This window comes from Macrosteles quadrilineatus, unplaced genomic scaffold (assembly GCF_028750875.1).
Source record: "Macrosteles quadrilineatus isolate MER2022 unplaced genomic scaffold, UCM_ALF_1.0 Scaffold_1__1_contigs__length_201487025, whole genome shotgun sequence".
NCBI classification, from domain to species: Eukaryota; Metazoa; Arthropoda; class Insecta; order Hemiptera; family Cicadellidae; genus Macrosteles; species Macrosteles quadrilineatus.
Genome location: NW_026542594.1, coordinates 80,236,967 through 80,376,020, shown reverse-complemented (window position 1 = coordinate 80,376,020; position 139,054 = coordinate 80,236,967). Strand labels below are relative to the sequence as shown.

General features: G+C 35.3%; 2 protein-coding genes and 1 long non-coding RNA gene across 5 annotated transcripts; all 3 read right to left on the bottom strand.

The window, feature by feature from the left end:
- Nucleotides 1–17,592: 17,592 nt before the first annotated feature.
- LOC128983662 (transmembrane protein 169) lies at nt 17,593–105,593 on the bottom strand. 3 transcript variants are annotated; one of them, XM_054403039.1, is made up of 4 exons: nt 105,479–105,493; nt 69,810–69,890; nt 59,518–59,577; nt 17,593–19,865 (listed from the first exon to the last, which is right to left on the bottom strand). In XM_054403039.1, exons 3-4 carry the CDS (start codon nt 59,557–59,559, stop codon nt 19,077–19,079), a joined length of 831 nt encoding a protein of 276 aa, XP_054259014.1. In that variant the 5' UTR covers nt 59,560–59,577; nt 69,810–69,890; nt 105,479–105,493; the 3' UTR covers nt 17,593–19,076. The 3 variants fall into 3 exon arrangements, with proteins under 3 accessions (XP_054259014.1, XP_054259013.1, XP_054259012.1); XM_054403038.1 differs by lacking the exon at nt 69,810–69,890 and having other exon boundaries at nt 105,479–105,593; XM_054403037.1 differs by lacking the exons at nt 69,810–69,890; nt 105,479–105,493 and adding an exon at nt 64,854–64,954.
- LOC128983663 (uncharacterized) lies at nt 32,843–39,458 on the bottom strand. The gene is made up of 4 exons (XR_008489887.1): nt 39,192–39,458; nt 38,175–38,340; nt 36,150–36,260; nt 32,843–32,971 (listed from the first exon to the last, which is right to left on the bottom strand). It is a non-coding gene; the product is annotated as an uncharacterized LOC128983663 (long non-coding RNA).
- On the bottom strand, nt 85,471–89,829 carry LOC128998277 (uncharacterized). The gene has a single exon (XM_054424340.1). The coding sequence runs from the start codon at nt 89,827–89,829 to the stop codon at nt 85,471–85,473; it is 4,359 nt and encodes a 1,452-aa protein (XP_054280315.1).
- Nucleotides 105,594–139,054: the final 33,461 nt, after the last annotated feature.

Genomic DNA, 139,054 nt, shown 5'->3' with positions numbered 1-139,054 from the left:
TGGTCAAGATGAACCTAATGTAAAAAAAATCCAATGTAGAAAATCCTATTTAAAGTTAAAAAACTATTTTTTTGTGGTTTAAAGGAATTGCCAAGCAATAACTATAAGCTAAATATTTAATCCAACCCTTCATGAAAAATTCTATGAATTAAAAATTATGAAAGCAATAAGTGACCCACTCCCACTGTACCCCGTGCTCCCCTACAGAATTTTTCAATAAGTGAAGTAAATTTTAACAGGATTGAGGTTTTACATTATCCTCCGTCGCGGCCAAGCTAGCTGAATCAAAATATTATGTACCAGTGTGGTAATACCTTATCACCCATTACTACTGGTACAATTAATTTAAATCCTATCCCTATGAGAAAAAAAGCCTCGACAAGTTAGCTGAAAAGAATACGGTACGAGAGAAAATCGTTAAGGAAAATTCTATGAATTGCGTTACTGAGATGGGAAGGAGACCAATTTCTATCATAATCCTTCTTGATAGTTGAGAGATGTGTAAGCAGACAATTGTATAGATCTAAAAACTGACAAGTGTCCAAAGCAGTTTTTAGAAGAGCATATGCATTAGCTCAAAGCCGTCAGCGCGTCCCCAATTAGTTTAACCTTTCTTTTTTTTGTCACAACGAGGCCTTCATGGTTCCTAACTTGGTCACTGCCTCAAACTAGGCTGATCAATGACCACTGCCAGCCTAAACCATGCAAAATACTGTGCAGATGTATTTAATACCACTTCACCCCATTTCTTTGCCTGAAACCCTTATTCCAATCAAGCCCATGAACTGGTTTAAGACCGCGGTTGACACTTTAAACCACCTAAATCGAATCATAAGACACAAATCACACTTAGTGGGAGAGTAAGTTAACTTATAATTTCTTTACGGTAATCCTTGTTTTTGGTAGGCTACTAGGTTATGTTGAGACTAATACATATACTTTATTTAAATACTTTTACTTGAAATGGCGACCATATGAAGGTAGGTATTTTAAGCCAAGTACGAATGGAGATATAAGTGTAGTATGAGTGGCGCGATCTTGTAGTCTTGTTACTGACTAAGGCCGACATGTTCCTGTGGTGTGGGCTATTGATTCTTATATTTTTTTGCCTTATGTGGCCATAAAATTAAAGATAGGCCTAGTATAGGCTAAAACACACAATAACCCTGAATTATAGACTGTTTACAAAAATTTGGTCTTTTGAGGGAAGTCCTCTCACCACTTTTTTCTGCTTAACACGTTCGCTACCCAGTGTCTGCGACGCCGCGATCATTGCCACCGAGGTGTACAGTTTAGTCTTACACTTAGACCGGCTGTCACTTGGTTAACAGTAGGCCTACACGCAGACCACTGGCGAAAACCTGTTAAACAGCGATAATTTACTTTGTAATACACTGCAATCGTGTATGTAAATAATTTATTCTTTCTTTTAATATCTTTGATAACCTTTTGTAGTGTCACCTATTTGCGACGCCCGGTCTATAGCAAAGACAATAGTGTAAATTATTATACTTTTCTTTAAATAGCCGAAACGCCGCATATTCGACAGTTCGTTTTTGTTTCTGTTTTTAGGTGAAAGTAAGTAAAAAAATTCAAGAACAGTTTATAATTGAACAAGTATACAAGCTACATAGGATAATGCATATACTACATACAGTGATGCAGAAAAGTAAAGACCAGTTTTTCCAACCATCATATGATGTTATTAATGATCATATCCACAGACCAAGCGATGCAGTTGTGCGTCAGACATCCCTGTAGACCACTGCAGAGAATTCAGTGCCTTCAAATAGACCGTCAGTCTATTTTAATGCGATGGCAGTCTGTGGGTGGAAACAACGATGTAAAAACTACTGGATTGCGCTCTCAGTAGCACTGCGGGCGCTGTTTTCGGTCTAGCTCCCCCCACCACCTACTGGCAGTAGCCGACGCAGCCCATACACTCACCATTGTAAAACGCACCTTTTTAAGTTGCTGCTCTGTTTAAAAATATAGATATAAAATATTGCTAATGCATGCCAAACACTTTTTACTATTCTAAACTTTATGTCTTCTTCTTTTCTTGCAGAAAATAACACATTTGAACTCTTAAAAACCCTACTACATTTGTCCAGTTTTTACCGCAAATCTATGCTTGACATTAACGTGATAAGCATACTTTTTATGACCTATTTTGTAAGATACATTGTCATTAAGCATTGAAAGAAAAAAATATCGCGTTTACGTCAAACATAACGTTACCACTGTGGCAAAAACTTAGCAAAATTATTCTAAAAGTTTATGTACTATTGTTTTGATTAATAACGTAGAATTGCAATTACAAATATTGTACTTTCTATTTCTCTTTTGTAATCACTTATTATCTTACCATGTACAATTTGGAACTAGCAATATCAGTTGCCTAAAACATCTACAAAACGGGTTTAGTGAATTTGTAGTTTTAAAGAATTCAGATGGGCTATTTTCTGCAAGAAGCAAAACAGACATAAAAGGTTTAACTAGTAAAAAGAGTTTGACAAGCGTTAGCAATATATTATCCCTATAAATTTCAACAGAGCAGCAAATAAAAAGTGTGTTTTATAATGGTGAATGTATGGGCTGCGTCGGCTTCTGCCAGTCGATGGTGGGGGAAGCTCGACCGCGCGGCCAACACTGAGCCAGCGATCCATGAGTTGTTTATATCGTTGGGTGGAAACCGGCCGTAGCATCAGTGGCGTAGCGACAGTGGAGCAGTCGCTCCAGGGCGGTAAGCACTAGGGGGCGGGGGCGGCACCAGGCTAGGATTTTTTATAACTATGTTGTTGTAAAGCATGGTGGGGGCAGGAGGGAGGAGGCAGGGACTCAGTAGGTATGAGTCCAAACTCCCATATGAACTGCAAATACTGGAAATATTCTACCAATCACAGCGCTGCATCAGCCTCTAATGCAACAGATATAGGCCTAAGACGTTTGGGACTCCGTCCAAACAGTAGTTTTAACTATTGTCACAAGGAGCGCTGAGTGCTGCGATCCATCAACAAAATTATCATCACTGATCAATGAGTCAAATAAGTGAAAACCGGTTCTGTAGTTTTTCGTGAGGTTATGTTTATCGTGCCGCGTGCAGGGGTATTCGAGTTGTTAATTTATTAATATACAGTACCACTGTTCCTTTAGAAGTGTTGTTTAGTGCTAATAGTGAACTACGAATTCGGTTAAAAATATTTCTACAAAGTAGGCCTATGCGGGTGGTGAGGTCGTAATAAGTTTTGAACAGAGATTTTTTATGGTATAGCCTCTGGATCACTGATTTTTACAATAAAAGGTTTAAAAAATTACCTGTATCCGTCAAGTGATCCTGGTTTGTGAGTCATGACCTACCTTCTACCGGCGCCGTACGTGTCCGATGTTTATTACGCGCTTTTTCCTTTTGTGTTTTGGCCAATCAGTGTTAAATGTTTCGTGTACGTGTGTGTGTTATTTTTTGTGAACTTTAACCCTTATGACGACCATTCTATGGAATAAATCAATGCACTAATTTGACCTGAAGATGTGTTAATATTAACATGAAACCTAGTTGTAGTCAACCAACTACAAACCAGGATCAGGGGTGCCCAGAAGGGGGGACCGTGGCGCGTTTGCGCCACAGGAATTTTTGGGGGGGGACTTCTTTGGGGAGATTTTGGGGGGGATATTTTTTTGTTAGCTGTCATAATGAATGTAGAATTTCGTATAATCAGACTCAACAACTTTTTCTAAGTAGCTCACTATCAACACCAACAACATTCTCCCATTCGTAATTAAGATTGCTTCTAAGAATGGTAAAACGCACCTTATCAGACAATCCTTAATATGTACTAGTGTCGACTTTTTTTATTCTGTGTTCGCTGACTTTTACTTGCTACATATGTTTTGGTGGTTTTTTAACTCCACCATCATCAGTCTTAGGCCTTTAAAAAGATCCACTTCTGGAGGTGTCGTCAGAATACGTTACAAACATTTAACACGAAACACAAAACGATTACAGATATGCCTATCAATGCACAAGAGTACATTGGCACGGGACTGGAAGTAAACTGAATCAGTTCAGGTTATGACGGACCGACGTGGTCTCTGGATTGTCGTCTGTTTTGTGCGTTTTCAACAGCTGATATTGGACTATTGTTGTAGTGACTGAGAAGAGTGTTGAAAATATAATGGGATTCATAATTAATTGAGTGTTTTCAGTCAAAAATTGTGTGCTGTCCCTAGTTTTATTTATTTACATACCGGTATTCCAAACTCTTCCAAAGTATTTAATACATTTCTTTTCACGCAATAATGTAGAATTTCGAGACCATCATCGAAATACAGTGTCACAGTATTTTTGCCTCATAAAAGTTATGAGTACGTTATCAGTAGCCTAGTAAGTTATAAGTATCTCATTAAATACATGTATGGCTGTAAATGGCTAGGCTGTAAAAATTGGTTATTATTGTCAATAGTTTTGAATGGAAAACTGAATTATGAATCCCATTATATTTTCAACACTCTCCTCTGTCACTAAAATTAGTCCTAACATCTGTTGAAAACGCAGACGACAATCCAGAGACCACGTCGGTCTGTAATGACCTGATTCAGTAGTTTACTTCCAGTCCTGCCCGCAGCAATGTCCTCGCATGAATTGATAGGCCTATCTGTAATCGTTTCGTGTTTTGTGTTAAATTTTTGTAACATATTCTGACGACACCTCCAGAAGTCGATCCTTTTGTAAGTCTGACGATGGTGTATGTTACATATGGAAGTCTAAATATGTTAAAAAACCGCCAAAACATATGTAGCAAGTAAAATACGACACTACCGTACATATTATTAAGGATTGTCTGACAAGATGCGTTTCTACTACTATTAGTCATTAAAGGCAATTCTGGGGCCATCAAAATGAATTATTATAAGATTACTTCGTCACAAAAACCTTTTGTGCTAGTAGCAATTAAGGTATTTAATGTATTTTGCCCGGCGATTTTTGTAGAAGGCAGCCTGGGAGTGGCAAGCAACAAGTCTGCCCTATTTCGTGAATCTCTGCCTATAATTTTGAAACCAGATACTTTTTGTCAAAGTATTATTAATGCTCTTAAAGCTGTTTGAATTCTTAAGCCCTGTAAAAACTAACGCCATCTAATATATTGTACAGTTACAATACTGTGTTGGAATAGAGTACGGTAGTTCACTAAATATATTGAGCACATGTTGGCTGACAATACAGTTTCCGAATTGTAAATTGAAAAACTTCTAATTTGTCCGTTAGTTAGATGTAATGATGTATTGTTAAATGACGTTTCCTATTAAACATTTAATATTGATTATCAGCAGGTTTGTTTTTCTTTACCTCAAGTTTACTAAATACTTGAAATGCTCGTTTTATGAGGTAAAGGGGAAATTGCCAGATACACTACATTGGCAGGTGGAGGGTAGGTTTAAATAGACGGCAGCATAAATTGGGGGGACTACTCCTTTGGTTTGGGGGGGGGGGGTTGCGCCTCTGGGTTTGGGGGGGATGGGCACCTCTGACCAGGATCACTTGACGGATACAGGTAATTTAAACCTTTTATTGTTTGAACAGAGAGTTGAGTTAAAGCTGCTAGGCCCGCGAAAACCCGATTTAGTTATTTGTTATATTAATGTCAAAAATCCTGTAAAAGTAGGAAACGATTTATGTTTGTACTGTTCAATTATGGCTTAGATAATGCTCAAACGGGTGTTATCTTCTAACTCAGTGCTTAAACGTCACTTACATCTACCTGGCATTTGTAAGTTTGCGTCATTTGCTGTTTACGTGAACTTAATGTAAATTGATGTTTTTATTTTCAAACACCCTAATCAAATAGGTTAAATATAATAAACCTAATTAAAATACCAATTCATGTTTTAAAAATTTTTACTTGTCTATTGCATAAAAACGCTAGTTTACAGTTATTATTTTCAACATTTTCCCCGTGGGAGGACCCTCCCGTCTAACTACCCCCCTCTGACCCTCCACTGGCACTGGGGGGCGGCTTGGGCTATCCCTGCCCCAGGGCGCTCCAAACCTGGCTACGCCACTGCGTAGCATATTTGCGTCGCTGGTCTATACGAATTAAAAATTTTGGTACTATTAAGTCGCGGTAGCGAACGTGTTAATGTAGCCTGTGTTGCAGCTGATTGATGTTTTGACAAATCTCAGCTACTGAGCTATGTTTTAATGGTAGGATCAAGACGTGGAGGGAATAGTTTTTTTTTCCAAAAACCTCCTTGAAATTTTGTGAACATCTAGTATAGGCCTCGCTTAGTCTAGGTTTTAAGGTAATAAATTAGATAATCGGAGAACGTGACTATTTTATTCATGAGTATAAACATATAAAACATATCACAATACATTTAAGTCACTAATTTACAGTATCCATAGGTTAAAATGAAGTCAAAATAAGTTTCACGATAGAACCTATTATGCAGAGCTTGTCCAAAATTTAAGATGTTGACACTTAAATATACTTGTTTGACTTAACTTATATCACAACTTGGCTTAAAATATACAATTAGGAACATTTTTTACTTATAACAGATTCTTAAGAAACAAAAGTGCTGAGATGAATTACTACAAGACCCATTCTCTTACTTTATGACCTGTTCAGTACTTTGAGTAATTCTAATAGGCCTACTCTGCTATAAAAAAGACACAAAAAAGTGAAACCCAGAACTGTTGCTTAAATACTTAATATCCCTGAGGTGAGAATGGCAGTATTACCAAGAGACCTAAAATGTCGTAACAGCAGACATAGGCTACTTTGTGAACTTATTTTTAGGTCCGTTTACAGGAACAAAAACAAAGGAGTAAGTATCAAACAATGTTTAGAAAAATCCTAGAGAAATTACAAAATTGGAATGTCAACAATCAACAGCACATTAATTTATTTATAAAAATTCAGTATTTAAAAAGAAGTATTTTATTGAGTTTTTGTAAACACATTTTGCACCTATATTTATAAAATTTTGTTGGCTTTATTATTCACTTTAATTTTTCTTAGTTCTATCCAAGACTTGTCATAAAAACACACACACGCACATACACACATACATCACACGCAATTGTCCATGGAATCAGGTCTGACGTTTCACAAAACCAAAAAAAATCCAGCTTCCTCGTGGTAGAAAAAAACAATTTTCACCCCGCCGGTCGAACACCCAACCAAGACTTAAAATGGGGTCGTGGTTATGCGTTTCATTGGATTGCGGGAAAAAATAGTTTTTTCCTACCCTGAGTAAGTGGGACGTTTTTCGGGTTCCGCGATAAATAAAACGTGATTCCACGGACGACTGCGTTCAATGTATGTGTGTGTGTTTATGAGTCCTGGACATCACTAGACAAAAATGAAGGTGAGTAAAGCTCACTAACAGTTTTCATAAATGAAATACACCTCGCCTAAAAGTGTGTAATTTAAAAACAAACATTTGCATACTGAGTTGGAATAAATAATCTAAGCCTACTTACAATGACAACAACATCAACACCAATAATATATATATACACATCCTCACTGCAGAAAACCTATGTCATAATTGAATGAAAAGGATGTAAATACAAATAATCATTAAAGTTACAGACTAGATATATTTTCACTTGTCAGTCATTAGGACACTATGTTCATGTCAAAACAAAATTTTTGTTCTTTCTAGAATATCACAGTCTATTTTAGTGAAATCCTTGTAATCCTAAAAGATAAAATTTGTTGCCTCAAGGTATTCAAACATAAAATACGTATGTGTTGATTTAGCCTGAGATCTACATATAGTTTTATTTTTGTAGGAAACACCTATTAGGTTCATCAGTGCAAAAATTCACGTTTTATGGTATTTAATTAGTTGCACTGTTAGTTTTTACTTCTACTATAAAATGCCGTGGAATGGTCTAGGTCAAGACCATTAGGCCAGGCGTATGCTGAGATGCCCAATGCACACAGTAAGAAACTGTGTGCTCATGTTTCTCTATAGTGCTGTGTAAGCTGAGACGCACACGTGTATATGTCGGCATGTCACAGTTTGTAGCACAGACACATGCCACACAACTTGTGTGCAAATGGCAACTAAAGAGCGTCTGATTAAGTGTGTCAGGGGTGCCCAGAAGGGGGGACCGTCGACCGTGGCGCGTTTGCGCCACAGGAATTTTTGGGGGGGAACTTCTTTGGGGAGATTTTGGGGGGGATATTTTTTTGTTAGCTGTCATAATGAATGTAGAATTTTGTATAATCAGACTCAAAAACTTTTTCTAAGTAGCTCACTATCAACACCAACAACATTCTCCCATTCGTAATTAAGATTGCTTCTAAGAATGGTAAAACGCACCTTATCAGACAATCCTTAATATGTACTAGTGTCGACTTTTTTTATTCTGTGTTCGCTGACTTTTACTTGCTACATATGTTTTGGTGGTTTTTTAACTCCACCATCATCAGTCTTAGGCCTTTAAAAAGATCCACTTCTGGAGGTGTCGTCAGAATACGTTACAAACATTTAACACGAAACACAAAACGATTACAGATATGCCTATCAATGCACAAGAGTACATTGGCACGGGACTGGAAGTAAACTGAATCAGTTCAGGTTATGACGGACCGACGTGGTCTCTGGATTGTCGTCTGTTTTGTGCGTTTTCAACAGCTGATATTGGACTATTGTTGTAGTGACTGAGAAGAGTGTTGAAAATATAATGGGATTCATAATTAATTGAGTGTTTTCAGTCAAAAATTGTGTGCTGTCCCTAGTTTTATTTATTTACATACCGGTATTCCAAACTCTTCCAAAGTATTTAATACATTTCTTTTCACGCAATAATGTAGAATTTCGAGACCATCATCGAAATACAGTGTCACAGTATTTTTGCCTCATAAAAGTTATGAGTACGTTATCAGTAGCCTAGTAAGTTATAAGTATCTCATTAAATACATGTATTGTATTTAATACATCTTATCTTACTTACTAGGCTGTAAATGGCTAGGCTGTAAAAATTGGTTATTATTGTCAATAGTTTTGAATGGAAAACTGAATTATGAATCCCATTATATTTTCAACACTCTCCTCTGTCACTACAATTAGTCCTAACATCTGTTGAAAACGCAGACGACAATCCAGAGACCACGTTGGTCTGTAATGACCTGATTCAGTAGTTTACTTCCAGTCCTGCCCGCAGCAATGTCCTCGCATGAATTGATAGGCCTATCTGTAATCGTTTCGTGTTTTGTGTTAAATTTTTGTAACATATTCTGACGACACCTCCAGAAGTCGATCCTTTTGTAAGTCTGACGATGGTATATGTTACATATGGAAGTCTAAATATGTATAAAAACCGCCAAAACATATGTAGCAAGTAAAATACGACACTACCGTACATATTATTAAGGATTGTCTGACAAGATGCGTTTCTACCACTATTAGTCATTAAAGGCAATTCTGGGGCCATCAAAATGAATTATAAGATTACTTCGTCACAAAAACCTTTTGTGCTAGTAGCAATTAAGGTATTTAATGTATTTTGCCCGGCGATTTTTGTAGAAGGCAGCCTGGGAGTGGCAAGCAACAAGTCTGCCCTATTTCGTGAATCTCTGCCTATAATTTTGAAACCAGATACTTTTTGTAAAAGTATTATTAATGCTCTTAAAGCTGTTTGAATTCTTAAGCCCTACAGTTCTAGCTCCGTTAGTTAGATGTAATGATGTATTGTTAAATGACGTTTCCTATTAAACATTTAATATTGATTATCAGCAGGTTTGTTTTTCTTTACCTCAAGTTTACTAAATACTTGAAATGCTCGTTTTATGAGGTAAAGGGGAAATTGCCAGATACACTACATTGGCAGGTGGAGGGTAGGTTTAAATAGACGGCAGCATAAATTGGGGGGACTACTCCTTTGGTTTGGGGGGGGGTTGCGCCTCTGGGTTTGGGGGGGATGGGCACCTCTGAAGTGTGTACACAAACTATCCATGTTGTATGATGTTATCCACGAAAATAAGAAACGGCATGATTGGACTGGGAATGTTGCTGGAAGTCAACAGTGCCGGAAGGTAAAATAATTTATACTTGTGCCGATAGGTCAAAAACTACAATGTTTGCAGTGTCTGTAAGTCAAAAATACCATTGAGTCAAATAATAAAGTCCGTGCTAAAATTGTAGTCTATGTTAAAGCGATTGACACATTGGTATTTTGACCTAATGCAACAGCAGTTTTAATATGACAAAATACGATAAAATACAAGTTCAGTTTCGCTGAGTCAACACTGCCGGAAGGTCAAAAGCAATTAAAAGTAATGTTGATTTAGTGTAAAGTAGACCTCCTGCAACGCTTACTTACAACAAAACTCTCTTTTAGTTACTTCGTGTTTTGTCATAATTAGAACAGAGCTAAAATTATCATATTTTGTACATAGCTTATCTATTAATGCTTCTTGCCAACTGTTTGGTCAAAACTGTTAATAGGTATAGTTTATTTTTCGAATATAAGGTAATGAAAAGCCTTTCGTCAAAATTTGTAGCATGAAATAGTTAGTAAGCGCGGAATCAGTTTACGTATTGGCATGTATTGGTCAGAGATGTTTTGTCAATGGAAAAATTGATGCTAATAATTATATGCTACACATGCTATACATAAAATGTATGGTACACTCTGGTTCGAGAGATATTTCACCTAAGAAGAGGTAACAATAACCTTGACGCTGCGGTGAGGACGATCTCAAAATTTCTGGTTATTATATACGTTTGTAAAAGGAGATCCATTTAATTTTAGAACTATATATTATGAGTTATAATGTACACATAAACTGTGTACATATATTAAGCCTCGGAAGGGATCATCTATATATCTATATCTATCTATATATTAATAGGCAAGCATGTTTCTTTAAAACCTTTTTTCTCAGCTCGTGTGCATAGCAAGGAAAATCTACGCATACTGTTAGAAAGATATTTACCTGTATATGTGCAGAATCCCTTTATAAATTAAAATAGGCTCGAAAATAAGCACAAAAAAAAGAATTTAAAATTTAAAAAATTAACATGGGTGATATAGGTTGCTATGTTGGTGACGAAATAACAACAAAATATAAACAGAAAATCAAAACAAATGTAAGAAATTACAATCACATGTTTTATTTACAGCGTGGGGTGAAAATAGAGAAGCCTGTACATTAGATATTTTTGGTCGAGTATCGACCACTGGACGACCACTAGTACTTATTTAATACGCAAGCACGATTTTTGTGACAATTACTCCTCCGAAACTACTGAACCGATTGACATGTTTTTAGTGTCATTGGAAAGAGCGTAACGTGAAGTTGTGCAGGAAACTTTCTTTTTTTTAAGGAAATAATTAAAGAGTGAGGCCCTGGGGCCCTTTAAAATTTCGTATTTCTCCATAAGGATAACAAGGGAGATAATTTTTATTTACAGAAACATATGTTTGTTACTTGAAAATAGTCAAAGTCTACTACATAATAATTGCTGTGTATTATGACTGTTAATGTATACTACATTTCAATCAAGGATTGTGTGCCTTAAACTTTACTCATAATGGATCTCTCTACTTTATTTTCATGCTGGGAATAGTAAAATTTAGTTGAGAATAAGTTACCATATTTAGAAAACTTTACTATAATAATTGATGTATTTAAAATCACAAATCTTTGACATTATTAATTCATTAGAAACGAAACAGCTGATCGAGAAATCAAACAAATCATCTAATTCATGCGAATAATGTTTTTACACAAACATAGTTTTTTTTTGTTTTTTTTTTTAACCAATAACTTGATTCTTTTTTACTTGTGGGTGTATTTTGAGTTTGCAGTTATGAAAGCACCAAGCCAAGTACATTTTATCAAATTTTCTTTATAAAATAACAGTATTAATGAATTACTACATGAACTTTACAAGTTAGGTAATTAATTGTCAGTATGCCTAGGGAAAGAGTGGGTCCTCGAAAACAGTCGAAGGCAGAGGCACCCATCTAAAGAAAATCCAACTGAGTTTTTATATAGAGGTCAGTGGATTGCCAAGACACAGATTATACTAATAAAAGGAGGCAGTGGTTTTATTGATATTAATACATCAAAAAGGGCCTCATTAATGGCACAAGGCTTCATGTGATCAGAATGGTTAACAACAATGTAAAGTAGAATATAAAGTCCTAACATGGAACAAATAAGTAAGGACATATTTTGATTTCGAGGATAAAAATTTTGCCCGTCTGAAACAAAGTTACCTTTTGAAATGGAAAGATGCTAATTTCTGTTATCTTTGGCATTTGCAGCACAAGCACATTAATTAAAGAGCAGCAATGTTCTTAGCCAGACCAATTTCAGTCATGAGCAACTATATACTGTATATGTTGTTTTAAGTAAGGCTATATCTTTTAATAGTAGGATCAGCACATTCATTACGGAAAATTCTGACCAGGGTAATATTACTGAAAGTAACTTTAAGACTAAAATCGTAGTATTTATGGAAGTGCTTTTGTGAAAAAAATATTGTTTTTTAGTGTTTATTTTTAAAAGTGTTTTCTTCAAACATCATTGTTATGACCCTCAAAATATGCTAGGTATATGCTACATTCACTGCCTATTGGTTTGATATGATAAAATGTTTTGTTAAATGTGTTTTTAAAAATCTTTACCCTGTAACATACTTGAACTTGAACACTTATTAATTTACTAAATATAATACGCATGCAGCTACAAAATGGCTGGATTGCTTCCCTTATAATGCTTTATTATTACTGTATTTAATTTTCGACGAGTCAATATATAACACGATGATTTTTTTTTTATTCATATGTTTTTGCGGGGCATTGAGCCGCACCGGTTCACTAGTATATATTAAAACGTAAAAGAGTTTTTTTGTTTAACGATTCTAAATCAACCAGTCGACGGATTTTCATGATTTTTGGGTTGAAAGAAAGATAATTTTGAGAACTCGGGAATGTCAAAGCCATAATTTTAAATAATTGTTCCAGTTTTTTTGAAATTAAGTTTTAATTTTTAAAAAGTCTAGCAGCCACTAAACTTTTATTATGAATGAAAAATTACGCATGTAAAATGCCAAGATATGCCATAAGTCAAGCATATTGCCAGACGACCGATGGTGGACATTTTGAACACCTACTTTAAAAGACTTTCTGTAAGTATTACCCTTAACTTCTATTAGCTACAGTAAATAATGGTATTAAACATTTTTTAAACTTTGAAACGTGATTTCTTCCGACTGGATCAACCTTTTGAAGTCCGGTTTGCGGCATTGTTTTCAGTTGAAGTAGAGCTTTAAAATGATGTACAACTCATTTGATCAAATATTTGTCCTCGTTGGAACTGTTCACTAAGTCAAAATCCCACTAGGTCACACTCATACACACAGTCTACGTTTTTAGTTCTGACTTTACTTGTTGACCAAGTGACACTGTTGACCTAGCGCTACAGACTAATATATTGTTATTGATCTAATGGGACAAGAATAAATTATTTGACCTTCCGGCACTGTTGACTTTCTGCAACGCGTCCATTGGACTTGCCAGTCTTGCCACCTATCAAAAAGGAGCTTCAAATTTAAAATTTGATTTTCTTATTATTTTACCCCCTCATGGAATTTCAAAATTTGTCCTAGAACCGTTTTTAAGAGCTTAAAACCCCAAAAAGTTTAGTATACTGAAGCTTTATAGTAAGCTTAATAATTCTGGACAAACCAAAACTGAACACTTAAAACATTATTCTTATGGAGAAAAATTGAACTGTAATAGTTAGCTTGTTTATGATTATATTTTTGATTAAATTTAGCAAGCGTAGGCTATTTATTTTGCAATTTTAGCTATTAATATTTCACTTAGAACGTTAAACGTAGTGTCATTTTAATGGGGAAATTAATCAATTCCCATATTAGACTCAGAAGTGTTGCTACTATTGTCGTTCTTGGCGACTGCGTAGTGTGTGTGTGGCGCCCCAACATGCGCTAGTCAAACATTCAAATGTGGCTCGTGCCGCAAAACCTTGGCTTGCATGTGTTGTGTCTCAGCATACGCCCAGACTTTTTTATGGGATAAACTTAAAGCTAAAAACACCACGAGTTGAACTTGCCATACTTTTCTTATACTAGCTACCCAACCAAACCTTGCTGTGGCACAAGCCTAAGGGTTAGGTTGCATGAGAAATAACGTTTCCTGACAAGCACAAAATTACAAAGACAACACACAATGGTGTTTGTTTTTTTTTTTTTGTTGCATGAAGACCAATCAACAGTTTCCTTCAAGCTGGGGGAAATAATTTTGTTTGTCGTCAGTCTATATGGAAGGTTTTTAAGTAATTGAAAATAACAGTGAAAATTAGATTCATTTCACTCTGCTATCGTACTACAAAAAAGGAAAACAATTTGAAATTGTACGAAATACTTTTTTGTAAATTTGTAAAACTAGTGAGCGAAGTGGCACTTTGCGCTCGCGTTACATATTATATTTTTCCTACAGTTACTAATCATATGAATAATTAGTCTTTCAAACACAATACAAAGCGATTTTAGGTTAAGTCGAATCCAATTGTTGAATGAAATCGGAAATGCTGCTCCAGCTGATCGTAGTCGTAGTATCTTTAAGTGTTGCAAACTTATTTTCAAGCATACACATATTACGTGCCTAATATAAGCACACTGTTTTGTGTTGTTTGGTTGGCATACTGAAGTGCGGCAAAATTAAGTAAATGCAGCAATTAGTTACTTTGCATGCTATAACCAGCACAAGGCAGCCCACTTTGTCAGGTAACAGTAGGAAAAGTACATTGTTGTTTTAATTTAATTGGTTACTAATATTGTACACTTAACATATATGAAACAGGGACGTAGCAAGGCATTGGCAGCACAGGCCCCCGCTAAGGGTGCAGGAAGCATTGGGGCGTGAAATTGGCTTTTGAATAGTTGTAAGAATAATTAAAAATATTTTTTTAATTCGTAGTTTTAATGGAATTGTGGTAGGCTACTTACGAGAATTGAAAAAGATTAAATATATTTTCTGGCATTTCTACGTCCATACTTTGTCACGTAGAATAATATGGGAGAGAGCAGAGCGCATTTGTATGTTGTACCTACATTGAAATACCGCCCTACTTCAGTATGAACTACAAGGCGGAAATTTTTTTGGTGGCACAGTTGGCAGCGCCACAGCGCTTTTGTATTTTGTCTTATCAAAATTGCGTAGTACCTATAGTCATTGAGTATACACGTACTAGAGTAGCCATTCAATGGAGGTTATCGTTACCTGAACAGCTCTGTTGCAGAGTAGTGTCAGCGGCCCGAACTACCCCACCTTGGGCTTGTCGGTAAGGCAGTTTGGTTGTTTTTTTATTATTGCTTTCATTGCAGGTTGTAAAATATAATTTTTTTGTATGAATTTTGTTTGTTTCTAGTTTCATTGTTACATTTTTAATACTAAATTATTAAAAGGTCCTCGGAGGCGCACTGCATTAACGACAGACTACCGCCACCGGCGGCCCAAACTATGTCACCAAAATCGGTAACAACTAATAGCATTAGGCGCACTGCATTAACGACAGACTACCGCCACCGGCGGCCCAAACTATGTCACCAAAATCGGTAACAACTAATAGCATTATGTGACAACTCTTATACGTTTTTATACTCAATGCTATAGTGTTTATACAGGGTGTCTTTTTTTAACATTGGGATCTCAGTAACTAATGATTTTACAGCAAACCTTAAATGGGGAACATTTCCTTGTTTTTAAAGAGATTCAAAAATAATTAAATAAAATTTTTGTAAATGGCCCCCATTTTCCAATATAGCGGTCAACTTTGAAATTTCTTATGGAACATCCTATAATTTATCATGTTTTCGGATAGAACATGCAATTTAAAAACTTTGTTATTCTTTAAATTTTTTCGATAAACTCACTCGTTTAGGAGTTACAGCCTATGGAACAATGACTTCCGGTGTACATTTTACATCATGTAGCTCCTAAACAAGTAGGTTTATAGCAAAAATGCGAAGAGTAAATAAGTTAAATATGTCTTAAAATTGCATCCACATTCCATAAAGACCATAAAATACATAGTTTTCCACTTTTCAAGTTTGCCACCATTTTGGAAAATGGCCGCCATTTTTGAAATAATAGAATTAATATTTTTAACGATTTTTATGGTCTTTATGGAATGTGGATGCAATTTTAAGACTTATTTGACTTACTTACTCTTCGCATTTTCGCTATAAACCTACTTGTTTAGGAGCTACATGATGTAAAATGTACACCGAAAGTCATTGTTCCATAGGCTGTAACTCCTAAACGAGTGGGTTTATCGAAAAAATTTAAAGAATAAAAAAGTTTTTAAATTGCATACAGTAGACTTCCTCTAGTTCGGCCACCTCGGGACCGGACCATTGGCCAAACTACAAAACGGCCGGACTATCCGGCTGTAGTGCATTTTAAATAATCAAAATACAAATAATAGTATTGCGCAATCTAGATATGTTAAATCATTAACCTTGGTTCAGTAATAAAAACTGTAACGTTTAAAATCACGCTTACTCAAGCAAAACAAAAATTACACAACTCTGTACGTACAGCAATAAATCACGTAAAGAACAGAACAATATAAAGTCTAGTACTGCAAGCTACTGCTACAGTAGTCAGCATAGGCTACTACAGAACTTATAAATGTCGATAAAAACATTAGATAACTCTTAAAACAGCATAAAATCATAAGTCTTAAAGATAATAACGACAGTCGTAAAATATGATAAAGATAACAATGAATGACGAAAAACACCGCTTATTCTTCATCTTTGTTCTTCTATTCTTTCTTTAATTTCTCTTTATCCACACATTCAACAAGTTGTCATGGCTAATAATCACCCAATCACAAACTGTAGTGAAATATCAAGTGCACAGGCAGACATCAGTTGTGTAATAAAGAGCAAGAGCAGATGATTGATGATTGTCAGTGCAAGCGGATAGCTTGACCTTGAAGCTAACGATTGGTATTTCTTTGTTTTGCTTAATTTATTTTTGTCAAATAAACCATGGTGTTTCAAAAACAATAATGGGGGAACCTACCGCATAAAAAAATGGTCCAAAATATTTAATTATACACTGCATTTCAACATATTAGACTGAAGAGACACTGTTTATAAAATGTTGTTGGTATTTTTGAGGTTATGTAATATAGATTTACATAGGTAATATGCAACAATTCACCCATAGAAGCACCCGTCAACTAAACTGATATGAATTGTTTACTTCTATGGCCGGAAACTAAACATTCAAGTTGAATCCTGTCGAAGGTCATTCGCCCGTGACAATATGACTTGTCCCCCTGAGACCGGGACGGACCATCCGGCGGCCGATCCAACCGAAGCCGAACTAGAGGGAGTCTACTGTATTCTATCCGAAAACATGATAAAATATAGCATGTTCCATAAGAAATTTCAAAGTTGACCGCCATATTGGAAAATGGCGGCCATTTACAAAAATTTTATTTAATTATTTTTGAGCCTCTTTAAAAACAAGGAAATGTTCCCCATTTAAAGTTTACTGTAAAATCATTAGTTACTGAGATCCCAATGGTGGCACACTTAAAAAAAACACCCTGTATAGTCAATGGTAGTAGTGACAACAAGGAGCCCAACAAACGGGCTTAACATAACCTGGTCACAGACTGCTTTATTGTTTATGTTTGTAACAAGGTTTTTTAAATGTCTTTAAAATTAAATTGCTTATGAAGTTTTTATTAATTTTTGGTTGTCATTGATCTTATATTAATAGACAATAGACCTACAGGTAGTGTGCTCAAGGATCGGCCTCTGCTGCACTACGGTATAAAACAGCAAACCTGTTAAAAATTTAACTAACACTGTTGTGCCGATTCAAACTATACATACTATTATGTATATCACACTGATGATGATGCCGCCAACAACTTTCAGTTATATAGGCCTATGTCTATTTTTCGTAAGTAAATTGACTTTTTAAGGAGTCTTCAGTAGTGCCGCGACCTTGAAGATAGTACCATAAGACTAATGTTAAACTTGAGACCGCATAACGCCTTTCCAGGTTGTCGTAAAAATATAATTTTGGTGTCAAATTAAAGGTACAACTGTTCTCTAGGGAAATGCCTTTTTATTTTTTTCAAACAAGCTTTAACTGTTTACGGAAAATTAGAATACACTGAATTAGAATTTGTTTAAAAAAATAACAAAAAGACATTTCCCTAGAGAATGGCCATACCTTTATTTTGACAACAAAATGATATCGCCGCACTTCTGAAGACTCTTAAATAATAGTCGTGGCCAAATATTCAGCAACTATGCTACCATAAAAAAAATCTATGAGATATTAAAATAACTAACTAAAACACACAAATCTTACCATTTAAAATTACTATGAGATATATGTAAAAAAACTTCTTGTTAAAATACCCAAAACTTACTATTTTGCATCTAAAATTGCAAAATTCCGGGGGAGAACCCTTGTCCCCCCTTTGCTGCTGCAACCCAGTGCTATTCGTCAAGGGCGCCATATACTCTAGCTATGTCCCTGGTATGAAATTGTGATTTTAGATGCAATTTTTCAAGTACCCCTTTTACTTGTTTTATTGGTACTGTAAATTTCCTCTTGGAGAAAAAAAAACCTCGTAGTAGATTACACCAGCAATCATTCCATACACTGCATATGTGGACAGCCACGACTTCTAACAATGACTAAAAGCGATTGATAAATTTGTGATAGGTATCTTCTTCATTGATTTTTATTTTTAAAAGGGTCTTATCTAGGACACATTCAAAGTTCCACAACTATTGGACAAAACTAACTGTCTAAGAATTAAAATTATTTTCAAAAAAATTGAAGTTTCATATATGTAGGTACATGAGTAAACATACAATTTAGGATGGAACTTATTTCCTTGATTTATACAATAGTCAAAGTTTATTCTAAACAAAACACATTTATTTGTTAACAGACTTTATGAAGGCCCTGTATCTGTCACAGAAAAAATATATGCAAGTTGTCAAGTGTTGTTTGATATGTGAATCATGGGTTTTATAAATTAGTTCGCCAATGTGTCTTGGGATGCTGTGTTAAAGGGTATCTTAATGTCTGAAAGTATAATAACTTCATATGGCGAGCAGTCTTCTAAATGAACAATAGAACATAACCAGCCATAAAATCCTTTCTCAAGATCGGTGATTTTTTTAATCCAATTGTCATAAAACCAAGAAATTTGAATAATACCAGCATAAAAACCCAGGCCGAGTGAGCAAATTAAAATGAAAAGTGGATAAAATAAAATTAGAAACGGTGAAAGCAGAATTCTCCAAATGATTCCTGCCTCTTCTGTGACATATGTAAACACATTATACCACATCATAGTTCCCATGTAAAATGAATACACAGAGGATACAATTACTGCAACTGGGAAGCAAAGTAAGGTCCATAGAAAAACATGAGGACCAGCCATCAAGCCACAAGTAAAGCATGACTGCTGAGTTTTAGCAGCGATATTAGCATCCAACATTTCCAGCTCTTCTCGTGATATTTTCAACCTAACATCTAGGTTTTGTCCAGCCTTTTTACCTCTTTTGACAGTCCCAGTCATTGTTAGACATTTCTCTAAACCATTGCTAATTACTGACCTATCTGCTAAAGAGTCAGATGCTTCAGAGTCCTTCTTCAATGCTGTTGTTTCATTCGGCTCCTCTGTGATTATGTTAACTTTTTTCTTCACTTTGACCTCCTCTTCATTTGGATTTTTGTATTGATCCTCATTGAAAATAGTTTCCTCGCATCTTTTATGTAGGTCTTCATCTCCCTCTTCTGATTCACGTGTTTGATTGATCTGGAAAGGCCATTAGGCTTAATTATACATAATTGAACACAGATCTAAGATCACACACATATCTCAATACAAATTTTTAATTTCTAAGCCATTCTATATTTGGACAAAGCATTCATATGAAAACCAGTTGACATATTCATAATATATATCAATCAATCAATCTTTATGTGCCATACATTTACATATCATTGACAAAGTCTATTTGCAGTTTTCAAACCCAGTCTTAAACATAAACCACAAAATACTCTTATAGGCCAAATATTACAACATTCACTATTCACACCATTCACATTCTGTACCGAAATAAAAACCAAACTAAAGGAAAGTTTATCCCAGTTTAAAATAACCATCCAGACTATAAAAAGTGTTTTGAAGCAGATAATGATAAAACATAGCCTTAAACTTGTTAAATGAATGAATAGTTATATTATTTTGTACTGAATTATACACTTTAATTGATAAGATTATGTGGCAATTACTACTAAGGCGATGGGATTCTAACAGCGCAGTATTTTTAAAACGAGTGTTGTGACTGTGATTATTAAATTGAAGATATTCAGGGTTTTAGCGAATTTCCCTATAAAATTGAAGATATTCAGGGTTTTAGCGAATTTCCCTATAGGGAAATAGCTATTACTGTAGGTGGCACGGTAAGACCTAGGCCCGGGACCGATTTACTTTTTCATTTTGATGTCCCCAGAGGCCAAAACACCATTCGTTCAAATTTATATATATATAGATTTATATGTATATATATATATATATATTAATATATATATATATATATTAATATATATATAGAGTTTATAGAAAAATGCGGCCTAAATGAAAACTTATCTTTGAAAACTATTAATTTATTGACACCTTATATCCCAAAAACTCCAGTATTTTACACTCTCCCTAAAGTGCATAAACCATCAAGACCACCACCAGGAAGACCAATCGTCTCAAGTATTGGATCACCAACTGAAAGAATCTCTGCCTTTGTTGATGAACATTTACAGCCACTAGTACAAAATTTACCATCCTACATAAACAAAATTGCAGTCTTAAAACCTCCCTCAAAATTCAGACTTATTACTTGTAACAGTTGATGTTGAATCACTATATACAAATATTCCCCTTGATGATGGTCTGAAGGCTGCCAAACATTTTCTTAACTCTTAGACCCAAAAATTCTAAACCTTCTACACATTTTTTGGCAACTCTCATTCAAATGATACTAACCATGAACAATTTCAGATTCATGGACAAACACTTATTACAAATTAAAGGCACAGCAATGGGTACACGAATGGCCCCAGCCTACGCTAATCTTTTCATGGGTCTATTAGAGCAAAATTTTCTTTCAAACAATCCTTTAACTCCTCTTCTTTGGTTAAGATATATAGATGATATCTTTATTGTTTGGCAACACAGAATAAATTCACTAAAAGAATTTCTACAAGATTGAAACAAATTTTTTTTTGCTTGAAATTTACTTGGAATTATTCAGACAAAATTGTTTCTTTCTTAGATGTTGATGTCTTTATTGACAATCAAAAACTTAAAACAAAAATTCATTTAAAAGAAACTAACAAAATGCAGTACTTACATTATCAAAGTTGTCACCCTATGTATATGAAAAAATCTATTCCAAATACCCCCGCCGCAGCAAACCTGCAGACTAAGCGAATTTCCATTTGCCTGATTGGATTTAAACTAAAATGTCTACTTACCAATTTAACATTTATTTCCTATTTAAATAGAATTAGTTTAACAGGTACTTAGGTTTGCTGCATCAGGGAGGGTAAAACTGTTTTTTTTTAATGTTAATAGTTAGTAAGAAATAAAAACATTTTCCAAATTTGATCAAAATATGTTCATAAACAAGCAAACTACAACAGTTTACTTGTTCTTCATAAGAATAACATGGGAATTTAAAATTTACATTTTTTTGGAATTTTCTCCGTAACCATTAGGCTTATAGTAATACTTCAATACTAGTGTACATGTTGCTCGAATTCGAGCAATTGCAACGTATTGCAGGAGTTATTTCAAAACGAATTGCACAGGTCATATTTACAATGAGTTTAAAAGAGTCAACTCAAAGATTACCGGTGTGTAACTCATGGAGAAATTCACAATGTATATAACGGTAATAAACATTTCCTGTAAATATTTGATCATATTTCATAACCTGGTATTGCTTTTTAATGTTTTCTACAAACATTTCCTGACTTATAGCCAAATAAGGTTGTCCATGTTTATCTTTTTTATTGATAAACCTAGAGCATTCCGGTCGGTTTTCTCCTTCTCAAAATGCCTCGCTGTACAGGCAATACAGGTCATTGATAGATTTTCGTTCTCAATAATTGGCCCTCTATCATTGATAGAGGGCCAATTATTGAGAACGAAAAGTCGTTTTGGGGTAGTGTTAGCATTGGTAACCTAATAGTTGAGATTGTCCAGGGTCAGGTGCTGACTGTGATGAGTTAAGCCACTGTTCTTTAGCTGCGGTCGTTATCACGATTAGACTACGCCTCCTGTCTATGTTTCGTTGTCGTCACGTCTGAGGAATTTAAAAGAAAGAAACAAATAAACAAATTATAGCTACAAAAAACCACGATAAATGCACAAATTTAAGATACAGCCATACTAACACGATCCGTCTTGGGGGTTATGTTTACACAAACTCAAATAGTAAATAAATGTACTGCAATAATATTATACAGCTGATCAAAATGTAAACAATTATGTTCTCCATAAGGATAACATGGGAACTTTCGAAGCCACTGGGGCAGAGCCCAAGGGACTTTTTCAAAAATGTAAGGCCAGTTTGCAAATCTACGCGACACACTCTTTCCAATGAGACGTCAATGGATAAAATCGGTTAAGAAATGGCGGAGAAGTTCAACCGACAAAGTTTCATGTAGCGTATTAATTATATAGATACTAAATTATTTGTTTTTTTTGAGCTCTACAAAATGGTTTGGAAAGATTTTGCAAAATTTTATGTTTTTTGGGTCAAAAATGGGAAAAACCTATTTTTACCCCATAAAACCCCCCGTAAACCCCCGTTCCCATAGTCCGATCATGCTGGTTCGCGAACTCGTTCAAGTTTATCCCGCCTTACACCTTCAAACCAAATTTTATCAAAATCGGACAAAAATTACTCAAGTTATCGTGCGGATGGACATATATATACAGGGTGAGTTTCTACTGACCGTGTTTACTTCGCCAGTGGGTTCTACTCAATAAAAGGAACAAAAAAGTCCCTATAAACCCGTGTCCGATTTTTTACCTTTTGGCTGTAATAGGGGATTTTGTGTTTTTCTTATTTTATTAGACTTTGCTCCACAATTTATGTAATAAAAACTTAACTAGGTGGCGTTCGCAGAGGCATCCACAAAATTGAGCGGAGTCATCAAGGGTTCATATTATATTGTTTTTGTCATACTGCAGTAAAAACAGTCGTTTTTAATGCATACGTTGCGGGTCTAAAGTAGCATTTTTACTCTTTAGGGAGTAAAAATAGTTTTTAGCCTCTATGGAGTAAAAATCAGCTGTTGTCAACTCAGTTGTAAATTTCTATTGTAAACGATTCCATGTATCGAAATATGTATCGATTCGTGCTTCGTAATCATTTTAACCTACAGTCTACAGTCTCTTCCCGTAGCATTTTAACATTGCAGATACATTAATCCATTCCCACACTCAACACTGCTCACCTTTACTACTTACTTCACCACCCCCTACGTCGTGGACCTGTTTCCCTCTCTTCCCATAGCATTTTAGGATTGCAGATACATTAATGTAATTGCCAAAGACAGTTCCCACACTCAGCACTGCAAGCCTTACTACTTCCTTTACCACTTCCTACGTCGTTGGGCCTGTTTCCTTCCCTTCTCATAGCATTTTAGGTTTGAAGATACATTAATCTAACTGCCATAGACGGTTCTCGCACTATGCTCATACTTTACTTCTTCCTTAGCCACTTCCTACATCGTGGACCTGTTTTGATCACTTTCCATAGCATTTTAGTATTTTAGATACGTTAATCTAATTGCCACAAACATTTCCCACACACCGCACTGCTAGCCTTTACTATTTCTTTCACCATTTTCTATGTCGTGGGTATGCTTCCATCCCATCTCATAGCATTTCAGCATTGCAGATACTGTACATTAATCTAACTGCTACAAACGGTTTCCAGTTCCCACACTCCTCACTCCTCACATAACTACTTCCATCACCTCTTTTTACGTCGTGGACCTGTTTCCCTCTCTTCCCATAGAATATTAAGATTGTAGATACCTTAATCTAATCGTTATAAACAGTTCCCACACACCGGACAGCTCGCATTTACTACTTCCTTTACCACTTCCTATGTCACAGACCTATTTCCCTCCCTTCCCTTAGCATTATTGGATTGAACTTACCCTAATCTATTGGTCATAAACAGATCCCACAGTCCACTCGCCTTTACTACTTCCTTCACCACTTCCTACGGACCTGTTTCCCTCCCTTCCCTTAGCATTATTGGATTGAACTTACCCTAATCTATTGGTCATAAACAGATCCCACAGTCCACTCGCCTTTACTACTTCCTTTACCACTTCCTACGTCACGGACCTGTTTCCCTCCCTTCCCTTAGCATTATTGGATTGAACTTACCCTAATCTATTGGTCATAAACAGATCCCACAGTCCACTCGCCTTTACTACTTCCTTTACCACTTCCTACGTCACGGACCTGTTTCCCTCCCTTCCCTTAGCATTATTGGATTGAACTTACCCTAATCTATTGGTCATAAACAGATCTCACAGTCCACTCGCATTTACTACTTCCTTTACCACTTCCTACGTCACGGACCTGTTTCCCTCCCTTCCCTTAGCATTATTGGATTGAACTTACCCTAATCTATTGGTCATAAACAGATCCCACAGTCCACTCGCCTTTACTACTTCCTTCACCACTTCCTACGTCACGAACCTGTTTTCCTCCCTTCCCATAGCATTTTAGGTTTGTAGATACCTTATTCTAATCGTCATAAACATAAAATTGGTGTAATCCGGAGGCTAACATCAACAACGTCATAAACAGTTTCCACACCGGACAGCTCGCCTTGACTACTTCCTTCACCACTTCCTACATCATGGACCTGTTTTCCTCCCTTCCCATAGCATTTTAGGTTTGTAGATACCTCAACCTAATCGTCATAAACAGTTTCCACACTCCGGACAGCTCACCTTGACTACTTCCTTCACCACTTCCTACGTCGTGGCACAGAAAACATACTTCCGGTTATAGTAGTATGTTTTCTGTGGTCGTGGACCTGTTTTCCTCCCTTCCCATAGCATTTTAGGATTGCAAATACCTTAATCTAATTGTCATAAACAGATCCCATACCCGGAACAGCTCGCCTTTACTACTTCCTTCACCACTTCCTACGTCACGGACCTGTTTCCTTCCCTTCCAATAGCATTTTAGGATTACAGATACGTTAATATACTCGTCATAAACAGTTCCCACACTCCGTACAGCTCGCCTTGACTACTTCCTTCACCACTTCCAACGTCGCGGACCCGTTTTCCTCCCTTCCCATAGAATTTTAGGAATGCAGATACCTAAATGTAATCGTCATATACAGTTTCCACACTCCGGACTGCTCACCTTTACTACTTCCTTCACCACTTCCTACGTCACAGATCTCAAGCTAGTGTCGTCATTTGATTATATTTATGATCCATACCGTTTCTGTTCTAATATCTGTGGATTAATGCTATCAGCTATTTCTTTATCTACTGCATTCAAAAGTCAACAGCTGATCATATGTTTTTGTTTATGTGTCAAATACTGCTTCCATAAGGATTACATTGAAACTTTGAGACCCAGTGGGGCGGATTCCTGAGAGACTTTTTTAACGCCTTATAGATGTTGGCACTCACCGATATGGTCTTTATCACCATGCAAAATTTGAAAACGATTGATTCAGCCGTCTAGGAGGAGTTTGCGTATTACGAAATGCATAAGAGTCGACGTATAAGAGCTTCGCTCGCTCCGCTCAATCAATTACTTTAGAGAGTTGTAGTTAAAATCATTGGAAAGAACATTAAATTTACTATAAATCAAAGGTTTCATTCAACAATTATACCATTACATAGTCCACGTTATATCCAAAATAAAGTAAAAATGTCATTAAATTAATTAATTACGATAACTTTCATGAGCCTCCTTTGATACATAAACCTGCATTTATGCAATGTTGAAATACATAAAAAAACTTGGCATTTTAATAATCTTTCAAATGATATGCTATTCAATACTATTATTGATATAAACCAGTGAGAAATTACTAATAAACTACAATAAAACACGGTTTACAGATTTTGTTTTTGCACAGTTTTACTGTTAATAATAGCCTAATTACTGTATTCATCATGTTGGCATAATCTTGATTGGTAAAAGGCTCCATATTTTAATAAATGTTGAAAAACTCTTAATTGACTTTGGAATTTTCATGTTGTTTTTTAAATTTGTGTAATTGTGGTTGGACGATAAAAGGTTTCTGTTGTTACTCTGAAGAGCTTGAATGTGCTCTTTGAATCCAGATTTAAAAGAGCGTCCTGTCTGACCAATGTAGAAGTGTCCACAATCAGTGCAGTTAATTTTGTAAATGCCAGATTTGTCATAGATGTCTTGATGTTCTTTATTTGTATTAATGTTATTTGTTATCATATTGAAAGCGTTATTTTTTGTATTAAAGCCAATTTTGTATTCAGAATTTTGAAAAGTTTTTCTTGTAGTCCTGTTAAGAGTTGTATTGAATGGGATACTAATGAATTTCTCTTTCTTCTTTCTTTCCTTGTTATGTTCTTGATTTTGATTTTTCTTTCTTTTAATGTTTCTAATCATATTGTAGATAATGTTTTGCTTATATCCATTCCTTGATGCTAAGTATTTAATTTGGTTTAATTCTATCTCGTAATTTTTCTTTGTCATTGGAATGTTCAAAAGACGATTTAGCATGGATCTGAGAGCAGATAGTTTGTATTTCCAAAGATGGTTAGAATTTGATGGTATCATTAGGTCTGATTGAGTTGGTTTTCTGTAAATTTTGAAATCGTGTTTGTTTATGTTTTTTGAAATAGTTAGGTCGAGATAGTTTATTTCATTATCGTTAATTTCGTGGGTAAATTTTCTTTTCTTGGACAATGTAATATTCAGGGTGCTCAGTTGTACTTATTTACTTAAATATTTAATATATCAGCAGCCCTATTACGTGAACACCTAAATTAAAATATATATATATCTATATATAGATATATAAAAATTTTAACGAATGGTGTTTTTGGCCTCTGGGGACATCAAAATGAAAAAGTAAATCGGTCCCGGGCCTAGGTCTTACCATGAGACCTACGGTAATAGCTACTTCCCTATAGGGAAATTCGCTAAAAGCTTATCAATTCGTGCTAAAACACTCTGCAGTGAAAAATCTGACTTTGAAAAATATATCACTAAATTGAATTCTGCTTTCATTGAAAGAGGCTATCATCAAAAACTAATATCCAATCAGATCAAAAAACCGAAAAAACTCAACCAAGATAATAGTTTTTCAAGTATTCCTAAATTTATTACTCAATACTATCCTGGGCTAAAAAAGATCAGTGTAACAGTGTAATGAAAGCAGCATTCAATATTTTGAAATCTTCCCCCAGTACTGAAAATTTATTTTCCAGACCACCACGTGTTATTTTTAATACCCTCGCCGCAGCAAACCTGCAGACTAAGCGAATTTCCATTAACCTGATTGGATTTAAACACTAAAATGCCTCCATAAAAATAGCACATTTATTTCCTACTAGCTGTAACCCGCGGGCTTTGCCCCGTTTAACTTCTTTATTTTCAAGATTATCTCGTTCGCATGGCTCAATCACGTCCTGGTTGAAGTTTGTTCGCTACGCTCACTCACCTCTAGGTTGGAGCTCGTTCGCTACGCTCACTCACCTTTAGGTTGGAGCTCGTTCGCTGCGCTCACTTGCCTTCAGGTTAGCTTGTTCGCTACGCTAACTCGCCTCCAGGTTGAAGTTCGTACGCTACGCTCACTCACCTTTTGGTTGCAAATTAGCTGTTGTCATAAATGTAAAAGAAATAATAGTGCTGCACCCTGTTGGTAATCCTTGTAACTTTAATGCTATATAACATTATAGAACAGAACCAACTTGTTTAATTGAAACAGCTGTTAAGATTCAATAATTCCATTTCTCATAAGGTTCATGGGAAACTCCAGAGCCACTGGGGCGGAACCCGAAAGGATTTTTGAAATAAGAATATGCCTATATGTTAATCGGGAATGTGAGCTATCATCATGCCAAATTTCAGCCCAATCCGACCAGTATTTTTCGCGTTCACTTGTCACAAACATACATCCATACATCAATACATCCAAACTTTCTCATTTATAATATTAGTAGGATTTAAATAGAATTACTTTTACGAGTACTTAGGTTTGCTGCAACAGGGAGGATAAAAAAGATTTTTTTTATAAAATGATAATAGTTTAGTTAGAAATAAAAGTATTTTCCAAAATCGATCAAAATATGTTCATAAACAAGCAAACTACAGCAGTTGACTTATTCTCCATAAGAATAACATGGGAATTTTAAAATTACAATTTTTTTGAATTTTCTCTATAACAATTAGGCGCATAATAACGCTTGAACATACTAAATTATTTGTTTTTTTAAGCTCTACAAAATGGTTTAAAAAGAAATTGTGAAATTTTGTGTTTTTAGGGTCAAAAATGGGAAAAACCTATTTTTACCCCATAAAACCCCCCATTAACCCCCGTTCCCATAGTCCGATCATGCTGGTTCGCGAACTCATTCAAGTTTATCCCGCCTTACACCTTCAAACCAAATTTGATCAAAATCGGACAAAAATTACTCAAGTTATCGTGCGGATGGACACATATATATATATATATATATATATATATATATATAGATATATAAAAATTTGAACGAATGGTGTTTTTGGCCTCTGGGGACATCAAAATGAAAAAGTAAATCGGTCCCGGGCTTAGGTCTTACCATGAGACCTACGGTAATAGCTACTTCCCTATAGGGAAATTCGCTAAAAGGCCACAAAATTTAAAAAATATGTTGGTGAGACCCAAAATTCAAAATTCTCGGCCTTCAAACAACTCTAAACACGTCTGTGAACCATGTCACAAGCCCCGATGTGGTATTTGCAAAATTATGAGTAATACAACTGAATTTGATAGTAAAGTTACAAACAAGGTTTATCCGATTGTTGGTAGATCAACTTGTGAATCTCACAATGTGATTTATCAACTATCGTGTAAACATTGTCCAAAAGAATACATTGGCCAGACTTCAAACTCTTTAAGAGTTCGAATGACAGGCCATCGTTTTGATGTGGTACATGAAGACAAAAGAAAGCCAATCTATAATCATGCCGCTCACCATAACCAAAATTTTGAAGGCTGCTATACCCTTAAAGCCCTTCACAAAGTAAACCCACATCAAAACCCCAAATGCAATTAACTGGTTTTAAGAAATTCTGAATTGGCTCACCAGTTGGTACTGAAAACAAAGTTCCCCTCTGGTTTAAATTTAAGATAGTAAAAAAGTGATTCAACTCAGCTGAATTTTAATTTTCTTTTAGGCTGATTTTATTATTTTCTTTGATCTGTACTCAATCATATGTTCTCAAAATTCAACTAATTGTAAACAGTTCATATTTATTTGTTTTGTTCATTTTTACATTTTTCATTAATTTCTCTTTGCTTGAAAACGTTTGTATTAAACAAAAATTTGCAATGTTTCATGTTTCATTTATCATAAACTCTATCAAGAGCTCCTCAAGAATATATAGATTTAATATATACGTCCGTGAACGCGATAACTTCTAGTAATTTTTGTCCGATTTTGATGAAATTTGGTTCAAAGGTGTAAGGCAGGATAAACTTTAATGAGTTCGCGAACCAGTATGATCGGGCCATGGGAACGGGGTTTTACGGGGGGGTTTATGGGGTAAAAAATGGTTTTTCTCATTTTTGACTTCAAAACACAAAATTTCCCAATTTCTCTCTAGACCTTTTGAAAGAGCTTAGAAAACAAATAATTTAGTATATCAAAGTGTTTTTGTACGGTTATTAGTAATTAGAAAATTCAAAAAATTATAAATTTAAAATTCCAATGTTATTCTTACGGAGAATATTGTAAAATTTTGTAGTTTGCTTGTTTATGGATATATTTTGATAAAACTTGGCAAATTATTTATTTTGCACTAAGCTATTAATATTTTACTAAAAAAACCCACAGTGGTTTCCTTGTAGCAGCAAACCTAGGTACCTACTCTTTAAACCTAATGTTATTTAAGTAGATTTAATTGAAAATCAATTCAGACAAATGGAAATTTGCTTAGTCGGCAGGTTTGCTGCGGCAGGGGTATTTTAATATATAAACAATCAGATCATAAAAGAAAAAAATTACTACAGTTTGAATTTGCAGATCTATAAAAAGAGGTTTGCAATGATCAGGGTGCGTCCCTGTCATAGCTCTTAGAGCCCTTTTATGGAGAATCAAAATTTATTTTATTCTACCACTACTAGCCCAAAGCACCAATTTGTATCTCATGAGTGACTGGAAGTACGCAAAATAGGCCGTGCTTACATATTTCTTAGGAACCTGATTTACAATACGATTTAAAAGATGTACCACATAGACAATCTTGAAGATAAATAATTAATATGAGCATTCCATGTGAGTTTATTTTCAATATGAAGTCCCAAAATTTTTTTACAGCTGTACTATTATTTAGATCACATGGGGAATTGTAAAACTCATGTTTTGGGTTTTTTCTTCATTTAGCAAAAAGCCTTTAGCATTAAACCAATTTGAAGCTTTTAGCTTTGTTTCATGGACAAGATGTTTGAGTTCTGTTAGGTTGGGGTTTAGATGAAAAAACGTTGTAGAGCCTATCGTCAGCATAAAGAATAGTTTGACTGTTTACTGCCAATGGAAGGCCATTAAAATAAATTAAGAATAAAAGTGAACCAAGGACTGACCCTTGGGGAACACCCCATTTAAAATATTTTTGTTGTTGTTAATGTTAATACTTAGGTACTATTTTTTTAAAACTGTTTAGGTTAGATGAAAAGAATTATTTAGATGGCCCTTGAAACCCATAATTTTGTAATTTGTTGGTTAGCATTTTAAAATCAACACAATCAAATGCCTTGCTCAGGTCACATAAAGGGGCCTTAGCAAATAACCTATTTTCAAATGCCTCATGAATCTGACGAATTAGATTATCAAGAGCATCAATAGTGGACATTCCCTTTCTAAATCCAATTTGGGATACATTAAACAAGTTGTTCTCCTCAAAATACCCATTAACTTGTTCAAAGACCAAGATTTCAATTAATTTACCCACTGCCGGAATTACTGAGATAGGACGATAACTTTGGGGCTTATCTCTTGGACCCTTCTTATAGACCGGACAAAAACGTGAAACCTTCAACAAGTCTGGGAATATTCCAGCTTCTAACAATGAGTTTATATACAATAAGCAAGAGGTACATCTAAACCATAAATAATACTTTTTAGTAAATTATTTGACATTCCATAAACATCATCACTTTTTGAGTTTTTCATTTTTTGTACTGCATTGACAACTTTTAAAGGCGTTAAAATTTCCCAACTAAATTCAACATTGTTTAAATTAATACCACCATCTATTCGTCCAAGGTCTATTGGTAAGCTCTGCATTTTTGTGTTATCAAGCTGTATTTTAATATCAGCAATAGAGTTCATAAAGTAGTAATTTATTTATTATTTTTTTAGGGAGAGGAGGGAAAATGCTTTTACGCCCACAGGTAGCCAGCCTGTAGTGTGAGATTTCTGATATTATCACAGACTACTCACTAAAAAACCCCCTCTACTCTGTTGGACACAGATAGTGGCGGCGATAGAGGGCCCGCATGGCCCGGGGGGGCCTGCGAGCTAGGGGGGCCCGTGAGCTAGGGGGGCCCGTGAGCCTTGACCGGGAATTTCGGTAAATTTTACCGGCACACGGGCCCGCGATAGTGTGACTGGCTCAGCTACACGGGTCCCCTATCATAACAATATTTATATGAGAATTAAAATATGTTTTTTTATGATGAAAATTTGTTCAAACCTATAGTTCAAGTAGTTTACAACAGCTAAACTAACACTATTACTTGACCGATCGATATAAATTATCAATCTACCAACCTAAGTAAAAGAATTCCCACATAGCACCGAATATTTATTTGATATCAAATAGCTATCAAATTTTTGACATTTGAATATCAAATTGATATTCACGAACATTCGTTTGATATCAAATAAACGTTCAATTTAGGTTCAAACGTCACTCAATTTTACATCAAATAAATATTCAAATTGAATATAAAATAAATATCAAATTTGACATTCATAAATTTATTGGTAAAATATAATAAAGAGAATATGATTGAATTTACATTCACATTTTAAATATGATGGTGATAAATATTGATACAACATTTTTGACATTCGAATATTAAATTAATATTCGCGAACATTCATTTGATATAAAATAAATGGTCAATTTAGGTTCAACCTCACTTAATTTGACATTAAATAAATATTAAATTGAATATCAAATAAATGTCTCATACATTTATTGGTAAAATATGTTTAGAAGAATTAGGTTGCATTTTTTCACATTTCAAATTTCATGGCGATTAAAATAATATCAGTTCAGACTTCTTTACTGTTCTTACCTTGATTTGACTTATTATTCTGAAGTTATAGGTAGTTTGTTAAAGTTCTTGGGTGACCCAAAAATGTAAATATATATATATTTCTTATTTGACAAAACATTAACAAAAGTATCACAAAACATATTTATTTAAAACAAAATTGCATTCAAGGAAAACATTTTAAAGAAAAAACTTTGTTTGTATGATAAAATAAGTTTAATTAAAAATTATTTAAACACAAATATAAAAAAGATATGTACAATTTACAAAAAAAATAATTCTGGTCTTCTTCATCTCCCAAATGGCCTTCTTGAGTTTTCTATTGTTCCTGTAAAAGAGGTTCAACAGAGTTATTTTCTAAGACAGCTATAGATAAAATATAATATGTTAGACAAGGGGTCTCCAACCCTTTTTCCTCGGTGAGCACTTTTTTGTCTAAAAACGCCACCGATTTAGCGACTAACGTTAATTGTTCGCTACTCTATCGAATCACAACATCATCTACTATCGATGCGATTGTAGTTGTCGTTTGTCACAAGGTAAAGGCTTTTTGTGATACGGACGAAATGAGAGCATTCTATTATAAAATTAAAATGTCGTAACCTAACCAAATTAACCAAACTTGCTGATTGTGAAAAAATTGAATTAAGGTTTACTACGGACAAAATGTCTATTATAAAATTAAACTGTCATAAGCTAACCTAACTTGCTGATAATATAAAAAAATATACAAGATAAAAATTGAATGAAGATTAGATTTAACAAGGTTAGGTTTGCAGCCATGGAGAAGGTAAAAAGTTTTTTTGAGCATACGTCAATAGTATAGGATAAAGTAAATAAGTTTGCCAAATTTTATCAAAATCTATCCATAAACAAATAAACTACATAGTTTCCTTTTTTAATAATCTAAAATATAGTTCTGTTCATAAAATAAAATTATAAATGCCTCTAATTCTAACGAAAGATGTGCAATTAAGAAGTAATCACATTCTAAGCTAAATCTTTGACAAAAAGTTCAATGATTTTTTAGTGAGAATAGGCTATACAATTTGACACTTAAAATGTCAGCTAGTTTAAGATTTCAATTTGTAGTTCTGCCAATTAGGATCAATTAAAAATATATATATTTAAATTATTCTGCCGCTACTTGACTACTACTAATATTCCCCTAGGCCTATTGAGAAAAAATTAGCAAGTGAGAGACATTTACTATGTTCCTATTTAAATACGTTAACCTGCCAACTTGGAGACAGGGTATTGTACACAAATTTTGTTGAATGGGGAAGAGACAGTTAATTGCTCTTAATTATGGTATGAGCCGCGAGGTAAATAAATATCCCATGGCTGAGCCTGCATTCATTGACAAAGTTCTCTTTTTACACCTCAAGGAAATCACGGTCAACAATGAAGGGTGTTGCTGGGATTGCAAAAGACAATCACGGCACCGTCGAGACTGCAGTATAATATGCTCGTGAGTCTTGGCGAGATCACGGGAGATGATCACGATATAGCTGAGACCACCTGACCACACGTGTTTACTCAATCGTGGGAGAATATAATTGGTGTTTGCTATAAAAAATAATAATTTTCAAAAACGTATGCTGGCTTTCTGCTGGCTGGAATAAAACTGCACGAGGGCCGGATGTAGCCCACAGGCTGTAGGTTGGAGACCCCTTCGTTAGGCATTTTTAAGACCTATTTTTTTACTATACCTGTACTTTATAATTAAATTTGTCGATAAGGCATTGAGTTCTTGACAATAAAGAAAATACCCCCGCCGCAGCAAACCTGCAGACTAAGCGAATTTCCATTTGCCTGATTGGATTTACACTAAAATGTCTCCTTAAAAATATCACATTTATTCCCTATTTAAATAGAATCAGTTTAACACATACTTAGGTTTGCTGCAACAGGGAGGGTAAAAGTGTTTTTTATGTAAAATGTTAATAGTTAGTAAGAAATAAAAACATTTTCCAAATTTGGGCAAAATATGTTAATAAACAAGCAAACTACAACAGTTTACTTATTCTCCATAAGAATAACATGGGAATTTTAAATTAACAATTTTTTGGAATTTTCTCCGTAACCATTAGGCGCATTATAACGCTTCAATATACTAAATTATTTGTTTTTTAAGCTCTACAAAATAGTTTGGAAAGAAATTGCAAAATTTTATGTTTTTTGGGTCAAAAATTGGAAAAACCCATTTTTACCCCATAAAAGCCCCCATAAACCCCCGTTCCCATGGTCCGATCATGCTGGTTCGCGAACTCGTTCGAATAAACGTAGGTTTACACGTTTGTACCAAATTTCATCAAAATCGGATCATTTTTGCTCGAGTTATCGCGCTAACGGACACATATATATATATATACTAGCTGACCCGGCGGACTTCGTATCGCCTAAGTTATAGGTTTCCCCTAAAATAGACAGACCGATGGAAAGAAAGTACCGTTACGTTTAATTTTCAAGATGATCTCGTTCGCATCGCTCAATCACGTCCTGGTTGAAGTTCGTTCGCTACGCTCACTCACCTTTGGGTTGGAGCTCGTTCGCTACGCTCACTCACCTTTAGGTTGGAGCTCGTACGCTGCGCTCACTTGCCTTCAGGTTAGCTCGTTCGCTACGCTCACTCGCCTCCAGGTTGAAGTTCGTTCGCTACGCCCACTCACCTTTAGGTTGGAGCTCGTTCGCTGCGCTCACTTGCCTTCAGGTTAGCTCGTTCGCTACGCTAACTTGCCTCCAGGTTGAAGTTCGTTCGCTACGCTCACTCACCTTTTGGTTGCAAATTAGCTGTTGTCATAAATGTAAAAGAAATAATAGTGCTGCACCCTGTTGGTAATCCTTGTAACTTTAATGCTATTGAACATCATAGAACAGAACCAACTTGTTTAATTGAAACAGCTGTTAAGATTCATTAATTCCATTTCTCATAAGGTTAACATGGGAAACTCCAGAGCCACTGGGGCGGAGCCCTTTTAAGAATTTCGAAACGGGAAATAGTTTACGTCCGATTCGCATACCTACTGAATTTACACACCAAATTTCATAACGATCGGTGAAGTCGTTCCGGAGGAGTTTGCAGACAAACACTGTGACACGAGAATTTTATATATATATATATATAAATCTCTATATATATAAATCTCTATATATATAAATATATATATATATATATGAATTTGAACGGATGGTGTTTTTGGCCTCTAGGGACCTCAAAACGAAAAAAAAATCGGTCCTGGGTCCAGGTCTTACCATGAGTACTACGGTAATAGCTTATTCCCTATATGGGAAATTCGCTAAAAGAGATGGATAAAACCGCAGATTAAGTTTTGCTCATTTGCATAGCCTGTCACTGAAAATTCACAATTTGAAAAGAAAACATCACAGTAGTTAGATGTCGGCCTAATCTGTTAATTATAATAAAATTTAAATTCTATATTAGGTAATTAGATAAGCAATCTTTTCTTTAACCTAAATAATTATAAATAACACAATAAATTTACCTTGAATCAATCCTAAACTTTGCTGGGCGAAGCCAATTCTTGATTATAGTAGCAACAACATATATTTCCATTACACCACGATCCTAGTGTTCTTGCGTACCGGTTCTGCCTCTGTATAAAAGAGATTAGTATTAGCACTAGAATTTGTAGGGGAGAGTGTTGTACCTTTGACCAGTTTTCACTTAACAATTTTTTGTAGAGACAGGAAAGCTCCAATTATTTTAAAAACAATCAAAGATGATACTTAACTGTTTCGTCGATGGATTAAATATTTTTTCCAGTTCCTTGTCATAAGATTTAACCTATTTTTAGTAATAAAGAAAATTTGTTACATGGTGGTCAAAGGTTCAACATGATGTTGTACCTTTGACCAGTGGGTGTTGTACCTTTGACCAGCATATCGATTTCAGCCTAAAACAGGTAGAAAAAAACTAAATATATATCTTACATGATAGTTTTTTTAAATATAAAACCAGATACACAAAGTTGAACTTATTATTCATTTCATCAAGATTAAAAAATGGCTTATTCTACTTTTTAGGATAAAAAGTCCACTGCAAAATTGAAAAATTCTCTTTGACGTGCTTATTCACCTGATTTGGCAGTGTTGGGGAGCTTGGTGAAGAGCTCCTGTAGGTTACACAAAACAATAGCTTAATATTAATACATTAACATATTTAAATAAAAACCAGTAATAAATACACTGAATACATATGATGTTGTACCTTTGACCTGGTCAAAGGAACACCACTATTAAGTGGTCAAAGGTACAACACTAGCGCTTCCCGCCATTTTATATATATTCTCAAAAGATATGTGATAATATCAGTTTCAAACATCCAAGAGAAGTTAGAGGATTAACATCATATAATAACCCCTCACTTTCACTTTTATTTGTAGAAAAATATACATTTTATAAAACAAACAATAAGTCAAGAAATTTTTACTTTTCGAAAGCAAAAATGAATAAACTAAAATATCTCCCAACTAACACAGTTTTCAATCTCCAATGCAAGGTGAAGTAATCCTCTGGTGGCTGATCTATGAACTAGTCTCATTAGCTTCCCTATACAGCCTCTAGATTTCACTATATGACTGGTGGTCAAAGGTACAAGATGGTCAAAGGTACAACACTCTCCCCTATATATTTTAATTTTCCTGATCAACACCCAGGATAGCCTACAACTAGGTAGGTACACATATTAAATTGTTAGTGAAATCTATTTTATATTTTGATGGCATTTGCTTCTTTTGAGTAGCCTTGTTAAAGCTAAATCTAAATCTGAAAATTGAAAATTTTGACCTAGGTAGTGGTAAAAGTAATCCTCAGTCACTTGAACGGACAAATATTGGGGTGAGCACTGACTGAAATGAGTGCAACGGTCGGTTGTAGTTTGGTGTGTGTATAGGCCTATGTGTGCGTTTAAAAAAATTCAACTAATACACAGTTTTCTTTTACACAAGTTAGCACTGCTGGAATATTTATATAGTGTAAATCAAAGACTTCCTATATAAGTGGGTCACAAAAAAAAGAAACTCTCTTAACTGTGTGATGAACCTTAGGCTACGTTATTACCCAATAGGTACCTATCATGAATTAGGTTGTGTTTTGGTGGTAGAGCCTAACTTATCTACAGTTCCTAAGAAAACCTGCGATATATTATCGGACGGTATATATATCTGATTTGATATTAATATTGCAAAACCAATTCACCAAATCTGCAAATCATAACTCAATTTGATGTTTACATAGTGAAAAAACATAGGGAACGATGTATTGAATCGGATAATTATTGATATATAATGTTATTCATCCGATAATATATCGCAGGTTCTCTGCGGAACTGTACCCGTTATGGCAAAAAAGACATACACAGTCATGGCGAATCAAACAGAAAAATTGAAATAAAAACACCTAAGATTGAAACTTTATTTTAACTTATTTTAACTTTGAGAAAACCTAATTGAAATATATGTCTACCTATTATTAATGTCTGATTGTAAATAAAAATAAAAAAAACTTACGCAAGATAGCTGGCTTCAGATGCAGATTGCAAAAGAAAAATTTATTCCTCCTTCCCAGCCTACAGACTGCTAGACAGCCACTTTGTCACTCGGGAGAATTGGTACCGTAGGCAAATTATTCACTGCAACCAAATAATAACTTCCACCAAAGCTGCAGAGTTATCAACTGAAACAATGGAGAGAAAACTACTTTTAGTTAAATTCATGCATACCTTTCTCTGGCCTAAATATGTATCAAGATTAGTTAGGCCTAATCATTGGTTGGTAAAGGAAGCAGACAACAACTAAAATACAAAAGACTAAGTTAAGAGACAATACAGGGGTAGACTTTCGTATCTGTTGTCAAAAACAACCGAATGAAAATATCGATCGTTATAGCCTATGTTCATTCAGTTGTTTTTGACAACAGATACGGAAGTGTACCCCAATTCAGTTTAAAAGGAAAATGGATTTCAAATAGGCTAGGCTATTTCTTTTATAATACCGGTAAATTGTAACCTGGTTGAGGTAGAATATGTTAGGCCTAGGCTAGCCTAAATTAAGTTAACTTATTCTTGATGGTGAATTTACATAAACTTAAGTTAGTGACTGACGTAAAATATAACCCACATAACTTAGTAATATTTCAAAATTAGCCTAACAAGGTATTACAACACAGTATGGTATTCCATTTGCCTTGTAAACCAGTAAGTTAGTCCTACTTACTAGCCTATATATTGAACACTATTTTCATCCGGAAGTTGCCCTTTGAAGCTAAATAAACTACTGGTTCAGTAAGAACTAAGCAAGCCGCCTAACTTAGTAGCTTACGCCTAGGCCTAAATAGTATGCAGAAAAATACTTCCTCTAAAACAGATTGCCTATTTTGAGGTTTCAGATTTATCTATTTATACTTAAGTTAAGGCATTAGGAATGATAAGTTGGCCAATTTAATTTGTACAGTAGCTTAACTTAGGTCTAGGTAAGGCTAAGGCCAAAAATACGTCTATGTTACTAGGTATAGTGACTTATACTTACATACTCCAAGGATCAAAACGTGAAAAGATGTTCGGTGTAGGTTATGCCAATACCCAGTCACAAAAATAACAACTCTAAACTAACAGTGACACACACTAAACAAAATATCAGCACACTTAAGTTAACTGATTTGAGGTTATGTCTTGTTCTTGAATCTTGATACTCTTGTTGCTTCCATAGTTTATTTTCACTACTTGTGTAGCCTACTCAACAAGTTAGTTGTCATAGGTACATTTTACATAAATCGTGTAATTTCCCTCAAAATGGGCAATTTGTTGGTTAATAAATAAATAAATCCACACCGTGAGTAAACTGGCCACCACTGGTCGCACGACAGGACGGATTTTGTAATTTGTTTTGTTTTGTTTGCTGAGTTAGGTTAGAATTAAGTTGGTGTTTTGTCTTCAGTCTTCCTCTCTTCCTTTCATACGAATGGGCCAAGTCAAGCTCAAACTAGATACTTAACATATTTTTAGAGTTATATTACACTTAAAAAATTTAAATTTATGTTTGGTTTAACTTACTAGTAAAAATAAAATGATAAGGCCAATCGTTAAGAGTTTGACTTTTTTATTAATAAACACAACTTTTAAAAAAGCTGTGTTTCCTATTCACTCTTCTTGAAATGTGTAGTAAGCCTAGATTCAGAAAAATATCAGATGTTCCAACAACTCCCCCCCCCCCCCGCGAAAAGTCAAAATCCATCATCAATTAATTAAAAATTACAGTGTTCAGTGTTCCTTCCTATTATTAATTATTTTGAGATAATTGACCTCCGACCTTCATGTTACAAACTGGGGCCCATTTCATAATAAAGTACAAACTAATATTATTAGTAAATCAGCTGATTGCCCAATGCAAATCTAATGGAAATAACAAGTTACAAGTTGTAACTTGTAGTTTATTATGAAATGGGCCCCTGTAGGCAGGGGACTAATTCTTTACTCTAAAAAATTTAAAAAGTTAAATCTAAAAAATTTTTAAACTAGTATATTTGGAAATTTTCAAAGAGAAAATCAAATTTTTAACATTAAGAATATTTAGATAATATTCTAAATTTGATGTTATTTGACTTTGATATTTTGAAGATACAATAAATATTCAAAGTTTGACATTGTTTGACTTTGACATTTTGAACATTAAATGAATATCAAATAAATATCAAATTTTTGATTTGACATAGTTTGATATATTGAACGTTTATTTGATATCAAATAAATATTCTGTGCTATGTGGGTTGTCATCAGTCATGCGGGTTGCATTAACTGTCCTCGTGGATTGTGTGAAGGCGCAGTCAAAATTGGTTGCATAATAATAGGGCCGTATGTATAACCAATGTGGCCTCTGGCCTAGGAAGATAAAGCATTAATGTTAATTCTCCTAGCCCCCAGCGGGTGACACCATAGAGGATCCTCTGTGCTGATTCGACTAAATAAACTTGACAATTTTGTTACGTCCAAATCGGCAAATTAACCAAGGTGGCTAGGACACTAGCTAATAAATAATTCCATTCTTTCATTGATGCTAAAGAAGGATTTTCATTTCATTTAATGTTTTACTATTAGGAGGTTGCCCTTTAGATTGGTTTACTTCACACTTTTGATGTGTTTACATCGAGTCAGGTAAAAATGTTACTTACCTAAGGGCCTCAGGCCAAATCAGATCGGTTTAAAATCGGGTTGCTTTGGAAACGGTTGATTTTTATAATAGGCCTATAATGTTGATTTTCGAGCCGAGCAGAGCCTGGACTACAAGCTTGAGAAATCAAGCACAAAGTCAGAAAATCAAGCTCGAGCTGATTTTCTCAGTATTCAATACAATAATGCACAATTAAAAGTAAAAGCTTTTATATCCGTGAGGATCACGCTCACAAAATTGAAAGATTATGCCTAAGCTTTTGCCGCGATCGCGGATATCGACGAGAACAATTCCCCGTGGGTGACGATGACGATGTCTCCGCGGCCGCATATGTTCAATATTTTGTCGCGATTGCGGAAGACGATAATGACGTTTCTTTTTTAGCGAGAGATAGATCTAGGATTTAGCCGCGATTACGGAAAAATGATTTACCCGTCACCACCGACGGATCGCGGGGAGATATTAGCCCGTGATATTAAATTGGGCCGTGAACGCGGGAGACGATGATGCTGCTATCTAATGATGTCATAGGTTTGGCCGATTTGGAATCACGGTAAACTATGATAATGATTCTTCCATGACTTATGACTACGGGAAGTATTTACGATTTTGCCACAATCATGGAAGACGATAATGACGTCTCGGGAGATGCCTTGTCAAGTTTATTGCAAAATTGCATGTTTAGGCAGTAATACATGGGAAAATGTTTTTAAAGATCATTCAGAGAGGGGGGCCCGCAGGTTCTAATCACTGCCACTGGACACAGACCTGGTATTGTTTGTCACATTACTTCAAGTCAGGCCAACATGTGACCTAAGCCCTCAGGGCTCTCACCGTTTCTGGCATTTAGATACTTTATGACCTACACCGCATCCCGGTCAAGGTCCATACCCCCGGGGGTCTTCTTGGCACGGAGAATACCCTGGATGTAATGTGACACACAGGTCCAATTGTCCTCACCCTCCCTCATGACCGTGTCCACCGACAGCAGTCCTACTGACTGTTGAACCTCCAGGCGGGGCCCTTCCCAACACTGGCAGTGGAAAAAGGTATGTTCCACGTCATCGGGAATGCCTGCGCAGTATATACAATCGGGTGACACGGCTTTGCCCATCCTGAACAGGTACGACCGGAAAAAACCGTGACCCGTCAGATATTGGGTGAGGTAAAAGTCCACCTCTCCGCACCGCCGATTAACCCAAGGTTTGACTTGCTTTATCAGTCGTCTTGTCCAGCGTCCCCGAGTCTCCTGTTCCCAGCTCTCCTGCCATAGCTGGTTGCGTTCCTCTGTTTGTGCCTGGTCCTCCTCACGGCGCTGATAAATTGCCTTCCTCTCCGCCGCCAAAAGTTTGACGGGGATGACTCCAGCAACCACCAGGACGGCGGGTTCGGTCACTGTTCGGTAGGCGGATGCAACTCTTAGTGCTGCCTGACGCTACACTCGGGCAAGCCGCATCCTATATACCTCCTTATTGAGAGCGTCTGCCCACACCTCCGCACCGTACAAAAGAACGGACTGGACAGAAGACATTAACAACCTTCTTCGTCTGGACCGAGGCCCTCCGACATTGGCCATCAACCGGCTAAGAGAGGAAACCACCCTAGCGGTCTTGTCCGCCGTACGGAAAATCTGATCCCACCAGCTAAGCTTACTGTCCACCATAACCCCAAGGTACTTGGCAGAGCGAACGGTCTGGCCTTCGACGGCCCCTACCCTCAACGGTCGATGGTGTTAATCCGTTTTTTTGTTAATATAACGATCTCAGTTTTGCTCAAAGCGAGCGAGAGTCCGTGGTCTGCCATCCATGCGTTTATGGTACGCATAACTCGGTTCAGCTTTAGCACGTGCAGCTATCAAAACTGCAACGTAGTCTGCGTACCCAACCAAAACAGTTTCCTCAGGCATTTCAGACCTCAGAAGGCTGTCATACACGACATTCCAGAGGTCTGGGCCGAGTATGGAACCTTGGGCAGCATCGGAAGTGACACTCATCGTCCGTGGGCCTTCTGTAGTGTCATACATGAGGAGGCGGAACCGGAGATAATCCTCTATGATACGCATGAGGTTGAAGCGTGTTACTACAATATACAATATACTGTATAGTAACGGTACTGGACTCATAGGATCGTTACGGCTCAATATAATCAATCTAGTGTTGCTAGCGACATTCTGAGTTGAATAATAATGATCTTAAATTAATTACTGAGCCAAAACACATCCATATCACAGCCATTTTTAAGATCTAATATTTATAATGCATCTAATTAAATATTATAACCAAAAGAACAAATAAAACTTCGTACCTTAAGGGTACGAGTGTGCTCAAAAGTTTAATTTATATATTAAGCTAAAATAGTTACTAGTTCCCTAAACCCCTTGATTCCCCCCTTCCTGAAAAATTTAGAACATATTTATTTAATTAACTAAACCTAAGATAACTTATCGTTCGTAGACCATGTCCGGTGTTGACCAGGTCGCCTACACACTCAAACTCCAGGAGACAACTACTACTCTGTCTCTGCGCTTCCCACCCCCTCCCCAGTTCTCTAGTGATCAGCTGATCTTTACCGTCTGATGCGTTGCCGCTGTGACGCAAGCGTCACAACCTCCCCAACTTAAAAAAGAAAAAAAATTTTGGTATGGTAGGAAGGTAGGGTCTTTTTTATTTCAGGTGCGAACATTGTCACTTCCGTCGGCTCGTTGTCGTCGTACATTCGCGATAGTAGACCTGGTATGTGATTCATATCTCCTTTTATGTGTTCCGCCGTAAATTGAAATGAGTTGTTGATAAAAGCTATCCATCTTGCTATTTTACCAATCTGTCGCGGATGATTTAATAGCCACTTTAACGACGAGCTGTCTGTTTGTAGTCTAAAGGGGCGATGTTCTAGGTATTGTTGGAATTTTTGGAGGCCAAATACTACTGCGCTACATTCTAGCTCTAGTGTGGATTTGTTTTTCTCGTGTTTATTTAATGGACGAGACGCATATGCTACCGGAAGTATGATGCCATTATGTTCCTGTCCCAATTGTACACCTAATCCTGTTCCTGATCCATCTTTCTGTAATATAAATTGTTTATCGAAATCAGGTAGTCTGAGAATTGGTTGCGAAGTTAATGCTAGTTTAATTGCTTCCAACGCCTCAATTTGCTCTTGTCCCCAACGGAATGGCTCATCCTTTCGTTTTAGCTTATTTAAAGGAGCACATAATTTAGCAAAATGAGGTACAAATCTTGCATAATACGCCATTAAACCTACCAATCTCGCTACTTGTTTTACATTTTTTGGAGGCGGTAATTGAAGTATTGGTTTTATCTTATCTTGATCGAATGTGACTGTTCCATTAGAAAAAATATGTCCCAAAAATTCTATTTTGTTACTTGCTATTGTCATTTTTTCTGGATTTATTGTAAGTTTTGCCTTTTGTAATCTGGAGAAAACTTCTTTCAATTCTTCCAAGTGATCATCTAGCGATCCTTCTGAGCGATACTACGATGTCATCGAAAAAATTAAAACGTATTTATATTTCACATCACCTAATATTTTATCCAAGAGCCTAGACAGAACCTGTGATCCTATAGCGATCCCAAATGGAACTACTTCATACGCATAACACACAAATGGAACCACAAAATTTGTGTATTTCTTGCTACGTTCTGTGAGCGGTATTTGTAGATAAGCACTGTTTAAATCAACGAGTGAAAACCATTTTGCTTTACCCAAGTATTGAAATGCTGATTCAACTGTGGGAACTGGCATTGAGTCTAATTCTATTAAACTAGTGCACCTGTTGCTCGAAATCGAGCAATTCTCAAGTACCGGTATTATACAGAAGTTATTTTAAAACTACAGTAATAACAGTCATAATTTTCGATGAGTTTAAAAGACCCGACAAAATGCTTATGTAACTAATTGAAATACTCACACTATTTAATAGCGCTTTGAAATAATAAACGCTTCTTGTAAAAATATTTTAGCATTTTTTGGACCCGGCCTTATTTTTTAGTGTTTTCTACAAATGTTTCCCGACTTAAAGCTGTTGCCAGTAAACATTTCTTGCATGTATTTATTTGATCTGACTTGAGGTAGGCTTACTTTACCACTGTGACAACTGACAACGTGATGTGTATATTCTTCAATGTTTTTTTTTTTTTACTTACAAAATAAGTTGCTTAGCATAACTGGCAAAAATGATTGTGTACCTGGATTCCTTACTGTGAGCACAGGCCTCTCCTCTACTCTTCTCATACGCATAAGATTTCCTATTAATTGTCTCCTCCTCCTGTTTTCAATATTTCTCCTATAACCCTTTGAGTGCCAACGTCCGGGGAACCAGACGTTTTTAAAACGAGCCAAAAGTGCCGACGTCCGGCAAACCGGACGTTTTTAGAACAAGCCAAAAGTGCCAACGTCCGGCTGACCGGACGTTTCGTAATGATCGAACAGTTGTCATAACAACCGAATGGATACTCGGATTCTTTTAACCCATATATTAACATTGAGTCAAAAGTTACTAGATGCGATACATCGATTTTCGTTGGTCAAAATATCAAAAATTCAATTTTTACGAAATTTTATCCTAAAAATCGCCAGATCGCGCTCGGCATTTTTAGCGCGACCTTCGGGAAAAATCATCGGCATTTTTTGAGCGTTACTTTTATTTTTCGCCTGGCACTCTAAGGGTTAAACTCAAGAAATTGTTTGTTCTTCCAACAAAACTGATTGACTGTTTAGATTTGTCTATAACCTCCTAAATATTACAAACATCAATATTTACTCCCAAAAAGCTGGTGAGTTTCATTTTATATACAGCTGTTTTTGTTTTTAAATTTGTTTTCAATGTAATTCTTATGGGGGAAAATGTGATATTTGAGAGCGTCTCGTGCCCTTAAGGGTAAGAGTTTTAAAATTCTAAAACCTTTATGCAAAAAACTACGAATTGAGACGAATTATTTGACACCTCAAACGTTAAATCGGTCCAGAAATAAAGGACGAGTTTTGTTCACAAAAAACAGCCCTCACATATTAATATAAGAGATTATTTATTGCTTTTAGGTTCACTACGAAATGAAACTTGTCAGAACCTTTTTTTTGGAACTAAGAACCCTGGTGAACTATATGGAGAATCGGACGGTTTTATAATGCCTTTATCTAATAAGTCTTGTATATGTTCCTTTAGTTTATCTAACTTGGGAGGTGCGAACTGATAAGGTCTGGTCCTAACCACTTGTTCTGATTTGAGCTTAATATCATATTCAATTAAATTCTTTCTGCCTACTTTTTTGGTAATTGTGTCAGGAAATTGTGCCACTAACTCTTTCACTTTCTGCCTTTGTTGATTATCGAGTTGTTCGCCTAATTTAAATGGTGTGTCTGTCGTAGTAATGTCGTCATTCGGTGTTATCGCCATTGTATGACCTGAACCATAAGGAAATGGAACCATTACCTTAAACTCCTTCATATTAATGACAGCTTTTGATTTGTGTAAAAAATCGGAACCTAATATTACGTCTACTGGCAGATTTGGTGCTACCATAAAACCATGATTCCAAGATAACAGAGATATTTTGAAATGTAAATTTACAATGTTTAAAAACTGAATCTTATCTCCATTCGCCGCTACTGCTAAATCTTTGGTTCGTTCTATGGATTTTACTACTGATTTGAAATCTTTAATTTTTTGAAAAAAAATCCTGAGAAACTATTGTGAAAGAACTGCCTGTGTCTACCAACGCTTTAATTGTGTATTTACTAAACTTAACTGGAATTGAACATAAATGTATTTTTGGAATTCTCGAAGCATATTTTGATTTATTATCTGTGCTACCATTCTTTATCTCGGCGTTTGATTCGGCGCCTTGGCACTTGCGAGGGTGGGTCGCGCCTATTACTGCCCTCGGTTGGAGTTTGACTTCTGAAAATTGTTTGATTGAGGGTGTCTATAATTTTGCTGCTGATCATGTGGCCTACCCTGATGCGGAGGTCTGTGTTGTGGCCTAAACTGGCTTTGATTTTGATTTGGTTGCTGCCAAAAAGGATGTCGCGGTTGGTGTGTTTTATATGGTCTGAACATGTGATCGCCGTTCGGTCGATTCGCGCCATATTGAAATGTGTGTTGGTCTATATGAAAATCACGGTTGCCCTAAATGTATTTGGTTTGCGCCACTTTTCGGTTTTCGTGTCCCCTCCACGCATGATTTGAATCTCCAATTCGTCCTTGGTGATGCAGCACGTTTGGAAAAAATCTACCTGTGTGTTGATTTTTGACGCGCGGCCTATCCGTATTACGCTCCAAATCTCTGATTACCTCCATTCTTGGTATTAAATGCAACAATTCTTCTACTGTCTTGGAAGCCGGAAATCCTGCCAATTTGGCTCGGCTCGCTGGGTTCATCCCTGTGAGAATTATATCTAACAGGTTAACGCTGGATTTCATCAAAATTTCGGCTGAATTCTGTACACTAGTAATAAACTCACTAAGAGGCTCGTTGCTTCCTTGGGTGCGGTAAATCGAATTGAAAATCAATTGCTGCCTAACCCTGTCTGGTAAAAACATTTCTATGATCTGGTCACGCAATGTGGATATTGACACACCTTATTAGCAATGGCTGATACCCAGATGGATCTTAGTTGACCATCAGTTTTCGGCAAAATAGCCACTAGGGCTGTTTTTTCGTCGGTTAATCCTAATTCAAATATTTATTAAAAATTTCAATAAGGTCTGACCATCTGACCCTGTACACTTGTTCAACGCCGCCACCATGTCATACAACGCTCGGGGAGTGCTAGTGGACACTGTCGTTTCACGATTGACCTCTCTACTACTACTGCTAGACAGTGCTGCGATGTTCTGCCCTACTGCCATCGCCGTCGCTTGAACAACAGAAAGCCTCGTCTGCTGGCTTACAAACAGGTGTGGACTGTTTGATTAGTGAGTTCAAGTTTTATGGTTTAAAATGAGTTTATTTATTCCTATTGTCAAAGCTACCAATATAAATCAATTATCAAAGTGTGAGTTTAAGAACCTATTCTACTAATTCATTTGATTTTTTATTCAGTATAAACAGTAAATACTTACTAGGTATATGCAATAACTAGGTTATGCATGCTGGATTTTTTGTCTGCACTTAATTGGTCAATCATCAAGTTTTAATGTTGCATGGAACACTTTTATTTCTCATCTTTTATCTTAATTATTATTTAAATTACCAACTAATAGCTCCAAACTGAAAAGGTTTTGGGCCCAAGAATAGTGTTATGTTAGATCCTGTTTCTGACATAAAGTCGTCTGCAAGCACTGACAGTTTCAAATTAGTCTGCAAACAAACAGAGTGTGCCTGTCATTTTTAGTTGCTATGAAGCTGTTCTGTTCTCTAAAATAACCATTGATTTAATACTCTCACCAAACCATCAGCATTTGACTGCTTACGTTTTACTTTTACAACAAGTGTGAAATAATATGAGAAAAACAAAAGAAGGGTTGATTTGTTTAAAATGTAGGAAAAAAATATGCAAAAGCCGTGCATCAGTAGCATGTACAACCGGTTGCAGAAAGTGGTTTCACTTGTCTTGCACACAACTTGACGACCAACAATTTCATAATTTGTCACGTGGATTGATGACCTGGACTTGTGATTTTTGTATTGGAAGAGATGAGCAGAGCAACAATGACTTGAATTTGAGTGCAACATCAGAGTTAAATGTGACAAATGTAGAAGAAATAATCAATCAACTTGGAGAAGAACCTGACTTAGAGAGATCTTTGACCATTGCAGCTGAGGCAGGCAATGCCCTTTTGAAAGAAAACGAAGCTTTAAAACAGGAACTCCATGAAGCTAGATCAGAAAAAGGGAAAAGCTTCCTGGAACTAGAAGATAGTTATAAAGAACTTGAAACTGCGATGAAAAATAATCAAGATTGTTTTGAAGAATCTGTAAAGAATATGACAGAGGAAATATTGGTGCTGAAAAATAAATTAGTATCATCTGAAAAGTTATTTAACGAATACGCCTCTGAGAGAGAGGAGTTGGAGACAAAATTGACTAGTATTACCAACATGTTGTCCCTAGAAAATAACTTGCATTCAAAACAAATAGAGTGCAATCTAATTTTAAAACAAGATCTTCAAAACACACAGAACAAATTGGACAGTCTACATTCAGAAAAGGAATCCCATAAAGCTGAAGTAATTTCACACTGTAAAAATTGTAATTGTTATTCTTCACCACAGGCCGCCACACCAGCCATAACCTTAGCGGAAGAAATTTCTAATCTTAATCTAAAGAAAATAAATGACTTGGAGGATCTTATACAGTTTTATCAATCGGCTTTGCATGAAAAGGAAAATGATATAGAGATCAAAAACAATATCATTGGAGAGCAGCAAACTTCAATAGAAGTAATGAAAACATCATGGAAATTAACCAGCCAAGAATTAGAAGAACTTAAAAAATTAAACCAACTACAGGAAAGGGAGTTAAGCGAACTTCGGACTTTCTACCAGCCTGGAGCAGCAACAGATAGTACAGCACACACTGCAATCTACACAAAAAAACTCATTTAGTACTCTAGAATGTCAAGAAACCCATTTGGATAAAGCATCCTTAGAAGACATTACATTATCGCATGCTGAAAATAAATCATCTGAACATCACCATCAAAATCAAAGAAAAAAAATAGGTCATAGCGGAACAGGAAAAAACAGTGCATCACAGACACATCCTGCTAATAGCAAGCCAATTAACAACCACAACAAAAGCAAATCTAATGATGGTCGTTGTGTGTCAATTCAGGCAGATAGTCATGGTAAAGAATTAGTATTCAGTCTCACAAATCTAATGGGCCCAGATTTTAACATTTTCAGTCACGTTCAAAATGGGGCACCAGTTGAGGCCATTTTGGGGGCGACAGAAACAAACTCTACATACAAGGCTTACACAAAGGCGACTACCTTATTTGGATTGGAGGTACTAATAATATATCAAGAAACACAAATGTCACAAAATTTATAACAAATTTAGAAAATCATATCACAAAACATTGTCATACAAACCTCATCATTGCAACCTTACCTCAAAGATATGGCCTAAAAAATCAAGCTGAAGAAAACATGATCATTGACGACATAAACCATTCTCTAAGAGGTCTCTCTATGAAATACAAACACATGAAGATACTGGACTTACATCTTTTCCTAAGTCGTCGACACCATACCTCTCACGGCTTGCACCTTAATAAATCAGGGATAAAGGTAGCAGCCAGCCTTATAAGGGACATTATAGTATCCGACAGAGTGCTTAATCTGGACTCAAGAACAAGACCGAATCAACTACAAAATAACTGCACAACACCTTCTATCTGGGCTACTCAGAACTCCACAGAAATTGCAGGTTCATCAAATAAATCATCGAACTGCCCTCAAACAGCCTCAGTTAATACTGAAGTAACTGTCAATCCCCAAAAAGTAACACCAGGACAGTGGCTATATAGTGAGGTGACAAAGCAGGGCCAAGTATGGAATGCTTCATATATGCCACTTCTACATCCTGCTCCGGTGTCACACATACCCTTCCATACCCAAGTTCATCAGACACTTTAAAGTCTACACTATGTATATACATTTTTTTACATTTTTTTACTCATTTACATTTTTTTGGTTTTTTTCATTTTATTCTTTCTCCTCGTGCTAACATCTTCAGACTTATGCCACTTCAGACTGAAACATGGACTAGGTTTACTCTAAAGGCATTGATTCACTTTATTTTAACATTAATTTCAACTAGCATTGCCATTATTCACCCAATCAAACCTGTAAACATTAATGAAATATACTCCAATTTATATTATTCCCGACGTACGTGCTCACTGATCACAAAATACCAAATTCATTTACCCTAATTTTTAATTTAGAAAACATTTGAAATTGAACATTTTTTTCTAATTTCATTGTTGTTAATTATTAATTAAATTCCCTTGGGATTAATTCAACTTGTAGCTAAATCTGAATTTCCACTTCACCACGTGTTTGCCGATCAAGATTTTACTGGTCGAACTCTGGCGTTTTGCCGCGTGAGCCCGGCTCCCGTGTTCCTACGTGTTTGATAAAGGAAAATGAACTTTTTGTAAAATTTTGAACTGGCTGCGATATAGATGCGGTTTTATGTTGCTCTGCTACCATTATTGAAGCGTATTACTACAATATATAGTAACGGTACTGGACTCATAGGATCGTTAAGGCTCAATATAATCAATCTAGTGTTGCTAGCGATATTCTGAGTTGAATAATAAAGATCTTAAATTAATTACTGAGCCAAACCACATCCATATCACAGCCATTTTGATGGTCTAATATTTCTAATGCATCTAATTAAATATAATAACCAAAAGAACAAATAAAACTTCCACTCGTACCTTAACGGTACGAGTGTGCTCAAAAGTTTAATTTACATATTAAGCTAAAATAGTTACTAGTTCCCTAAACCCCTTGATTCCCCCCTTCCTGAAAAATGTAGAACATATTTATTTAATTAACTAAACCTAAGATCGTTCGTAGACCATGTCCGGCGTTGACCAGGTCGCCTACATACTCAAACTCCAGGAGACAACTACTACTCTGTCTCTGCGCTTCCTACCCCCTCCCCAGTTCTCTAGTGATCAGCTGATGTTTACCGTCTGATGCGTCGCCGCTGTGACGCAAGCGTCACAAGGTATGCCGGAACGTGGAAAGTGTTCTATAGAGCATCCAGCATATCGCACCAACTCGCAGAATTAAATGCGTTTCGCACGTCGAGTGTTACGAGCAGCATAACTCTACGAGAGTAATGGTTAAAATCCTCAGCTCTCATCACGGCTTGCTTCACCTCCTCAACAGCGTCAACAGTAGATCGCCCCATCCTGAATCCATACTGTCGAGGGGACAGGTCCCCCGCAGCAACCACAGCTGAATTCAGCCGGGAACGGATCATCTTCTCGAGGACTTTGCCAGCCGTATGCACCATAATCAGAGGTCTGTAGAAGGATGGCAGGTCTGGGTCTCCCTTCCCCTTTCTAACAAGCACAAGCCTAGCTGTTTTCCAGCACGAGGGGAAGACTTCTTCGGCTAGGCAGACGTACATGTGCAAAAGGATCAAGGGATTTATTTTGTATTTAGTTGTCAAAACCTTCTTGAGGACTTCGCCGGGTACCCCATCAGGTCCAGGAGTATTATTGTTCTTCAGGGATAGGACGGCCGCCTCCAGCTCTTCAGGGCTGAAAAGAGGGACGTCGTCCACCCTTCCGAAATCCCGCAGTGGGCGCAATGTGTGAGCCGGGATAAGGGACTCAACTATCCTCTCCATAGTGACCCTGTCTATGACGGAAGGTGGCGAGCGGGTGCCAAGTTTCTTGGTTACAATTTTGTAACCCAGGCCCCACGGGTTGGAATCGACATCGTCCCTTAATGTCTCCCAGCAACTGCGTTTACTCCGATTGATGGCTCAACGAAGAGACCTCCTAGCCACCCTATAAGCATCCGACTTACGACGACTGTCTAGAGGTTCTCTAGCCCTGGTAGCAAGTCTTCTGGCTCTCAATGCTGCTCAACGCAATTCCGCAATCTCGGCAGTCCACCAGTGCACAGGTCGCTTATTGCACCGGTATCTCCTGCGAGGCATAGGCTCATCGCAGGCAGAGACAATCAGTCCCATCGTGGATGTAACTAACACCTCTGCGTGAGCCACGCCAGTTGCGGGATGAACCACCGGCGTTCTTTGTAGGATTGCTCCGTTGAATTTTGCAACGTCCAGTTTTTTAATGTTCCATCGAACGGGTACTGGACGAAACGTGGCTACTTGTCTCTGGTGACCATCCAGAACGTAAAAACTATGTACTGGTGGTCACTGGCCGTGTAATCCTCCAAGACTCCCCAGGCTCTGATCCTTGGCAAAAGGGACTCAGATGCCAGGGTAATGTCTGGGATCGTCCCCCGTATCCCAGGGCGGCGGCAAGTTGGCGTGTTGCCCTCGTTGACGACAACGAGTCCGGCTCTGGCAGCAAAGTCCAGAATATACTTGCCACGGGAGTTGGTGAGGGTCATTCCCCACTCGACAGCCCTAGCATTAAAGTCCCCACCCACGACGACGTGTCCGGTGGTATCGCGCACGCTCTCTTCCAGGGGGTCTATCTTCTCACGAAAGTCACGGATGGCCTCGTTGGGAGTAAGGTAGACACTGAAATAAGTGACATCCCTGCACCAAACCCAAACAAAACCTCGGCCATTCGTGTGACCTCGCACTTGTACTTTAGCTGCATTACGAGCCCAGAATGCAGCAGTACCAAGACTATCTTAGAACCAAAAAGATGGATCCCTATCTCGATACTGGTACTGTTAGCTGATTAAGAGCGCATCGACATCGTGTTCGAGGGCAAACTGACAGAGAAGTGCGTCAGCCGTCCTGGATCGCTCAAGATTGCACTGAAGGATTCTTATCTTCGTGGGAGTGATTTCGCTTGCTGTAGTGCATTTAAATACACTACACAGACCCAGCAATATGCTTTAAGTGTTTATCAGCAAGCCCATTTTCTTAGCAACGGAAACAGGACTCGACCTGGCAGTCCTTACGGATGTGACCCACCTCCCCGCATCGAAGGCAGTTTTTGCTTCTGTCGCGGCCCTTGCAGTTTCGGGAGGAATGGCCGAAACCGAGGCACTTAAAACACCTCTTCACTTCCACCCTCCAACTGAGCCTGCAATTGACCCAGCCGACTCTCAGATGCTGGAGTGCCAACACCTTACTGGCGTGTGCGTCTGCCATTTCGGCGACCACCATCCTCTGCTGACTCCTATTGGGTTTAGTGAGAACACACCCTTAGAATGGCCATTCGCCCGGCAAACTCGGGCACAGCTTTCTTCAGGGCCTCAACAACGTCGCTCTCCGTCGACACACAATCAATGTCTCGAACCTCGATTGATGTTTTAGGCTCAAGAGCCCAGACGGTGCCCTGGCCTTCAACAGCTGCCTTCAGTTCGGCAGTAAAAGCGGCCTTGTCTTTCGACTTACCCAGTTCAAGGAGAACGTCCCCGTCCCGGGTTTGTCTAATCGACCGTACAACAGCTTTTGCCTTAGTCATACCAAGGACTTCGGTTAAAGATCTCCCCCCTGAGGGGTTAATTAGGATTGCCTCCGTCCTGAGCTTTTTTGGCCGCGCCTTTCTCCGAGCAGGGGCCGAGCCGTGCCCAGTTTGGGCCACGCCGGTTGGCTGTGCCTTCACAGCCTCATCCTTCATGGAGGCGATCTCCGCCTGCCTCAATTGCCTCTTCTCCTTTTTGGAAAGGCGTTTTTCCCACACAGCCCCAGGTGACTCCACAGCCCCTTTTCGGCTGACCCCTTTCGGGAACTTTCCTGAATGGGGGTCGTGGGTGGCTGTGGCTGTCGGCGCTTTGCTGTAGCTGCAGCTGCGTCCGAAAAGGATCTGTGCACAGCAGATGAGAGGTCCGTCTGAGTCGCTTTGGCCTTTACCGTGGTCTTTTTGGTCTGGACGCCTTCTTCTCTTTTTGGAGGACTCTCCAATGTGGAAGGCCTCCGATGTTTCTTAGAAGGCAGGGCTTTTTCATCAGGCAGGGACACCACGTTTTTGGCAATCTTTTCCATGGCCGCCTTGCTCACCAGACGGCAGGCTAAGACAAAGCCAAGGTCATCCTCTAATTTGGCCATTCCATTTTTGACCATTTGATTTAAGGCTTTCTGGGTCCGAAAGGATAGCCTTGATCGTCTCCTCCATATCACGGAGCCGGGTTTCAATGTTACTATCTGCGTCAAGATATTTTTGACGCAGAAGCACCATCTCAGAAACTTCCGACCGCGACTTCGCTGTGAAGGTTTTCTTCGGCATCTCTACAGCAGAACTGATCGGCAGCAGAGTTCCCGGCAATGTCTGTTCGACGTTTACATCGCCAACATTTTCTGAACCGAACCCAGCTCCACTTGCCGATGGACACCCTAAAGGGGGAAACGTAGAGCATTTGAAAGGTGCAGGTGGCGGAGATGTCCTCATGTTTTTAGGTGGTGGTGACCTCTTAAGCTTGGAGCTTCAGACAAAAGGGTTCTGCTCCACTTCAAACGAATTTACTTGCTCATTTGAGCTCCTCTTCAATGATGTGTTTGGATTATTTTTATTAAAACTCATCGTGTTTTCTCCAGCGCATCGTGTGGCAAGGAGCAAGGAGCGGCCCGGAATCAGTCAGGAACGGGTATACCCTCGGGGGCAAAAACCCCTACCGCAGTTCCCCGGGGCCCGACCTCCGTTTGCCCAGCACCGGAAACCTTGTCCAGCCGGGGGTCGCCCGTCACAATGCAGAGCCCGACCTCTACACCCATACCGCACTCCCTGACCAAGGATCGAAGTGGATGGTTTCTCACGACCCACTGAGAATACCCATCGGCAGTGCAAAGCACACATCAACCCCTGCAACACAACAGGGGCACTCCCAGGGACTCCCAGTGAGCTCGTCTGTCACCCTTTTAGTCGCCTCTTACGACAAGCCCAAGAAAGCTGCGGTGCTATTCTTACCCGGTACGGCACGGGGGATAAAGTAGTCATTAAGGACATCAGACCCAATAGAGGAAGCCTTTCTGAACACACTTTGTTTTTCTTTATAAGATCTCATGCTGCTTTACACTGGTTGTTGCTACTTTCTATGAGGTACACATTATACATTAGTTTGGCTTCTTTTTTTGATATTTTATATTGAAATTTTAATCTTTCATATTCATCAGCAATTGCAAAGAAGTAAAGTAGTTATTTAAAAACAAATAACTTATTTAAAAAGTAATAAGAGTCATAATTATTTCCGATGAGTTTAAAAGACTTAACTCATAGATTACGTAGCTAACAGTTCCATATGATCAATATTTCTTATAAATATTTTATCATTTTTCAAAAGCTGATATGGTTCTTTAGTGTATTCTACAAATATTTCCCACTTATAGCCACATTAGGTCGTCCATGTTGATCTTCGTCAATGATAATGTAGTCTGCATGGTACTACCCATTGGCAACACTACGTTTACAAATTTCAGTAATCAAGAATCAAGAATCTTTATTGCCTTTGATCCATACAGACATTGGCATAGTCAATAAATTAAATAAATAAATACATTACATTCTAACAATAATTACAAATGTTAAATTAACAGTAACGGTACATAGAGGTGGTGAACAATAATAACAATAACAGTCAATAACATGAATTAAATCTTAAAATCAATAGTAACAGGACATGATAAAAAATCTTCTATTTTATGAAAAGGATTGGCAATAAGCCACTCAGATATTTTAATTTTAAATCGTTTCATAGTCACAAATCGGGCAGTGTCAGGCAGTTTATTGAAAAATCTCACGTAGTTAATTTTAAAGCAGTTTCCTGTTTTTGCTAAGCGGTGCTGGGGAAGGTCAAATTTGTTTTTTCCTCTTGTGTTGTGGCTATGGAATGTTTTTCTATTATTGAAATCTGTAATATGTAGTTTGGTATAAATGAGAACGTGGTAAATGTAAACAGTCATTACTTTGAGTTTTATAAAAAGTGGTTTGCAATGTTCAGTGTCACTTGTTCTAAAAATTGTTCTAATAATATTTTTCTGTGTTGTAAGTATGTCATACACAAAACCTGAATGACCCCAAAGAGTAATGCCATACAAAAGATGGGACTGACAAAAAGCATAGTAAGCCACCCTTAGATATTCAAAACTCACAAAATCCCTAAGCTTCCACATGAGATAAGAAACTCTTGAAATTTTTCTGTTCACATACTCAACATGAGACTTCCAATTCAATTTGTAATCTTTTTATAATGTTTTTATAGCGATAACATTTTGTTTACATTACTTAAGAACTGCCTGATTTTCTGTGTCATACTACGCAATAATCCTTTCAAACATACTAATAAGGAATATACCGTAAAAGTTGCCTTTACCATGACTTTGAATAAAGCACATGGGCAGAAGATAACAAAAGAAGGAGTGTGTGTGCCAGATCCCGTTTTTTTACAAATTCAATTTTTTGTGGTTTTGTTAGGGTGCACTTTTCAGTGAAAAATATATTTGTGTAAAAACAAAGCCATCAACACAAAAAAATCTATATGGCCATAATATTAATTCAAACATAGTGTTCGAAGAGGTCCTGTAAACATGTAAAAACGTAAATAGCTTAATATTATATTTCGAAAAGGTTGATTATCTAAAATGTAAATCCACATCTATTTCTGAAATCAACGATACACTTACTACGCAGTATTAACTGTATGGTGTGTGTGTACTGTGTACTTCAATAAGTGGGATTTGAGGAGGATTCAGTGCGAGTGCTTCACACGGGTCGGCTAGTTCAAATACATTAATATGTTATATTAATTGTGGATATTTATAGGCATGCACTGTGGATGTGATACTCCCTGGTGTGGATTAACGTCCGCACTAGTGAGTACTACGACTATCCGCAGTACTATCCCGATAATTAGACCAATTCATTAATACCAAGGCAAAAATGTGGTTCGGATTCCACTATAAACCGTAGGTCTCTTAGTTGCCATTAGCTGTATGGGCTATTAAGTAACAGCTGTACCTTAGTCACTGACAAGACTACAATATCGCGCCACTTATCCTACACTCATCTCCATTCATACTTGGCTTAAAATACCTGCTTTGTATGGTCGCCATTTATTGGTTTCGATTTGCTTTCAAAACGTGATTGGGAATGGTTGCGGTATTTGTAAACATACATTTAATGTAAACATATCAGTGACAGCTAGAAAAAATAATCTTGATCCAAACAGCTGTTCGTTATTTCATTTCATAGATGAGGTATGTGATAAACATTGGGAGAAAACTTGACAAAAATCCCACAAAATTGGGTTTTTGAACGTCCGTCATTTTATTTACAAAGTAGTGAGGCCATATTTTAATGGCATAGGTTCTCTCGTTTTTCAGGAGAAGGCCGCATAAATTGCCTTCTGGGCATCGCCTTCAACCTTTGATAATTTTGGGTTGATGAATAATCCAAAATTATTGACTTTAATAGGGGACTAGAGGTAGAAAACAAGTTTTTTCAAAAAATGTTTTAGACAAAAGTTATGTATTTTTAAACATAGAATCCGATTCTGTAATAAAAATTGGTAGTTTATATTCAAAAAGTCAACTTTCGGTCTGAAAAAGCCACTTCCGGTGTGATTTTGGATTTGAAAATATCACCATTTGGTAGACCGTGCCCAATTTATCTAGTTCTGTATTATTTATTGTTTGTAAGAAAAGGTTTCCCTCATTTTTAAAGGGGTGTACGGGTGGTTTTGGACACCCGGTATATATATACAGGGTTAGTAAAAAGTGTGGAGACCCCCTGTTATTTTTTTAACGGCCCATACTAGAAAAACTAAACTCGGCACACCATTATGGCATGTTATGAAGTACTTTTTGGGCATAACCGCCACTTGGTGTTCATCCCCAAAATGGGGGATTTTGGGGGAAACTAAAAGATTTCAAATACAAAGACCCATCGAGTGACCCCTCATTTTGAAGGTCCTGGTAAAACAAAACCAACAACGCAAACTAGAGGTCTCTATCTCAGTTCAGTACAAAATGGCAGCCGATTGAAATTCTCATAAGTTCCCAAACCCAAAATGGGGGATTTTGGGGGAAACTCAAAATTCTTTAATGATAAGCCCCATTGAGTGACCCCTCATTTTGAAGGTCATAATAAAAGAAAACTAACAACGCAAACTATAGGTCTCTATCTTAACACAGTAAAATATGGCAGCCAATTCAATATAAAATTGCAAGTTATTTCCGATTTTAAAGATTTCAATCACCGTCCATTTTTTATTGGATTGAGATAGAAACCTCTAGTTTGCGTTTTTAGTTTTCTTTTACCAGAACCTTCAAAATGAAGGGTCACTTGATGGGGCTTAATATTAAAAACTTTTGAGTTTCCCCCAAAATCCCTCATTTTGGGTTTGGTAAGCAAGTGGCTATTAGGCTTAAAAAGTACTTCATAACATGCCAAAAAGGTATGTAGAGTTTAGTTTTCCTAGTGTGAGCCGCTACAAAATTTACAGGGGGTCTCCAGACTTGGAATGCTGCAAGTTAAATTCAACTTCTGAGAATTTCAATTGGCTGCCATTTTTTACTGGATTCAGATAAAGACCTCTAGTTTGCGTTGTTGGTTTTGTTTTACCAGGACCTTCAAAATGAGGGGTCACTCGATAGGTCTTTGTATTTGAAATTTTTGAGTTTCCCTCAAAATCCCCCATTTTGGGGATGTACACCAAGTGACGGTTATGCCCAAAAAGTACTTCATAACATGCCATAAAGGTGTGCCGAATTTAATTTTTCTAGTATGGGCCGTTAAAAAAATAACAGGGGGTCTCCACACTTTTTACTAACCCTGTATATATACCGGTCCGGTACATATATAAAAATTTGAACGAATGGTGTTTTTGGCCGCTGGGACATTAAAATGAAAAAGTAAATCGGTCCCGGGCCTAGGTCTTACCGTGCCAACTACGGTAATAGCTACTTCCCTAGGGAAATTCGCTATAACTCTAATTTTGTTTATATAGATAATTCTCTAAGGTAAAAAAGAAATAAGAAAATAAAAACTAAAGTAATAAAGCAACAATAGTAGGCACAAATTTATTGTTGTTAACGTTCTTGGTACTTACATTAAATTCAAGGTCTTTAGCTTCTGAACCACTCTTGGGCATTATAAAACTTGTTAGTTCCTGCAAATAAAAGAGGTTTTAATGAGAAGTGGAAGTTAGTTGATACTTTGACTTTAAACCTAAGGGCCCTTTTACACAAGGCCACTGGTGGCTGCTAGTAGTAGGTGGCTAATACCACAGAAAACATACTACTATAACCCAGAATGCCAACCGCATGGTAAAAAGCATTAAGTGTTTTGAGAGAGCTTTGCCTGTCAATCGTAGGCAGCGCCACCAGCGTTGCTATGCTGAGTGCATGCAACTATAATGATGAGAAACCTTGCGCAAAACTATCCATTATTTCATAAATTGCCCTATAAGGTCGTAATTCCTTTCTAAATGGAACTTTCCATATACCTAATGTTAAAAATACCTCAGCTGTACTTATTTGTTTATTTCAGCTAAACTTAACCAATCAAAAGTTTTATTAATACTTATGAAGTCAAACGGGGTGACCCCAAGGGTTACAGCTAGTTTATAGTAATAATTTATTTGTAAAAACATTTAACGATACTTTTCGTTGCAGATAAATGCTGTAAACTAAGTAGTTCCATCTAAAGGTCCTAATAAAATTGGTTTAGGCCTAGGTGATTAACAGAGTTAATTTAGAAAGTACGCATATTATGTTAAATATAATATAAAAATAAAATGTTTGTTTAAGCCTGCCTTTATTAGAAAAAGAACAGCTGTAATGAAATTAACACAACAATTAAATGGTGTAAATAAATACTTTTAGTGGAATGTGTTTGAGAATCTTGTTGTTGGTTTTGTGAATAATAATTTTGTTTAATGTAAAAAGTGAGTATTTATTTAAATATAAAAAAAAAAGTAAGAAAACTTTTCAGGTTATGGGCCCAGGGCTGCTCATGCCATAAAACTAAAAATTAACAATCAGGGCTGCTAATGCCATAAAATAAAACCAAGTAAGAACAGGGCTATTAGTGCCATAAAACTAAAACTAGAAGAACAAAGTTTGAAGTTGTCTCTTAACGTGAGTATATCAACATTTTATTGATAATAATGACTAGTGAAAATGATTATAACACTATTCAAAGACTTAAAAACGTGGAAACATTTGCTATGTGGGAATTTGAGATTAGTGTGTTGTTCAAAGCACGAGAACTGATAGATGTAGTAAACGGAACAGAAACCTTAGATGAACAAGGTGATGATGCATCAAAAATAAAAAAGTGGAAGGTAAAGGATGCCAAGGCTCAACATTATATATTGCTAACAATTGATAACCAAATTAAACCTCATATTTTAACTTGTAAAAACGCCCATGAAATGTTTCAAACACTAAAAAGACTTTTTCAAAAAGATACTGAAACCCAAAAGTGTGCATTACTTCAGGACTTTTACAACTTCAAGTACAATAGAGAAATTGATATGATGAGTAACCTTTGCCTAATACAGAACCTAACTTATAAACTAAACCAACTCGACCAGAAAATAGATGACACAATGGTGATAACGAAGATCCTGACGATACTACCAGAAAGCTTCAGACATTTCAACAGTGCCTGGGACTCGACATCAGCTACGGAAAGGACACTCGAAAATCTGAAAGCTCGACTCGTTCAAGAGGAAAGTAAGATGAAATCTATGGACAGCAGTAGTGGTAATGAAAGCACAGTTTTTAAGGCTAGCTCTACTCAATATGAACAAGGTATGACTAAATTTAATAAGCCTAATAATGTAAAATGTTTCACTTGTCAAAAGATAGGTCACATTCAAAAGAATTGTCCTAGTAAAAAGTTTTGCTCTTTTTGTAAAAAGAATAACCATTATGAGTCAAACTGTTATCTTAAAAATAAAGTTAAGGAAAATAGGCCAATGATGTGTACTATTTGTAAGAAAAGTAACCATGATACTAAGAATTGTTTTTTTAGAGATAGGTCTAGTAAAAATAACAATAACAAAGATCCTAAAAACACCCATAAAACTGTTTTCCTGACCAAGGTTAAGGAGGAACAGGTAGGCCTAATCCTTGAAACAAGTATGCCTAAGCATATAAATGAAGTAAAAGAAGTTAACAAGGCTTTTGTTGTTGACAGTGGTTGCACCCCAAACCATATGACCAACTGCAGTAATATTTTAAGTAACTTAAAAGAGTTTAAACAGGAAATATCAGTCGCTAAGAAAAACCAGTTAATGTTTTCTCTAGGTATTGGTAGCATTGAAACAGACAAATGTATTTTAAATAATGTCTCTTACGTACCAGAACTTAAAAATAATTTAATGTCTGTAAATGCCATTACGGAAAAAGGTGGCACAGTTGTGTTCACTAAAAATAAAGTAAAAGTCATTCAAAATGATGAAATGATACTTGAAGGTAATAAAAATAGTCAGGGATTGTATGTAGTCAATTTAAGAAGCAGCATTTGTAGTGAGAATAGTCTCTCTAATGGTAATACCAGCGTCACAATTGAGTCAGGTGAGGTGGTAAATAACAACAGTCAACAAGAAGACAATAGTGAAAACAATGAAGTCTGTAAAGGAAATGATGACCGTGATAAAAACGAACCTAAAAATCAAGAAAATTCTAGGGAATTAATGAAAATATGGCATAAAAAGTTAGGACACCTAAATAATGAGAGCATGAAGAAATTAACTAAACCTAAAACCAATGATCGACAAGACGTTAAAAAAGAAGCTGTACTAGATGAAAGTGAAGAACTAGAAGAAGAAGACACTATACCTGAACACGAAGAAGAACATGAACAGGAACCAGAAGACCTATATCAAGAAGAAAATGATACTGATGAAGAAGAACCTGAAATAAGAAACCAAAGATATAATCTTCGACAAAGAAACAACATAAAAAGACCTGTCAGATATGAAGACTACGATCTTAACGCACTTTTGACGTACAATGAATGTATCAATGGAGATGAAAAAGAGAAATGGAAAATTGCAATAAATAATGAAAAAGAATCTCTGAAGAAAAATGAAACTTGGGAAATTGTTGACAGAAAAGAAACTTTAGGAAAGCAAATTTTAACAACTCAATGGATTTTCAAAGTCAAAGATGATGGAACCTATAAGGCGAGACTTGTTGTTAAAGGATGTCAGCAAAAAGAGAAAATAGATTTCAAAGATACATTTAGTCCTGTAGTGGACAGTACTTCGCTAAGATTACTTCTTGCTATAGCAGCACAAGAAAACATGCATATACAAACATTTGACATAAAAACAGCATTTCTATATGGTCTAATGGAAGAAGACGTGTATATGTTGATACCAGAAGGTTTTGAAGAACAAGGTCAAGTCTGTAAACTAAATAAATCATTGTATGGTTTAAAACAGGCCCCATGCTTGTGGAACAAGAAATTTACTTCATTTCTTAAAAGTCAAGGATTGACACAACTGAAGTCAGATCAGTGTATTTTTAAGAATCCCGATAACGATCTCTACTTAGCTATCCATGTAGATGATGGCATTTTGATTGGTAAAAATGAAGGAAAAATTGCAAACCTACTAAAACAACTTGAAGATGAATTTGAGATGACGATAAGTCCAAATCCAACAGTTTATATAGGGATGGAGATCAAACGTAACAGGGACGGAATTTTAATCAGTCAAGAAAAGTATGCAAAACAAATTCTTGAAAGATTCAATATGAAGAACTGCAAAGAAGTAAAGACACCAATTAACCTGAAAGATACAACTGAAACTCCAGATGAAAATACTACTAAAGGAGCTTTTCCTTACAGAGAAGCAGTAGGAAGTCTGCTTTACCTCACTAACAAAACCAGACCTGATATGAGTTTTTCAGTCAGTTATGAAAGTAGACACTTGGAAAATCCTGACAAAAATGACATCCAAAATGTAAAGAGAACCCTTAGATATCTAAAAGGAACACAAACCCATGGAATAAAATTCTCTTCAATTAAACGTGACAAAATTGAGCTGAACGCTTATTGTGATTCTGATTTTGCAGGAGACACTCAAGACAGAAAAAGTACAAGTGGTTATGTAATAATGTTCGCAGGTGGACCTGTGACTTGGAGCTCAAGAAAACAGCCCATTGTAGCACTTTCAACAGCTGAAGCAGAATATATTTCCGCTGCTGAATGCTGCAAGGAACTAAAATATTTGAAAACTCTAATTAGTGAACTTACTAACAAGCCAGTGAAAATAACACTCAACATAGACAATCAAAGCGCAATGAAAATGATTCAATCCGGCCAAATGAACCGCAGAAGCAAACATATTGATGTACGCTATTACTTCATAAGTGAACAATTTCATGAAGGCCTGTTTGCACTCCAATACTGTAGGTCTGATGAACAGTTGGGTGACATTTTCACAAAATCTCTTACTTACCCTAAATTTCAAAAGTTCAAAGAAATCCTCATTAAAAGCTTTGTCTAATTTTGAGTTGAAACTTAGAAATAAGATGATGAGGTAAACAATGTACTGTAAATATAATGTAAATATTATTCATTAAATTAAATGGACAATAAATAGACAATCTAATAAAATCAGTGTATTTTCAAATGTTAAAACTGTTTTTCAACTTTGTAAAACACAAACAATATTATTAACTAAGCTAGCAGTATGGGTTTACAAGAATCTAGCGTTGAGAAATATATAAAACATTTTATTCTTAAGGGGGAGTGTTAAATATAATATAAAAATAAAATGTTTGTTTAAGCCTGCCTTTATTAGAAAAAGAACAGCTGTAATGAAATTAACACAACAATTAAATGGTGTAAATAAATACTTTTAGTGGAATGTGTTTGAGAATCTTGTTGTTGGTTTTGTGAATAATAATTTTGTTTAATGTAAAAAGTGAGTATTTATTTAAATATAAAAAAGTAAGAAAACTTTTCATATTATTGTTGGTTTTTTTAATATTTTAGGTTAGGTCTACTTTTGATTTAATACAATCATATGTTTAATAAAATGTAAAATAAATACATTATTTTGAATAAAAAAGTTTTACATTCCACGAACAACCGATTTGTTACTATTTTAAAAGTTCCTAATCAAACCATAGATTAATTATTTATGATCAGTTTTCTTTTGTTTTTAAATAAACTGAATATTAGTATAATGCCTTTGGCCATTTTAAATTTTGAATTCAGTATTAGTAATCGTTCTTTGAAATTTTGAAAGTGGTAGCGGAGAGGAGGGGTAGTGGAAGGGAGGAGGGGGCGCAAAAAACGTCAGCCTACTGGCGACTAGACCCTAAATCAGGCCCTGACCCTGAGATAAATCACATCTAAATTATTTGAACCTTTATTATTCAAACTTATCTTTTATTTCATTTTAATTTCAACCCCACATACCATTGTCAGTCATCCTTTCATTGTAACGTTAAATTCATATATCTTTGTTAACTTTTATAGAATAGGCCTAGCCTAAATGAATATTATAAGGTGAGTTTACAAATTGGCGCACCAACGTGTTGGCTTGAATAGCTCATTAACTTTATTGCAATTCTCACCATAACTAGCCTATAAGTTTGTTAGATTTAAGAATTTGCATTGTTAACTTGTCTCGTAATTGCCCCTGTTTCCCAAAATAATCAACACAACAACATCGCATGACAAACAAATTTTACATTAAAATGTCGGAAAATAAATATAATTTACGGCCTAAACGAAACTACCATTTCTAGATAGATTGTCGAGTTTAAGCGACGACGACATAAATGACAGAACACACGGCAGCCATTTTGAGCAACCAGCAGAACAACAACAAACCCGAGAAGAAGTCTAAAGTTTCAACGACCACCAACCGTTCACCGAATCCATTGACCAATCAGACAGCGTTGATTATTCGACTTTAACCGGCTTTGTTCCGCCACCCGAACTGCCTCTAAACGAAACGTCACTGACCAAAAACACAATTGTGCCGTCGTGTCGAATGCAGCCGGACTTAAACGACATTCCCCGAACCTCGTCAAATGTGATTGACGATATTGCAGAAAGCCGACGAACAGCTGATATCATTCAAACACAGTCTCAGTCGTTCATAATGTGAATCACGAGCTCCTTACACATTCCGACACTTCAACTGAATTAAACGTCACAAATCCTCCAATACAGACACCCACAATCGATATGAACATGTTAGTTAACCTTATGACCAACTTGAGTAATAAGTTTGAACAAACCAGTGCTGAACTAAAGTCAGAATTAAAGTCAGAAATCTGTGAAACTAAATCAGAAATTCAAGAAATAACTGCTGAATCAAAGTCTGAAATCCGTGAAACTAAATCAGAAATTCAAGAAATCCCAAAACTGCAGATTAATCAAACTGAAGCTAAACTAATCCAAACATTTAACAATAAAATAAACGAAACCTACCAAGAAATCCAAGCATGTAGAAACGTATTTGAATCACAAATACGTGAAACTAGAGAAAGCCAAATTGAAATAAAGTCAGAAATAAATTCCATAAAATTAACACAAAGTATTTTAACTGAAGAAACAGCTAAACTAAATGATCGGCTTATGTTAAAAATTGAAGATTCTCAAAATCAGTTGAAACAGTTTGTTGTTAATAGCATATAAAAACAACAATCTAATTCAGAAATAGAGCAGAACAAAATCTAAGAACAAATAATCTCTACCGTAAAATCACAGTTAGAAGAACATAAATATAATTTCGAGCAGAAAATAGAAGAAATCACAGTTAAAACACAACTTGACAATGAGCGTAACTCAAACATAAATTTAACTGCCCTACAAAATGAAGTATTGCCTAAAATCACCCTACAAACTACATTAACACGTTCACTGCTAATGACGCACTTGTGCGTCATAAGTATATTAGCAGATATATAATACATGATGTATATAATTACATAATATATTTTAATCCACAATTTATAGTATAAAATTTATTTAATTAAAGATATATTGTCACTCAATTAACATGATCATGTTAATGTTTATGTTTTTTAGCCATTTATAAAAGTATTACATATCATTAGCAGTGAATGTGTTAATTGAAACACAACAGCTTGAAATTCAGACTCTCAACCAAAATTTAATCAAATGTGAGTCTGAAGTTAACAACTTAAAGCAAGCTAGCCCAATAAATGGACAAGCAGGTGCGATTCAAGTAATCTGTAGCGGTAATGAGAACAATGATCGTCAACTGCCGAAATTTAATGGACGAAGCGGTAACCCAATGGAATATCTGCGCAAATTCAAGCGATATTACGAGAGAGGAATCGAAAGGAATATGAACTGCAATCAAACCGAATACCTTAAAGACCTATTGGAAACGTCATTTGAAGGACCCGCATCCCGATGGTTACAACTAATCAGATCAGACATTCTTGATTGGGACCATTTTGTTAAGAAATTTGAGTGCAAATACTATGGAGTCAAGCCGTCCAAAGAGGAATAAAAGCCAAGATTGAGTCCGAAAAATATCGAACGAATGGAACCTTGAGCCGTACAGAATATTTAACCGAACGAGTACTTTTATTGCAATCCATATCCCCAAGTTTAAGTGAAGAGGAGATCCTATCATTATTGGCAGAGCGATTCGATTCAATAATCCAAGACAGTGTTAATGTACAAAATATCACCACAATAAGAGCCATGGAAGACTTTTACAGAAGGATGACATTCGAGACGGACCTAAGAAAGTCAAGAGCTACAACAACAGTCATCAGAACAGCAGACCGTCTAGCCCTAACATACAGAACCCTCAACGTTACCATGATCGATATACTAACAACAAGATTACGTGCCTAAGATGAACCGCCAGAACTACCAACACAGCGATAACTATGCACAGAACAACCAACATCATAGGAATCAACAATATTACCGATACAACGGAAACAATGGTAATGAGTCCCAACAGTACCAATGGGTATGCACCGAGACTACAAACCATATCAGCGTGACCACTACCCAGACCGGAACTATGGCCAAAACTACAAATATAATCAGAATCACCCTACCAAGGAACAAAACCAACTATGTGCGATGTATAGGCAAAATTCCAACTCGCCTAATACCCCGATTACTTCACCCATGGATCCACAACTAAACAGCCACCATTCAAGTTCTCGTGTTTCACGAACTCCACAGAGGTCAGAAAACCACTTGTCGCTGTAGACTACGGTTGAAAAAGAGTTATGTTGTCAACTGATTCTTCATTGAATACAGTGCCGAAATACTTATGTGATAAAAACAACTTTCTCTTAGAATATGAATAATAAAATATTTAATAGTTCCAAACTTAATAAAGCCAGTCATCCTTGGAGTCTATGTACTATCTGCCCTTAAAATGGATTTGAATTTTAATACAAATGAAATCAATATGTAAATCAACAATAATAGTGTTACAGTGAAGTTTAATTTGTGTCATCATGAAAGACAAATATGTCAAATAGTAGTTAATAATAATAGCCATAGGCCAAATAATAATATAAATGATAATTTTCATAATATGATGTACGATGAGTACCATAATAATATAATATATAATAGCAACAGTGCCCGTTGTGGTTAAATACAACGGTCTCTAGTAAAATAATGGTTATGAAATCCACTTTACTCACTAATATTAATGGTACAGATAAAGCACATAACATTAGAATCACACACTTAACATAAGGAACACACTTTAAACACAAATGCAAATTGTTAACAACAACATTTAATCAAAGAAAGATCAATTAGATAACAATATAACAATAAGCTGTTGAATTATTAACATATGTTTCATATGATTAGATTATGCATACTGGTAAACCAATTATTGTCATATATAAAAATTATTGATTTTTCTTTTCCGAGTCAGGTTAGCTCTTCTACCTGACAGATTTTCATAATTTTGGCCTTAAACTAATGGTATGGACATACCACAGATTTGCCATCAAGCATCGGCATTCATTTTGACGTATATTTCGAGTTGAGAACAAACTGCCTACCTGTTCTGTACATTTCTTATGGGAGTTAAATTTGTTTTTTGTTTTGGTTTGTTTGGCTCTTCTACCCGCCTGACATTCATAATTTTGGTTTTAAAATAAAGCTATATAAGCACATATTTGTCATCAAGCATCATCATTAATTTATCTAGTATATTACTAGACAAAAGAATTAAAATTTGATTTTTTTTTATTTTTCACTTCAATTAAAGATGTATTCCAGCAGTTCTAATTACATTACCCTATATGTTTTGGTCTAAAAACCTTTAGTGAAATACCAGCTTTCATTTGAGCTATTGATTATTAAGATTGGACTACCTAAAGCACACTGCTGAATCACGAATCAACAATAATTACAATCGTAGTACTTATTTTAAATCAATGATATGTAACTCTATTTTTATTTAAGTTATTTTATATGTCTTGGTCTTAAAATCCCTCTAAGTAAGGCTTTCACTTGAGATATTGATAGTTTTAATCAGTTAAGTTCAAGATACTGTATCGCTCAATCAGAAAATATAAATTTGATCATATCTTGGGTATGGAATTTAGTTTTAGATATATTTACTTAATTCTAATTACGTTATTCTATTTGTTTTGACCGAATCTTCAGTGAAATACCAGCTTCCATTTGATTTATTGATATTTAAGATCAGACGTACCCAAAGCACACAGCAAAATCGCGAACAACACAAATTGTTCAAAAAATGGAGTTATTTATGATCGATTTATAGTCAAACAATCTTACTTGCAACCTCAACAGTAACTGTCGACTTTGACGGGTTTTACCTAGTAAATCTTAAAAAAAAACTTATAATGATTTACAAATCTACAAAAATTAGGCTTTCCAATAACCTTTTAATTAATAAAATCAGTTCAGTAGAACTGTAGATTTAATTGTACAAAGTTTAACAACAACATCTTTGATTCAGTATTTTCTCACCACTATAAATTGGGAGGTTGCTTAACGCTTTTGCAAATAACTTTGAAACGGTGAGGAAATCGACCAAAGTAGAAGGTGATATTCTGAAAGAGAATAAAATTTCCTACAAATTACTATCATGTATTTCTTGAAAATACTTAATAAAGGCAGCCTAAAGTTGGCTACAAATATAAACTTGGAAATATAAACTTTTGAAAAAAAAAAAGAGTTTTAAAAGTATTATTTTTTATTTTTATTTTTTCACCTCAAATATCTAATAAAATCAAACTTTCATAATTATTTGCAAAGCTACACAAATTAGACTTTCCAACGACCCATTAAGTAACAAAATCGGTCCGGTAGAAGTCTAGATTTAGTTGTACAAAGTTTAACAAAAATATATCTAATTCACTATTTTCTCACCACTATAAATTTGGAGATCACTTAGCTTATTGCCAATAACTTTTGAATGGAGGAAAAATCGACCAAAGTGGATGTGATATTCTGAAAGAGAATAAAATTTACTACAAATAACTTCTATGCATTTTTTGTTAACACTTAATAAAGGCGGCCAAAAGCTGACTACAAATAGAATCTTAAAAACAGAAACTTGAAAAAAACTGTTTTTAATGTATTTTTGTTATTTTTTTTCACCATAAAAATTTAATAAAATCGCATTTTATAATTATTTGCATATCTACATGAGTTAGGCTTTCCAATGACCCATTAATTAACAAAATCGGTCCAGTAGAAGTCTAGATTTAGTTGTACAAAGTTTAACAAAAATATCCCAAACTCAATATTTTCTCATTACTATAAATTCGGAGGTTGCTTAGCTTTTTTGCAAATAACTTTGAAACCGTGAGGAAATCGACCAAAGTGGAAGGTGATATTCTAAAAAAGAATAAAATTTCCTACAAATTGATACCATGCACTACTTGGAAAGGGAGCGTTTCATAAACTCCAAATTTCACAAACTCCAACGCTTAAAATATTAAATAAACAGAGCGGTTCATAACCTCCAATTTTCATAAGCTCCAAATCTATAACATTCAAATAATCACTGTTTCACAATGTCCAAATTTCACAAACTCCAACGTTAAGATACCAAATAAACAGTGCGGTTCATAATGTCCAAATTTCATAACCTCCAACGGTACAGTCTGGGCCAGAAGTCTCTACAGTGGTTGCCACAGTCAGATAGCAGGCACCGTTTGCCAGCGCTCAACTACTGATTATACGTGCATTTTATGATTGAAGAACACTCAGCTGTGTGACTCAAATATGTGTTAGCACACAATGTGCAAATCAAATTTACATTTTTATATTTTTAATACCTTTAATTCAAGCTTTCAGCTGAGTTTCTTAACTGTTCCGTCTCTCAATTAAAAAGCCAATTATTACATTACAAATATCGTAAGAGATTTTTTTACTGATGAAAAATTTTAAAACATACAAATATGTTTCATACGTACATTTTCTAATAGCTGTTAAAATTTCATGATGATTACATCAGTAGTTTTTTTGTTATGTGTAAAAATAGCCCTTTGTTAGAAAAGTGCCGAAAACCTTGTACTTTATTCATTCTACCCACTAAAAGGATGAGTTTAAACTACATAAAAAGGTAGAAACTAAACTAACATACATAAACGCAGAAATACATTTTTATAAATAGGATTTAACTTATACATCATATTGTAGGTATACTGGTCACGTTTCAATAAAAGTTCATACTCGAGTATTTACACTTGTTTACTCGACAGCAGTCTCGTTTCTCTTTGCAACTTAATGTGGCTAGTTCAATAATGTTAAAGTTTTGACAAGGTGATAATTTATATTTTGATTTGCCTTTTCAGTGGAGAGCTAAGCATTGTAAACCTTTTATTTACCAAAAAATGCGTAATCACAAACAGTGGAGTCTTTGACTGTCGTATAAAATATTAAGGTATCAAGTTGTTGTTGTTGTAACGATTATTGCATATTCTATTTAAAAATAGTGTTCAATGTTAATAATTCAACAAGTTATTAGATAGGTACCTTTTATAGTTTTTAGATTCTATTTAGCAAATTTCCCTATAAGAAAGTACAGTAGCTATTACCGTAGGTAGCATGGTAAGACCTAGGCCCGGGACCGATTTACTTTTTGATTTTGATGTCCCCAGAGGCCAAAAACACCATTCGTTAAAATTGTTATATATGTATATATTCAATTCAATTCAATTCAAACAATTTTAATTCATGCAATTTTTTTATTAAATACATAATCCCTTGTGACATGCAAAGCACGCGCGGGATGAAAAATACATTTTTATTAATACATTTCATTTTCTTGTTTCTGGCAGAAAAAAGCTCATTTTTCATTCTTTGTCACTTTAACAGAACAGTGAGTAGACATTTCCTATTGCAACAGTTTTAATCATATAAATAATACTTAGACAAATTAGAATAATTTAATAAGAACACGGTTTTTAGAAAGTCAATAAATTCTACATGCAAATATAAATAGTTATTTATCTAAAACAAAGCTAAAAATAAGTTACAGATTAGTTATGCTATATTATGATTGATAGAAAACAACAAAGATTTTGACTTTATCACAGACCTTTTATCATTATAAACTTCATTACCGAACATTTTTACAAACGTATTAAACAATTTTGGACCAAGACAACAAAACTGATGCCTACTAGTTTCCTTTTTAAAGAAGCTTTCTTCTAACAAGTAATATTGTGCTGATCGAGATATTCTATTGACAGGTTTCATATTAAACATGTACGGATATTTAAAAACAAACATAATCAAACAGTATACGTGCAATTGATTGAAGGTTAAAAGCTTTTCTTGTTCAAAAAGATAACTTACTCTATCATATTTTTTAAATCCAAAAACAGCCCACAGTGTATGTCTTTGGTTCGTGATGACAGGTTGTAATATGGTAGGATAAGTACCCCCATAATGTACTATTTCATATCTCATCACACTTTCAAACCAGGAGATGTATACCTTTTTTAAATGCTCACTCCTAATGTTGTCTCTTAAGTGATATAAAGCATAATTTATTTTCCTTAATTTAATTGAAAGTTGTTTTACATGCTGCTCCCACTTTAAATTATGATCAACAAACAATCCTAGATATTTAACATATTCTACTACTTCAATACAACTGCAAGAACAATTATACAAACAAGAGTGTTTATGGCACAATAAATTAAATTCATATTTAATTGATTCATTCATGTTTAATGTGGTACGACCTCAACGGCTACTCTCTGGAACTAACATGAGAATTAAAATAAAAAAGTTCGTAGAGACAATATATTGTTTCACTAAAGCAATTACTATGACAAGTTCCAGTGAGCGGGATTTATTAATTTTGTTTGGAGAAGGTTTTAACTAGGTACATTCTGTTTCTCAAAGGAAAATGGGTTAAAATCATATAGACTAGCATGCATAGTATGAGTAAAGTACAGGAAAACCTATAACGGTAATATTTTGAGGTAGTTTCCTTTTCTTTAAATGCATGTCAATGCTGGAGAAACGTAATTTCGTGATTGGTTTCGACAAATGGGTAATCAAACCCTAACCATGCACTGCAGTGGCAAAACTGTTAGACGTGAGCCGTTGATTAGCTTTTTCAAATATAGATGAATATAAACTTGTTAAATGTTTTAAAATAAAATCATAACATATCCATTGGATATAACATGTAATACTATCTAACAACTAAATGGCTAAAGAGGATGATGAAGCAAATAAATAGGTACTTTAATATGGTCTCAACTATGAACCAGCTGAACGTTTTAAATAGGCCTATTTCGATAGAATGTAAAGTCAATTGCACTTTTAGCAGGAATTCCACCACATAAACTTAGAATAAGAGTAGTTTCTATTTTTGTTTATATTATTTTGACCAGAACCAAATCTAGGGTAAAGTTTAGTCAAAGGGATGCATTTACACTAATTTAGTTTACCCGAAAGGAGTATAAAAGTAGAAATAATAACTGGGCCAGGTCGCTAATTTAGTGGGTTTTACCAAGAACTTGAATTAATTATCTCCACATCTTTATATGCCTTTTCATATTTCACGAAGACAATTTCCGAAATTACAATCGGGGAAGCATTTATAGTATCATTTTAAAACCACTGGGCTAAGATAACCTAAGTAAACCAATATTTATTTACAAAAATTAATATTAGGTTTGCAGCCTTTAGCAAATTTAACCCTCTGAAATATTCAAAATTATTTATTGAAATTAACATCAATAATAACAATTAACAAAACTGTTTTTTAAACAAAAGATACACAAAAGGTGGTGTGCAGGAATATATATCTTTACACATACATAATTTGATTACGAGTTAATTTATATACAGGGTGTTGAAAATGTCTGGAACCAACATTATATCTGGTGAGTGGTTAAAGAAAAACAAATGATATTTTGTGTACGGATATACTATGGTTTTACCTATCTTTTGGTGCCTTATGAAAATTTTTACCACTTATAGGGAACGTCCTGTGGAGGATGCAGTAATAAGTTTAAATGGAAGCCTATGGTAAATGATACATCATTTTAAAGGCCATGTTTTTCTGAGTAAGGAGCCACAAGTTTCATCTCAAAAGGACCACCCTAGCGAAAATGGCGACTGTTTGAAATTTAAAAATTCTGTTCCCTATAAGTGGTTTTTTAAATTTCAAACAGTCGCCATTTTTGCTAGGGTGGTCCTTTTGAGATGAAACTTGTGGCTCCTTACTCAGAAAAAAATGGCCTGAAATTGTAGCGCCTACATACCGAACCACGACAACCTCTGCAGCGACTTCTGGCAGAGACTGTACCATGGAGCTTATGAAACTTGGAGGTTATGAACCGCTCTGTTTATTAGATATTTAAAAGTTGGAGTTTGTGAAATTTGGACATTGTGAAACTGTGCTTATTTGAAAGTTATAGTTTTGGAGTTTATGAAGTTTGGAGGTTATGAAACGCACTGTTTATTTAATATTTTAGACGTTGGAGTTTGTGAAATTTGGACATTATGAACCTCACCCCTTGGAAATACTCAAAAAAGGCAGCCAAAAGTCGCACCCAAATAAAAAGTGTGAAAAACACCGTTTTCAATGTATTTCTTATGGAAAACATGTTTTTTAAAAATATTTCACCATAAATCATAACAAAAACAAACTTTCGTAATTATTTGCAAATCTACACGACTTAAGCTTTCCAACGAATTAATAAAATCGGTCCAGTAAAACTCTAGATTTAGTTGTACAAAGATTTTTAAAACTGAATTATATATAGAATAGATGAGTATGATAGCACAACACACAACTTCAGTGATCAACAAAGTAATCCACCGAAGGACAGCACATTGACATTTGAGGAGATTTGTACATAATTAGCACCAAACACATGTATTACTTCGGAAGAACATACAATTTTAAATCAACTATTAAATAAAATGCAAACACATTTTCTCTGAAGAATGAAGATATCATATTCAGACCAAATCACATATCCGCTTCAAAACAATCATAGAAGAGGAGCTGTAAATGGTGAAGAAGATCTCGGCAACATAAACTATAAAAACTTTGTGTAAATAAAATCCTATTCAATCAATAATCATCGAGTGTCATAAATTACATTAGAGGAGATCGTCATGAACCTTAATCGCGAGTGTGTGTACCCTTTCCCTATTTCCCAAGTGAAAATTGTGAGAGCATATCCTTAACATTGCTTCGATTGCTATTCCCTTTGTGTCAGGTCATGAACTATCTTAACCCCTCACTAATTACTCATACTCATTTATGTTTTGTTCCTGTGTTTATGTAAATTTAGATTAAGAAGTTTCTAATCATCATCATCTAATAATATCAATCATTTAATGTGACCCATAACTAGCTTTAAATATGATTCATACTAAATGATTCATGATTTCCATTTCATATTCGTTCGAAATTTGTCTTTCATTCCATATCATACAAATTTCTGAGGAGATAAATTGTAATATTTCATTTCAATCATTCATTATTTAGAATTAAGTTTCTTAAAATGTTAACTTCTGTTCATACACTTTTGTTATTAATCACTCCTCAGAAAGGCTGGCCTAGTATTCATTTTCCTAATTTATACAATTTCATTAATCTGTTAATTAATCTGTTCAACTAATCATTAATAATATTCATTCCATAGCCTATATATATATATATTTTTTTTACAAAGCCCACAACTTAATTATTTATTAAATATGTAAGAGAATTGCAATACATCAAAATTTTTTATAATATCATTTCAAAATTAGCCCTTAAGGAATCAAAATTTAAGAAATTATCGAAATTTAATCTGTTCAATTAATCATTAATAATATTCATTCCATAGCCTATATATATATTTTTTTACAAAGCCCACAACTTAATTATTTATTAAATATGTAAGAGAATTGCAATACATCAAAATTGTTTATAATATCATTTCAAAATTAGCCCTTAAGGAATCAAAATTTAAGAAGCAGTGAAAGTGATCCATGTGTTCAACAATGAATGATGGAACATGGAGATTGGAAGAAGAAGGAAGCCAGACTGAAGTTGAAACTGTTAGTTAAAAGAAGGATTCCATATTTTATCTAAATTAAATTAATTATATCATCAAGAAAACCAGTTTATATCAAGTTATCTCACAGTAAACCTCAAGTCAAGAGGACTCAACTCCATCATTATTTTCAAAATTAAGTATAAAATTTTCTTTTAAACTCTTTTAAATTCAGTGCTAATTGGACTTACCTTTGGACAACATCAAAATTAGATTTTTTCATTGTTGGGATTTGTAAGTTTTTAGTTTAACACCTTAATTAGGTCTATTTGGACACTATTCAATTTATTAATTCTTAACATTCAAGCCAGCACGACACCCTACCCTGAGATATATCACATCTAAATTATTTGAACCTTTATTATTCAAACTTATCTTTTATTTCATTTTAATTTCAACCCCACACACCATTGTCAGTCCTTTCATTGTAACGTTAAGCCTTTTAAATCTCATTGCATGTTTGTTCATTTGTTTAAATAAAACACCTTTTGTAATTCATATATCTTTGTTAACTTATTAACTTTAAACATTTATAGAATAGGCCTAGCCTAAATGAATATTATAAGGTGAGTTTACAACTGGGGCAGAGTCCTGATGGAATTCCAAAGTTTTTTTGTTTGATGGCAAAAATACATGCTAAGACCTTTCTAACGACACCTTGGACATGGTGATCGGTAGCACCACTACTCCAAAACAATTATGACAAAAATATGCCTAGCGTATTAAATATATGGATTAATTGATATATTATAATTGGTTTTTACAAAATCTGTAATCCCAACCAAAATGTTAGCGTCTTCTGCGGTCACAGTAAAATTGGGGACATCATGCGCGATCGCGAAGACATCATCTTCGTCTCCTCCGATGACAGTGGAATCATGAACGTCTCCAATGTTCACGGAGAAGTAGTAAACATCATCTTGCACGATAGCGGAGACGTCATCTTCGTATCCTCTGATCACGGTGATATCATGAACGTCTCCTATGGCCTCAGAGAAATAGTTAACATCTTGCCTGATCGCGGAGACATCTTTGTCTTCTCCTAACATGGTGAAATCATGAACGTCTCCAATGGCCACAGACAAATAGTCAATACAGTGAGCGATCGCGGAGACATCATCTTCGTCTCCTGTGATCCAAGTGAAATCATGAATGTGTCCTATGGCCACAGAAAAATAGTTAACATATTCCGTGATTGCTTGGATGTCATCTTCATCTCCTCCGATCGTGGTGAAATCATGAACGACTCCTGTGGCCACGGAGAACTAGTTAACATCTTGCGTGAGTGCCGAGACATCATCTGCATTTCTTCATGATCATGACGATCATCATCATCATCAATGAATCATCATCATGATCATCATTATCATCATCATGAAGATCATGACAAAATCGTGATGATCTTCCGAGTTTGCGGGGTCATGATCTTCGACTCCCACGGACGCGATAAAATCCTGGACATCTTACGTGATTGCGGATAAATAAAGACAACTCCTACGTTAACGGCAAAATAGTAAAGATCTCTTGCGGTCTCACAGATTTCATTAATGTCTCCCGCAATTGCAGCAAAACAGATTATCGGTGAAATAAATTTATAAAAAAAAAAATTGAGGCCCCCTCCTAGGCCGAGACCCCTGAAAAAAAATTATTGTACGAACTTAAGGACTTAAGGAACTTGAGGAGGTTTTACAAGCAGATATAATAAATCTAAGTACTACTTGTTCATACTTTACATACTATGCGTCAAAAGTTAATCTCATAAGAAATTTAGTGATGTTATCAAAGAGTTAGATTTATTTATAAACTTGTAAATTTAAACATTGGCTAAAAAAAATATCACAATAATTAATTGGCTCGTTGCACACACACCGATTTTGGACGACCGGTTTTTTACCGGTCGTTCGAATTCCAATAGTGAACCACAGGCGGGAACGGGACCTTGCACACACACCGACATCTGATCGGCGCCGGTAAAATGCCACTGTATTTTTTCTAATTTTATCTTTATAGTTTTCATCACTTGAAGAAGGTAGGTGTGTAGTGTAAATCAACATTTGGCGAGAAGATTAAAGGAATAAATGTAAGTACAAGAGACATAATGGTTAGTCATGACGTTTCCAGCTTATTCATAAACATACCAGTAGATGAGCTGCTAAACGTAGTTCGAACAAAGTTGGAGAAAGACGATGGTCTACAAGAGCGAACTGATCTTCCTGTGTCCTCAATTATGGAAATGTTGGGGGTGTGCGTAAATCACAGTTATTTCCAATTCAACTCTCAGTTTATCTTCAAAAATCAGGTTTACCAATGGGTGGAGTATTAAGTCCTATACTGAGTAATATTTACATGGACAGTTTTGAAAGTGTCTCCCTTAGAACATGGGGAAGGGAACCAAAATTATGGCTTAGATATCTGGACGATATAAAGGGTGTCCCAATAAGAACGCCGGATTTGAAATGTTAACAAACCATATATTTTCTCACTAAATTTACAATATGAAACATGAATCATAAAGCATAGTATCTCCGATTAGTAATTGAGTATTATGTCTTGTAAGTGCCAACCTGCTGAATACTGACAAGCTCGACATCTCTTGACAAAGTTTTCCATCACTTTTTCACACACTTCCTGTTGAATTCCATTAATGGCACGAATCATTTCCTCCTTCAAGTCTTGGATTGTTTGAGGATTATTGGCGAAAACAAGCGACTTTAAATATCCCCAAAATAGAACTGAGCCAATTTATTCGAACTAATAAATCAATCTTCGGACAGATGGATCATTTGGTGCATTGTCCCGGCCGTAAATAGTGCGCAGCTTCTGTGCTTGTAGTGCACTTTATCTATGACCACGCGTTGATCCGTCGTGTAACGATTCATGACTACAAAAGGGACCTAATACTGATAACATCGCTGATAATTTGGGAATTCCTATTGAAATACAGATAAGGATAAGACGCTCCTCAAATCCGGCGTTCTTACTGGGACACCCTTTATTTTGTTTATGGGAGCCAGATACCAATCTCAACGATTTCTTACACCATATCAACAATTTGCGCCCAACTATTAAATTTACAGCAGAAATAGAAATAAACGATCAACTACCATTTGTTGATGTGTTAGTTGAAAAGAAAGAAAATGGCTTCATGACTTCATTCTATAGGAAAACTACCAATACGGGACAGTATTTAAATTTTCACTCTAATAGCCCAAATAACGTAAAGATGGGGATAGCCCAAGGCTTATTTTACAGAGCATTCAAAGTATCATCAGACGAAGAAGCAAGGAATAAAGAGATAGAAATAATTAAAGAAGGATTAAAAAGAAATAATTATCCGTTAGATTTGATAACTAAGGCCTTCAATAAAACAAAACAAAATATGTAAATAGAAATAGCTTAAGTAGAAATGAAGAAAGACCTAATTGTACCATATCTATACCGTATGTCAAGGGTAAGTCTGAAAAAATAAGAAGAATGAACAACAAGTTTAATATAAGAACAGTATTCTCTTCAGGACCTACATTGAGAAGTTTTCTGACCAGAGTGAAGCCCAAGAACAAAGATCAAGACCCTAAAAGTATAGTTTATAAAATACACTGTGAATGTGGAAGAAGTTATTACGGACAAACATCACGGCCTATGGAGAAGAGACTAAAAGAACACCAGAAGAGCATTAGTAACCATTTGGAGAATTATTCCAAACTTAGTGAACATTGTCTTCTCTGAAGAACATAGAATAGGCCTACATTGGACTGAAGCGACTATGATCTACCAGGAAGCAGACTTGGAAACTAAGAAATCTTAAAGAAGGTGCTTGCATGGCGGTTGATGAAAGAAGCATATCCCAACCTAGTGCTACCATCAGCCCCATGTTTATACCTTTGATTCGAGAAGAGGTTGAGAACAAAATTAAAATTGGAAAAACAATAATAAATTAACTGTGACATCTACATAATATATACTTGTATAACAATTTTTTTCCTACTAACTTAATTTTAAAATAATTCTAACATATGTTAATTTGTAAACAAACATTATAAATCATAGTTTATTTACTTATGTTGTTAACAGAGGCTGACGATGGGTTTAGAAGTAAACTCGAAATATACCTACACATTTTTTTGTAAATTGTGTATAAATTTATTTATATGATGAGTAGCCAACAAATCAAGATTAACATAAATAATACCATCAAGAAAAAAACATACCGGAATATATATATATATATATATATATATATATGAATTTGAACGGATGGTGTTTTTGGCCTCTGGGGATCTCAAAACGAAAAAGTAAATTGGTCCCAGGTCTAGGTCTCATCATGAGACCTACGGTAATAGATTAATCCCTATATGGGAAATTCGCTAAAATGTATGTAGTTGATAAGGCTGAGACAACTGACATCCGCATGTCATGCAATTCCACATTTAACCGTAACCCAGCGACCAATTTATCAAAATTATGCTAGAGGGTTATTAATATACACAGAAGTCTGGTATGATGACCGACTAGACGAAGGTAATAAAAATAAAACTTACACACCTTAAGGGTGGCCTCCATTTGAATTAAGAATGTGCCTTCTCAACAGATATTTTTCTAAAAAAAGCATAGATTTAATCTGCATAACACAGATGAAATCGTAGAAGTGTTTACCACAAAAGATCCACCAATACGATTTAATACTATTTAAAGGTTCCTCCAAAAGCATTCTTCATATATTTCCTCCAAAAAAAGAGAAACCAGTTAACATAGTAACAATAACTCCTATAACATACTGTATAAGAAATATGTTATTCATTGAATGATCAACCATATTTTTTAACTAAGCGCAATAGACATTATTGTTTTTACACTTATTTATTAATCATTAAACAATGCTAAATGCTCAAATGTTTTATAATTTCACTCTCAATTTCTGTTGTTTTTTGCCTCCTGATCACAAATTTAAATTAATCTAGAGGTTAAAATACCTTTAATCCGTCAATGTGATCAAATGTCACCGATGAGCGGCGACCGGTTTCAGCCCAGCTGTGGGGCCATCTTCAGGCGATGAAGGAACATAAATATCACTCCGAAGAGGTCGTCATAAAGTCTATAAATACGTCACGAGAAACAACACATAAATACATTATTTAAAAATACATGTGTGGCCACAAATAACTGCGCGGCGGACGGTACGCGTACACTTCCAGACTAGCAACTTAATGTCCGCCACGCCAACTAACAATTATTGGTCTGTACCAATTATAGGTCTGGACTAGCAACTTAATGTAGGCGTACCGTCTGCTGCGCAGTTAATTTGTGGCCACACATGTATTTGTAAATAATGTATTTAAATAATGTATTTATGTGTTGTTTCTCGTGACGTATTTATAGACTTTATGACGACCTCTTCGGAGTGATATTTATGTTCCTTCATCGCCTGAAGATATGGCCCCACAGCTGGGTTGAAACCGGTCGCCGCTCATCGGTGACATTTGATCACATTGACGGATTAAAGGTATTTTAACCTCTAGATTAATTTCACTCTATTTATCGCAGTTGGATGAATTAGTGTAAGCCTTTAAAGCAACCGTTGATTTTGACGGGTTTAACCTATTATTTTTCAAACACGTTAATCACAAAATGAAAAAGAAAAATACTGTAATATAAACAATACTGTATATATATTCTTATATGTTTCAAAGTCTCTTAATAATGATAGGGGCTCACAGCAGCAAATGCTGACATGCTTATGCAACCAAAGGCTATTTGCACACACACCGATTTTGGACGGTCGGTAATAAGTCGGTCGATATTTTATCGAATCACGGTGCTTGCACACATACCGGATTTTTATCGGTGAAACGATCAGTCTTTGTTTTTGTGTCGGAACGAGACGAGATTATTGAATATTTAATCCTAAAAGAGTTGTTGCTATGTAGTTATTGTATCGACGTAGGTTAAGCGCCGTATGATTAAACGCATGTTCTGGATTTATCCAATTAATCAAAGCAGAGAAAAAACGGGAACATTCCACACACTTTTTTAAGAACTAAGGCTTGATAACAGTAAAGTTGTCAACTACCTATTTCAAAATGTCAATAGCATCCTTATCTATTAAGTCACCAATTTAAAACGTTTTAAACACGCACTACCAAAACTAATGAAAAATGTCAGATGAGCAGTGGGTTGAAATGGAGGATGGTGTAGCGAGAACTGCCAGATGGTCGGCAAACAATCGGTGAGTGTGCAAGCTTGTATTTGGCTACGTACGCCACTGCGTCGCCGGCACATCCCCGGCACCGGCGGTATGCAGTGGCAGGCAAGACTTGGAAACTAAGAAATCTTAAAGAAGCTGCTTGCATGGCGGTTGATGAAAGAAGCATATCCCAACCTAGTGCTACTACCAGCCCCATGTTTATACCTTTGATTCGAGAAGAGGTTGAGAACAAAATTAAAATTGGAAAAACAATAATAAATTAACTGCGACATCTCATAATATATACATATATAACACATTTTTTTCCTACTAACCTAATTCTAAAATAGTTCTAACATATGTTAATTTGTAAACAAACATTATAAATCATAGTTTATTTACTTATGTTGTTAACAGAGGCTGACGATGGGTTTAGAAGTAAACTCGACTTAGTAATATACCTACACATTTTTTTGTAAATTGTGTATAAATTTATTTATATGATGAGTAGCCAACAAATCAAGATTAACATATATATGTGTGTGTGTGTGTGTGTGTGTGTCCGTTAGCACGATAACTCGAGCAAAAATGATCCGATTTTGATGAAATTGGTACAAACAAGAAAATCTACGTTTATTCAAACGAGTTCGCCGTCCAGCATAATCGGACTATGGGAATGGGGGTTTATGGGGGGTTTTATGCTAAAAACACAAAATTTCATAATTTATCTCCAAACTATTTTGTAGAGCTTAAAAAAATAAATAATTTTGTATGTTGAAGCGTTGTTGTATGCCCAAAAGTCACGGAGATAATTTAAAATATTGTAATTTTAAAATTCCCATGTTATTCTTATGGAGAATATAAACTGTTGTTGTTTGCTAGTTTATGGATATATTTTTTTTAATCAAATTTGGCAATTTTGTTAATTTCATACTAAGCTATCAACATTTCAATAAAAAAAAAAAAAACACACCACAATATCCTCCCCGTAGCAGCAAACCTAAGTATTCACTAAAATTAATGTTATTTAAATAAATAGGAAATAAATCTGAAATTTTTTAGGAAATATTTGAGTTAAAATCAAGCCGGGTAAATAGAAATTTGCTTAGTCTGCAGGTTTGCTGCGGCGGGAGGATTTCAATATAATCTCTCTTCAGAATGTTAGGTGTAGTGGATTTATACTTGTAATGAACCTGGCTTTTATTCTTGAACTGTTAGGGGCCACGTTCATATGTTCGTGTGGCTTCATTGGCAACAAATAATGCAAATGATAAAGCAATGATGATCTGTCTTGAATAATATGACAAAATATAGGCAAAAGTGGTCAAAAAGGCAGACACCAACCCGTACAATAGATATAAGTTAACTTGATGATAAATAGTTTTAAGTGTGCTGTGATATTACGATTTTCCACTGATTTCCTAATATTTACTGTAGTACGTTATATTACAAAACATGACATGATGTAGAAGAAAATCAATGTTAAAATGAGAAAAAAAAAACATTGCTAATAGGCCTACATTGTTTTGACAAATTCAGTAACTCCCTATAATATGTGTTGTTTTAAAGACAATTTAAATATTAACAGCTGTTTCATTAAAAAGTAGTGACAAATTATCCATATGACCATAATGTATGGTAAACAAATCTGAGAAGGGAACTTTAAAGGCCTCTTGGGCAGACCCCCAAGAGAATTTACCAATTAAATATTAGATTCCCCCATGCTAATCTTATGGGAGAAAACCCAACTTTGATGGAAGATCCTGCCCAAACTAATAAAGATTAAAACTTCAGACTAGGGCAATTTTTTTACACTTTAATCATCAAAATCGGTTCAAAAATGAGGGAGTTGTTCTGTTATATATATCTACTAGCTGTGTGCCCGTTCTACGCACGGGGATCTTATCATAGTCAGTTAAAACCTTCTTATATTAAGCACAGCAGTTGGTTTGCATACTTTCAGATATGCTGACAAAACTATTATATATAAACCTTCGCAAATACAGTATCTGACAGTTTCAAGCCAAAACTAATGCTTCACAATTAAATGTCACCCGGATCTTGTTGGTCCATATGTTAAATCCAATGATTAAACTAAAAAATGCTTTATATATCTATAAGGCATAGCCCTAAGGTTGGCCTATAATTGAAAGTTACTTTCCACAATGGTTAAAAATATTTAAGGTACTACCTCAACCTCACAATTTAACACTTTATTCGGGTTGACATTTTCATTATCAAGGTGCTCTTGTCCTTTCCGTGAAACACTGAGAAATAAGGACATTGCGTTACCAACATACATACACACAAAAATACAGAACTTAATTAGGGAATTTCCTACGCTTTAAGCATAACAAAGTACATATAAAATTAGTATTTGAAATCTTTGTTACTGTCATAAAATTTTATCATAACAATTTATATTTGCTTCGACCGAAGATGACCCGAAATTCTGTCGAAACGCTATATGAATCGGTTTGCTATATGAAATAAAATTACAAACTTCCAAAAACCCAACGTTGTGTGATTTTTGTCACATTTCCTTCTAATGTTAATAAATATACCAATCATTGTTTAGGGAATATGTAATCTATTAAATAACAGAAAGTTGTTGTATAAGGTTGGTTTGCAACCTACAGTAAATCTATAGACGATTTATATTGGTAATTTATAATAAAAATTATCAAAATAGGCCACGAACTATTGATACATAAACAACGTTCAAAGCGTTTGAACAATTCATGATGGTTTGCTGAATAAATGTTTTACTAAAATGCGTTATCGTTTTCTTAGCATAAACTAACATTTTGGAATCCAGACAGAAAAAGCAAAACTTATACAGTTAAGACGTCAATTAAATTGAATACGCCTGTAATAAATAAGGTGCAACACCAACGATAACTAATTTGTAAATTACAGTGATGTGTTGGTACGTAAAAATGATTCTTGATGCTACCAACGGTTCAAAGGAAAAGAACCAGTACCGTACCAAAAACCAACGTTTACGACGGTTAAGAACTTTAGTACATCCGACCAAATTATATGTGAATGTTTTGTAGAGAATGAAATTAAATGGAGATTATAAGAGGAGAAAAAAATGAACACACTTTTGGGATAGGAGAACAAGCACTGTTTTATTTACTTTTTGATACACAACATGTGTTAGCAATAGAGAATAATTTAATTTGATTAAGAACACATGTTAGTTGCAAGGAAAAGAGATGTACATTAAATAAAACATAGAGTGTTAAATAATATGAATGGTTAAAGTTTACTGAACATACCGGGGGCCTTGAATCCCCAGTGGATTCAACAAAACAGTTCACGAATCCACAGTTGGCAGGGGAAACACTTTGTGGGCAGATCTTCTGAGGTTGCCACTTGATGTTTTTAAGTCTATCACTCGCACAACCCCATCAGCCCCTGGATGAACTGCTGTAATTCGAGCGAGAGGCCACGAGAGAGGTGGTGAGTCCATATGTACCAGAACAAGGTCACCCACTTCAAGATTTTTTGATTTCCGAGTCCACTTGGTACGTTGTTGCAAGTTGTTTAAGTATTCTAGGTGCCATCTATGCCATATGCGTTGATGAAATGCTTGAACTAGCTGCCATTGCTTGAGACGGTTTTCAGGAACTGTCAGGAGATTAGGTTCAGGTACTGCTGTGAGGGGTGCACCAATCAGGAAGTGTCCGGGAGTCAGTGCTGCGAGATCCGAAGGATCATTTGAAAGAGGTGTCAGTGGTCGGGAATTGAGCATTGCTTCGATTTGGGTCAACAATGTGATGAATTCAATGAGTGTTAAGACTGAGTTTCCCATTACTCGACGGAGATGATGTTTCACATTCTTTACAGACGATTCCCACAATCCTCCTTGATGCGGAGCGGCTGGTGGATTAAAATGAAAATTGATGCCTTTAAGTGAAGAGAATCGTTGAATCTTCCGTTTGGAGTCTTGACAATAAAGAGATTTTTCAACAATCTTGCGTAGGGTAGAGTCAGCACCAATGAAGTTGGACCCACAATCCGAGTAAATGTCGGAAGAATGTCCTCTGCGAGATACAAATCGAGTCATTGCAGCAATGAAAGATTCAGTCGTTAGGTCTGTTACTACTTCCAAATGTACAGCTTTCGTGACGAGGCAGATGAAAGTACAAAAGTATGACTTTATGTGTCTCACTGCCTTGAGGTTGAAGATTTTAACAGTAAAAGGCCCTGCATAATCTATGCCGGTGTGGAGGAAAGGTCGAGCAGGAGTTACACGAGACTGAGGGAGATCAGCCATGAGAGGACACACATTTCTAGGTTTGACTTTGAAACATCTGACACATTTATGGATACGAGAGCGTATGGCACAACGGGCAGACAGTATCCAAACATGTTTGTAAAGTAATGCTTGAGTAAGCTGAGGGCCTGAATGAAGATTGTAGATATGGTAGTGGTCAATGAGGAGATTTACCACATGATGCTTTTTTGGCAGAATAATGGGATGTCGAGCATCTTCAGGAAGTGATGTCTGAGAAAGACGTCCTCCAACACGCAATAATCCAAATGAGTCAATGAAAGGTGAAAGACGTTGTAAACGAGTGGAGCAAAATGATTTCCGTTTGAGGCAGTTGATTTCTTCTGTGAATACTTCTTTTTGTACAAGTTTAAAAATGTGATATTTTGTGTCTTTCAGTTCCTGTGTTGAGATGAAACCTTGGCGTTTTTCAGAACCTTTACAGTTGTGTATGAAACGAAGGACGTAAGCAAAAATCCTAAGAAGTCGTTCCCATGAAGAATATTTAATGAGAAGATTGGTCAGCGTAGATTCAGTGGTAGTTGACACAAGTACAGTTAGAGGAGTGTGTTTTACTTCATCTAATGTTGAGATATCTGTAGGTGAAAAAGTTACATCAGGCCAGTTTGAAGGGGGAAGAGAAAGCCAAGAAGGCCCTGACCACCAAAGGGGGTGAGACACAAGCTCAGTGGCTAGAATACCTCTTGAAGCACAATCAGCAGGGTTTTCCTTGCTAGGGATGTAACGCCAACAGTGATAGGGGACAAGTTCTTGTGTTTGGGCGACTCTGTTAGCCACGAATGTTTTCAGCCTGTAAGATGGAGTTTGAAGCCATGTCAAGGTTACTGAAGAATCACACCACAAATAACATTGGTTGAGTGAAATTAAGGGTTTGAATGAAGAACAACAGAAGTTTACGAGTTGAGCTAATAAGTGGGCAGCGCAGAGTTCTAATCGTGGAAGAGTCACCTTCTTGAGAGGGGCGACTCTAGTTTTAGATAAAACCATACGTGTAGTCACTTCTCCGTTGGGTTGGGAACATCGTACATAGACAACAGCTGAAAACCCACGTTCAGAGGCGTCTGAGAAGCCGTGAAGTTCAACACTAGAATTTGGAGAGATTTTCAATGCTCTAGGGATCTGAATGTCTGCAAGTGCTGGTATCGCTGAGATAAAGTTACTCCAAATTGCACTAAGTTCTGGAGTGAGAGGTTCATCCCATTGTAGACCGGTCGTCCAGAGAAGTTGAATAAAACATTTCGCTGTCATAGTACATGGGCTAAGAAATCCACAAGGATCGTATATTTTAGCGACTAGACTGAGAACGTGACGTTTAGTTAGTGTTTTTGGCGGTAGGTTGAGATGAAATGAAAAATTGTCCGAGTCTGGAGACCAGTGTAGGCCAAGAATTGAGAAATGGGGATCAGGTGTATTTTCAAGAAAGACTGGAGAGTCTTTATGAGTGTCTGGAAGAGACTGAAGAAGCTCGGGAGAATTTGAAGTCCATTTTCGAAGTTCAAAGTGTCCACGGTTGAGTAGTTGAATGAGTTGATTTTGAAGGTTCTTTGCTTCATCTACCGTGTCTGCTCCAGTTACAATGTCGTCTACGTAAGTCTGAGTGCGCAAGACATTTGCTGCTTCAGGGAAGTCTTTACCTTCGTCTTCAGCTAACTGGTGGAGGGTACGAATCGCTAAGTAGGGTGAGCTATTTACTCCAAAAGTCACTCGAGTGAGTTTGTATGTGGATATATCTTCAGAGGGATTGTCACGCCACAAGACAAGTTGGAACAGTTGATCGGAAGGTTTGATTAAGATTTGAAGATACATTTGGCGAATATCGCAAGTGAAAACGATATTGTGTGTTCTGAAATGTAGCAATATATCACAAATGTTGGTCTGTAATTTAGGGCCGGTCATGAGAGAATCATTGAGGGAAATTCCAGAGCTGGTTTTGCAGCTTGCATCATAAACGATTCGGAGTTTAGTTGAGGTACTGGATGGTTTCACAACTGCATGGTGTGGCAAGAAATAGTGAGGAGAGTTGATATCTAGATGAGGTAGTTTTACCATATGACCTTGAGAGATGTGTTCATTTATATTGTCAGAGTAAGCTTTATACAAATCAGGAGAGAGTGTAAAAAAACGTCGTTCTGCGATGAGTTTGGAAGATCCTAAAGGTGGATGATTTTCTTTAAATGGTAGCTGAACTAAGTAACGGCCATTTTCGTCCCTAGAGTGGGTAGCTTTAAACAGATCTTCACACTGTTGCTCTTCAACCGATATCTTTGAGGGTACAGATAATTCCTCTAATTTCCAAAATTTCTGTAGAGAATTATGCAATTCGTTGTCAACCGTTGAGAGCAGAGAGATGGATGGAGTGTTGGCAGGCTGGGAATCGGTTGAACAAGGTGCATTCCCCATAACAACAAAGCCAAAGTGAGTTCCCATCATGTTAGGCATGTTAGGGCCGAGAGAATAGTTTTCATTCGTTAAAAGAAGAGGGAAGAGAGAAGCTCCGATCAGCATGTCAATGGGCCCTGATAAGTGGAAGCTGGGATCAGCAAGGGGGTAAGGTTTTACTTTCAATAGAACTCTTTGTGATATTTGAGATCTAGGGAGATTGACAGATATTTTATCAAGTATGTGCACTTCATGGTTGGATGCAACTAATTTTCCTGCCAGTGTGTTAACAGTGAGGTTCACAATACCCTTTGTGAGAGTTGGAGATTGAGAAAGACCAACTACTTGTAAGTTGGATTTGAAACGAGGTGCATTCAGTAGTTGAGCAGCTTTTTCACTAATAAAATCACACATGCTGCCACTATCAATCAATGCTCTGAACACATGAGAAACGTTATTTTGAGCAGTAACTTTAACCAGTGTTGTGCCTAAAATTACAGTTTTAGGGATTTGATTAGCAGGACTGGCTTCCTGTGAGCAAAGAGATACGGTAGGTTTTTCATTCGAAACATGAGTGGTTGATGGTTGTGATGATGTAGAACCTTGAGATGTCTTGTCATGTTCAAAATGAAGTAAGGTGTGATGACGTTTGTGGCATTTGAAGCAAGATGCTTTAGACTTACATGTTTTAACATCATGTTTTCCGAGGCAAGAGACACATCTGTTGTTGTCCTTTACGGTTTTAAAACGTTCATTTGAAGAAAGAGAGAGAAAGCTAGGACAAGCATAAACCTTGTGGCCAGTTGATGAGCAGACAAAGCAGGGAAATGAGAAAGGATTTTTTGAGTTGTCTTGATTTGATGGAGTTGGAGTAGAGACCATTGTAACTTTCTGAGCTTGAATGAAAGAGGGCTTGGATGTGAAAGATTTGGGTTTAAAATTTGAATTGTGGTTGTTCGTACTTTGAGCAAACTTGGTATGTAACACAGCGTCTTCCATTTGGTTACACTCTTGATTAAGAAACTTGACTATTTCGACTACTTCTGGTAGAGAATGTGTTTCGCATTTTATATTAATTCTAAAAGCCTCTAGTTGTTTTAGAAGGTCATTGTCTAGTTTTCGTAAGAGTATGGTGGACAACAGAGGTTAGAGTTAGAAGTAATGTCACAGTCAAGAGCTTTAAGTGCTTCTGTGTGTTCATAAAACAAGTTGAGGAACGTTCTGAGACATTTGTTTGAGGTAGAGGAAATGTCCGGTAGGTCGATCAGTTTGTTTAGGTGAAGTGTAGTTAACCTTCGGGTGTTGTGGTATCTGTCTCTGAGGAGCTGATAGGCAATTGAGTAATTGGCTGAAGTGATACTGAAAGCTTTTACGAGATTTAGTGGTTCATTTTTGAGCACGCTGAGAAGATATTGAAATTTAGTGACGTTTGAAATGCTTTCATTCAGATGGATGCTAGTGTCAAATAAGTTGATGAAACTTACCCACTGTAGAGGAGAACCATCAAACGTGATGAGGTCTAGTTTTGGGAGTCTTACGTGAGCAGATGATGAAGCTGAGATGTCACTAATTCTTGTTGAATCTTTACTTTCTTCTGGAACATCTTGCGGCTGCTGTTGGAGAAGGGCTTCAATCCGAGACTTGGCTTCGACGAATAGCAGTCGCAGTTTGTCTTCAGTGTCACTTACTGCATCCAAATCTAATTCTTCTGATATATGTTCCAAGGCTCTTTCCAGGTAATTTTCATAGGCTTCATGTTTCTTTTCTAACTGGTTCGAGAAGTTGTTTAAAGTTCTGATTTGTATCACTGACAAGATTGAGGGGGAAAGTGTTTCAAGCTCTTGTACAGATTTGAGAATCTTTTCAAAAGAATTTTGTATGAGAAGGGTTGATTTGTTGAAGTTTGAGAGTGAAATTGATCTGGTAGCCATATTGGACAAAACAGATGGAGTGAAACTTTACTAAGAATTAGATAGAGTTTGTGACACTATGAGAGTGGGGAGAAACATAAAGAGATTGAATGATAAAATAAAGATATTTCGATAGCTTGAAAGTGTTCTGAAAATTGAATCCAAAGACTGAAATTCAAAATCCGGCTCGAAGGACCAATGAATGTTTTGTAGAGAATGAAATTAAATGGAGATTATAAGAGGAGAAAAAAATGAACACACTTTTGGGATAGGAGAACAAGCACTGTTTTATTTACTTTTTGATACACAACATGTGTTAGCAATAGAGAATAATTTAATTTGATTAAGAACACATGTTAGTTGCAAGGAAAAGAGATGTACATTAAATAAAACATAGAGTGTTAAATAATATGAATGGTTAAAGTTTACTGAACAATATGCGTTAATCAAGGTTATTGATCTCTTAATTTTGGATTTTCTCGTAAAAAGTTTTCGGCAATCAAAGTTATTTCCCATTAATTGCTTTATTTGTAAACAACTCTTAATGTAAACTTATCGGTGTCAGTTTGAAAAAAAAACCAACCTTATACAACAACTTTCTGTTATTTAATAGATTACGTATCCCTAAACAATGATTGGCATATCTATTAACATTAGAAGGAAATGTGACAAAAATCACACAACGTTGGGTTTTTGAAAGTTTGTAATTTTATTTCTTAAGTACCTAGGTAGGCCGTGTATTCTAGGGAAAAGTACCGGTATCAAGGATCGTCGTCTAAAAGGTTGTTATAAATAATTGGGTAAGCGTACGTACCCAAGAGATGGGCTATGGCCCTATTGGCTGTATGGTCCAGCGATTGCATCACACGGTGAGTAGGAACTATTGACTATGTATAGTCAATGGTAGAAACAGAAAGTGACACATCGGAAAATCGAGTTTAGCATCATCCGTAAACCTCTGTTACAATCGCCCACTGCAGTTGTGATTTTTTACTTTACACTTTACACAACCGCCATTGAAGCGCCGTCAATGAGTGGAACCTTGTTTCTAAGCTATTGGCGACGATCATTAATAAATTGAAGTTTCCCAGCCGTATAAGACATTGAATTGGTGTTGTGATTCAATGTCTTCTTTCTGGTTATCAAAACTCCAGAACAATTTTATACACAAAGAATCTCTGGTTCCTGACCTGGATGATGCCTTTTATTTAAATTAATATACGGTTACACTATATTATTCCACTTGCGATTAATTAAATCCTTTATGTAAGAAAAACGTTTTTAATCTCACTTGGATGGGATTTGCCTTCAAAACTTGATCGGAAATGGTTGCGGTATTTGTAAACAACATTTGTAAACAACATTTGTAAACATATCAGTGACAGCTAGAAAAAATAATCTTGATCCGAACAGCTGTTCGTTATTTCATAGATGATTATGTGATAAAAATTGGACGAAAACTTGACAAAAATCGCACAAAACTGCATTTTTGAACGTCCGTAATTTTATTTACAAAGTATTGAGGCCATATTTTAATGGCTAAAGACACTCTCGCCAATCCAGTGAATACATTAAAATGACTTGGATCTTGATAGGTACTCTCGTTTTCTTGGAGAAGATTGCGTAAAATGCCATCTTGAGTGTTACAGACAGACAGACAGGCAGACAGAAATTTAGATGAGACTTGTTTCGGCTTCTTTAATGTATAAAACGTAAAAACAACCTAAAAATTTATGATTCTGAGCAATGTACAGACAAAACTCTAATTTTATTTATATAAAAGATATCTATAAAAGAGGAACTATGTATGTGTGTGTGTGTATATATATATGTATATACGTTATGGACTCCGAAACAGCTCGACAGATTGTAATGAAACTTTCAGGCATTATTAAGCATCTTTCAAGGATGGTTCGAGTGAAGTTTGGTGATGATCTGTGGGTTTTTAGTGGGCCAATGTCAGACTTTTTGATCTACAGTGTTTACAAATAAATATAATTAAAAGCAGGATGTTTACTTTCACCAACTGTTTTGTAGGTTTGAATATAGTTACTACATTCTGTATTAGCATTAATCATGATTTGAAATAGTGCCACAGTGTTTCTACAGAGTGCAGCACAGAAAACTATTTTACTTTTGAATAAGTCTAAATGTATTAAACCCCAATCGCAGCACACCTGTGCACTTAACAATACGTTTAAATTCTCCAATGTTAAATATTAAAACATAAAAACCTTAATCAAAGTATTATAAACAATAAAAGGGATGACTTTTTAAAATTTATGACAACAGCTAATTTACAACCAAAAGGTGAGTGAGCGTAGCGAACGAACATCAACCTGGAGGCGAGTTAGCGTAGCGAACGAGCTAACCTGAAAACAAGTGAGCACAGCAAACGAGCTCTAACCTAAAGGTGAGTGAGCGTAGCGAACGAACTTCAACCGGGATGTGATTGAGCCATCGAATACTTATGAAGTTAAACGGGGCAAAGCCCGTGGGTACAGCTAGTAATCTATAAATATATAATCTAAAGAAATGAAGATCGAACACCCCGTTTGACATCATAAGTATTAATAAAACTATTGGTTGGTTAAGTTAAACTAAAATAAACAAAATATAGTTATAGTCCAGCAGCTAGCTATACTTTAGTGTGCAAACTTGCGTATACTCAATATTCTTGCATAACGTTTTAGTTTGATGTCTAGGGAGTTTAAAAAACCTGGGTGTTTACCTCCTACCCCCCACGTTTTCCTGCTATGACGTAATCAAAATGGCGGCCAATGATTTTTAAAAAGCGTATATTTCGCAAACTATTTGTCGGATCGGAATGAACTTTTTTTTATTTGAAAGATAAGTTTAAATGCTATATGTTTTACATTTACACATTTGTTGTATGTTTAGTAAATTTTTCGTAATTATGCAAAAACCTGTATTTTTTAATATTTTTGTGTTATTTTTGTTTGTAACGTTTTATTGATACAGTATATAAAAAACCACCAATGGAAAAAGTTGTAGAACATTGAAAAATCTTTACAAAAATACCTAATTCGATATGTTTTACTCAAAATATTACGTCAGGAAACTAGATAAATCTCATAAAAACACCTATTAGTCCGGCATCTAGGGCAGTGCACAAGTCTTATATAGACAGTTTTACCATTCAATGTTGATCTATGTGTCTAAATAAGTGTTTTCAACTCGGGTGTCACTTCTGCACCCACTGCAGTTTCCGGTTATGACGTCATCAAAATGGCGGAAAGGGCTATATTAAAAATAACTATATTTTACATACCATGAATCGGATCGGAATGAACTTTTTTTTGTTTGAAATATAAGTTTACATGCTATCTTTCATACATTTACACTTTTGTTGTATGTTTAGTGCATTTTTCGTAATTTTGCAAAAACCCATATTTTTAAATATGTTTGTGATATTTTTGTTGATTACGTTTTATTGATACAATATATCAGAAATAACTTAAAGAGAAGGTTGTAGCACGTTAAAAGGGCTTTACAAAAATACTGAATTCGATATACTTTACTCAAAGAATCACGTCAAGAAACTAGAAAAATCGTACAAAACAACCTAATTTGGCGCAAAAACTCATATAAATCCGACACTGATGGCTGTGTACGAGTCATATATAGACAGTTTTACCATTCAATGTTGATGTATGTGTCTATAGAAGTGTTTTTAACTCGGGTGTCACGTCTGGACCCACTGCAGTTTCCGGTTATAATGTCTTTAAAATTGCTACATGTTACGATTTTACCAACTATTTTACTTAAAATAAGACCATTACCCCCTTTTATGCAAATAAAAGCACGACAAATCAATGTAATTAGTCCATAGGAATGTTCCCACTATATAAATACCCCGGGTGCAGCAATCCTGTTGACTAAAAGCGAATTTCCATTTGCCTGGGTTGATTTTCAATTAATCTATTAAATTAACATTGTTTAAGAGTGCCTAGGTTTGCTGCTCAAGGGAAACTAATAAAGTGGATTTTTTATTAAAATATTAATGGCTTAGTGGTGGATATATAAATCTGCCAAGTTTGATCAAAATATATCCGTAAACAAGCCAACTACTACATTTACAATATTGTCCATAAAAATAACATTGGAATTTTAAATGAAAAATGTTTTTATTTTCTCCTTAACCAATAACCGTACAAAAACGCTTTTACATACTACATTATTTGTTTTTTCAAGGTCTTTCAAAAGGTTCGGAGAAAAATTGATAATTTTTTTTGTTATAAGGGTTAAAAAAAGAGAAAATCCCATTTTAGTCCCATAAAATCCCTCTGTGAACTCCGTTCCTATGGTCCGATCATGCTGGTTCGCAAAATTATCCAAATTAATCCCGCCTTACACCTTCAAACCAAATTACATCGAAATCATACTCAAGCCAAAAGTAACTCAAGTTATCGTCTCTACGGACACACAGCGTTTATAGTCTTCCCTTTTTCACCGTATTTTGAACACAGAGGTCTATACTGGAAGTCTAAGTTATTCATATACGAACAATTGAACGTGTTATTTACGAATATTATTATTATTATTATTATTATTTCTTTGTCATGAGAGCCGAAGCCCCCTGACTACGTACCCGGTACCTATCGTGAGACACACCCGGGCCCCATGATGTAGGCCGAAGCTTACGCATCAACCTTTAGCACATCATGGGCGGATGACTTAAGGTCATCAGGCTCGCCGGCTGCCGAAGCAGACCCTTCGGAAAGAGGGTTGCCCCTCAATCCTAACCAGGGATTCCGGCTGCTTGTTTAAGCGTCACTCCACCTGGGTTCCACCAGGTACAAGCCCTAGAGGACCATAATGGAGCGCCCCGACACATTTAGTGCAAGCAACACTCGGGACCTATCTAATCCCTGACAGGCAGAACCCGCCATCATAGCCAGAAGGAAGGGGACCCCTCCCATTTACACCACTACCCGATCGAGGCCTTACCCAGTTGCTGGGAAACCAGAGATAACTAGAGCGATAGATCCCCAGATACCCCTGGCGGGCTCGGACCCAGCACCCGATCTACTTCGTTTGCCCGTCAGACCCAACATCACTGCCAGGCCATCAGGGTTTCCCAAAAGGAGGCAGGTATAGTAGTGGGACCCACCCGGATGAACCTATCCACCAGAGGTGGCGACACCCTTGACTCAATTGAGGTTCCGGGAAGAACCCCCCACACTCAAGATAACCATACCGTCCGTGCTCAGAGACAGGGATTGGTTTGCATAAGTGCCTACAAACCGTTACCCTCACACTGCGGAAAGTTACGTTTCCCTTGAGTGTCCCCGTGAGCTACGGGTACTTGCCCGTTTTCACCTCCAGGAAAGGCTACTTCCAAAGTCGAGGATTTGCCACACTGAATGCTGGTCGCACACAACAAGCAGGCCGAAACCCAAAGAACCACAGACACAGGTAGGTTAGAGAATATGATGCACTTCCATCTCTCCTAGAGCTAAACACCCCTCCATCCTGGATAAAGGAATGTCACTGGGACCCAATGCCCAGTCGTCCATGTCTGTGGCCTACTTGAAAATGCCGATACCAACACCGAGCAGTTACCTCCCCTTTGGGGGCTAGGTTTTTCACCTCCCAGGACGAGGCTACTTCCAAAGTCGAGGATATGCCTCACAAAATGTCAGTCGAACACAACAGGTAGGACGAGCCCGAAGAACTCAAGTCACAACCACAGTTACAGGTAGGTGAGGAGAGGCGGAATTAACGGCGTCACTGAGAGCTAAACACCCCCCCACCCTGAAGGAGGGAGTGTCACTGGAGGCTCCCCCTAAGGGGCTGGCGCTTACCAGTCGTCCATAACTGTGGCCTACCTGAAGTGCCGGGTCTGACACCGGGCAATTACCTCCCCTCTGGGAGAGCTAGGGTCCGCGTGGTCGCCAGGCCACATACCCACGCAAGCATGGGCCCCCTGCGGGATTATTTACGAATAGTGATAAAACAATATATTATAGGCCTAATATCCTAAATTTAATCCTAAGCAAAAGCTTACCTAGTAGCAAGCAATACCACTATTGGCCAATTAAGTTAAGTTGTAACTTATTTAATTAATTGGTATGTTACCTAAGCATCAGACGGGTAAAAAAAAACAATCAGGACAGTTATAAATTTAGTTGTACTTGATAGGTATTCAACAATGTGTATTGTTTACAGTCCATTGTTTGTGTGATAAGTAAATACTTTTTTCTAAAGATACCTAACAATGTACATGTTCTCTCACTGATTTGAGAAAGCAAGCAAAGTGGCCAATTCGCTCATCAAAAAACATTGTCTCACTCTAATTACCGTACTTTGTCTCACTCGCTTCAGATCTGCAACGTGAAGGCACGAAATAGTGAGCGCGTAACATGCAGACAAGGTCGTATGCGCGCGAAATACGTTGGCAGCACTGGCTGTAAATCAGCTGGTCAGCTGTTATACTGTTGTATCATTAAATGTCATATTAAAAGTTCACTTCTGTGTAAAAATATGTTACGTTTCTTTACCAATTTATTTGTTTTATGGTAACTGTAAGAAAAATATAATGTGCAACTCGAGTGCAAAGTGCAATTGCCTCATTCGAGAAACCATTCCTCACTCGCCTGCGGCTCGTGAGTAAGTATTTCTCTCGAGTGAGTCAATCGCTCCCTTTCCTCACTAGTTGCACAAATAACTATTGTCTTTTAATAATAAAGTTGTTTATTAAGTTAATTTGTATGTTTATTTACGACAGAATCAAGTACTTTTGCACTATTAGTTGGACACAAATGGTGGAAGGCAGTTACGTGATTTTCAAAAGCACATTTTAGCAAATTTTCCACATTTGAAAGTAGCTATTATCGCAAGTCTCATGGTAATACCTAGGTCCGGGACCGTTTAAATTTTTTATTTTGATATCCCCAGAGGCCAAAAACCTGTGTGTTCAAATGTTAGATTGTTAGATGAAATTTGGTTTGAAGGTGTAAGGTAGGATAAATTTGGATAATTTCGCAAACCAGCGTGATCGGACCATAGGAACGGAGTTCAAAGAGGGGTATGTGGGACTAAAATGGGATTTTCTCTTTTTTTACCCTTATAACACAAAATTTATCAATTTTTCTCCGAACCTTTTGAAAGACCTTGAAAAAACAAATAATGTAGTATGTCAAAGCGTTTTTGTACGGTTATTGGTTAAGGAGAAAATAAAAACATTTTTCATTTAAAATTCCAATGTTATTTTTATGGACAATATTGTAAATGTAGTAGTTGGCTTGTTTACGGATATATTTTGATCAAACTTGGCAGATTTATTTATCCACCACTAAGCCATTAATATTTTAATAAAAAATCCACTTTATTAGTTTCCCTTGAGCAGCAAACCTAGGCACTCTTAAACAATGTTAATTTAATAGATTAATTGAAAATCAACCCAGGCAAATGGAAATTCGCTTAGTCAACAGGATTGCTGCACCCGGGGTATTTATATACTGGGAACATTCCTATGGACTAATTACATTGATTTGTTGTGCTTTTATTTGCATAAAAGGGGGTAATGGTCTTATTTTAAGTAAAATAGTTGGTGAAATCGTAACATGTAGCAATTTTAAAGACATCATAACCGGAAACTGCAGTGGGTCCAGACGTGACACCCGAGTTAAAAACACTTCTATAGACACATACATCAACATTGAATGGTAAAACTGTCTATATATGACTCGTACACAGCCATCGGTGTCGGATTTATATGAGTTTTTGCGCCAAATTAGGTTGTTTTGTACGATTTTTCTAGTTTCTTGACGTGATTCTTTGAGTAAAGTATATCGAATTCAGTATTTTTGTAAAGCCCTTTTAACGTGCTACAACCTTCTCTTTAAGTTATTTCTGATATATTGTATCAATAAAACGTAATCAACAAAAATATCACAAACATATTTAAAAATATGGGTTTTTGCAAAATTACGAAAAATGCACTAAACATACAACAAAAGTGTAAATGTATGAAAGATAGCATGTAAACTTGTATTTCAAAAAAAAAAAAATTCATTCCGATCCGATTCATGGTATGTAAAATATAGTTATTTTTAATATAGCCCTTTCCGCCATTTTGATGACGTCATAACCGGAAACTGCAGTGGGTGCCCAGAAGTGACACCCGAGTTGAAAACACTTATTTAGACACATAGATCAACGTTGAATGGTAAAACTGTCTATATAAGACTTGTGCACTGCCCTAGATGCCAGACTAATAGGCGTTTTTGCGCCAAAATAGGTGTTTTTATGAGATTTATCTAGTTTCCTGACGTAATATTTTGAGTGAAACATATCGAATTTGGTATTTTTGTAAAGCTTTTTAAATGTTCTACAACTTTTTCCATTGGTGGTTTTTGATATACTGTATCAATAAAAGGTTACAAACAAAAATAACACAAAAATATTAAAAAATACAGGTTTTTGCAAAATTACGAAAAATTTACTAAACATACAACAAATGTGTAAATGTAAAACAGATAGCATTTAAACTTATCTTTCAAATAAAAAAAAGTTCATTCCGATCCGACAAATAGTTTGCGAAATATACGCTTTTTAAAAATCATTGGCCGCCATTTTGATTACGTCATAGCCGGAAAACGTGGGGGGTAGGAGGTAAACACCCAGGTTTTTTAAACTCCCTAGACATCAAACTAAAACGTTATGCAAGAATATTGAGTATACGCAAGTTTGCACACTAAAGTATAGCTAGCTGCAGGACTATTAAAGAAATCGGTTAATAAAATTGTTATAAAAAAAAGTAAAAGAAAGAAATAATCACACCTGATTTTAATAAGGTAATAAATTGAAAGAATAACAAACAAATAAATACAGCTGAGGTATTTTTAACATTAGGTATATGAAAAGTTCCCTTTAGAAAGGAATTACGACCTTAAAGGGCAATTTATGACATAATGGATAGTTTAGCGCAAGGTTTCTCGTCATGACGAACATTTTAAGTTTATGGGGGTGCGACTTGTAGTTTTAACAAAAGTTCATGGGTACTTTTGGCTGTATGTATAGATAGATTGCATTGTACTTTTCAATCTCACAAATTATTATCCTTAACATTGATTTTGTTATTTTACTTTAAATCCCTAAGTACCGGGGACCGAGCCATGGCTCGGTATAGTGTTTATTTTGATTGTAAAAGCAATAAAAAAAAGGAAACTCACTTTTTATGTATCATAACTAATTTTGGATTTTAATATTTAAGTTTCAGTAGAATTTCAATTTATTATGATGGAAATTTTCCTGAATACAGCCGAAATGCAAAATTTCCTGAGGTAGTGCCTGTCCCCAATCTTGTTTTTAGGTCCCCAATTCCAAAATTTAGTCAAAATCCTTCCGCTGAATTTCGAGATATATATTACAGACAGATTGACAAACAGAAATAGCTCGTACCTATTAGAATATAGGATTCAGTTTTTCTTTCTTGCCGCCACTTCCTCCTAATTCTTCTTCTACTCACTCATTCTTATCCAAACAAACACATAAACAGTTCAAAAGGAAACCACTCCACAACTAGCACAAGTGCGCCTGTCTCCGGGCTTGAACCGGTGTGGTGTTTATGGGGAGACCGTGACTGTTTACCCCAAAACAAATTACCCATGCTTCCGGCCGTGGCGGCCACTAGTGGCTTCGTCTGAAGGCTCTCATTTAATTCAATGCCCCACAAGTGGCCGTGACGAGTTGCTGCCACTGTGGTTGCTGGCTCACAGTTTCACGAGGAGACACTGCTTGGCCATTGTGTCCTGACGGCCAACTGCAGTGACCATGTCTAAAGGCCTCCATTTAAAACAATGTTTAAGCTGTGGCAGTTAACCAGTATACCAAGTGTACATTTTTCTTAACTCATAAAAAAAGAGAACACGAATACAAATTGACATCTTTGTTAATTTTATAACTCCAATAGATTGCTTACACAACACACAACCACATCAATAACCTACCAAACCTTCTGCCAATGGACAATACAGAACAAAATAAATGACTTCGCCACCACAAATAAACAAGATGAACTAAGTTATCAACCAAAGAAGCATTGATAACATCAGCAACTCATACAACTTTCCTAGGCATAACTATATAGATCAACACCTGATCTGGGAAAACCACCTAGAAAACTTGAAAAAATTATCATCATCAATAAGTTATTTGCCATACGAAGGATACGCTCCATGACAGATGAAAACACTTTGAAAATAGCCTAACTTACCACGCACTATTCAAATCTCACTTGCGCTTCGGAGTAATAGCCTGAAGAACAGCAAATTGCTACATCTATAGGCCTAATCCAAATAAGCTACTTCAAAAAATGGCGTTAAGATTCAATCGAAAATCTACAAATACAAGATCTGTAAACCATAAGGTAATTCATCAAAAACAAAATCCTTATTTACTGTACCGAACCTTTACATCCTTGAAGTTTTATGAACCTCCTAAAACTAAACCCCCCAAATCTTATTGAAAACTGACAGAAGAAATATAACTTAAGAAACACAATAAAAAACTTTGATATCCAACAACATAGATTGTCAAAAACTAGTAAAATACCGTACCCCAAAGCATGGTATCAAAAATTGTTAATGCTCTCAAGAACATATAATACCCCCGCTGCAGCAAACCTGCAGACTAAGCGAATTTTCATTTGCCCAAATTTATTTTCAATTAAATGTATTTAATTAACATTAGGTTTTAAGAGTACCTAGGCTTGCTGCTACAGGGAGGGTAAAGAAGTGTGTTTTTTTTAGTAAAATATTAATAACTTAAAAAATAAATAAATAAATTTACCAAGTTTGATCAAAATATATCCATAAACAAGCAAACTACAACAATTTACAATATTCTCCATAAGAATAACATAGGAATTTTAAATTTACAATTTTTTGAATTTTCTCCAATATTTATATCCGTAAAAAAAACACTTTGATATACTAAATGATTTGTTTTTTAAGCTCTTTAAAAAAGGCTAGAGAGAAATTGGGAAATTTGGTATTTTGAGGGTCCAACATGAGAAAAACCAATTTTTACCCCATTTAACCCCCTGTAAAACCCCGTTCCCATGGTCCAATCATGCTGGTTTGCCAACTCATTCAAGATTATCCCGCCTTACACCTTCAAACCAAATTTCATCAAAATCGGACATAAATTACTCAAGTTATCGTGTTCACGGACACATATATATACGAGTACATCGATAAAAATTTGAACGAATGGTGTTTTTGGCCTCTGGTAACATCAAAATGAAAATGTAAATCGGTCCCGGGCCTAGGTCTTAACATGCCACACCTACGGTAATAGCTACTTCCCTAGGGAAATTCGCTAAAACTAATAAAATCTCAAAAAACCTTTTTTTTAACACTCAAAGATAATCCAAAAACCTTAGGCTATTATAAATTAGATGAGTTCTTCGAAGAGTGATGCGCAATTGTGAGATGTTTGAACAATCAAAATGTTCCTTCTCGAGATGTTCCGCTTATTGATTGTTTCGATTGCTTAGTAAGAGGTTTGTACAATCAAGATGTTTCTCTCGATTGTTGCATTCGTTAAGCCTAAACGTCTGCTTGCATCTGTTTACATTTCATGAGAGTTGTTACGAGGATGTTAGTTCTTTTAGCGAATTTCCCATATAGGGAATAAGCTATTATCGTAGGTCTCATGGTAAGACCTAGACCCGGGACCGATTTACTTTTTCGTTTTGAGGTCCCCAGAGACCAAAAACACCATCCGTTCAAATTCATATATATATATATATTAATAAATAATACACCATAGTACCCTTTTTTAAATTATTTTTAATGACTTAAATAAAAAAAAATAATTTAAAAAAGGGTACTATGGTGTATTATTTATTAATATTAATTACAGTAGCCCTAAACGTGAACAATATTAAATACAATATATATATATATATATATATATATTTATATATGTGTCCGTTAGCGCGATAACTTGGGCAAAAATGATCCGATTTTGGTGAAATTTGGTACAAACGTGTAAACCTCCGTTTATTCAAACGAGTTCGCGAACCAGCATAATCGGACCATGGGAACAGTGGTTTATGGGGGGTTTTATGGGTTAAAAATGGGTTTTTCCCATTTTTTACCCTAAAAACAAAAAATTTTGCAATTTCTTTCTCAACCATTTTGTAGAGCTTAAAAAAATAAATAATTTAGTATATTGAAGCGCTGTTGTATGCCTAACGGTCACGGAGAAATTAAAAAAAAAGTGAAATTTAAAATTCCCATGTTATTCTTATGGAGAAAATGAAAACTGTTGTAGTTTACTTGTTTATGGATTGATAAAATTTGGCAAATTTATTATTTCATCTTATACTATTGACATATGGTCAAAAAACACTTTTTACCTTCCCCGTAGCAGCAAACCTAAGCACTTGTTAGATCTAATGTTATTTAAATTGGAAATAAATATGTCTTATTTATGGAAATATTTTAGTAAAAATGTAATCAGACAAGTTGAAATTTGCTTAGTCTGCAGGTTTGCTGCGGCGGGGGTATTTCTAGATTCTTATAGAATAGTAGACTATTATGCACAAAATATATACTGCTGACATATAAATACGCACTTTCATCACTCTGTCATGGCAACAGAAATAGAAAATTATTTTTAAGTAATGGGTACCGGTACCGGTAATGGTAATGGTAAATAATCCATAGCATTTATGAGAACCTTCTGTCTCGTTTCGATTCAAACAAACATTTTGTTTGTAAAATATATTGTCTTGTCAATAGTTGTTATTGAGTGGTATTAAGTTCCGTAGATAAAGTAAGTAATATATCCATAAACCTTCCTTGGTTTTGAAGTAAGATTACCTCTTATTGGGGGTCAATCAATAGAAATTAGATGATAATAAATTACGATGCCGCACTTAACGAAACAATCGCCATGAACATTTGGTTAAAAAGACTCTCGTTTAGGACTTGTCGCCTCTCGGTTCTCTAGACAAATGCAAGATACGAGAGAAGCCGTGCTGAAACGAAACAATCGTCACGAACATCTCGATAAATCCTCTCGCTAAGCAAAATTACAATCAAAATGTCTCGAGAGGTTGAAACAATGGAAATGTTTTGATTGTAACATCTTGCAATCACGCATCACTAAGCACACACTGCTCACTATAATGATAGGCCCTAAAACGAACCCACAAAATAGAAATAAGTTACACCATACACACACATACAGTATGTTTACACAAAAAACTACAAAGAAAAAAGAAGATGAGGCTTCCCTAGTCTCTACAACTATGGTGAAGAGGACCAAGGTAATAGTATATTACATAGGTACTAGCCCGGTAAGTGGTGTTTTACCATGCGAGCATGACAATGATTTTTGTGCGAGTACGGTACAGCTTACTGGGCGAGTAACATACAATGTTAGCCTTAGGTAAAAGTTAAATTTGATTAATTTTGAAGGTAAATGTGATATATTTTCAGTCTAGGCTATTTATTTTATTTTAAAACTATGTTCAGACCCTTCCCCATGTTTATTTTTTATAAAAGGCAGTGTTTTCGGTCTTAAGGCCTACTTAGTTTAATACCTATTAGAAGTGACAATACAGCATGAAATGATTGTACATTAAACAAAGAATTCAATACTGTTTTTAGTTTAACAGTGGAAAGTAAATGGTATGTAGGGGAAGGTGTTGTACCTTGGACCTATACCATTGACTTTATATCTACACACTTTATCTACAGGTGTTGATATAAAGTCAATGCCTATAAGCTACTCATTTTAGCACTATCTGTTAAGTAAAGGGAGATCTTGAACCATTAGTTAATGCTTTAGCTAACAGAGGTCTATCCTGATGTGTTCAAGTTGGAATTGTATGTGTCCTGTTGACAGGAAAACTGTAACAAGTTTTTATAAGGTAAAAGTAAGTATATGCAACTTTTAATTTTCTTTAATTATGTTAGATTTGATTTAATTTTTAGTGTTTATCTCAGCTTGCAATTTGGTGCTAAGTTATAAACCAACAACTCAGCTACATTTTTATATGATTCAAACCATGTTAATCTTAACCTAGAATAGTCTAGAACCAAGTTTTGACAAAATGGCCAGGTGTTGTACCTTGGACCTAGTTCATAGGTTGTACCATGGACCATAAGCTTAGGCTACTAAAAGCAAACTTTAATAATTCTGTCAAAAAGGTTTATTATAGGCATTTGTAATTTAATTTACTATAAACGAACAGGACAGAGCCCCCAAGACAGTTAAAAATATTTGACGTAGGCCTTAACTAGGCTATAAGTGAACTTGAGTGAATTTCTTACAAAATATGGTTAAAATTAAAATAGGCCTATGTATTGTAAGGGTCAGTTTTTTTTATATTTTATCAAATAAAAACTAATTATTAATCTTATAAAATGTTAATGTGTTTCTACATTTATTTCCTCTACTTTAAAATCAGTGGTCCAAGGTACAACATTATGCAGGTCCGAGGTCGGTACAACATAGGTATTAAAATTTTGTACCTTGGTCCTATTGTTAACATTTTTTTAATAATTGAAAATATTTGTTTTGGGTGAAGATAAAAGGTTAAATAAAATATATGTATTGTGTTTAAGAACAATGATTACTTTCCACTAACATTTATTGTATTTTAAAGTGTCATATCAAAATAAAAAGGTAAAATAGGTCCATGGTACAACACCTTCCCCTACCGTTATACTATACAATACGACAATACATACCAAAACAAAATTAACCAATTACAGTTACAAACAGACACACAAATAAAAATATGTAGCAATCACTGAGCTTTATAGCTCAGTGGTAGCAATTACCGAATAACCCAAAATAGTTTTGTTTGACTTTGGAAGTGAAGTGACAGTGGTGACAGCTGACAGGTATTTACTCAAGGGAGGTATAGAAGAGCCTTCGATGACGTCAGCTGTCAGATCTCCTCTTGAGGGAACACCATTACCATTACCGCAACGATACGGAATCCCATCATCGGCTTTGGTGGTGTAGTGAATAGCGTGTCGGGCTGATAATCCGAAGGTGCCGGGTTCGAATCCCACTGGCAGCACTAACTTTTTGACAACAATTTTTTTTCATATCAACAAGTTTGGTTGGTTTGGTTAGGTTATGACAGTTAAGTTTTATAATTAAAAAATTTTATAAAATTGAATTTTAGGCATTTATAATTTTATTTTATGAACAAAACTATTTTTTAGATTAGTAATACCTTCATTCGATTTTTTCATTATCAGCACGTTTGGTTAGGTTATGACAGTTTAATTTAAAAATTTTGAGATTAATTTTATAATTTTTCTTAAGTTTGTAATTAACTAGGCCTAATAGTGAAGTAAAAATCACGCCCTGTGCTCTCTACTACATCGCTGTTAACGGAGGAATTTTGAACTCAACTATGATGTCATCGTTGCCTCATTTGTACCTCCCTTAAGTCAGACCTCAGCTGACAGCTGGTATTTACTCAGGGGAGGTATAGATGAGCTTACGACGACATCTAGCTGTGGGCTTCTCATTAGCTGGGTGCCGTGTTTCCCCCGGACGTGCGTGAGGGGGTCACCGGAATTTTATCCCCCTGGAATTATACCCCCTGGGCAAAGCTGACGTCACTATGACGTACTAACCTGAATGGCCAAAAGTTTGTTCGCGGCCGGAATTTTACCCCCGCGGATTTGGAAGTCTAATGAAAGTAGTCAGAGCGTGATTAATTAGATTAGCGATAAAAACCGGAATTTTACCCCCTGTCCATATAACTAGCGTTTAGACAACTGAAGATGTACGGGCCAGATTTTTACCCCCGGAATTTTACCCCCGGATTTTTACCCCCCGGAATTTTACCCCCTGGCCGATTTTAGAAATGGAATGATTGATTTCCTTATTTCAGTTTTTAATTAATTGTTAACAGTTCATTATTTAGTAGCCAATCTTTATTTAATTATTTTGTAATCTCAACTAAGTAAACAGAATTTGCAGTTTTATTTTGATCGTATTAACCAACAGTCCAACAAGATCGAATCCTGATACTCGAATCTCAAAATTAAAATTATTAACCTGTTCGATTAGTTAATGTTACAAATAAATTAAGATAGGCTACTTAATAATAAAATTGTTAATATTAAATTTAAACCGAATGAAGATAATTAATCATTCTCACTAATTTATACATCTGACCAGGGGGTGAAATTCCGGGGGTAAAAATCCGGGGGTAAAATCCGGGGGTAAAAATCCGGGGGTAAAATCCGGGGGTAAAAATCCGGGGGTAAAATTCCGGGGGTAAAAATCCGGGCCGTACATTTTAGGTTTTAATAATTTGATGTGTTCTGATTAAATTCACAACCGTGAAAATATATGTTTAATTCCGCGTTTTATCCATTGAGCTGATGTCGCGAAACTCAAAAGTTCGCGGCCGGAATTTTACCCCCTGGTTTGTGACGTCACGTTTGCCCAGGGGGTAGAATTCCAGGGGGATAAAAATCCGCTACCCCGCGTGAGGCGGACAGTGCGTGAGCTGGACAAAACTGGTTCGGGTGGGTAATTGAGCGGACGTCTCCCTGCATCTACCCGGCTCGCGGGGAATATCCCAGTTACCGAATCGTCCGAGGAATTATCACGTTTTGCCTCCCAGCGCCCAGTTCTTTCAACCACACCTAAACTACCGAAGCAATATAGCTCTGATTTTGTAGGTTAATAGCTAAGAGACTATGTTTTATCTATATAACTAGCAGAGTACCCGTCCTTCGTACGGGGTTTGCATATAAGTATAAATGTTTATTGCAGTTATGGGAGAAGACGCGGTTTAAGACAATTTGGTCTTTTAATTTATACGGTATCCTATAGTGTAACACACATCTACCATAGCCCTAATGTTCTACCACTGCACCTAAACCATGGAAAATAGTAAAGTTCTCATTGTGTACCACAACTTTTTGTTGCTAGTTGGTTCAAATTAGCTGTGGTCATAAATGCAAAAAACATAATAGTGCTGCACCCTATTGGCAAGCCTTATAACTTTTTAATGCTATTTAATATCATAGAACCAACTTGTGCAGTTGAAAAGGCTGACAAAATTCTTTAATTTCTTTAAAAATGAATACTACTTTAATAAGGTTAACATGAGACACTCCATGGCCAGAGCCACTGGGGCGGAGCCTGAAAGGATTTTTGAGGTAAGAATATGTCTATATGTTAATCGGGAATGTCAGCTATCGTCATACCAACTTTCAACCTTGTCGGTTTAGTATTCTTCGCGTTTACTTGTCACAAACATCCATCCATCCATACATAATACATCCATATACATCCAAACTTTCTTACTTATAATATTTAGTCGGATAAGTAAACTGTTGTAATATTGCTCGTTTATGAATAGATTTTCTTTAAACTTGGCAAATTTATTTATTTCATACTCTAATAATATTGTTCTAAAAATCACACTTAGTTACCCTCCCTGTAGGCAGCAAACCTAGGTACTCGTTAAACCTAACGTTATTGAATTAGATTGAATTGAAAATAAAGCCACACAAATGGAAACTTGCTTTGGCTGCAGGTTTGCTGCGGTGGGGGTATTATGGAATTGTAATTGATGTAGAAAGAAGACTTTGTGGTAGTACATGATTTCTAATGCATATAAGATACTAAATAAATCAATCCAGTTGGTCACAATTAGTTGTGCCGGTCAGCCGGTCGCTTTTGTTATTTTATTGAACTACTACTGCAAATCAGCGCTACTATTCGTATTTGCTAGCAGCTATACCCGTGCCTTGCAACGGGGTCAGTATGCAAAAGATACACATAGGTTCTTTGAAAATGCCAAATGGTTTCACTCCTACCATTTAATTTAGAAACAAAATTTAACTGTATTACTTAACTTGATAATAGTACGTTTTTGTTAACTCATACTGTTAATACTTATTTAGGCTCGGCCTACCTACGATACAAAACCAATGATGGATTTAAAGGTATAATAAAAGAATGTGTTTAATGGTTTGCACTGTAAACGAAAAGCTATCACAATAGTTCCAAACCAAAAAATAGAAAAAAAGGAAAATATAAATAAATATGGAAAATTATGGGTAATTTTCTAACATATTTTTGTGAAATTATAATCAGGCAAATGGAAATTCGCTCAGTCTATAGATTTGCTGCGGCAGGGGGATTATATATTACTGGTTTACACAAAAATAATTAAAAGAAATAAACCTCATAAAACTCACGATAAGGGCCTAGGTTGATACGGCAATGATTATAGAATATTAACTAGTTCCTATACCGGTATCTATAAATGATTTTTTTTACAACAAATTTTTCCCAGTAAAACATTATTACAGCATTTCACAAATATTAGAACAGACTCAGTATAATAGATCATAAACATAAACAAATGAAGTAACTGAAAGAATTATATACTTATGAAATTACATTAACATATTATGGTTTGACAGCTCCATTTAAGTAATAATTTCCTCGGGTTTCAAGAGATTTTTACTAGAACTAATTGTTTTGTTGACAACACTGGTATACTTAAGAGTTGGATCCTTATCAATCAGGGTGATGCCGTTGTCATTGATAAAACGGGTAACCTTATCTATGTAATCGTTCTGGTATAAAACAACAATTGAATTGCCTTTACCGGCTTTTGTGAGTATGGCTTTATTATTTGTTAGTTTTTCCCTAATATTGTTGAGGACTCGTTTATCATTCATATTATTTGTCCTTTTATTTATTGAATGGACATCTTTTTTTGAAGAGTTTTCTTACTTTTTTTATTTTTATAGTTAAACAAATAAATATTCACTTTATTTTACAATATAAAACAAAATTATTATTCAGATAAATTGTCACAACATTCCTAAATACACATTTTACTAATAGTTTGTCCACCATTCAATTGTTCTATTGTTATTCCAACAAGTTCACAACAGCTGTCCCTTTCCAGCACAGGCAGGCTTAACAAGTAATACTTACCTTATTGTTAGGTACACATTTTATCTTTATATTATACAGGGCGTTTATAAAAGAATCATCAGGTTTTAAAACATTTTATTGACGTTAATGTTAAACAAATATGGCTATAAAATATATCAACAGAAAGGAGAACTCTTAAATTTTTCATAGATACCCCTATAAGTGCTCAATGTGCCGTCCATTAGCCGTGGAGCAAGTTTCCAATCTATGTTGTAAATCGTTCCATACACCGGCTAGCATCGCAAGGTTCATTGATTCTACAGCATTGTGAATTCGTCCACGGAGCTCTTGAAGTGTTTGAGGCATTGGCATTATAAAAACGTTGTAAAAAATCACACAACGAAAGATCAGAAGATCTACGGGGCCATTTTACTTTTTACTGAGCAAAACTTTTTACTAGGACAATTCTTTTGAATGTGACCTATCTTTTGACAAGTGAAACATTTTACATTATTAGGCTTATTAAATTTAGTCATACCTTGTTCATATTGAGTAGAGCTAGCCTTAAAAACTGTACTTTCATTACCACTACTGCTGTCCATGGATTTCATCTTACTTTCCTCTTGAACGAGTCGAGCTTTCAGATTTTCGAGTGTCCTTTCCGTAGCTGATGTCGAGTCCCAGGCACTGTTGAAATGTCTGAAGCTTTCTGGTAGTATCGTCAGGATCTTTGTTATCACCATTGTGTCATCTATTTTCTGGTCGAGTTGGTTTAGTTTATAAGTTAGGTTCTGTATTAGGCAAAGGTTACTCATCATAGAGAAATTGACTCTATTGTACTTGATATTGTAAAAGTCCTGAAGTAATGCACATTTTTGGGTTTCAGTATCTTTTTGAAAAAGTCTTTTTAGTGTTTGAAACATTTCATGGGCGTTTTTACAAGTTAAAATATGAGGTTTAATTTGGTTATCAATTGTTAGCAATATATAATGTTGGGCCTTGGCATCCTTTACCTTCCACTTTTTTATTTTTGATACATCATCACCTTGTTTATCTAAGGTTTCAGTTCCGTCAACTACATCTATCAGTTCTCGTGCTTTGAACAACACACTAATCTCAAATTCCCACATAGCAAATGTTTCCACGGTTTTAAGTCTTTGAATAGTGTTATAATCATTTTCACTAGTCATTATGAATAAATGTTGATATACTCACGTTAAGAGACAACTTCAAACTTCGTTCTTCTAGTTTTAGTTTTATGGCATGAATAGCCCTGTTCTTACTTGGTTTTAGCGAATTTCCCATATAGGGAATAAGCTATTACCGTAGTACTCATGGTAAGACTTGGACCCGGGACCGATTTACTTTTTCGTTTTGAGGTCCCTAGAGGCCAAAAACACCAACCGTTCAAATTCATATATATATACTGTATTTATATATATATATGTGCCGTTAGCGCGATAACTCAAGCAAAAATGATCCAATTTTGATGAAATTTGGTATAAACGTGTAAACCTACATTTATTTGAACGAGTTCGCGAACCAGCATGATCGGACAATGGGAACGGGGTTTTATATGGGGTTTTATGGGGTAAAAATAGGGTTTTCCCATTTTTGACCCTAAAAACACAAAATTTTACAATTTCTTTCCAAACCATTTTGTAGAGCTTAAAAAACAAATAATTTAGTATATTGAAGCGTTGTTGTGCGCCTAATGGTTACGGAGAAAATTCCAAAAAACTGTAAATTTAAAATTCCCATGTTATTCTTATGGACAATAAGTCAACTGTTGTAGTTTGCGGGTATTATTGAGGAGATAATGAACATATTTTGATCGAATTTGGAAAATACTTTCATTTCTTACTAAACTATTAACATTTTACAAAAAAAACAAAAAAAAAACTTTTACCCAGCCTGTTGCAGCAAACCTAAGTACTCGTTAAACTAATTCTATTTAAATAGGAAATAAATGGGATATTTTTATGAAGGCAATTTAGTGTAAATCCAATCAGGATAATAGAATTCGCTTAGTCTGCAGGTTTGCTGCGGTGGGGGTATTATTTTATGGCATTAGCAGTCCTTGGTTTTATGGCATGAGAAGCCCTGATTGTTATTTCTTAGTTTTATGGCATGAGCAGCTCTGGGCCCATAACCTGAAGAGTTTTCTTACTTTTTATAGTTGAACAAATAAATACTCACTTTATTTTACAATATGAAACAAAATTATCTATAAGTATAAAAGAGGATGTTTGTATATATATATATATATATATATATTTATTTGTTTGGCCGTGATAAACTCAGACACCGCTGAACTGATTGCCACGAAACTTGGTACATACGTGTAGAATTTCATGGAATAGGTTTATACACCATCAATTTCGTGATCCGTCCAATCGGCTCCGCCCCAGTGGCTCTGGAGTTTCCCATGTTAACCTTATGAGAAATGGAATTAATGAATCTTAACAGCTGTTTCAATTAAACAAGTTGGTTCTGTTCTATGATGTTCAATAGCATTAAAGTTACAAGGATTACCAACAGGGTGCAGCACTATTATTTCTTTTACATTTATGACAACAGCTAATTTGCAACCAAAAGGTGAGTGAGCGTAGCGAACGAACTTCATCCTGGAGGCGAGTTAGCGTAGCGAACGAGCTAACCTGAAGGCAAGTGAGCGTAGCGAACAAGCTAACCTGAAGGCAAGTGAGCGCAGCGAACGAGCTCCAACCTAAAGGTGAGTGAGCGTAGCGAACGAGCTCCAACCTAAAGGTGAGTGAGCGTAGCGAACGAACTTCAACCAGGACGTGATTGAGCCATGCGAACGAGATCATCTTGAAAATTAAGGCCTCTTTTATGCACGGCGTTTTCCGTCGGGCGGAATCTATCAGAATCTATCGGGCTTTCCGTCGGTGAGTGTTTTAACATGGGATCATATGGGACCCTTTTATGCACGACGGAATCTCCGTCGCGTTTCAGAATTCCGTCGGAGGCCGACGGAGGACTTAGACTCCGCCGAGTTTCGGCGTTTCGTGGATCGTGTTTTTACATAGGTTCAAATGGAACCCTTTTATGCAACTGCGTTTTCCGTCGGGCGGAATGTAGTGCTGCCAACCTACCCCACGCTCTGTCATCCACAGTATTGAAATTACCTACGGTAATCATTGGAAATAGAATATCATTATTCATTGTAATTTATTGAAGAGTACAAATAAAGTGATGTAATTAGGGGAAAAATTACTGCATGAGAATTAATTACATTTTTGTTTAAATCCGCGGAATAATACAAACTTACTGTTTCGTAGGAACTTCTCAAACTTTTCCCATCATTTCGCAGCAACCCATATAGGTTTGTGAAAGCCCCATCCACCCTACGACTTTCATTAACCGGGTGTACCAGCCACGTACAGCCCATATCCTTCGCCGTCGTCTATTTCTATTCATGTACAATTAAGTATACACCAATACACAAGGATCATTCTTGGGTCACTGACGATGGCAAAATGAACGAAGTTGGTAGCACTGACCACCCCCACCACGGGCATCAGCGGATTCCGCTCGGCGGAGAAACTGCATAAAAGGGACATCGATTCCGCCCGACGATTTCGCCCGACCGAAAACGCCGTGCATAAAAGAGGCCTAAGTTAAACGGGGCAAAGCCCGCGGGTTACAGCTAGTTATTCATAAAAATTATCACAACATTTCTAAATACACATTTTACTAATAGTTTGTCCACCATTCAATTGTTCTATTGTTATTCCAACAAGTTCACAACAGCTGTCCCTTTCCAGCACAGGCAGGCTTAACAAGTAATACTTACACCTGATCGTTAGGTACACAAACATTTTATTTTTATATTATACATTTAACATTTTTATTATTTGATTTATTTTGTTATTTACAACTGCACATAATGCGTTGCTTCGTCAGCATTGGGTTCAAACTTTATTTAACCAGCAGTGGATTCAGCTGCAATTAACTCTTCAAATATTCCAGCTTTATTATTTTTTGCAAAACTGTATTTTAGCCCTTCGTTTAAGAGATCGGTTTCGTGTTTGTCAAATTGTATTTCAGTTTTATTGACTAATCGTGGATAAAACTCAAAATCGAAAACTAGGATTTCATCTCAGGGTTTTTGACTATTCATAAGTTTTGTAATCTTTTGTTTCTGTTGTTTTTTTCTTTTTGAATACCTTTTTCCCAATGCGAGATTCAATTATATTAATGTGCTTATCAAATTGTAATGCATGCAGGGAATTAGCGAGTTCGAGGTGTTTTTTTGTAGAGTAACTTGTTTAGCATGCTTTTCTTTTTGTATAGAAATTTAATTTCATCTTTCACCCAGGATGTTTCAGCTATTTGTTTGCCTTTTTCAGCTGCAAATGAACGGTTTTTTATTTTAATCTGAACATAGTTCGGTGTTAATCTGTGCTTGATACGTGTCTTGTTTAAATCTATGTTACATGTCGTGAAAGCAAGTTTAAGCTTGATATTCTCGAATTGGCTGGCAAGAGAAGCATGGCTGGCTTGTAGTTTACTCATTGTTGTGGCTTGCCCCTGAACTGGTAAGACAAATATAAAATAATAGTGGTTTAGTTACCTTTACTTTCGTCCCAGTTCAATAAAAAGCTGTAATATTTACAACCATGGTTTCGACGCTAGTTGCGTCATGGTCACGTAGTTAGCAAGTCGAGAAGTATCTTGTCATAGTCGGTCGCTTGGACGTCGTCATATTTACACAAACACGGACATAAACACACACGTACATTGATTATAAAAGGTTCTCCTCGTGGACGGAACACAGGCCTGTGGTGAACAGTTAATTTGTACCGTCGCGGGAGCCGGCAGGAGAACACTGAGGGCGACGGCGTCTGTGATTACATGACCCTTGCACCTTCTTTGGACATGGACTCGTCCTGCGGGGGTTGTCTGTTGAAGATAGACTTGCCTGACGAACTTGAGATGTTTGGATGATTTTATTTAAGATTAAGTGTGAACTATAATTTAGTTTTTCATTCAATACGTTATCGCTATCCTGTTTTAGGGCCTTATAAATGTGGAATTCCTCGAGGGTGTCAAGAGTAAAACCTTTGCTGCAAACTTCAACTATCTCAATGTTATTTTCAATATTTCCAGTGCTATGTTCTTCGTCCTTAATGTGTTGAGCATAACTTGATTTTTGAGGATTTATTCGGGAATTTGGTTTATGTTCCTTAGCCCTTTTGGCAAAGGATCTGCCTGTTTGTCCTATGTAAAACTTATCACAGTCATTACATTTTAATTTGTAGACGCCACTTAATCTTAAATAAAATCATCCAAACATCTCAAGTTCGTTGGCCACCTCAGGACGTAAGGTATGAAGGCCCCACTGTTTTTAACATTCCTTCTGGTGAGAATTTCTTGAACTTGGGCCCTTTATATGAAATATAAAGTCGAATTAAATTGTGGATTCTGAATCGTACACCCGTGAATTCGCGGGTAGAACCTCTTGTAATTATATAATCCTACATATTTTGGTCTAAGAACTTTCAGTGAAATATCGGTTTTCATGCGATTAAGATACTGTATTACTCAATCAAAAATCATAAATTTGATTATTTCTCGGATATTATATTTCTTTTAATTCTGCGGAGCAGCATGGGTCCTCTAGTTTCTCTTAAAAGGTCTGTTAGAGAATACATTGGGGACAAGCGCAACAAACGTCGCTTTCGCTCCCTTTCCCATGATACTCGGAGATCTTGGACTGTAGTGCCTACCAGGACTACTTTCACAAGGCAATCAGTTAGTGGCTCTGATAGACTATGGCTGTTATCTGGACTCTCGGTCTCTTAGCACTGGGGTTTCTGTTTAAACTCTCGTAAGTTATGACTTGGTACAGTTATTGTTACTGTTATACAGATTTATTGTCATGAATTATAAGCAAAATTAGATAATTAATTAAATACCACAAAAGTAAAAATACTTATAAGGCCATTTTTCAGACAGTGTTTTTTAATAATAGCTCACTGACTTTCTGATAATAGCATTACTAAATTTGGATCTCCACTTTATGTTTTACTTAGTGTTTTTTGTTTGTTTACTGTACGGTACCCACGAACCAAAGGAATAGTTTGGCTTGGATCTATTTAAAAATACTTAGGCTTTGAGGTGCGGTATTAGTTTGTGCAGCTAGTAAAAACCAGATGAACAATCTTTCAAATTTGGTTAATTTCTATTAACAAAAACTATTTTTCCAAACTTAAAAATTGCAATATTAGTAAGCAGCATGTTCCAACATGTAAGCAACGTACCAAGTTTCAAGCCAATCTCTTAACGGAGTTCGACAGTTATGCATTTATTTGTGAAAATCACATATATACACACAGTGACCAGAAATTCACACAGAAAATCAGCCATCTTAGTTCCCAAAGTCTGACATTGGACTTCTTAAAACCCTCTGGGGCCGAGCCCTTTTTGACGGATCTGCTCTAAACTTCACACAAACCATCCTAAAAAAATGCTTAATAATGCCTGAATGTTTCATAACAATCTGTGGAGCGGTTTCGGAGTCCAGGGTATATACATACATACATACATACTTTCTCTTTTATAGATATAGATAAAAGATTATTTGTTAAGTATTTTGTTCAATCCGCTCAATTGGCAGAACTGAGACCGCACACCTAGTAACTGTCGTAGATATTTTAAGTTGCAATTCAAGGAAACGCGGGCTACGCACATTCACTGACTTAGTTTAAATTAAATATATACTAATTTGAATATGGGTTTGCGTTCATATTACAATGGAAAAGGGCGAGAAAGCCTGGACAGTTTGATATATTCCAACAGCATCAGCGTGAGTATTTTTCCATAAGTTACATTAAGCTTTTGGACTCATAAAATCATCTTTTAAACTCTTCAAATATTATGTCTGTTTTTAGTTTTAAAATAACCCCTGTAATAATGGTAATTGACAATTGCTCGATTTCGAGCAACGGGTATGCTAGTGTCAACAAATTTTACAACAGTTTGGCCACTACTCCAGGCACCAGGGATGGAGAGTTGATTGTTGGCAACTTTATGTTTTTTAGCGTGTTGAACACGAATTTGGGGTTTGCCAACACAAGTTTTAACTGCAAGATCTTTTTTTTAAATATAAATTTTGGAAGTTTTTCAACAAAATTTTCAATCAAATTTTTTTTGTAATTGCTTACAGCAAAACAAATCCCATTATTGAAAACTAGATTTAGTTTAATTCAAAACATAGACTAATGTGTTACCTATTATTTCCTATTATAATATAATAGGAATTATAAATACCTATTAGTAGATATAATAGGAGAAAGATACCTCACTTTCGGCGTTTTTGGACCCAGGACTTTTGACATTTTTTGGCGAAAAAACACCCCAAATAGGTTAAATATGATGGTTTTACCCCATTTTTGGCGTTTTAGAGGCTATATGGGGGCATTTTTTGGTTAAAAAATGTTATTAATACTGAAAAAAACAAGCCTGGAACATGGCTATTTTTTTTTGCCACTTTTTTAAAGACCCGGCTCTCGGCACGCGAACTCGGGCGGGCTCCTAACCCATAGGCACACTTCTGATCCCCAGCGATGACAAACTAAAAGTCTTATGGAAAAATGTTTGAAACAAAAATTGAGTAACATCTAATCATCTATACTTTTCCCACTGATAGTTTTTCTCTGACTGAAAAATAAAAAAAATCTTCGCTTACTTACTTTTTCATGTTTACTTAGAGTAACCTTTTTATATTTTCCTTAATTAATAATTACACACTAGCACAAATTAAATTATATTTATATTGTATTAAACAGTAGTTCATGTAGAATTTTAATATATAAATTTCATGCTATAAATATTTTTATTAGGAGCTAGACCAATGTGTAAGTGATAGGAGGCGCATTACTTTGAACATCATCACGCCCCCGACACTGCCGTGCTGGCAACACCTGGAGTTTGAAACCATTGTCATTGTTGAAATTATATTATAACATATTCACATACAAAAGAAACTGGTAAATGGTTTAAAATGGTTTAACTTTTTATGCTGTATTATTATGTTGAAACCCATGTAGTAGGCTGGAATTTTAGCCGTTTTGTTGTATATCAAGCCTTTTTGAGATATAAGCACTTTTAAACAATAAAGGAGACCTATATTTACTAATGCTGATATTATATTACAATGCATTGGCATACTAATGAAAACAGTTTGATTTATTTGTACTCATATAAAATAATATAATTCTTTTGAGTTATTGGAACCTCTGGTGATTAAATCACAAATTTAGAACATTTATAATGGACTTTTAAAATAATGGAATCAAGTATAGACTTATAACATTTTCATGATAACAGTTTGATTTATTTGTACTCATTTAAAATAATGTTAAAATACTATTTGATTTTTATGTTGTATTATTGTTTTTTTATCAAAAGTTGAAACCAATGTAGTGTGCCTAAATGTTTATTTACTGTTTTGCCGTATCTCAAGCAGTTTTTTTTAGAAATAAGCATTTTAAAACGATAAAGTCACACCAGTAATGCATAGAGTTTGTAACCATTACCAACACTGATATTATGTTATAATACATTGTCATACAAATGGAACCATTTAATTTATTTACCAAATGGTACTCATATAAATTTTAGATTTTTAAATTTGTACCCTGTATTATTGTTTTTATCAAAAATTGAAACCAATGTAATGTGCCTAAATGTTTATTTACTGTTTTGCCGTATCTCAATCCAATAGATAGAATAGGGCAAAGAGGTGTTTTTTTGATGTTTTACCTATGAGAATAACATGGGGAGATTTTAAGCCACTTGTTAAAAATCATGCTCACTCTCTATATATTTCTATACAAATAATGTCCAACTCGAAAAATATTTCCAATCCCCATTAATCTCTGTATCATGTGAGATTTGTACCAGTTGGTTTGAAATATTTATAAATATAATGTGTTGCTGGAATCCCTTTAAATGGCAAGAAACACGTAGTCTTGAGACCTCTGGTGAATTTTTCCTTGTCTGAACTAAATATTTGTAAAAAATTGAAAAAATATGATTTTTACTCAACTATTTTAGGGTTTTGAAACATGTATTACCGAGGAATCAGGCAAATATTTCGTGCCGAAATTATATTTAACCTTATGTGAGGACTAGGAATTGCTATTTAAAATTAGTCCTGCTCCACAGTATTGTTGCAGGCTTGCTTCTCGTCCCAAGTGATGAATTGTGTACAGTTTATGTGTGGTGCAAAGACTGGGTTCTCTTTTTAGTTGTGACCAGCTCATTCCTAAAATTAGTAAGGCATGCTAGATGGTATTCAGTTTGTCTCTCTGAATGTAAGCAAAATATAATATTCAGTTTAGGACTTAAAGTTAATGTCGGATGCGATGTCTCTTCGATTGAAAGTTTGGGTTGTGATGAGCTCAACCCCTATCACTAGTATCAGCAGAGATCCACTGAACAGTATTATTATGTGTTATTGTACTTTGTGCTGATTAATATGTGTTTGGTAAATGAGCATGGCACAACACACAATCCCACATCTTGCTAATCGTAGTTAGTAGTTTAGGTGGTCAAAGTAGAAGTAGGGAGCATTGACTTTCTACAATCAAAATTGGATATTTAGTTAGAGCCTCAGACTGTAATAAAAAAAAATAGATGAAAATGCAAACTCTAAAGGCCCCGACTGTGTTTCATACTTTCGGGCTGGAACAACCTTTACTTGGAATATCGTACATAAATTGTTTGTATACATAAGACTCTTGTAGTGAATGTACTCTTCAATGAAAAGACAAAATAAAGATGAAAACTACTTTATGCAAAGAAGAGAAAGTGATTGTGAAGGGTAGCTACAAACAATCGCATTTTAGTACACAATGAAATTTGCTATAATTATTGGGATTGTTTTGGGTATTTTCTTAGATATTAATTGTGTTTACAGTAATTAATCATAATGGGGATGCTATTTATGTTGAGATATACTGATTTAGTTAAAGTGATAAAACGATGACCATCGATAGTGATGGAAAAAGATTTTATTTGTTGAGCAATTGATGTGACAAGGAGTTTCTTGTTAAACAATAACCTGGAAAACCAATACAACGTAAAGCATTGTCATCCCTCATTGGTATTGTACCTTACAAGCTCTGTTGTTCTTTACTCATTTTCAAAAACATATAAAATATAAAATAAGCCATTTTTTGTTTATTTTCAATTATTACTGGAAACTATAGGTCTATATTACTGTATGAACATAATTTCTGTATTTCATATACGTAAAAACAATGAGACCATGCTAAATTACAGAATTCAGTAACAAAGGAAGTTGATATTGTGCTATATAACCATTATGATAGTTGTGTGAAATGTGTGAAAATTGTGTGAAATTTGTGTGATAAAATACACACAAATTCACTCATAGTCAGTTTTTGTATACATTTTGTCATGACTGATGTGATTGAACTGTGACTTGTCGTGTGTGAATTGACCTTTTGTGTCGTCAAATACAACAGCTGGTTTCTTCTCAACGATATTTTTGGATTTTTCAAACACCTGCTTGATGACAACGTATAAACTGGAAGCAATTTCAAAATTTCACACTATTTTCACACATTTCACACAACTAACCAAATTCACATCACAGTCACAGTTAGTTGCTGTATACACTGTGACGTGATTAAACTATTAGGTACCGTGTGTGAATCAACCTTTATGTTGTTAAATACAACAACCGATTTCTTCTCATCGATATTTTTTTATTGTTTGGACGCCTGACTGATGACAACATATGTGTTTGTATATCAAGTACTGTTTATAACAATCAACAAAAACTGGCCAATGAAAATGTTATAGAATATTGTGTTTCAAATAAAAAATGTTATGTAACATTGGTTAATGAAGAGTTAGAGAACAGACTGTAACCAAATGACTGACAGGTTGACTGAGAAACTATGGATGCAGTTGAGACTGACCTGTGACTGGATTGTAACAGAACTTTTACTGGACTGATATGTATGAGTAGACCTTTTATAGTACAAATGGTATACAATTTCTCTCAATGGGTCAACATAAAAATATTAACTGCTTTTACTTAGAAAAGTACGCAAACATTTACGTGATAACGTATATATTCTAATATTATCCAAACAAGGCAATATAAATTTAAAACCTTATATTTAACAATCATATTAATAATGACTTTTTATTTAATCAATACCACCAGTGTTGGATGGCTTTTTCATAATAGACAAGGAAAGGTCTATGAATAATGGCAAATACAGATTTATGTTTGATCAATTTTATAATGACCAAGTATTAATACAATCTTCATCATGTTGGTTGTAAGGCAGTTTCCTCCAAAACAGAGGATGGTAAGGGTAAATAAGTAAAAGACTAAAGTTTCTAACATTTGTATTATTCAGTGTTCTATATCCTACCACGCAGGTTTGTCTATTTACAATTGATCCTTGGTCCGAAGTCTGTGCCTCCAGGCTCGTATTCAGGGTTTGGCAGAGATTGGATCAGTTCTAGCATACGTCCTTATAGCTTGGTGGTCTGTGATATCCATGGCTCGACATACCCATGCAGGCACAACACATCATAATAGTGGTGTGAAATGTGTGAAAATAGTGTGAAATTTATGTGATGAAATACACACAAATTCACATCACAGTCGCAGTCAGAACTTGTAAAAATACTATAGTGTAAAATTTGTATGACGAAGTATGCATAAATTCACATCACAGTCAATAGTCCAAACTTAATGTATTGTCATTTTATGGTCTTAAGAGCCCTTTTCGGGACACCAGGTCATAGTTAGCAAAACCGAGACGTTTGACAATCCTTGAATTGATAAAATTAATTGATAATGATTGTAGAAAGTCAATGCTCCCTACTTCTACTTTGACCACCTAAACTACCAACTACGATTAGCAAGATGTGGGATTGTGTGTTGTGCCATGCTAATTTACCAAACACATATTAATCAGCACAAAGTACAATAACATATAATAGCAAGTTTTAATACTTTCACCCAGCATATTTATATCACACTTTGATGATTTATTCACTAATCTAAGTGTGTTAAATATTAAATGATCTCAAAGAGTTTTACTATAGAGTAAGCACACCTAGTAAAATCTACCATAAATTAAGATAAATACATTTGGAACCATTATTACACTTATGTTGCCGGGCATGAACTCACTAACTCATGTTAAAATGAGTTTCATATTTTAACAGTAGGATAGGAACACTAACTACAATATTCAGTGATTGGTTCTGGTTATTTGTAACTATTGTTTCTATATTAGATGAATCACTGCTACATACTAGTTCAACCTGACTGACCCCTCTCTATAAATTCCCTAATGACCATGTTACCTCTGATGATCACTCTTGCTTTCTTGATATTTCTACCATAGAACTTTCACATTCTGATTCATCATTAGGTCTCTATAGAAATACCCACCTCTATATTTACACCCTCAGGTATATAGCACAATATCAACTTCCTTTGTTACTGAATTCTGTAATTTAGCATGGTCTCATTGTTTTTACGTATATGAAATACAGAAATTATGTTCATACAGTAATATAGACCTATAGTTTCCAGTAATAATTGAAAATAAACAAAAAATGGCTTATTTTATAATTTATATGTTTTTGAAAATGAGTAAAGAACAACAGAGCTTGTAAGGTACAATACCAATGAGGGATGACAATGCATTACGTTGTATTGGTTTTCCAGGTTATTGTTTAACAAGAAACTCCTTGTCACATCAATTGCTCAACAAATAAAATCTTTTTCCATCACTATCGATGGTCATCGTTTTATCACTTTAACTAAATCAGTATATCTCAACATAAATAGCATCCCCATTATGATTAATTACTGTAAACACAATTAATATCTAAGAAAATACCCAAAACAATCCCAATAATTATAGCAAATTTCATTGTGTGCTAAAATGCGATTGTTTGTAGCTACCCTTCACAATCACTTTCTCTTCTTTGCATAAAGTAGTTTTCATCTTTATTTTGTCTTTTCATTGAAGAGTACATTCACTACAAGAGTCTTATGTATACAAACAATTTATGTACGATATTCCAAGTAAAGGTTGTTCCAGCCCGAAAGTATGAAACACAGTCGGGGCCTTTAGAGTTTGCATTTTCATCTATTTTTTTTTATTACAGTCTGAGGCTCTAACTAAATATCCAATTTTGATTGTAGAAAGTCAATGCTCCCTACTTCTACTTTGACCACCTAAACTACTAACTACGATTAGCAAGATGTGGGATTGTGTGTTGTGCCATGCTCATTTACCAAACACATATTAATCAGCACAAAGTACAATAACACATAATAATACTGTTCAGTGGATCTCTGCTGATACTAGTGATAGGGGTTGAGCTCAACACAACCCAAACTTTCAATCGAAGAGACATCGCATCCGACATTAACTTTAAGTCCTAAACTGAATATTATATTTTGCTTACATTCAGAGAGACAAACTGAATACCATCTAGCATGCCTTACTAATTTTAGGAATGAGCTGGTCACAACTAAAAAGAGAACCCAGTCTTTGCACCACACATAAACTGTACACAATTCATCACTTGGGACGAGAAGCAAGCCTGCAACAATACTGTGGAGCAGGACTAATTTTAAATAGCAATTCCTAGTCCTCACATAAGGTTAAATATAATTTCGGCACGAAATATTTGCCTGATTCCTCGGTAATACATGTTTCAAAACCCTAAAATAGTTGAGTAAAAATCATATTTTTTCAATTTTTTACAAATATTTAGTTCAGACAAGGAAAAATTCACCAGAGGTCTCAAGACTACGTGTTTCTTGCCATTTAAAGGGATTCCAGCAACACATTATATTTATAAATATTTCAAACCAACTGGTACAAATCTCACATGATACAGAGATTATTGGGGATTGGAAATATTTTTCGAGTTGGACATTATTTGTATAGAGATATATAGAGAGTGAGCATGATTTTTAACAAGTGGCTTAAAATCTCCCCATGTTATTCTCATAGGTAAAACATCAAAAAAACACCTCTTTGCCCTATTCTATCTATTGGATTGAGATACGGCAAAACAGTAAATAAACATTTAGGCACATTACATTGGTTTCAATTTTTGATAAAAACAATAATACAGGGTACAAATTTAAAAATCTAAAATTTATATGAGTACCATTTGGTAAATAAATTAAATGGTTCCATTTTATTACAAATTACCAATCTAAATCGTCTATAGTAGGCCTACTGTACTTCATTTCATATAGCAAACCGATTCAGATTGCATTTCAACAGAATTTCGAGTCATCTCCGGTCCAAGCAAATATAAATTGTTATGATCAAATTTAATGGCATTAACAAAGATTTCAAGTACTAATTTTATATGTACCTTTTTATGCTTAAAGCGTAGCAGATTCCCTAATTAAGTTCGGTATTTTTGTGTGTATGTATGATGGTAACGCATTAATGTCCTTGTTTCTCAATGTTTCACGGAAAGGACAAGAGCGCCTTGATAATGAAAATGTCAACCCGAATAAAGTGAGAGGTTGAGGTAGTACCTTAAATACTTTTAACCATTATGTTATAGTCCTTTAAATTCTGAACAAAATTGTACAAATCCCATTTCCGTATATTTACTCTCACCGCTTACACATGATAAAGGTTGTTGACAAACTTATGGGAGAAAGTATGTGTCAGAATGCTGATACCGTTTATTTAGTCATTGGATATAACATATGGACCAACAAGATCCGGGTGACATTTAATTGCGAAGCATTAGTTTTGGCTTGAAACTGTCAGATACTGTATTTGCGAAGGAATAGTTTTGTCAGCATATCTGAAAGTATGCAAACCAAATGCTGTGCTTTGTATAAGAAGGTTTTAACTGACTATGATAAGATCCCCGTGCGTAGAACGGGCACACAGCTAGTTTACAACTAAAAATCGTGATGTATCAGTCATTTCTCTTGCGATTTTTTTGGACTTGGTTTCGTTTGATAGGGAATTTTAAATGCTAAACATAAGTGTCCTTGTCACTTTTTCATAAAATCTGCCTTCTTTCAATAATTTTGTATTTAAAAATTAAAAGAACACCATTTTAAGTTTTTGAACCGGGCCTAGGTATTTTTTTTTACCTAAAATTGGCATCTTCTACCTTTACAAACATAGGTACTATGATTCATAAATCTCAGTCAAAATAATCAAAGGATAAAAATTGTAATAAAAAAGACCAAACGGTAGATATCTAGTTAACGAAACGATTTTGTAAAAAAATGTTATTCTTGACGTTCTTCTTATTTTGGTACAAGGGATCAATTCGTAAATTTTGTCCAAACCCTTTTTGAACACGCTGTCTGTATATGTGTGTGTCAGTTAGGAAATTAATAATTGGTAAAGTTTTATTGAAGCACCATTGTTTAATGTTTATTTTAATTTTAGTTCTAAGCTATCAATTGACATGACCAATGCAAATTTTGTATTTGTTATTTGGGTTTAGTAAATGAGTTATGAGTTATGAAAAATTATCCAATTTTGATGAAATTTGGTACAAACGTGTAAACCTACGTTTCTTCGAACAAGGGAACGGGGTTTTAGGCGGGATTCAAGGGGTAAAAATTTGTGTTTCTTTTGTTTAACCCTCAAAACATGAAATTATCCAATTTATCTCTAAACAATTGTGAAGATCTTATAAAAAAAAAATTATTATATTGAAGTGTCTTTGTACGGCTATAAGTTATGGAAAAAAAACAAAAAAATGTATATTATTCCCATGTTATTCTTACGGAGAATACATAAACTGTTGTAGTTTGCTTGTTTATGAATATATTTTAATGAAACTTGGCAAATGGATTTATTTTAAACTATTCTATTATTATATAAATAAAAAAAACTCGCTTTATTAATCTCCCTGTAGCAGCAAACCCAGGTACTCATGAAGACTAATGTTATTGAAATATATTTATTTAAAAATCTATTTAGGAAAATGGAAACTCGCTTAGTATGCAGGTTTGCTGTGGTGGGGTATTTGCCAATTCCATAAAATTTAGAGACGGCATCACAACCTGTTATTGCAAGGAAAATTAATAGGTTGATGCAGATCTCTGGAGGGAGTTGAGAACACAATTTTTATTATTTTTATTATTGACGGCCACCATTTTAAAACTAATTGATAAAACTCGACCATTGAAAACCTGAGCTGAGATAATGTATTCAAGCACTTGTATTCCAAATTTAATTAAAATCGGTTCACGCAATTGGGTGCTATAACCAATTCATGGCGACCCAGCATCCTTTTACAGCCGCCATCTTGATGACGTCATTACAGAAGACCAAGGTCCTTAAAAATTGGGGTCTGGGCAGTTTTACGTTTAGGGACCTCTATACTATTACCACCCGAAGTTGCATGTTCCCCGCCAGAACTGAACTGTTCTGCCACTTTATACAACCACACTATATACATGTTGGTCCCACAGGTGCGTTACGTGAGAGTGTACTTTGACACTCGCCGTTTACGCCAATATTGCTCAAAAGTTGTTATATTATATATGGAAATGAAGTGGAATTTAACGCCCTACATGTTTGTTAATAGGTAAAATCTGCATTTCCTCAATAATAATGGCGAAAACCCCGAAAAAATAAGAATATGTCTAACTTTTTTTACATATTTTAAAATTTAATTTGTTTGTTTACTTCTAAAATTCTATAACTACTATACAATATGGTATTTTCTTGTAGGTAATATTATGGCGAAGAATTTAAGACTAACTACACTTTTCTAGATGGAATGGTTTGGGAACAATAAGTTTTTAAGTGGAACCTTGCAGTTTTCTATAGATTGTCCGCCATTTTCCAAGATGGCGGATTTTGCTACAGTGGGAAAAGTTGGGAATTTTCACAAAATGTTAAGGGATGGATGCCTAACACATTCCAGTTGGTTTTGCTTTGTTATTAATTTTGCCCAGGTAAAAGTCTAAAAGGCCTAGCCTATTATTAAAATGGGTTTTTAATTCCTATTTGAATGGATCAATATTATTTGTTATGTTCATAAAAACATTTAGTCAACATCAGCACACAGTCCAGCTGTTGCTTTTGCAGGAACACAGGTTTATTTTTCCTCCAGAAAATATTCGCTATTTTATTTAATTTCAGTATAATTTCTGTTTGGTTTTTGTTTCAATTTGTTCTAAAGTGATCATACTTACAATGTAATCAGCAAAAACCGTGTTTGTTTCAATTTTCTTGGACTTTTTTACCATTTTTACTTGTTAATTATATTGAGGTTAGTATAGTTTCATTTAGTATAGTTAATATAGTTAGTAAAGTAACTATGGCAACGGGACCAGCACAAGATCATGACTATACTCAATTGATAGACGAACCAAGTGTTATTCTAGAGATATCAAACTCTCAAATCACCGGTGAAGATGATTTCAAATGTGATAAAGAAGACTCAGAAAACAACTGGCAAACTGTTGTATCAAGAAACGGCAAAAGAAACTTGATGCTGTTACCAGAACATGGACCAAAACGCCATCGCATTCAAACCACAGCAAAGAAGGTTAGTTCTTCACAAGGAATTACTCTCAAAAACAATTTTGCACCACTGTCCTCCGATGCAATGGAAGATGAACTTTGACTAACAAGCCTAAAGAGTCAAAACCACCACCTATATTTCTTCCCGGCGTTACGAACGTTGCACCCATGATCAGATCTCTGAATACGATGGTGACAAGCGATGGATATTCCTACAAATGCCTTCCCCAAGACAAAATTAAATTGTTTCCTGCAACCTCTGATGACTACAGGAAAATAGTGCGTGGGCTGACAGATTTGAATGTATGTTTCCATACATACCAGCTGAAACAGGAACGTGCTTTTAAGGTCGTACTGAAGGGAATGCACTACTCAACTTGCATCGACGACTTGAAGGCTGCTATTGAGGAAAATGGACACAAGGTAAGGAATATAACTAATGTAAGGAACAAATTTTCGAAGAAACCAATGTCTCTTTTTTTCATAGACCTAGAGCCTAGTAACAATAATAAGGAAATATTTCAAACACAATTCATTTTAAATGCTAAGGTTTTATTTGAACCACCTCAGAAAAAGAAAGAAATTGTCCAATGTAAACGCTGCCAGCAGTATGGGCACACTAAATCTTACTGTCACAACAAGTATCGTTGTGTTAAATGCACACAGGAACATGATACCAAAGACTGCCCTAAACCACCTGATGTACCCTCGTCTTGTGTTTTATGCTCAGGAAAGCACTCTGCAAATTACAAAGGTTGCCCTGTTTATAGAGATATACAAAATAAGCAGTTCCCCCCTCTCAGAAAAAAGACTCTTGGTAATAATCAAAGCAATCTGGGTCTTCAGAGTCTTACACAAGACAATTCTAATACCAGTAATACCTTGCCTAAAAGTGCATTAGTAAAAGAAGGGGTAACATTTGCTCAAACTGCGCGGAATGGTAGTGAAGTTGGCCACACCAGTAATCATCATATTAGAAAACAAACCACAGAATCTCACAATCTGTCCGAGACTATAAAAAATTGTTTCTCACGCTTTGAGAGCATATTATCTAAACAAGCAGAACAGATTAATACCTTACTTAATCTTCTCACTACTGTTATTGCCCGCCTAAAATGAATATTCTCCTTAAAGTGGCATTATGGAATGCTAATGGCTTGGCTCAGCATAGCCAAGAGGTTTTCAATTATTCATTACCCAGCACAAATTAGATGTATTGCTTATTTCGGAAACTCATTTTACGGATAGAACCTATTTCAAAATTCCATATTACAAATTGTACTACACTAATCATCCTGACAACACTGCACATGGAGGAACTGCAATCCTAGTTCGGGACACGATTAAACACTATGAAATACCATGTTTTAAGGAAGATTATCTTCAAGCTTCCACCATTGTTTTAGAAGATTGGCTTGGTCCTATTACAATTTCAGCTGTGTACTGCCCTCCAAGGCATGTTATAACTTACAATCAATTTAAACAGTATTTCAACACTCTTGGTAATAGATTTATTGCAGGGGGTGATTTTAATGCAAAGCATCAAGAATGGGGGTCACTTTTGGCTACACCCAGAGGCAGACAGCTTTTAAGATTAATGAATGACAATCAGTGCACCCATTTTTCAACTGGTGAACCTACCTACTGGCCCACTGATATGCGAAAAATCCCTGATCTGTTAGACTTTTTTATTTCAAAAGGTATTAACCAAAATTACACTGAAGTAAAATCTTGTCTTGACCTATCTTCTGACCATTCACCAGTTATGTTAAATTTAAGTACCGAAATATTTCACAAAGAACCAGGGGACGTATTTTTCAATAAATACACGGACTGGAATCAATTTCGAAATTTTATAAATCAAAACTTAAATTTACACATACAGCTACGTAGTCCTGAAAATGTAGAAGCTGCTGTTGATCACTTTGTTGACTGTATTCAAAATTCTGCCAAAGAATCCACACCTCTACCTAATCATGAAAAATCAGAGAAAATAGGCCTAGGCTACCCAATTCATATCAAGAAAAAGATAGCAGAAAAGAGACGACTCAGAAGAATTTGGCAAAACTCAAGAAACCCGAATGATAAAGCCAACTTTAACCGAGCAGCACGGAATTTGAAAAGATTATTGTACGACACAAAAAACCGATGGTTTGAAGAATATACTCAATCTTTGTCGGCTACGGAAGCTACGGATTACTCGTTATGGAAAGTCACAAAAAGGCTGAAGCAACCCCAAATTTCAATCCCGCCAATTCGTAAACCGGATGGAAGCTGGGCTAAGAGTGACATAGAAAAATCTGAAGCTTTCGGGGATTACTTTTCCAATGTATTCAAGCCAAATGTAGGTGTGGTCAATAATGAAGAAGAAATAATTGAATTCTTGGACTCTCCACTTCAACTTGACTTTCCTCTGGAAAAATTCAGACCTACAGAAATTAAGGCAACCATTGACAAATCGCTAAACCCGAAAAAATCTCCTGGTTAAGATTCTATCACTGGGAAAATGTTAAAAGAACTGCCAAGGAAAGGAATTATTTTTATTGCATTTCTCTTTAATTCTATATTGAGACTAGACCACATACCAACTCAATTTAAGAAAGCCCAATTAATTGTCATACCAAAACCAGGAAAACCTCCTCATGAAATCACTTCCTACAGACCTATAAGTCTCTTGCCTATAGTGTCTAAGTTGTTTGAGAAATTGTTCCTCAAAAGACTACAAGCTCTTTTTGAAGAAGACGACGTCATTCCAGGACACCAATTCGGGTTTAGACGGAGACATGGCACCGTGGAACAGGTCCATAGGGTTGTTCATACAATTCGAAACTGTTTGGAAAACAAACAATTTTGTTCTGCTGCTTGCTTGATGTCAGTCAGGCGTTTGACAAAGTATAGCACTCTGGCTTACTATTCAAAATTAAGAAGTTGCTACCCCATTCAGTTTTTCCTATTTTAAAATCATATCTTACCAACAGAACTTTCCAAATTAAACATCAAAATTACTTAACTGACCTTTACCCTATAGAATCAGGAATCCCCCAAGGAAGCGTGCTTGGACCATACTTGTATATTCTCTATACATCGGACCTACCAGAAAGTGCAAACACTATGGTTGCTACATTTGCGGATGACACGGCGATTTTATCTGTCCACGACAATCCAGCTCAAGCTACAGCAAATTTACAGCTAAACTTAGATGAAATTTCTCATTGGTTTAAAACATGGAGGTTCAAAATTAATGAAAATAAATCAGCACACATTACTTTTACCTTAAATCAGGCTACATGTCCTCCAGTATCCATGAACAATATTCACCTCCCTCAAGTAACAGAAATAAAATACTTGGGCATGCACTTAGGTGCAAAGCTTAATTGGAAGGCACATATCTGGACTAAAAGACAACATCTAAATTTAAAAACAACTAAACTTAATTGGCTTCTTGGATCTAAATCACAACTCAGTACACAAAATAAATTGTTACTGTACAAAACAGTTCTAAAACCAATTTAGACTTATGGTATTCAGCATTGGGGATCAGCAAGTACCTCAAACATTGAAATTATTCAACGTTACCAATCAAAATTATATTACGTAAAATTGTCAACGCTCCTTGGTTTGTTACCAACAGAACACTTCACAATGATCTTCAAATTCGAACAGTAAAAGAAGAAATTACAAAATCTAGTGAAAAATACATTATAAAATTGGAAAATCATTCAAATCATCTTGCACTTAATTTATTGGACAATCACAACACCATTTACAGACTGAAGCGACATACGATATTGGACCTACCATTCAGATTCGGCTAAGTGTTCAAAATTCAAAATCAAAATCAAAATTCTCTTTGTTAGCTAGTGTTGACGGTGGTCAATCACTAGCTCATGTTCTTCAAGTTATTTTTGTATTACTATTTATATCATTTGCTTATTGTTCAACTTGAACAGATTGTAAATTAAATAAAGTTAAAAAAAAAAACATCAGCACACTCAAAACATGTTTAACATGAATCATTCTGAAAATCCAGAGAGTAAATATTTTCCGCCAATGATCATATTATATATATCATTGCTCAGTAATACAACCTATCAATGGTCAGTGGTATTAATCGGGACTGTTTCTTTTGTACTGTATTTTGTAATTTGCTAGCTTACTGTATACATATTGTTCATATTGTACGACATATTGTACTAAAAAGAAAAAAAAAACAACAATAATTATTAAATCAGGAGCATGCCGAGACAGTGACAGAGAACATCTTGCCACAAAATAAAGGTTGTTGTGTTTCTTAATGCTACTTTAAGATCTAATTCCTTTTTAATAAAGTTACGAGAAAACTATCCAGGGTACAACATATTATGAGTTAAAGATAATATAAAAGGAATATTATATTTGATAGCCTAAGAACTTTATTTAGGTTGTTCCAGAGAGAGTAGTTCCTTAGGATGATGTTGATGGTGATGCAATGTGTCGACAGTGACGTTACACGATAGTCAGGAACTGAACATTAGTGGAGAAAACTGACAGGTTTGTTGTACTTTGGTGGTTTCGCTATACACTGCTAAGTAGTTTCTCCTATTAAAGAAACCACAGATGCGTGACGATTGAATTGATTTACATAACGTTTAAACTGTACAATAATGACGTAATGGTGTTGTGCGTTGCACAACTAGTAGACCTGGCAAGTAAAATTACTTTTAGGATGTTTCATGAAGCAATATTTTAAAGAAAACTTCTCACTGATTTCTTAGTTGTAATATGTATTATTTAAAAGTGAACTAATTAATTTATATAAGTACTTTAATTATTTATTTGAGGGAATATACTATTACCGTAGGTTGCATGGCAAGTCTTAGACCCGACCCGATATAGCTTTACTTTTAGCGAATTTCCCATATAGGGAATAAGCTATTACCGTAGTACTCATGGTAAGAACTGGACTCGGGACCGATTTATTTTTTTTGTTTTGAGGTCCCTAGAGGCCAAAAACACCATCCGTTCAAATTCATATATATATATATATACACATATATATAATATATACATATATATATGTGTGTGTGTGTGTCCGTTAGCACGATAACTCGAGCAAAAATGATCTGGTTTTGATGAAATTTGGTTCAAACGTGTAAACCTACATTTATTCGAACGAGTTCGCGAACCAGCATGATCGGACTATGGGAACGGGGGTTTATGGGGGGTTTTATGGGGTAAAAATAGGTTTTTCCCATTTTTGACCCTAAAAACACAAAATGTTACAATTTATTTCCAAACCATTTTGTAGAGCTTAAAAAACAAATAATTTAGTATATTGAAGCGTTATTGTGCGCCTAATGGTTACGGAGAAAATTCCAAAAAATTGTAAATTTAAAATCCCCATGTTATTCTTATGGAGAACAAGTCAACTGTTGTAGTTTACTTGTTTAAGAACATATTTTGATCGAATTTGGAAAATACATTCATTTCTTACTAAACTATTAACATAAAAAACCATCTTTTTACCCTCCCGGTTGCAGCAAACCTAAGTACTCGTTAAAGTAATTCTATTTAAAAAGGGAATAAATATGATATTTTTAAGGAGGCATTTTAATGTGAAATCCTATCAGGCTAATGGAAATTCGCTTAGTCTGCAGGTTTGCTACGGCGGGGGTATTTTGTTTTATGCCTTAATTTTGCCACCGCAGAGGACAAAAACACCATCCATTCACACCAACTAAGCAATACTGATAACTCGATTTAACTCGATATCTCGTGGAACGGTATGATCGGACTATGGGAGAGGGTTTTTATGGTGTAAGAATATGTTGTCCCAATTTTACCTCAAAATACAACAATTTGCAGTTTCATTCCAAACCGGTTTTTTTCGACCTAAAATACAAATAACTTTGTAAACTCTAATGTTACTAAATTCAAAATTCCTATGTTAATCTCATGGTAAATAAGTAAACTATTTTACTAATTTATACTGATTTGTACTTATTTATCGATATATTTTGATCAAATTTGTTAAAGTTATTTATTTGATACTAAGCTATCTATAATATTAAAACGAAACAGTGTTTTTTTTATTTCACGATTCTGAATCAACCACTCGACGGATTTTCATGATTTATGTGTTGAAAAAAATATAACTTTGAGAACTAGGGAATGTCGAAGCCATAATTTTAGTTTAGGGTCCCAGTTTTTTAGAAATTAAGTTTTAATTTTTAAAAAGTCTAGCAGCCGACGCTAAGATTCTAAACTAGCTTTTGGCATAAAATAATTTGCTTAACATAACAGCTGTAAACATTCAGCTTTTGTGTCGCAAATTCAGCATTTGGATAAAAATGTAAAGACATACTTAGGGTTGACTTATTTATACTATATGTGTAATTCTAATCATTGATACGTTCAATTCTTCTGTAAGAGGATGACAGATTAATTAAATATACATAGTAAAATACTAGGATGTTCAAATTATTTGTTAAAGCAATCTTTGTACTCTTCGATTTGTTTTAGAGCAATATAATTTGTTTTAACTAACAGCTGGTTAAATATAAACTATGGAACTATGAGGTTATTTTATTTACTCTTATTTTGTCATTGATTATAGGAAATAAGTAAGATTAGTAGAGATAATTAGACCACAGTTTTAACCAAAATTAATTAAACTACAGTACAAATCTAGGCTCTGTACACGAGTCTTAATAAAAAAGGATAAATGCAAATTACTTTACTGCTCCACTTTTCAAGGAAAGATTAGAAAAATATCAAAATAAGAAAATAACAATGTTTGCATGTTTTAATTCTTAATGGTAGCTTTTTGTTTACAATTAATGTTTGTCTGCTTTAAATTTGTTTGGATTAGGCCCGGAAATATTGATGTCATAAAAAGAAGATCAAGAATAATCAGGAATCACGATTTTAAATTACCACCACAACCTCAGCCGGGTTTTATACAAAGACAAACAGATGGATGACATAGATTGAACTCAACGTTAACATTGATCAGGATACTGCAATTAGACAAACCATTCTTTTATGAAATCATGTTCAGTCGTGGTTACGTTTAGGGGCGCCTATATCAACGCCCCCAAACGTGAAAATATCTCTTTTATTTCAACGATGAATATATTGTAGTTTAAATTAACTAATATGGGAAATTACGATGTACGTTTATTCAATGAGGGTGGGTAATTATCAAGGATAGAACTGATAACGGTATGGATAATAAACATTGACAATTACGTCATTAGCTTTACTAGCGTGTTTACTTTTTATATTCCTGCTACATGTGACCAGTTATTTTTTTCAAATGAATGTTATTTGTACCAAACAGCTGTTTCAAAACAAACTGTTATTGTTTTTAATTTTCTTTGTTTACACTTACTTATTTAGCAATTAATGCAGTGAAATTGATACACTGTATAAAGGATAGGTGTGACGATTATTTTTGATGTTAGGACACCAAAGTTAAATTATGTGTACTGTGAATTTTATTGGATAGTATCGTTTTATTTTAGGTCGTTTCTATTCAGACCTACTGGAAATTGTGTATAGTAGTTGTATTTTGGTGATAATAATTATGGAGGAGGCAGGTATGCTATGGAAGGTGGTATCGTTGACTAGGTCTATACACTTCTCAATTGACTATTACTCTCTCTACCGTAAGCTACTTATAATCAGTGTGCGTCTGTGCGAATCGGCTGCAAATCTCACTTCAACGCTTTTCACATCGTAAAAATTGGAGAATTGCTGTTTTATTTTAAAATTATCTGATTTAAAATGCATATCGTATAGGCCTATGATGGAATAAAAACATATTTGGTCACACAACATTTGATTACAAGATGATTTTTCACATTAAAACTGCAAGAAACTTACAAGAAACTGTCTTTATATGTGTAAACTAGCTGATCTGAATTGTACACGGTTTTATTAACTGACTACTGAATTCCCGTACGTAGGACGGGCTAACACCTCGTATCTATAATATTAAAACGTGATAGGGTTTTTTTATTTCACGATTCTGAATCAACAACTTGACGGATTTTCATGGTTTTTGTGTTGAAAGAAAGATTATTTTGAGAACTAGGGAATTTCGAAGCCATAATTTTATTTTAGGGTTGCAGTTTTTTGGAAATTAAGTTTTAAATTTTAAAAAGTCTAGCAGATGACGCTAACATTCTACTCTAGCTTTACAATTTGCTTAACGTAACAGCTGTAAACATTCCGCGTTTTTCGACACAAATTCAGCTTTTGGATGAAAATGAAATGACATAAGTTACGTAGAATTGACTTATTTATACTATGTGTAATGCTATAACCATTGATACGGTTATTTAATAGGGAAGATGATGAGGGCTTATTTAAATATACATAGTAAAATAATAGATGTTCTAATTTATTTTTTTGAGCAGTCTTTAAAATATTTAGTTTGTTTTAGCGAAATATGATTTGTTATAACTAACAGCTGGTTGAATAAAAAATATTCTATAGATTTATAAGGTTAGTTTATTTACTCTGATATTTTGTCATTGATCATAGGAAATAAGTAAGATTCTATAACCATTGCCGTATACGAATCGAAGCTCACGAATCTTCAAAAGAAAGCTTATGAAAATTATTTTACTATTCGACTTTTTGAGGAAAGGTTGGGGAAATAACAATGATCACATGTTTTAACTCATCTTGGAAGCTTTTTCTTTACTATCAATTTTTAAATGCTTAAACTATGCTTGAATTAGTAATAGACACACTATATACAGTTTTAATGGACTACTCGATTCCCGTACGAAGGACGGGCCAACGGCTCGTTATTTTCTGATTTTAAAATTGATTTTCGTCTGTATCATGTCATGTTTTGCATTATAACGTTCCATTACGATATCAGTGGAAAATCCTTTTATCACAGTAACTCTTACAATTAATTATTTGTTATTGAACTATCTTATATCTATTTTACGGGTTGGTGTCAGACTTTTTCACCACTTTTACCTATATTTTATCATATTATTCTAAACAGATCGTCATAGGTTGATGAGATTATTGTCATAAGCTGGAAAACTGCAATATACTGCAGACTTTTCAGAGAGGTTACTTCGATGTATTCATTCATCTTAGTGAGAACATAATATCGATATGTATACAAATAAGAACTTGAACTCTTAGAGAGCCTTTGAAAGTTATAAGACTAACGAAAAGGGTTGTGCATGTTTACTAGCGCTACTCAGCAACAAAACCAGTTTAATTTATCTCTCAAAAATATATTCTTAAAGTGCACTGAGCAGCAGCCTAAAAAAATCTCTGCAACTTACCTATATAGTTACAAAATGATCAAACTCGCATTGCGACATTTTATAATTCGGATCATATTTCTCCAATAGATAATTCATCTGCAGAAGAAGTCTATTGTGCTCTTACCGTGTCTAATAACATCCAAACACATAAACCTTGCCTAAAATGGTACCTATCTTGACAAATTATTGGCAGTGGCCTATATTATGGACCGTGGTCCACTGGGTTGGTAACATTATTGAAAATAACACGACATTTTGGCTGTAAAAAATTGCACAATGAGTAAATACTATTTAAGCAGCTACTGTCATGACAGGAAGGCCATATTTCTTTAAAACTAAATTACATCATCCTTTATAAGATACGTTGATTAAAAATTCATGTAAACGTCAATATTTAAGTAACAGACAATTTACAGTATTTTTTGCTTTTTGGAAATGCCACATTGCTATGTTATGTACATTATTTGCTGCCAATGAAGCCGCTAGTACATATAAAAGAGGAGGCCCCAGTTCAAGAATAAAAGTTAACTTCACTTCAATTATTATTTATATAGGGTGATTACCGAGAAACGCATGTTTTTCAAATAACGAGTATTCAGGCAATTCAGATAAAAAGTTATATTTACGAGTGGAAAAACACTGTACACAATATGCAATTTTAGAATAAAATTACTTACAATTTAGTTTGAAAAAATTACATCTCTGAGATGGTTGCCTTCTGCTTGGTATGAAATTCCTTCTTCGAACATCCCCTACAAGAGTTATCACACGTTTTGGTGATGTCACTTGGCCTTCTCGCTCGGATCTTGCAGTTCCCGATTTCTTTCAATGGTTTTTTTTTATCTAGAATTTACATAAACAAACCACAAACAATACAGGAACTTAAAGAAGCTATTCGCCAGGAAATCAACACCATTCCTAGAGATATGTTAGCAAAATCCGTAGCAAGTTTTAAGGAACACCTTCAACACTGTATCAAAGCAGAAGGCGACCACCTTAGATATGTAATTTTTAAACACTAAATTGTAAGTAATTTTATTCTGAAATTGCATATTGCGTACACTGTTTTTCCACTCATAAATATACTTTTTGCTTTGAATTGCCTGAATACTAGTTATTTGAAAAACATGCGTTTCTCGGTAATCACCCTATATAACAATTATTATATTGATTATATTGACAACTTTATGTAGGTAATTGATAAGGCTAAGGCAACTAACTGATACCTCCCATGTCAACGAGTTCTAGAGGGTTGTTCGTTCATTGGCACAGAAGTACGATACGAACTGACCTGACGTGACGAAGGAAAAATCAAACTTACACTGTAACGGATATACCTCCCTTTGAAGTTAGAACGTGTCTTCCCAACAAACAGATATTTTTTTCCAAATAAAATCATAGATTAATCTGCATTACACTGATTAAATCACGGAAGTGTTTGACTTCAAAAGATCCACCAATCCGATTTTAATACTATTTAAAGGTTCTTCCAAAGGAAGAGATACCAGATAACATACTAATAATAACTCTGATGACGTACGGTATGGGAAATATTTTATTCGTTGAATGATTAACCATTTTTTGGTAACTAACGCAATTAATATCATTATTGTTTTTACACTTATTACTAAATAAAACCTAGTAAGTGTACAATTAATAATGATTATTGGCACTATTGCGTTTGTTGGTTGGTTACAAAAAATGTTTGATCATTCAATGAATAAAATATTTCCCATACCGTACATCATCGGAGTTATTATTACTACGTTAACTGGTTTCTCTTCTTTTGGAAGAACCTTTAAATAGTATTAAAATCGTATTGGTAGATCTTTTGTGGTAAACACGTCCGCGATTTCATCAGTGTAATGCATATTAAATCCAGGCCTATGCTTTTATTTGAGCAAAAATAACTGTTTGTCGAGAAGGTACGTTCTTACTTCAAATGGAGGCCACCCTTTGTGTAAGTTTTATTTTTTCCTTCGTCACGTCGGTCATCACACCGTATTTCTGTGCCAATGAATAACGCTCTAACATAGTTTTGAGAAGTTGGTCGTGCGGTTGCTGTTAAAGCTAGAATCCCTTGACATGTGTATGTCAGTTGTCTCAGCCTTATCAATTAATTAAAGTTGTCAATATAATCTCTCTTTGCAATGTTAGTCGTAGTGGAATATACTTTTAGTGAAAATGGATTTTATTCTGGAACTGTTAGGGGCCTCGTTCATATGGTCGTGCGGCTTCATTGGCAACAAATAATGCAAATGACAAAGGAATGCTGAATTTCTAAAAAGCAAACACTATAAACTGGCTGTTACGTAAATAGTAACGTTTACATGCATTGTTGTTAATCAACGTATCTTATAAAGGATTATGAGATCTATTTTGAAAGGAACATGACATTTCTGTCATGACAGTAGCTGCATGGTAATTACTCTTTGTGCTATTTTTTTACAGCCGAAGTGTAGTGTTATTTATAAAATCTCACGAACAAGTGGTCACGGTCCGTATAATGCCACTGCAAATCATCCCTCAAGAT

Excerpts from the sequence above, each read along its gene's own strand:
- LOC128983662 (XM_054403037.1), bottom strand. Across the intron at positions 19,866-59,517 it reads CTAAAGACCTTGAATTTAAT|ATCAATCAAACACGTGAATC; the intron begins GTAAGTACCAAG and ends TGGCCTTTCCAG.
- LOC128998277 (XM_054424340.1), bottom strand. The coding sequence starts at position 89,829 with ATGGAAGACGCTGTGTTACATACCAAGTTTGCTCAAAGTACGAACAAC.